This window comes from Periophthalmus magnuspinnatus, chromosome 21 (assembly GCF_009829125.3).
Source record: "Periophthalmus magnuspinnatus isolate fPerMag1 chromosome 21, fPerMag1.2.pri, whole genome shotgun sequence".
Classification (NCBI taxonomy): domain Eukaryota; kingdom Metazoa; phylum Chordata; class Actinopteri; order Gobiiformes; family Gobiidae; genus Periophthalmus; species Periophthalmus magnuspinnatus.
In genome coordinates this window covers 2497703-2633546 of record NC_047146.1, presented here as the reverse complement: position 1 = coordinate 2633546, position 135844 = coordinate 2497703, and the positions used below count along the sequence as shown (strand labels likewise).

General features: G+C 45.3%; 3 protein-coding genes across 3 annotated transcripts in view; 1 reads left to right on the top strand and 2 right to left on the bottom strand.

The window, feature by feature from the left end:
- The window catches only part of LOC129457290 (receptor activity-modifying protein 1-like), a 9219-nt gene extending 2825 nt beyond the window's left edge, over nucleotides 1-6394 (bottom strand). Inside the window, exons 1-4 of the mRNA XM_055230617.1 lie at nucleotides 6107-6394; nucleotides 2827-2872; nucleotides 2250-2400; nucleotides 1-1497 (exon numbers count right to left, since the gene is read on the bottom strand). The exon at nucleotides 1-1497 is cut by the window's left edge and continues 2825 nt beyond it. Coding sequence (XP_055086592.1) covers nucleotides 1260-1497; nucleotides 2250-2400; nucleotides 2827-2872; nucleotides 6107-6136 — 465 coding nt within the window. The 5' untranslated portion in view covers nucleotides 6137-6394 and the 3' untranslated portion in view covers nucleotides 1-1259. The remainder of the gene's footprint in view (nucleotides 1498-2249; nucleotides 2401-2826; nucleotides 2873-6106) is intronic.
- An 8411-nt stretch (nucleotides 6395-14805) lies between these two features.
- LOC117389232 (insulin-like growth factor-binding protein 2-B) lies at nucleotides 14806-45770 on the top strand. The gene is made up of 4 exons (XM_033986876.2): nucleotides 14806-15154; nucleotides 25284-25438; nucleotides 30569-30709; nucleotides 45591-45770. The coding sequence occupies exons 1-4, from the start codon at nucleotides 14824-14826 to the stop codon at nucleotides 45741-45743; spliced, it is 780 nt and encodes a 259-aa protein (XP_033842767.1). The 5' UTR covers nucleotides 14806-14823; the 3' UTR covers nucleotides 45744-45770.
- A 20014-nt stretch (nucleotides 45771-65784) lies between these two features.
- LOC117389436 (insulin-like growth factor-binding protein 5) lies at nucleotides 65785-105881 on the bottom strand. Its single transcript, XM_055230612.1, has 4 exons — nucleotides 105320-105881; nucleotides 73051-73259; nucleotides 71624-71743; nucleotides 65785-70717 (listed from the first exon to the last, which is right to left on the bottom strand). Exons 1-4 carry the CDS (start codon nucleotides 105654-105656, stop codon nucleotides 70574-70576), a joined length of 810 nt encoding a protein of 269 aa, XP_055086587.1. The 5' UTR covers nucleotides 105657-105881; the 3' UTR covers nucleotides 65785-70573.
- Nucleotides 105882-135844: the final 29963 nt, after the last annotated feature.

Below are 135844 nucleotides of genomic sequence, written 5' to 3'. Positions count from 1 at the left end.
ACTGACATGAGTGACTGACGCGAGCGACTTACGTGAGAGACTTACGCGAGAAACTTACGCGAGCGACTTAGGCGAGAGACTGACATGAGTGACTGACGCGAGCGACTTACGCGAGGGACTTACGCGAGGGACTTACGCGAGGGACTTACGCGAGGGACTTACGCGAGCGACTTAGGCGAGCGACTGACATCAGTGACTGACGTGAGCGACTTACGCGAGAGACTTACGCGAGGGACTTACGCGAGCGACTTACGCGAGAGACTTAGGCGAGAGACTTACGCGAGCGACTTAGGCGAGCGACTGACATCAGTGACTGACGCGAGCGACTTACGCGAGAGACTTACGCGAGGGACTTACGCGAGCGACTTAGGCGAGAGACTTACGCGAGAGACTTACACGAGAGACTTAGGCGAGAGACTTACGCGAGCGACTTAGGCGAGAGACTTACGCGAGAGACTTACACGAGAGACTTAGGCGAGAGACTTACGCGAGCGACTGATGCGAGCGACTTATGCGAGCGATTTACTCGAGCGACTGACGCGAGCGATTTACTCGAGTGACTTAGGCGAGCGACTTACGCGAGCGACTGACATGAACGACTGATGCGAGCGACTTACGCGAGAGATTTACTCGAGCGACTTAGGCGAGCGACTTCCACGCACATTTACGACACAAACATATGCATCATTTGACAAACTTGAGCTGAAAATCTCCATCATAAGAAACACATCATGAAAAATAAACTGTTGACTGTCGTTTGTGTCAGTTTAGATTTGTATGAATCTGTGTTTGTGTCGACTTTGCTATCGCTAGGTTAGCACTTGCGGAACAACATTTTACACAGACGATAGCTCAACTTGCTAACAGCGGAACATCGTTTTACAACAATCATGAAGGAATCTGAACTTATAACTTCGACATTTTGGGTTTTCTCGGCCACAAAACTTTTTTTTTTTTTTCTCTACGAAGTCCTGGTGTCACATATGAGGACATTTTACTGCTTTGGTTTCATTTTTATTGGGAAAATATCGTTAATCGCGATTGTTTTGGTCACAATAATCGTGAATCTAAATTTTAATATCGTCCCATCCCTAGTGGTGAGGTGCACAGAGTTGTAGAAGTAGTTGTAGTAGTAGTAGTAGTAGTAGTTTTGTCCTTTTCTTAAGCCTAGTTCCTTGTGGTGAGGTGCACAGAGGGTGATAGTAGTAGTAGTAGTAGTAGTAGTAGTAGTAGTAGTAGTAGTAGTAGTAGTAGTAGCGTTACTCCTGTTTCTTCGTGGTCAGGTACACACACAGTATCGGCAGCAGCAGTGTGGAGATGACGAGCGGCGCCACCATGAGGACGAGCGCTGTCATGGGCGGGTCCTGGATCCTCCCGCACTCCGAAAAATACGTCAAATGCACGTCCTTGAAGAAGTCGTCCACGAGCGTCCCCACTCCGCTGCACCAGTGCCCGCGCGCCCACGTGTCCACGCACAGCTTCAGGACACTGTAGGTACTGCACCACACAAACACACCAACGGAGAAAAGAATCGTGAAAAAAAATAATTAAAAAAAGTCTGCTGTGGCTCAGTGGTCAGAGCAGTCACCCACCAACCAGAAAGTTTGAGGTTTAAACTCTCCTCAGACGAAATAAACTTCAGCTGCGGCTACGATTATAGACAACAGCGCCACCATCGAGTGTGGAGAGAATGAAGAATGCACGACTTTGGAAAGCGACTTTTGCGTCCCTGGAGAAGAGCTGTTCACGAGTTTTAAAATTATGAAAAATTAGGATTGTTGCCGTAGCGTTCAACGAGTCTGAATGTCCCCCCCAGCCCCTAACCCCCCGTCCACTACACAGACCTGAACTGTAAGGACTCATTAAATCTGAGTCGCGTCACTCGGGCATCAGGGTGAAAAAAAAAAAACTCTAAACTCTGATAAAACTCGATTTGTGTCATAAATAATGGTCAGATATTATTTATTGACTAAAAATAATCATGCAAGTTTTTGTCGAGCTGGATCTCACGTTAGCAGCGCAAGCTAAAGTAAACGGCTAACGCTAGCGACTTTACATGTTTCATTCAGTAGTGTTGTGTCCAGTCTCTTTTCAAGGTGCATTGTGGGAAAGTTTGAGTGCACTACTTTTCACTAACTGCTCATTTTTACTGCATCTACTGCACCACTTTGCGCTCGTGCTCACTTCCTGTTAGCACCGCGGCGGCTAGCGTGTTAGCGTAGCGTGTTAGCGTAGCGTCTGTGTCTCACCGTTTGACGTCAGGCCACACGCAGCCCTGAGAGAATCTGTGCTGCTCCAGACTCCGGTTAAACTCAGACAGACACATGGACAGTTTGGACTGAAACAGAGGACGGTCACACGGCAGGACCACCAGCTTCTGACCAGAGGAACACAGAGCTCCTGAAACGGAGAAGAGAGAGTGAGAGGAGAGAGAGAGAGAAGAGAGAGACAAAGAGAGAAGAGAGAGACAAAGAGAGGAGAGAGACACCGACAGAGAAAGTGTGAGTTTGGACTGAAACAGAGGACGGTCACACCTCAGGACCACCAGCTTCTGACCAGAGGAACACAGAGCTCCTGAAACGGAGAAGAGAGAGTGAGAGAAGAGAGAGAGAGAAAGAGAGAAGAGAGAGAAGAGAGAGACAAAGAGAGGAGAAAGAGACAGAGAGAGTGTGAGTTTGGACTGAAACAGAGGATGGTCACACATCAGGACCACCAGCTTCTGACCAGAGGAACACAGAGCTCCTGAAACAGAGAAGAGAGAGTGAGAGAGAGAGAGAGACAGAGGAGTGAGAGAGGAGTGAGAGAGGAGAGGATGGAGAGACTCACCTGGGCAGAGGCAGAGGAGCAGCACTGAGGGAAAAACCAGCAGCATCTGTGAAGAAAAAGACTTTTATCTTCCCTCTGTCTCTGTTCATCAGGTTTAGTTTTGTAAAATTTCACTTTTTCACACATAAAACCTCTCCTGTCCTTTTTCTCTCTCTCTGCCTCTCTTTGTCCCTCTTTCTCCTCTTTCCCCGTTTCTCCTCTTCCCTCTTTTTTCCCACAGTAAAAGTATAAACATACTCTCTCTCTCTGTCCCTGTCTCTGTCCCTCTCTCTTTTCCCCAGGGTAAATCTGTTCTATAAATACAGATGTGACTGAACCATGTGTCTCTCTCTCTGTCCGTCTCTCTCTCTCCCTCTCTTTTTATCTCTCTTTTTCTCTCTCTTTTCCCCGGGGTAAATCTCTTCTATAAATACTGATGTGACTGAACCATGTCTCTCTCTCTCTACTCTGTCTCTCTCCTCTCTCTCTCTCCCTCTCTCTCTGTCCCACCCTCTCTCCTCTCCCTCTCTTTTCCCTCTCTCCTCTCTCTCTCTTTTCCCCACTCTTTTTCTCTCTCTTTTCCTCAGTGTAAATCTCTTCTATAAATACTGATGTGACTGAACCATGTCTCTCTCTCTACTCTGTCTCTCTTCAGTCTCTCTCTCCCTCTCTCTCTGTCCCTCCCTCTCTTTTCTCTCTCTTTTCCTCTCTCTTTTCCCCGGGGTAAATCTCTTCTCTAAATACATCTGTGTCTCGGAGAGTTTCAGTTTCAGTCAGAATATTTCACAAAACGACAAATCTCAGGACGTCACTTCACGTTCGTTGTTTATATTTTTTACTTCCTGGTTGGACTCTGCAGATGTGATGATGTCATTTAATTTAATAACTGTTACCGTAGCAACCGTAATGTAACCGGGGGCCAAGCTGTGTCTGGATCAAACACGACGATGAGACAAACAGATGACCGCACGTGCACTTTTGGATGGAGTTTTTCCGTGTTGGGGGATTCTGTTCAGCGATGGGACTTTCGGCTCTTTTCCGGGATCCGAATCTTCTGGATCCGTTCGTTTCAAAGAGCCGTTTAAAGAGCCGTTTAAAGAGCCGTTTAAAGGTCTGGCTCTGTTCAGACTCACTGATATGAACGAGGCCAAAGTGAGAACTCATTTTAACAACACGATAAACCATTCTGCCAAAACTGACCGCTACTTCTGTAACTTTTATCAGACAAATTGCCACTTGCTGATGTCATCAATGTGCCCCGGGGGTGTGATGCTAACTGTAGGCACTGCTCTGTCTGGAACGTGTTAGACTAAATTTAATCTGATCCTTATTTTAACACAAACTGACCAACAAAAAAAGCTGAGTTAGTTGGAATTACCACAGATGAGCTGCTAAACAAGTCCCTCTCAGATAACACAACAAGCTAGTTAGCGTTAGCGTTAGCATTAGCGTTAGCATTGGCCAACAGTTTTTCAGTCGCTCTCGCCTTTTTGTGTAAAATCAAACTCCTAAAGACGACCATGAACGCTCGGACCGATCACAGCCTCCTGAAAATGCGCAGCTCGAATCCATTCCGTTTTTTTTTTTTTACATTGCACTGTGTCGTCATGGCGACTGCTGAACATTCCGCCATAGACATAGATGTAGAATACCTCCAGCGTGACGTCACTACGAAGTATCAATAATTAGAATCACAATTATTCACCATGATGAGTTTATAAGCACTTCTCACAACTCTCAGACACCAGAGCGGAGTTTTGCACCACGGTAATGCTAACAACAACTAGCATGCTAACAGCGCACTTCCTGATTAGCGGATAATACACATTTTGCTCAAATACATGGGAAAAAAATCTAGTACGGGAACTTCAGCATTCCCGCCTCCTGCTCGTGTCCACAGGGACGTTGATGCTGTGCCTAAAATATTCCATCATTAAATCTCCATGGAGACAAGCAGCTGACTCCAAAGGTTACAGGTTACAGGTCAGATCTGCGGAGAGGTGACCCCCCGGGCACAGTAAAAATGATGTTAAGGCGCAAAGAAAACACATCAAATTGAATGGTTGCAACATGAGTTTAAAGCCACACTGAGGGACCTTCCAAGTAACGCCATAGCATCACCATGGAGACGAGCAGATGACACCACAGGTTACAGGTCAGATCTGCGGAGAGGCGACCCCTGCGCGCAATAAAAATTATGTTAAGGTGCAAAGAAAACACCTCAAATTGAGCGGATAAGTTTAAGATTTTAAATTTAAGAAGTTAAGTTTAATGCCACACTGAGGATCCTTCGAAGTAACGCCACAGCATCGCCATGGAGACAAGCAGCTGAGTCCACGCGTTACAGATCAGATCTGCGGAAAGGCAACCCCCGCGCGCAATAAAAATTATGTTAAGATGCAACAAAAACACCTCAAATGGAGCAAACGCAAGATGAGTTTAAAGCCACACTGAGGAAACTTCCAAGTAACGCCACAGCATCGCCATGGAGACAAGCAGCTGAGTCCGCAGGTTACAGGTCAGATCTGTGGAGAGGCGACCTCGCACGCAATAAAAATGACGTTAAGACGCAAAGAAAACACCTCAAATTGAGCAGATAAGTTTAAGATACATTAAGTTTAATGCCACAGTGAGGAACCTTCCAAGTAACGCCACAGCATCGCCATGGAGACAAGCAGCCGAGTCCGCAGGTTAAAGGCTACAGGTCGGATCTGCGGATAGGCGACCCCTGCGCGAAATAAAAATGATGTTAAGATGCAATAAAAACACCTCAAATTAAGCAAACGCGAGATGAGTTTAAAGCCACACTGAGGAAACTTCCAAGACGAGCAGATTGGGGCATCGTTTAGCAGAAAAGTTACACAGCGCAGCTTTAAGGCACCGGGTTATTAATCCCATGCAGCAAATTGAAGCAGTTCCAAACATTCTGTGAGGCTGACATAGCAGAGATTGCACAACTTGAGTTTACACAATATTCACTCCCAGTTTCAGTGTTTGCATCTGAAGCTTTTTATGGAACTGAAAATGTGACAGAAACTCCACGTGAAGCTCCGGAAAAAAAAAACACATCTGCTTCCACGACATTTATTTCAAATTAAACGAACCCATCTCCAGAGAGACCGGGCGTTTAAACCAGATGTTGCGCAGGGAGTGTGTCAAAAAGCCAATCACGTCTCAGCGCTGCACAACTGCTCCAAAAACTCCACGAAAACTCCACAGAAACTCCACCAAAACCTCTCAAATTTCCACGTTTTTGCTGATTTAAAAAACCCCGGGAACGTTAAAAATCCAAGACGCATACCTGGGTTTTCCCGAATCCTCCAAACGGCATCGTAAAAGTGGAAATTTGTCCCGATTCCTGGTGCGGACGCTGCTGCTGAGGACGAGCTGGTGTCCGTTGTGGGTAACTCAATTGTGCAACAGGGACCCAGGGACGCGGCTGCTTCCGTTCCCAGGGAGAGTGGACGATCTGTGGGTGAGACGTGGAGGAGGAGGGGGGTCAGGAGAACCACAGGCCAATGAGACACTCACTCTACATCTCTGCTCTCTCTCTCCTTTTTCTCTCCCTCCTCTGCCTGTTCCTCTCTCTCTCCTCATACGCTCCTTCCACCCCTCTCTCCATCTCTCTCTCTTCGCTCACTCTCCCTCTCCCCACCTGCTCATCCTCCCTTTCTTTCCCGTTGTCTGTTATCTCCCTCTCTCTCTCCTCACTTTTGTTTCTCAGCCTCTCCTCTCTCTCTCTGCCTCCCTCCCTCCTGTCCCTCTCTCTCCTGTATAATATTTTCTCATACAGCTTTTCCTCATCCTCCTTTCCCCTCTCAACTCTCCCCTCTCTTCTCTCTCTCTCCTTCTCTTCCACTCTCCTCTCTCTCCTTCTCCTCCTCTCTCCTCCTCCTCTCTTCTCCTCTCTCTTCTCCTTTCCTCCTCTCTCTCTCCTCCTCTCTCTCCTCCTTTCCTCCTCTCTCTCCTCCTCTCTCCTCCTCTCCCTCCTCCTTTCCTCCTCTCTCTCTTCCTCTCTTCCTCCTCCTCTCTCTCCTCTCTTCCTCTCCTCCTCCTCCTCCTCTCTTCTCCCTCCCCTCTCCCCCCTCTCTCTCTCTCTCTCTCCTCTCTCTCCTCTCCCTCCTCTCTCTCCCCTCTCTCTCTCTCTCTCCCTCTCTCTCTCTCATGTTTCTTTATAAATCACTTTCATGGTTGGTCTTTTCTCTCACAGATGTTTCAGTGTCAGATTTTAAAGTGATTTGTGTCACAGTGAGAAAACAACATGTCCAATATGTCCAATATGTCCTGTATGTCCAATATGTCCAACATGTCCAATATGTCCAACATGTCCAATATGTCCAATATGTCCTGTATGTCCAATATGTCCAACATGTCCAATATGTCCAACATGTCCAATATGTCCCATATGTCCAATAAGTCCAACGTGTCCAACATGTCCAATATGTCCAATATGTCCAACATGTCCAACATGTCCTGTATGTCCAACATGTCCAACATGTCCTGTATGTCCAACATGTTCAACATGTCCAATATGTCCAAAATGTCCAATATGTCTAACATGTCCAATATGTCCAATATGTCTAACATGTCCAATATGTCCAACATGTCCAGTATGTCCAATATGTCCAATAAGTCCAACATGTCCAATATGTCCAATATGTCCAACATGTCCAACATGTCCTGTATGTCCAACATGTCCAACATGTCCTGTATGTCCAACATGTTCAACATGTCCAATATGTCCAAAATGTCCAATATGTCTTAACATGTCCAAAATGTCCAATATGTCTAACATGTCCAATATGTCTAACATGTCCAATATGTCCAACATGTCCAGTATGTCCAATATGTCCAACATGTCCAGTATGTCCAATATGTCCAACATGTCCAATGTGTCCAACATGTCCAATATAAGGAGGGTTTGAATAGCCCCTAGAAGAGATCACTACATTACTCAAAAATGCACTGGTGACATCTGAACCGATTTCATGGAACCGATGTCCAGTCCAGCTAATATTTCAGTATCGGCGCTGATATCCACGTCCCGTATCGATACCTGTGCGTTCGTATGACTCTGTTGACACATAATGATTCTTTAGGTCCAAACATTTGTGGATCATATCAGAGAATGTTCCGTACGGTTCCACAGGCTCCGCCCTCCATCAGAATCGACCACATTAAATCCAGTTAATGTTTCCTAATGGAGCGAGTCGGGTTACTGCGGTTTCCATCGATTTGTGTTCATGGCAACAGACGAATGAAACAGGATATGACATTAGTTTGTTTATATTGTGGAATAACAGTGGTGCAGTCCATACAGCAGTTAGAAGGTTGCCGGTTCAGTCCGAGTCCAAACATAAAGAAGCAGACGAGGAGAGGCTGTCATGATCCCCGTCTGTCCTATCTCGCTTGTTGTCCTTGGAGCTGGGCGGAGATCTTGGGGGACAATTAGGAGACTGCCTTCAAGACGCCATTGGGACACTTTGAGTATCTGGTCATGACTTTTGGACTAACCAATGCCCCAGCAGTTTTCCAGACCCTTATCAATGACGTCCTCTGAGATTTTCTGAACCGGTTTGTCTTTGTGTATCTTGACGATATCCTGATTTTCTCGCAGTCCCTGCAGGAACACCAGTATCATGTACGCCAGGTCCTCCGACGCCTTCTCGAAAATAAGCTCTACGTCAAGTCCTAAACGTGCGAGTTCCACGCAGATGAGGTCAGTTTCCTGGGATTCATCGTGGGGCGTGGACAGGTGAGAGCTGACCCAGAGAAAATTAAAGCCGTGACTGACTGGCCGATACCCAATAACTGAAAACAACTCCAGAGGTTTATTGGTTTTGCCGACCCCGTAATGCCCTTTCTCGTCAGTTTATCCATCACCGAACCAGAACCCATCATTCCACCCACCTGTGTTGTCACAACCGTCCACTGGGAGATCAAAGACTTGGTCCGGGAGGCCCAACGCAGTGACCTTGATCCAGGTAATGACCCACCTGGCACTCTTTTCGTTCCAGATGCTGCCCGCTCCAAGATACTGGAATGGATTCATAGCTCTTGGATCGCCTGTCATCCAGGAGCCAATCGCACTCTCTCGCTGTTGAAACGTTATTTCCGGTGGCCTACAATCGACAGAGACACCAGGGCTTACGTCTCCGCGTGCCAGGGATAAGGCCTCCCATTCACACCGTCCAGCCTGCTGCATCCGCTTCCGCTTCCGAAGCGGCCTTGGTCCCATGTGGCGGTGGACTTCGTCACTGGCCTCCCACCGTCCCAAGGCTACACGGTCATCCTCACCATCGTCGACCGCTTCTCCAAGGCAGCCCACTTCATCGCCCTGTCAAAACGCCCAACCGCCAAGGAAACAGCCGACCAGATTATTAATCACGTGTTCCGGCTGCATGGAATCCCCTCGGATATTGTCTCGGACCGTGGCACTCAGTTTACTTCCCAGGTGTGGCGCACTTTCTGCGAGGGTCTGGGCACATCTCTCAGCCTCACATCCGGTTTCCATCCCCAGTCCAACAGACAAACCGAGCGGGCAAACCAGGACTTGGAGACAGCGTTGCGATGTGTGGTATCCACCAACCCTTCTGCCTGGAGCACATTCTTACCCTGGATCAAATACGCACACAATTCTTTGAAGAGTTCGGCTACCGGTATGGCTCCTTTCCAAGCCTCCCTTGATTATCAGCCCTCCCTCTTTCTGTCGGAGGAAAAAGACCTGGCGGTACCGTCTGTACACCATCACCTTCAACGCTGTCGCAGAGTCTGGGGGAAGACCAGAGCCTCACTGCTCCAACCGGGGGCTCAGACCAAGACAGCTGCAGACCGGCACCGCACTCCCGCTCCCAGATACCAACCCGGTCAATCGGTTTGGCTGTCGTCCAAGACCATCCCGCTCAAGACAGACTCCTGCTTCCTAGGGCCATTCAAGATCATCAAAATCATTAATCCAGTCACCGTAGAATTGCAACTTCCTCCGTCTCTCCACATCCACCCTACGTCCACGTGTCCCAAATCAAGCCGGTCCCTACCAGTGGCCTTCCTGCTCCTTGGACCAGCTCAGCACTCCTGCCTTTGACCCTGCTTCCCTGTACCGGTACCATACTCCTCGTCTCAGATTCAGCTCCTCACGTTTTCCCCCGGACCACGGCTACTCCCCGCTCCCAACACACCGTCTGATCTACCGTCATTTGTCTGCCCTCACCATGTAAATAAACACTGTTGAAACTTCCCTGAGTTCTGCATTTTTGGTCCCTCTTGCTTAGTGTTACGACAGAGGCGTTCCACTGGGACCTCTACTGGGACCTCCACTGGGACCTCTACTGGTACCTCTACTGGGACCTCTACTGGGACCTCCACTGGGACCTCTACTGGTACCTTCACTGGGACCTCTACTAGGATCTCCCCTGGGACCTCCATTGGTAGCTTCACTGGGACCTCTACTGGTACCTCTACTGGGACCTCCACTTGGACCTCCATTGGTATCTCCACTGGCACCTCCACTGGGACCTCTATTAGTATTTCCACTGGGACCTCCACTGGGACCTCACTGGGACCTCAATTGGTATCTCCACTGGGACCGCCACTGGGACCTCCACTGGCACCTCCACTGGGACCTCCACTGGTATCTCCACTGGCACCTCCACTGGACCTCCATTGGTATCTCCACTGGGACCTCCATTATTATTTCCACTGGGACCTCCACTGACACCTCCACTGGGACCTCCACTGGGACCTCCACTGGGACCTCCATTGGTATCTCCACTGGGATCTCCAATGGGACCTCCACTGGGACCTCCACTGGTACCATCACTGGGACCTCCATTAGTATTTCCACTGGGACCTCAAATGGGACCTCCACTGACATTACACTGGGACAATATAAAAAATTAGTCTCACGATTATTGTGACCAAAATAAAGATCCATGAATCAGGACATGACATTAGTTCATTTATGTTGTGGAATAAAGTGGCGCAGTCCATGCAGCGGTTTTGCCCTAAGACCAGAGGGTTGCCAGTTCTGTCCGAGTCCGTAAATGCCTCGGTACGACAATAAGGCTCTCACTATGTTTACGCAAGGACAAACAAACCTTTAGCCGAGTCCGATTTAAACACGATTTCTAAAACAAAACGAGGAAAAACTGAAAAATATGACGGATTTCTGCAGAATCAAAAACCGAAGCACGAAACTCTGCTAATCTGCGCCGAGAGAAATGTGATTTTGTCCAAAACGATGGCGACCAATGACATCATTCGTTTCACACGTGTCATTTAAATAAACAAATCTGATTGGACGGTTCACGTTTGTTCTGTTTCTGGCTCGAGACGCGACGGTTCTTTGACGTGCGGGGAAAGGGAAAGGCATTTGGCTTAAAAAAAACCCAACAAAGTACCACTTTTGATCGAACAATTAGCGTCTGTGGTTTTATTTTATTAAAGGATTACGGAAATATATTTATATCAAAACAAAATTCCTTCAGAAGTGTTTGTGTAATAACAAATACTCCACTGCCAAATCAGATACAGACACAGGAGTGGGCGTGGCCAAAATTAATCTTTGAAAACACACAACCTCATCGCAAAAACACAACTTCAACACAACTTCAACACAACGAGATCACATTTATTTACTGTAGTTTTTGTATTTTTTTAATTTTTGTTTTTTAAATTTAGATCATCAGTGAGTATTTGCTAATAGTTTAATCCAATAAACTCCAAAAACTGTACTCAAGTTACTTCAAAATAATATTACTCAAGTAGAAAGACAAAGTAGCGGTGTCAAGTAAAAGTATTTGGGAAAAGTACTAGTCAAGAAAGAGTAATTTAAAGAGTAACTGTCGGGACGTGACATCTTTATGTGTCAGGGACCGTCAACAAATTCATACATTTTACAAAAGAAAAGATGATTTGTACTAAAAATAAAAGATACGCATCCTGTTTTAAAAAGTAATAGTATTTCTAAATAGAGTAAGTACTTTATGTTAATTAACACAAAACAATTCCCTGTCGTTATTTGATACATTTGAAAACATTTTTGCATTTTGTCACATTTTGATTTCAGTCGGAAATACACCGAAGAATACACCCCTAAACTGCACCGACCAATTGTAAACTTCTAAACGTTTGGAGTTTGGCGGATAATCTGTGACGAGACTTTGAAATCGCAGTTTAACATGTCGTAAAACACAACACATCGTCCGACACGTGATCCAAACAGATATTAACGTGTGTAGTTTCTCATTTTCTAGATTTGATCCGACTGGCGGCAAAAAAACTGAACCAATTTCGTGCACATTTCTCGTCGATCTTACTCTGAAGCTCGTGTAAAATCTTTTTCAGCTTTGTCAATAAAAAAAAAAAACAGTTCGTTCAGATTCTTCTTCCAGGTTTTTTCATCATGTGCAGGTTTTTACGGTGAAACAACAAACGAACGGCACTGATCTGGACACGTTCGATGATCTAAAACGGCGGCGTCAAACACATTTTCACAGTTTCTTACTCATTCAAGTTACAAATACTGCATATGATTTTGCCTCAATGTAAAAAATATGGCTTTGTAACTGTGCATCTCCAGAAAAAATGACATTTTAAAACCATCATACCTTTAATTTACTCTGTCGAGGGCCACATAAAATGATACGGAGGGCCATTTTTAGCCCGTGGGCCTTGAGTTTGACACATCTAAAATGTACTTTTTCAAATTGACAGTCAAATTATTCCGCTCTACAGATGATTTCAGACAGTCTGGAGCTGACGCCGCTGTCTGATTCATAATTTAAAGTCAATTAAAGAACGAAACACAACTTTTACTACAATAAAAAGCGTCAGATATTACTCAAGCAGGAGTGAACGTACACGGCGGGAAAAGTACTAGTAGTTACGATTACTTCAAAGTAAACGGCGCGTTCTGAAGTGAAACCTGACGTCAGATAGAATGAGATCCCACGTAAATACCGTAATGAAAGTGCGATTTGAGACGTACAAACAGGCCGTCCACAGTCTAAACCGCAGACTGTTTATATAAATGGACATAGCTAACATGCTAGCGCCGCGTTCCAAACAGGAAGTGACCATTAACTCTCGCCGTCTCTCCGTCCCCGCGGCTGTCAGACTCGTTATTTTACTCTTAAAATGTTCGTATTAACCCGCTCGACATGATCCTGGGGTTTTTATTTCGCTATTGTGACAAATCGGGCGCCTTCTTTCCCCCGAGGTCGCTCCCGTTAGCGTTAGCAACAGGAAGGGACCTCGCCGTCAAGGTCCGATATTACACAAAATTGACTCTTGTAGCTTTAAGTCGTGTTCTAAAGCTGTTTCCTCTTCAAAAACAGACCAGGAGTTGTGTTTTGTTTCATTATTATTAGTCCGTCTATTTCTCCAAAGCTCAAAACGCGACGTTCCACCTTGTGATGTCATCGAGCGGTAGCGGTTTTCAAGCTAACGGCGACGTTTTACCTTCAGTTCAGTCGAGATAAGGGGCAACTTCGGACGCTGAAATGATCCAAATGATTCTGGAAATGAAGGTGCATGGAGTTTAAAAACACAGCGAAGAACTTCCTGTATCGCCACACGATGACATCACAAGGTGGAACGGAGCATTTTCAGACTGAGAGAAGAACTCAGGCTAAATCTGTAGGTTGTTTGTGCGTTAAACGTGTGAATTAAACAAAAAAAAACCCACAACTCCAGGTCTGTTTGTGACGAGGAAACGACATTAAAGCGGCTCAGAAAACGGCCTGACGCTGGCCCTTTAAATCTGTGTTCAAATCAAAAGAAAAGTCTTCGGAGCTAAAGAGCTGAAGTCGGACGTATTTTTAGCTCGGCGCTTCCATCACTTGGATCCCGACTCTGGAAAAACGCGCTGAGCCAACGTAAACAGCTCTCCATCTTTGGTCTAATGTGTAAAAATGATCCGTCAACTGGTTTTAATCATCGACTCCGAGTCTCCGAGCGACTGTCCAAACACAGCATTCCTCTTTTAGGAGCGCTCGTTAGAAAAATATGAAAATATGCAAGAAAATTCCACAATTAGAGCGATCGGAGTGTGTAGATGCGGCGCAGGCAGGTGGAGGTGATTGTAGAAGGATCACTCTGCTCGTCTCATAATAAACAGATGGGATTGGCCACAAACGGCGCCATCTGCTGGAGAAGTGTCATTTTAACACGTCATGAAAAACAATTTAAGATGAAAACATTAAATAAGAACAACTCAGCGATGAATCACACTCATCAAATGTTTAGTCCTGGTGTAGTCCTGGTTTAGTCCTGGTTTAGTCCTGGTTTAGTCCTGGTTTGGTCCTAGTTTAGACCTGGTTTAGTCCTGGTTCAGTCCTGGTTCAGTCCTAGTTTAGTCCTGGTTCAGTCCTGGTTTAGTCTTGGTTTAGACCTGGTTTAGTCCTAGTTTAGACCTGGTTTAGTCCTGGTTCAGTCCTGGTTCAGTCCTGGTTCAGTCCTGGTTCAGTCCTGGTTTAGTCCTGGTTTAGTCCTGGTTCAGTCCTGGTTCAGTCCTGGTTTAGTCCTGGTTCAGTCCTGGTTCAGTCCTGGTTCAGTCCTGGTTCAGTCCTGGTTCAGTCCTGGTTTAGTCCTGGTTTAGTCCTGGTTCAGTCCTGGTTCAGTCCTGGTTTAGTCCTGGTTTAGTCCTGGTTCAGTCCTGGTTTAGTCCTGGTTCAGTCCTGGTTCAGTCCTGGTTTAGTCCTGGTTTAGTCCTGGTTCAGTCCTGGTTTAGTCCTGGTTTAGTCCTGGTTTAGTCCTGACATGTTTCTGATGGGGGTTGTACTGTTGTAAAAGTTCAAATCCTCCATAAACCTGTGTGTTCTTTTCTCTTTTTTTCTCTTTAAATGTGTTTTCCTGAACATTCTGACCCATTAAACTCCGGCTGAACGTGTCCCTCTCTCCCAAACAAACCCGGGCTGGGATTGGACCCTGGCTGCGTCGTCTTTGTTTACCCACAGATGGACTTTCACTGGGTTCTTATCTCCTCGGGTCATTTCCACCTGCACCTCCACCTGCACCATGCTCCTCCGCCTGTGCTGCCTCCTGCTCTGCCCGGGATCGGCGCTCCTCCTGGGGGACTTGGTGTTCCGATGCCCCCCCTGCACGGCCGAGCTCCTGGCCCTGTGTCCCGACGTGCCGGACTTCTGCGGGGAGATCGTGAGGGAGCCCGGGTGCGGGTGCTGTCCCGTTTGCGCCCGGGTGGAGGGGGAGTTCTGTGGGGTCTACACGCCCAGATGCTCCTCGGGTTTGAGGTGTTACCCCACGCCCGGAGCCCTGTACCCCCTGCAGGACCTGCTCATGGGACTGGGGAGGTGTGGGCAGAGGGTGGAGCTCCCGGAGGTGACCAACGGTGAGTCAGGGTGTTTCATTAAAGCTTCACCGTGTAACTTTTCCGTTCAGTTTATCTTCTTACGGCAGCAGTTGGACTAAACCAGAACCAAACCAGGACTAAAGAGCCTGTAGATGAGGCTCAGTCTGTAGAGCTCCTTTTCAGGTGGAACCTCCGTGACCTCCTGGTCTCCATGGCGATGTTAATGCCTGAAATGTTCCACAGTATGGCATTAAACTTAATTTCTTAGCCGTTGTTTTCAAAGGTCAAAGACGATAAACAAACACAGCAACACAAAACCGAGCGGGTGGTGCAGTCTCCAAACACACGGACTAAACTAAGGCCTCTGGACTGGTTTAGTCCTGGTTTAGTCCTGGTTTAGTCCTGTTTAATCCCGGTTTAGTCCCGGTTTAGTCCCGGTTTAGTCTTGGTTTAGTCCCGGTTTAGCCCCTGTTTAGTCCCGGTTTAGTCCCGGTTCAGTCCCGGTTTAGTCCCAGTTTAATCCCTGTTTAGTCCCGGTTCAGTCCCGGTTCAGTCCCGTTTTAATCCCTGTTTAGTCCCGGTTTAGTCCTGGTTTAGTCCTTGTTTAGTCCCGGTTTAGCCCCTGTTTAGTCCTTGTTTAGTCCTTGTTTAGTCCTGGTTTAGTCCCGGTTTAGTCCTGGTTTAGTCCTGGTTTAGTCCCTGTTTTGTCTCGGTTTAGTCCTGGTTTAGTCCCTGTTTAGTCCTGGTTTAGTCCCGGTTTAGTCCTGGTTTAGTCCCTGTTTTGTCTCGGTTTAGTCCTGGTTTAGTCCCTGTTTAGTCCTGGTTTAGTCCTGGTTTAGTCCCGGTTTAGTCCCGGTTTAGTCCTTGTTTAGTCCTGGTTTAGTCCTGGTTTAGTCCTGGTTTAGTCCCGTCTTAGATCTGTTTTGTTCTTTGTTTCTGGTGAATCAGACTCCTGTGTGTTTTTTTTATGGCTCTTTCTCTGTCATTATTTTGATGACACATTGAACTCCGACTCCCATGATGCTCTGCGCCTGTGTACATCTGGTCTGTGTGTGTGTGTGTGTGTGTGTGTGTGTGTGTGTGCAGGTGGGACACTGGGCAGCTGGAGGTGTGTTTTGCTGGGGGCTTGTTTCACAAACTCTGTGTAACTCATTTAGAGCCTGAACCTCAGGGGGAGTCTGGTCATTAGTCTGGTCCTGAGTCTGGTCATGAGTCTGGTCAGGAGTCTGGTCAAGAGTTTGGTCCTGAGTCTGGTCCTGAGTCTATTCATGAGTCTGGTCAAGAGTCTGGTCATGGGTCTAGTCTTGAGTCTGGTTGTGAGTCTGGTCATGGGTCTGGTCCTGAGTCTGGTCATGGGTCTAGTCTTGAGTCTGGTTGTGAGTCTGGTCGTGAGTCTGGTCATGAGTCTGGTCCTGATTCTGGTCATCTTGTCATGAGTCTGGTCATGGGTCTAGTCTTGAGTCTGGTCCAAAGTCTGGTCCTGAGTCTGGTCTGGTCTGGTCGTGAGTCTGGTCATGGGTCTATTCCTGAGTCTGGTCATGAGTCTGGTTGTGAGTCTGGTCGTGAGTCTGGTCATGGGTCTATTCCTGAGTCTGGTCATGAGTCTGGTCCTGAGTTTATTCATGAGTCTGGTCCTGAGTCTCGTCGTGAGTCTGGTCCTGAGTCTGGTCATGGGTCTAGTCTTGAGTCTGGTTGTGAGTCTGGTCATCTGGTCATGGGTCTGGTCCTGAGTCTGGTCGTGAGTCTGGTCATGGGTCTAGTCTTGAGTCTGGTCCAAAGTCTGGTCCTGAGTCTGGTCTGGTCGTGAGTCTGGTCATGGGTCTATTCCTGAGTCTGGTCATGAGTCTGGTTGTGAGTCTGGTCGTGAGTCTGGTCATGGGTCTATTCCTGAGTCTGGTCATGAGTCTGGTCCTGAGTTTATTCATGAGTCTGGTCCTGAGTCTCGTCGTGAGTCTGGTCCTGAGTCTGGTCATGGGTCTAGTCTTGAGTCTGGTTGTGAGTCTGTTCATCTGGTCATGGGTCTGGTCCTGAGTCTGGTCGTGAGTCTGGTCATGGGTCTAGTCTTGAGTCTGGTCCAAAGTCTGGTCCTGAGTCTGGTCTGGTCGTGAGTCTGGTCATGGGTCTATTCCTGAGTCTGGTCATGAGTCTGGTTGTGAGTCTGGTCATGGGTCTATTCCTGAGTCTGGTCATGAGTCTGGTCCTGAGTTTATTCATGAGTCTGGTCCTGAGTCTCGTCGTGAGTCTGGTCCTGAGTCTGGTCATGGGTCTAGTCTTGAGTCTGGTTGTGAGTCTGGTCATCTGGTCATGGGTCTGGTCCTGAGTCTGGTCATGAGTCTGGTCCTGAGTCTGGTCATGAGTCTGGTCCTGAGTCTATTCATGAGTCTGGTCCTGAGTCTGGTCCTGAGTTTATTCATGAGTCTGGTCCTGAGTCTCGTCGTGAGTCTGGTCATGGGTCTAGTCTTGAGTCTGGTTGTGAGTCTGGTCATCTGGTCATGGGTCTGGTCCTGAGTCTGGTCATGGGTCTAGTCTTGAGTCTGGTTGTGAGTCTGGTCGTGAGTCTGGTCATGAGTCTGGTCCTGATTCTGGTCATCTTGTCATGAGTCTGGTCATGGGTCTAGTCTTGAGTCTGGTCCAAAGTCTGGTCCTGAGTCTGGTCTGGTCGTGAGTCTGGTCATGGGTCTATTCCTGAGTCTGGTTGTGAGTCTGGTCATGGGTCTATTCCTGAGTCTAGTCATGAGTCTGGACATGAGTCTGGTCCTGAGTCTGGACATGAGTCTGGTCATGAGTCTGGTCTTGAGTCTTGTTGTGAGTCTGGTCCTGAGTCTGGACATGAGTCTGGACATGAGTCTAGTCATGAGTCTGGACATGAGTCTGGTCCTGAGTCTGGTCCTGAGTCTGGTCATGATTCTGGTCCTGAGTCTGGACATGAGTCTGGTCATGAGTCTGGTCATGATTCTGGTCCTGAGTCTGGACATGAGTCTGGTCATGAGTCTGGTCTTGAGTCTTGTTGTGAGTCTGGTCCTGAGTCTGGTCCTGGGTCTGGTCATGAGTCTGGTCTTGAGTCTTGTTGTGAGTCTGGTCCTGAGTCTGGTCATGAGTCTGGTCCTGAGTCTTGTTGTGAGTCTGGTCATGAGTCTGGTCCTGAGTCTGGTCATGATTCTGGTCCTGAGTCTGGACATGAGTCTGGTCCTGAGTCTGGTCCTGAGTCTGGTCATGAGTCTGGTCCTGAGTCTGGTCCTGAGTCTGGTCATGAGTCTGGTCCTGAGTCTGGTCGTTAGTTGGTTGCCTGAGGTTGAAGATAAAAACAAACGATGTCCTGATCTCGAGCCCAGAGACTCATCGTTTCATCTTCATCAGAGAAACTGAGTGAACAGGAAACGGAGAAAAAACAGAAAGAGACAAAGACAAACAGACTGTGGAGCGCCCCCTGCAGGATCAGCAGAGTCAGGACACGGAGCGACTCCAACGTCCCGTCTGAGACAAACGGGGACGACGTGGTGTTTGTTTTTCACTTTTCTGATGTCGGTCGTCTTTAACTCTATCGTTGCTATGGTAACAGTGTCATCACCTCCAGGTCACGTCTGCGGCTCGTGTCCAAACAGGAAGTAAAAATATAAACTTCACCAAAATGATCAAGTTCTTAAATCTAAAGTTGTTTTCGTGACTTGAGTGACCTGCAGATTCTTCTCCAAACTCAGACTTTTACCGTCGCTTCATTTTAGACCAAACTCCTGACTCAGCGGCGTTCCTCCTCTGACCCCGCCCCCTGCCCCGCCCCTGCCCCGCCCCCGCCCCTGCCCCGCCCCGCCCCATCCTCTGCTCGCTCTTCTCTCCCTCTCTTCTCTTTCTCCTCTGCTCTCTTGCTCTTATCTCTCACCTTTCTCTCTCTCTCTCTCTCTCTCTTCTCCCTCCCTCCCTTTGTCCTCTTCTCTGTTTTCTCTCTCTCCTTTGCTCACTTCTCTCTTTCTCCTCTTTACCCTCTCTCTTCTCTCCCTCCTTCTGTCCTCTGCTCTTTTCTCTCAGTCTCTCTCTTCTCCCTCTCTTCTCTCCCTCCCTCTCTTCTCTCCCTCTGCCCTCTGCTCTTGTCTCTCTTTCTACTTTCCCCCCTCCCTCTATTCTGTCTTTCCCTCCCTCCCACCCTCTGTCCTCTGCTCTCTTCTCTCTCCCTCCCTCTCTTCTCTCCACCCCTCTCTCTTCTCTCCCTTTGTCCTCTGCACTCTTTTCTCTCCCTCCCTCTCTCCTCCCTCCCTCCTCCTCTCTCCTCCTCCTCTCTTCTCCTTTCTCCTCCTCTTCTTTTCTCCTCCTCTCTCCTCCCCCTCTCCTCCTCCTCTCTCCTCCCTCCCTCCCCCTCTCCTCCTCCTCCTCTATACTCCCCCTCTCCTCCTCCCTCCCTCCCTCTCTCCTCCCTCCCCCTCTCCTCCTCCCTCCCTCCCTCTCTCCCCCTCCCTCTCTCCTCCTCTCTCCTCCTCCTCTCTCCTCCTCCTCTCTTCTCCGGGGCACATCTCCTCTCTCCTCCTCTCTTCTCCCTCTCTCCTCCCTCTCTCCTCCTCCTCTCTTCTCCTCCTCCCTCTCTCTTCTCCTCCTCTCTCCTCCCTCTCTCCTCCTCTCCTCTCTCCTCTCTTCTCCAGGGCACGTCTCCTCTCTTCTCCTCCTCTCTCCTCCTCCTCTCTTCTCCTCTCTCCTCCTCTCTCCTCCCCCTCTCCTCCTCTCTTCTCCTCCTCTCTCCTCTCTTCTCCTCCTCTCTCCTCTCTTCTCCTCTCTCCTCCTCTCTTCTCCGGGGCACGTCTCCTCTCTTCTCCCCCTCTCCTCCTCTCTTCTCCTCCTCTCTTCTCCTCTCTCCTCCCTCCCTCTCTCCTCTCTTCTCCTCCTCTCTTCTCCTCCTCCTCCTCTCCTCTCTTCTCCGGGGCATGTCTCTTCTCCTCCCTCACTCCCTCCCCCTCTCCTCCTCTCTCCTCCCCCTCTCTTCTCCTCCCTCCTCCTCTCTCCTCCTCCTCTCTTCTCCTCCTCCTCCTCTCCTCTCTTCTCCGGGGCACGTCTCTTCTCCTCCCTCACTCCCTCCCCCTCTCCTCCCCCTTTCCTCCTCCCTCCTCCTCTCTCCTCCTCCTCTCTTCTCCTCCCTCCTCCTCCTCTCTTCTCCTCCCTCTCTCCTCTCTTCTCCTCCCTCTCTCCTCTCTCCTCCTCCCCCCCTCTCCTCCTCCTCTCTTCTCCGGGGCACGTCTCCTCTCCTCCTTCACTCTCTCCTCTTCCTCTCTCCTCCCCCTCTCCTCCTCTCTTCTCCCCCTCTCCCCCTCTCCTCCTCCTCTCTTCTCCTCTCTCCTCGTCTCCTCTCTTCTCCAGGGCACGTCTCCTCTCTTCTCCTCCTCTCTCCTCCCCCTCTCCTCCCTCTCTCCTCCCCCTCTCCTCCTCTTCCTCTCCTCCTCTTCCTCTCCTCTCCTCCTCTCTTCTCCTCCTCTCTTCTCCTCCTCTCTCCTCCTCCTCTCTCCTCCTCCCCCTCTCCTCCTCTCTTCTCCTTCCTCCTCCTCTCTTCTCTCTTCTCCTCCCTCCTCCTCTCTCCTCCTCCTCTCTTCTCCTCCTCTCTCCTCCCTCTCTCCTCTCTCTCTCCTCTCTTCTCCTCTCTTCTCCTCCCTCTCTCCTCCTCTCTCCTCCTCCCTCTCTCCTCTCTTCTCCGGGGCACGTCTCCTCTCTCCTCCTCTCTTCTCCTCCTCTCTTCTCCTCCTCTCTCCTCTCTTCTCCTCCTCTCTTCTCCTCCTCTCTCCTCTCTTCTCCTCTCTCCTCCTCTCTTCTCCGGGGCACGTCTCCTCTCTTCTCCTCCTCTCTCCTCCCTCCCTCTCTCCTCTCTTCTCCTCCTCCTCCTCTCCTCTCTTCTCCGGGGCACGTCTCTTCTCCTCCCTCACTCCCTCCCCCTCTCCTCCTCCCTCCTCCTCTCTCCTCCTCCTCTCTTCTCCTCCCTCCTCCTCTCTCCTCCTCCTCTCTCCTCTCTCCTCCCTCCCTCTCTCCTCTCTTCTCCTCCTCTCTTCTCCTCCTCTCTTCTCCTCCTCCTCCTCTCCTCTCTTCTCCGGGGCACGTCTCTTCTCCTCCCTCACTCCCTCCCCCTCTCCTCCTCCCTCCTCCTCTCTTCTCCTCCCTCCTCCTCTCTCCTCCTCCTCCCCCTCTCCTCCTCTCTCCTCCCCCTCTCCCCCTCTCCTCCTCCTCTCTTCTCCGGGGCACGTCTCCTCTCCTCCCTCACTCTCTCCTCTTCCTCTCTCCTCCCCCTCTCCTCCTCTCTTCTCCTCCTCCCTCCCTCTCCTCCTCTCTTCTCCTCCTCCTCCTCTCTCCTCCCTCTCTTCTCCGGGGCACGTCTCCTCTCTCCTCCTCTCTTCTCCTCTCTTCTCCTCTCTTCTCCTCTCTTCTCCTCTCTCCTCCTCTCCTCCTCCTCTCTCCTCCCTCTCTCCTCCTCTCCTCCTCTCCTCCTCCTCCTCTCTTCTCCTCTCTCCTCCTCTCTCCTCTCTCCTCCTCTCTCCTCCCTCTCTCCTCTCTTCTCCGGGGCACGTCTCCTCTCTCCTCCTCTCTCCTCCTCTCTTCTCCTCTCTCCTCCTCTCTCCTCCTCCTCTCTCCTCCTCCTCTCTCCTCCTCTCTTCTCCTCTCTCCTCCTCTCTTCTCCTCTCTCCTCCTCTCTTCTCCGGGGCACGTCTCCCCTCTTCTCCTCCTCTCCTCCCTCCCCCTCTCCTCCCTCTCCTCCTCCTCTCTTCTCCGGGGCACGTCTCCTCTCTCCTCCTCTCTCCTCCTCTCTCCTCCTCTCTCCTCCTCCTCCCCCTCTCCTCCTCTCTTCTCCGGGGCTCGTCTCCTCTCTTCTCCTCTCTCCTCCTCTCTTCTCCTCTCCTCCTCCTCTCTTCTCCTCCTCCTCCCTCTCCTCCTCTCTTCTCCGGGGCACGTCTCCTCCTCTCTCCTCCTCCCTCTCCTCCTCCCTCTCCTCCTCTCTTCTCCTCTCCTCCTCCTCTCTCCTCTCCTCCTCCTCCTCCTCTCTCCTCCTCTCTTCTCCTCCTCCCTCTCTCCTCCTCTCCTCCTCCTCTCTCCTCCTCTCTTCTCCGGGGCTCGTCTCTTTAAACGTGTAATTTACCTGCAGATCCACACGAGGCGTAAACTTTATGTGTGTGTGTTAAATGTGTGGGAGCGCGGCCCCGGTGCATTGTGGGTGATTGTGGTTTAATAACGTGAGCTCAGTGAAACAGGAAGCCCCGAGGACAAAGCGACGCAGCGAAACAACCAGCGTCTTGTAATTATTAAACTGATAAACGAGAGACGAGCGGAAAACTGAGTCAGACCGAAAGGACCTCCCCCCCGGACCTGCTGTTCAGATTAACCCTCTACATCTTATTTTGAGTTTATTTTTCAATTTAATTTAATTTTTTTGTTATTTTGAGTTCTTTTTTTATTATTACTATATTTTTATTATCATAATTTTTTTTTTACTTTTTTTTGTTATTTAAAGTTTTGTTGGTTTTTTTTATACTTTTTTTGTTATTTTGAGTAATTTTTATTTTGAGTTAATTTTTGACTTTTTTTTGTTATTTTGAGTTTTATTTATTTATTTTTTTAAGTTATTTTATTTTATTTTATTTTTGTTATTTTGAGTTTTTGGTTTTTTTACTTTTTTGTTATTTTGAGTATTTTTTTATTTTGAGTTAATTTTTGACTTTTTTTGTTATTTTGAGTTTTCTTTCTTTCTTTCTTTCTTTTTTTAGTTATTTTAAGTTATTATTATTTTTTTGTTATTTTGAGTTTTATTTATTTATTTATTTAAGTTATTTTAAGTTATTTTATTTTTTATTTTTTTCTTATTTTGAGTTTATTTTGATTTTATTTTTTTGTTATTTTGATTTTATTTTTTTTTTCTTGTGTCCTCTCTCTGTAGCTCCTCCTGTCAGACTCATTAGAGGGGTTGGACTCTCCATTTCTCTGGCGTTGCCCGCGGGGGGCAGCGGCGAGCTGGTGTGGGCTCATTGCCCCACAGCTCAGCCGCCTCGTGTTGGGGTTCACTCCGGTGAACGAGAGGGTCGCGTCCCTGCGCCTCCGGGTCGGGGACAGGTCTCAAGCGCATCGTGAGGGTCTGCTGGGAACGTCTGGCGGAGCCCTCTGTCAGAGGGGTCTTCAACTCCCACCTCCGGGAGAGCTTCTCCCTGATCCTGAGGGAGGTTGGAGACATGGACTCCGAGTGGGCCATGTTCTCCACCTCTATTGTCGATGCGGCCGCTCGTAGCTGTGGTCGTAAGGTCTGCGGTGCTTTTTCACGGCAGCAATCCCCGAACCCGGTGGTGGACACCGGAAGTAAGGGATGCCGTCAAGCTGAAGCTGATGAGTACCGGCGGGCCAAGCGTGCTGCGGCTCGTGTTGTCGCAGAGGCAAAAACTCGGGGTTGGGAGGAGTTCGGGGAGGCCCGGTCATGGACCAGCTCTATACTCTCCATCGGGTCCTCGAGGCTCATGGGAGTATGCCCAACCAGTCCACGTGTTTTGTGGATCTGGAGAAGACATTCGACCGTGTCCCTCGTGGTGTCCTTTGGGGGGTGCTCTGGGAGTATGGGGTCCGGGGCTCTTTGCTAAGGGCTGTCCGGTCCCTGTATGACCAGAGCAGGAGCTGTGTTCATTGCCGGCAGTAAGTCAGACCTGTTCCCGGTGCATGTTGGACTCCGCAGGGCTGCCCTTTGTCACCGGTTCTGTTCATTATATTTATGGACAGAATTTCTAGGCGCAGCCAGGGGCCGGAGGGGGCCTGGTTTGGGAACCACAGGATTTCATCTCTGCTGTTTGCAGATGATGTTGTCCTGATGGCTTCTTCGAGCCAGGACCTGCAGCAGGCACTGGGGCGGTTTGCAGTCGAGTGTGAAGCGGCTGGGATGAGAATCAGCTCCTCCAAATCCGAGGCCATGGTTCTCGACCGGAAAAAGGTGGTTTGCTCTCTCCGGGTGGGTGGTGAGTCTCTGCCCCAAGTGGAGGAGTTCAAGTATCTCGGGGTCTTGTTCACGAGTGAGGGAAGGATGGAGCGTGAGATTGACAGGCGGATCGGTGCAGCGTCTGCAGTGATGCGGTCGCTGTATCGGTCCGTTGTGGTAAAGAAGGAGCTGAGCCGGAAGGCGAAGCTCTCGATTTACCGGTCAATCTACGTTCCTACACTCACCTATGGTCATGAGCTCTGGGTAATGACCGAAAGGACAAGATCACGGATACAAGCGGCTGAAATGGGCTTTCCTCCACAGGGTGGCCTGAGCTCGGTCACACGGGAGGAGCTCGGAGTAGAGCCGCTGCTCCTACACGTTGAGAGGAACCAGCTGAGGTGGCTCGGGCATCTGCTCAGGATGCCTCCTGGACGCCTCCCTAGGGAGGTGTTCTGGGCATGTCCCACCGGGAGGAGGCCCCGGGGAAGACCCAGGACACGCTGGAGGGACTATGTCTCTCGGCTGGCCTGGGAACGCCTTGGGGTCCCACCGGAGGAGCTGGAGGACGTGTCTGGGGTGAGGGAAGTCTGGGAGTCCCTGCTTAGACTGCTGCCCCCGCGACCCGGCCCCGGATAAGCGGAAGAAAATGGATGGATGGATGGGGGGGTGTTATTTTGAGTTTATTTTTATTTAATTTTTTTGTTATTTTGAGTTTATTTTTTCTTTTTGTGTCCTCTCTCTGTAGCTCCTTCTGTCAGACTCGTCATTTTGGTCTTAAATGTTTGAAGTTTTTTTTAGTTTTAATTTGTTTAAATCCATCACTGATCATTTTAAGTCTTACATCTTAAACAGACACGTCTTTTTCACATTAGTTTTTATTTTGTTTTATTTTTTCTTGTGCGTCTTGTGTGACTTGTGCGTCTTGTGTGACTTGTGTGACTTGTGCGTCTTGTGCGTCTTGTGTGACTTGTGCGTCTCGTGTTACTTGTGTGACTTGTGCATCTTGTGCGTCTTGTGTGACTTGTGCGTCTTGTGTGACTTGTGTGACTTGTGCATCTTGTGCGTCTTGTGTGACTTGTGCGTCTTGTGTGACTTGTGCGTCTTGTGTGACTTGTGTGACTTGTGCATCTTGTGCGTCTTGTGTGACTTGTGCGTCTTGTGTGACTTGTGTGACTTGTGCATCTTGTGCGTCTTGTGTGACTTGTGCGTCGTGTGACTTGTGCGTCTTGTGTGACTTGTGCGTCTTGTGTGTTCCAGAGGTGCTGGGCACAGAGACCCCTCCCCTCCTCCGTAGACCTCCTCTGGACCCCCGGGCCTGGCAGGAGGCCGCTCTGAAGCAGCACCTGAAGGAGATCAGGACCAGGATGAAGACCTGCCCCCTGGACGAGACCCGGGCTCCCAGGGTCCCACTGGTGAGACTCAAACACCAATGAGCTTTGTCATGGAGTCGGGGATTTAAGGTGAACTCATGACAACTGGGCGATTTATTTGATTTAATACAGTAAATAAACCAGAGAGTTCAAGGGTCTAGTCCATCTGAAAAATAATCAGATTTAATATTAGTGTGTTCATCTTTTGTCCAGAGCTTTAGTCGATTAATCTTTAGTCTTAATCCACCAAAATGTGTATAAATCGATAAATCATTTTATTTAGATTATAAGGATTTATATGAGACGACAGGAGAAAGGAGAAGTTTGGTGTTTTTTGGTGTTTAAATTTAAAAAATCAGATTAAGCTCATGATTTATATATTTTACATTGTTTTCTAGTACTTTTTTCTGCATAAATAGTAGTTTTTTGCATGAGCTCCCCCTGCAGGTGAGAGTGCAGATACACACAGATATGCTTTTGCCACGCCCCCTTTTTAGTCGACCAATCGATCGGCAGCACGTCTTTTGTCGACTGCAGCTGTAGATATTTCATGGCAAAATCCAATGTCATCAACAGGAAAATACAGTTTTTTAAATCCCAGAAATGTGATTTTGTTTGTAAATGATACACGACCAATGAGCTGCTTTGATTCAAATGAGTCACTGAAAATAAAAATAAAAAAGAAAGAAAAAAGTTTGGTTCTGGCTGGAGATGTGGCAGAGGATGTGGGGACCGGACTGATATGGCTCTGAATAAAAAACACGGAGATGATGTTGACGTCCTCGCTTAAAAACGCACACTACGGTCGCACACGGAGCCACGGTCGCACACGGAGCCGCGGTCGCACACGGAGCCGTGCGGTGCAGAAGTTCACGTCCTGGTCTGAACTGCGGCGTGTGACGTCCCTGAGGTGTGATAATCCTCACAATCCATTTGCTCCATACGATAAGTGACCCTTAAGTGAGGAATGTGGTCCCATGTTAAAGCTGCAGCAGATTTACAAACATGAAAGCACAAAGTGTGTGTGTGTGAGTGTGTGTGAGTGTGTGTGTGGGTGAGTGTGTGAATCTAACTGCGACAGGAAGGGCATCTGACCTAAACATCTAATAAATAAACCTGATAAAAGCGTCCTGATGCTGTGATGAGCCTGGACAAAAAGACCTCACCATTGCGTCTCCATGGAGATGTCATTTGTCGCGCAGTACAACTTTAAACACTTATTTCTACACGGAGATGCCAACATACAAGATTACAGGTCAGATCTGTGCAGAGGCGCCACCGCTCGCAACAAGAATGCGTGTTTTTTTTCAAGGTATTTTGGATCAATTTTGCTTAGTTTTTGTAAAAATCATCTTTTTTTTTTTTTTTTTTTGCTGCTGCTGCTAAAAAAGTACTACATGACAACACATAAGACTGCCCTGATTACAGCCAAGTGCATCTGATCACAAACACCTGGAGTTTGACGCGTGGATACCAGACCCCGCCTCCTCCTCCAAACCCCGCCCACTTTAGCAGCTCTATTTGAAAAAAAGTAGCGGTGGGTGGAGTTTTTCCGTCCCGTTTTAAAATCACAGACAAACAGTAAAAAAAACGTTTCCTCGTCTTCGTATCTTCTCGAGGACCGCTCACAGTCGCGTTCATAATCGTGTTTGACGGACGATCTTAAGTATGCGACCTCCGCTGACCTCTGACGGCCACCCACCCGGTCGCTCCCTCTCCTCAGCAGCTGCGTTCTCCCAAATTCAACCGGATGACGCGAAACCAGCGCTAAACCGGGACACAAACACGAAAACATATCTGCACAAACGGACCACCAAAGCCCTGCTCATTAACGCCGGACTTACAAACGCATTCTTTACACAAAATCCCACAAACACGACCTCACCGCGTCCCCAGATCTGACGTACACAAATGTTGTTCTTACTGATAACAATTACAGCTCTCATTTATGTTTAATCACAAAAACACTGCTGCGGTTTTGTGTTTTTGTCCCAACACAAAGCAGAACGAGCCTCACACGAGTCGCTCATTTGTGTTTTCGGTTCCAAAGCTGAAACGCAGCTGGTTTAAATATAAAAGCATCGTCTACGTAAAGCGTTTTTTTTAATGCCTCGTGGTCCAGGAAGTGCGTGATTTGCATGCGATTTGTTGTTAGCATAACCGTAAAACAACTTTAGATCACCGCAAACGGTTTGAAGGAGAATCTATGACACCTGTGGATCGTTATGTTATAAATTGCGTCCTGTCGTGCGTCCTGATTGGCTGTTGGACTGTAGACCATCGTGTCGTGCGTCCTGATTGGCTGTTGGACTGTAGACCATTGTGTCGTGCGTCCTGATTGGCTGTTGGACTGTAGACCATCGTGTCGTGCGTCCTGATTGGCTGTTGGACTGTAGACCATTGTGTCGTGCGTCCTGATTGGCTGTTGGACTGTAGACCATTGTCCATCAGTCTCCTCCGTGCCGTGTCTCCTGTCCAGTACAGAATGTGTTCAGACAAATTTACATAAACGTTGGATCTCAGTGTGACTCTGAAGTGCTGTACGTTTGCGATTTGTTTTCTCCCCGACAAAACCCACAATGTCGATGAAACGTTCTGCACCGACAAAGACGCCTACGAAGGTTTGAACTTTGAGAGAGTTTAAACGAGAGAGAAATGTGAGAAAATGTTAATGCCTGTGTGAGAAAAGTGTATAAAGTGTGTGGTGAGGGGTTTGACAGACAAAAACAGAGAGAATAATGTAAAAAATAAAGCTGATACTTCGCGGATTTCGCCTGTTGCGGGTTATTTTTAGAACGTGACCCCCGCGATAAACGAGGGACCAGTGTATTAATTTAAACGACTTAATAAAAGAAGCAAAGTTCGTGGACTTCTGCATTAGAAAACTGCAGCGTCCGGTGGGAAATGGACAAAGAAACGTAGCTGCACATCACACTAGCGAGTAGCAGATGCTTTTTTGTTTGTTTTCATTTGTACCAAATCCGCCGAATCCTGCGTTTATCTTCGACAAAGAAAATAAAAGCTGAAGGACGATGTAAATACAGAGCAGTGGATCTGAAAACGGGGATTGATCTGCAAAATAAGCGATTAAAGATGCACGGGTCGCTCCAAAAACAACTTGGAGACGGCGAACGCGAAGGAGAAACTACAATACGGTTCAAAATTTTGCAGAATTTTGGAAAATAGGTTTAATTTATCCCCAACTACTTGTGTTTTTCATGTTTTTAAGACGGTAAAAACCAGGTAGTATCTCGAAAACTAGTAAAAAAAAAAGAGCTAGGAGGTAAATCCATCTAAACGATATCCCAAACTGGTTATAATTAACATTCCCAAGTCGTTACACACACACGCACACACACGCACACACTGTACTAGACTCAAAGGGGCCTCCTCAGTGCGTTGCTCATTAACAGCGAGGCGAGGGTGTGATTCCCAGAACTGTCTTGTCTTTGTTGTTGCACAGTGGACACATCGGGTCACGGGGGCAGCTCTGCGGAGCGGCCCACACTTTATCCTATGGCTCCGCGGGCTTTTATACGAGTCTGAAGAGTTCAAACCGGGACGTGAACCTGCGCGCGGCACATGCTTCTAACGCGAGGTCATGCTAAGTGCAAGCGCTAATGCTAACGACGCCTTAAAGCGCCTAATTATCCACTTAAGATGTTGTTTTTTTTCTGCGTTTATCGTCAGATGGGGGTTCTCTGCTTTGGTTTTACCTCAGCTCTTCTTGTCCGCAAACGGCGCTTAAAGCCTCAATATGTAACATTTTGGCTAATAATGCTAATACAGTTTGGCTTAAAGCTTATCTCTGGTCAAGTGTCACGTTTTTATACAGCACTTTTCAACTTTGAAGTGACTGAAAGCGCTTTACATCAAGGATTCACGAGGACATTTTTTGTGTAACATAGAACCTTTAAAGTCAACACAACAAATTTTCATGTTTTTATTTAATTATTACTTGTTTTTTTGGGATAAAACCTGCAGTAAATATTTATCGAGTAATAATATGTAGCTTTGTAGCGGTTGAAAGTCACCTCTGCGATCCTTTTTGTTGTTTTTCTTCATTTTTTTGTTTCATTTCAGTTAAGTTTATTGCTCCTAAAACTTAGTAAAACATGTGCTGTCACTGTGAGTGGGCTCGCGCCTCCACAAACCTGACTCGTACTCGGCCAGGAGCAGGGCCTCATGTTCAAAAGTCACGTTTTTATGCAGCGCTTTTACACCTTCAAGGCTCAAAACGCTTGACACCGAGGGAAAAAACTCACACATTCAAACACCAGTGCACACAGACACTGGGGCGAGGAGGGTTAAGTGTCTTGCCCAAGGACACAACAACAACAACGTTCATCTGTGGGAGCTGGAATCGCACCGCCAACCTGTGAGTCCATTGAATCAGTGGACGAACGCCCTGCTAACTGAGCTGCTGTCGTCACGATTTCCATGGAGAATGTTCCGAAATGTGGCTTTCTGTTTCCATAAAATCGTGCCGGTGACTTTCCGCTCCCAAAAAGTTACATGTTATTACTTTATAAATATTTACCACAGGTTCTATCCCAACAAACCAAGTAATAATTTGAAAAAAAAAAAAAGCATGAAAATCTATAATAAAAATAAATAAATAAATAATAATAATAATAATAATAATAATTCACTTTAAATGTCCTGTATTACGCAACATTGACTCGTGTAGCTTTTAAATCATGTTCTAAAGCTGTTTTCTCCTCAAAAAAACACACCTGGAGTTGTGTTTTTGTTTCATTCACACACGTTTGAGTCACATCTCCAAAGCTCAAAACGCTCCGTTCCACCTTGTGATGTCATCAAGTGGTAGTCTTCAAGTTAACTCCTCCTCCTTTTACCTTCAGTTCAGTCGAGATAAGCGGCAACTCCAGGTCTGAAATGATCCAAATGATTCTAGAAATGAAGGCGCGTGGAGTTTAAAAACACAGCGGAGCACTTCCTGTATCGCCACTCGATGACATCACAAGGTGGAACAGAGTGTTTTACAGTTTGAGAGAAGAACTCAGCCTAAATGTGCAGGGTTTCTGTTTTAAACGTGTGTGAATCAAACAAACAAAAAAAACAAAACACAACTCTAGGTCTGTTTGCGACGAGGAAACATTAAAACGTAGATCACGAGCGCTAACTAACTTTATATTTATCTTTTTTTAGAGCGCGTGTCAGATGGAGCTGGACAAAGTGATGGAGGAAGTGTCGAAAATCACCACGGAGGACCACAAGGGACCTCTGGAGAACCTGTCCGAGCTCAAGTTCCCGAACTGCGACCGCTTCGGCCTCTACAACATCAAACAGGTGAGAAATGAGCGTGTAAGCGGCTAATGGCTAACGCTAGCTAGCTTGAGCCTGTAATGTTATTTGAGAGCGACAGCACAGACGAACTCACCTGTTTTACTTCCAGCTAAGTCGTTTTTTTTTTTGTTTTGGGTCAGATTGCATTACGGTAAACCTCATTTTTAAAGACTAACCACCTCAGACAGAGCAGTGCCTCCGGTTAGCGCCACACAAACCGCGCGAAAAGTTGAAAATTGACGATAACCGCTGCAAAATATCAATATAATTTAATACGTATGGACTTCATATGTGGCCTCTGTCCCTCTGTCCTCACATGATCTGAACTCACGATCAAACTTTTTCCCGTTTTTTTGGACCAAAATCGGACACATTTACCAAAAAAAGCTGAAGCCCGAATCTGGCGGCGCGCTCGGAGGCTTTACAACCGCACAGCTCTGCTTCCTGTCAAACTGTACGACGCATTCGAATCTGGTCCGTTTTCAAACATTCATAACTTTCTATTCCCATTAGAAGAATAAATAAATACAACACTTACATATTTTCTAATTTATTCTCAGACTTTTGGTTTGTAAGTCCCCGGTGTCCGAACCAGATGCTTCACAAATTGCTCCTTGGAATATTTACAGATACAAAACACATGCTCCAAGTCAGAATTTGTTATAAAACGGGAAGAAGTGACCTATTTCGACCTGGAATAATTCAAATTTGTATTGTTTTTTACGGTTGGTTGGATTTGTTGGTGCGTTTCCATTTTCCATTTGTCCTGAGGCTGGAGCGAGACACTTCAGCGACCTTAAACTGGAAATAAAATACTTTTGTTTCTCGACTAAACTGTGTATTTGGTGTTTTCACGGTGTTATCTGCTGCTCCTACTTATTTTTTTGGCACAATTTTATGTTCAAGTACCACGTGGCATCACATATGACTGCTCTGATCACAAACAGTTGGCTGCAGGGGCGGAGTTTGAAGAGTGGGTAGATGATAGACCAATCACGCTGTTTCTTGTACCTCCAGGCCCCGCCCCTCCTCCCTTCTCCTCACTCCCCCCCTTTAGTCCACCAGAGCCCACCCCTTTTGTCCTCCAGTCCACCCCTCACTCGCTTTAGTCCTCCAGACCCCGCCCCTCCCTCCTCCTCTCTTTCACTCCCCCCTGTAGTCCTCCAGACCCCGCCTCTTTTGTCCTCCAGACCCCGCCCCTTTTGTCCTCCAGACTCCGCCCCTCCTCATCCCTCCTTCACTCTCCCCTTTAGTCCTCCAGACCCCGCCCCTTTTGCCCTCCAGACCCCGCCCCTCACTCTCCTTAGTCCTCCAGACTCCGCCCCTCCTCATCCCTCCTTCTCTCTCCCCTTCAGTCCTCCAGACCCCGCCCCTTTTGTCCTCCAGACTCCACCCCTCACTCGCTTTAGTCCTACAGACTCCGCCCCTTCTCCTCCTTCACTCTCCCCTTTAGTCCTACAGACCCAACCCCTTTTGTCCACCAGACTCCGCCCATTTTAAAATCAGTTCTATTTGAACTGTAGATGTCGTGTTTCGGTGTTTTAGTTCCACTTTAATCTCTCTACGACTGTATTTTTGTACGTTTTATTGTGGTGGTCAGAGAGGCCACAGGCACAGATTAGTGACCACATCTTCACCTGTCTGTCCCAGGGCAGCTGTGGCACACGTACCTCTATGCTCAGTGCGTGCCTCTTTAAAATGTCCGCACGTGTTAAGCCGAGGTGTTCCGCTCTGCTCGCTCTATAAAAATTCCAGTAGCACTTGTACATTTTGCGTTTTATTTCCAGACGGACTGTTTTAATAGACTTCGTTTTTGGGTCTTTATGAACATCTGTGGTATTTTTATAAAGCTGAGTTATCGACGTGGCAACGATACACAACTTTACAGAGTTTAATACGACACAGATTGGACCAGAAAGTGAACACGAGCAGAGGTGGACAGAGATGTGTTGGGGGTTTTTTTTGTATTTTTTTCATGCCGGACACTGACAACGATTGTTTAAAATCAACAGAAAACCGATGTTCGATAAACTCTGTCGATATTTTCAGGCCGATTTTTGTTATTTTCCTCAAATTAAACGCATCCACAGCCCAGTTGTGCCGTAAAGTGGATACGAGAGCGGTGTAGTTCAGGGTTCTGACGCCACCTAGGACAACTTGAGCAGGACACGACGAAAATGCTAGTTAAATGCTAGTTAGCCAGGCTAGCTCAGACGTGACGCTACGGAAAACGGCATTTTAATCCATGAAATACGAAGCGATTAGGAGCTGGACGGTGCTCCGAGGGTTTAAATGAGTAACTTGATGCCAATTGTGTGTAGAAAAGTTAGAAAAGTGTTTGATTAATTCGTGGATTAACGGTAAGAGAAGAGACGGAGCGCAACAGGAAGCAACGCAAACCAGGAAGTGACGTCAGCAGCGCGCGCAGCCTTCCAGAGGACAAATGAGTTATTTCCTTCTCATTTTCCCGCTGAAGTCGTGTTTGTGGTGATTCACGTTTGACTAATCTTTAATCTCTTACGTCCGTGACGCCATTTTGTCGATCTGCCCCCGTTTTCACCAGTTTTATTGTCCTCGTTTTATTTTTTTTAATCGGTGATACGCGTAGGATTCAGCTGCGTCGCGTCGTCATTTTGGTGCAAGTAAAAAAAAAAAAAAAAGTGCTGCTTTCTAGCGTGACCTGTAGGGGGTGTCGACACCTCCACGGCGCTTTGTTGCGATGACGTTTACGGCGACGTCAGCTCCCGTTGGACACCGCAGTTTTCTAACGCGTCAGTCAGCGGATTTGTTTATTTTATTAAGTCGTTTTAGATGAATATTGTGATTTAAAACGTGCAAATTACGACGTAAACGTACAGCTTTAAGGCGTCTAGCTTTATGCGCAAGAGAATGGCGTCTTATTTATTTTGTTGTGGCGTCTCGTTCACCGTGGAAAGATTATAAACTGATAAAACGGAACATTCTGGACAAAGCCGTTACATCAAAAAGTTTTAATGTTTTAACAACTCAACGTGAACATAATCCTAAAAGGGGCGGGGTCTGGAGGTATAAGGAACAGTGCGATTGGTCCAACGTGTCCAAACTCCCCCCATGTGATCTGAAACACCCGGTTGTTATCAGGGCAGTCATTTGTGATGTTTTGTAGTACTTGAAATTGGGTTTTGGTTGTTTTTTTTGGAACAGAAAGCTGCAAATATACCTGGTTTGCGCTAAAAATGACAAGAAAAACAGCAGATAATGTTATAAAAATACAACATCAACTGTGTATTAGTCGTGAAAAAAGGAATTTAGGGTCGTTCTACGCGCTTCTGTTGTCAAATTGTGCTCGTTATAACTGTTTTCTTATTGTAGCAGACCACTTTGCTTAATGGCTCGCCTTAGTTTTCTTTTTTTCCCCATGATAATTCCCACTAGCAGTCGACAAAACGAAGAAAAACATAAGGTCGTTCATCGTAACCCCTGACGCGCATCTGGAGCGGCGCGAGCGAGTTTCAGCCAGGACGCGGAGGTTAAACGTTTCCTGTTCCTGGCTCCTCTTCCGTCGGCTCCGTCTCAGTGTCAAAACTCATTCTGGGATTAGCCTCCGCGCTAACAGAGGAGTGCGCTAGCTCGTCACGGCGATTACAAACTGCATTAGACGGTACGGGATGTGATTCGGTTCATCATCCCACAGGAGTCGTTTAAAGCGACTGATGTTTGCTGTTCCTCGTTGGATACAGACGAGAAAAGAACCGCGCACGTCGAGAAAGGAAAAAGTACGCTGGAACGTTTATGATTTTGAATGCGCTTTTGGGAAAAACCTGTTGAGGGCGCTACAGTGATGGGTCTCAATTCGACGGTTGCGTTTGAAAGACACTTACGTCACTTTTGCCGTCCCATTTCACGTGGCCGACAAATGTGCCCTGTGTTTCCATGGAGATCATCCGTAAACGAAGCGTGCGTCCGAGCAGGCTTCGCGCACCGCTGTATCCCATCATGCACCGCTCGTCACTTCTTCTACGCAAGAAACAAGGTATATTTTCTTAAAGTTATGTAATACTCGCTACAGTTGAGTAAAAAAAATCACCTTTAACATTTTATTTGCCTGTTGATTTTCAAAGGGAAAGACTAATTCCTCACTTCATTCAATCAAAACAGAAATAAACGGCAGCGACGACAACTCCTCGACTCTTCAATTAAATAATAAAATTGAGGTTGACGGAGGCTACACAGAGGAGCGCCCTTCTCCGGCCGGGTCCTTCGAATGGTACTTCAAAGTGTGCAACCTTTGAAGTGTGCAACCTTCGAAGTGTGCAACCTTCAAAGTGTGCAACCTTCGAAGTGTGCAACCTTCGAAGTGTGCAACCTTCAAATTGTAACCTTCAAAGTGTGCGACCTTCAAAGTGTGCGACCTTCAAAGTGTGCAGCCTTCAAAGTGTGCAACCTTCAAAGTGTGCAACCTTCAAATTGTAACCTTCAAAGTGTGCGACCTTCAAAGTGTGCAACCTTCAAAGTGTGCAACCTTCAAATTGTAACCTTCAAAGTGTGCGACCTTCAAAGTGTGCGACCTTCAAAGTGTGCGACCTTCAAAGTGTGCGACCTTCAAAGTGTGCAACCTTCAAAGTGTGCAACCTTCAAATTGTAACCTTCAAAGTGTGCGACCTTCAAAGTGTGCAACCTTCAAAGTGTGCAACCTTCAAATTGTAAGACCTTCAAAGTGTGCAACCTTCAAAGTGTGCAGCCTTCAAAGTGTGCAACCTTCAAATTGTAACCTTCAAAGTGTGCAACCTTCGAAGTGTGCAACCTACAAAGTGTGCAGCCTTCAAATTGAGACAGAACCAAACCAGAAGTGACAGTAGCTTAGATAATTGAGCGTTTGTCCACTGATCCACAGGTTGGCGGTTCGAGTCCCGCTCTCAGCAAGAAAACTTAACCGACCTCATCAAAGTGTCTGTGTGCACTGGTGTGTGAATGTGTGTGTGGTTCTTTGATGTAAAGAGCTTTGAGTGACTTGAAAGTGGAAAAGCACCACAGTGTTCCCTCGTTAAGGAAGGAAGGAAGGAAAGAAAGAAAGAAGGAAGGAAAGAAGGAAGGAAAGAAAGAAACTAAAATGGTACGATGAAGGAAAGCATTAGGAAAGGAGCGAACTAGGAAGAAAAGAAGAAAAAGAAACAAAGAGAAAAGCCTGGGATGGAGGATGAAAGACAGAAAGAAGAAAAGAAAGAATAGTGGATAAAGAAAGAAAGGAAGGAATAAAACTGGAATGGTAGGATGAAGGAAAGAATCATGAAAAGAGGGATGTGGAAAGGAAAGAACAGAAAGGAAGGAAAAGAAAAAGAATGTCCTCCCATTTCTCTCTCGTTTAAACTCTCTCAAAGTTCAAACCTTCGTAGGCGTCTTTGTCGGTGCAGAACGTTTCATCGACATTGTGGATTTTGTCGGGGAGAAAACAAATCGCAAACGTACAGCACTTCAGAGTCACACTGAGATCCAACGTTTATGTAAATTTGTGTCCCTGATTGGCTAATCCACCTGTCAATCACGGCTGTCTTTACCGCGCTCACGTCTTCAGAAAGTATTGCAGAAGTGTGGATTTTGGACCCCAGGCACGTCGTCCTCTTTTCAACGCAGAATAATGTTGTGATTTTGTCTCGTCCTCACGTCGGACTCCTTTCCTCGTCAGTCGCCGTGTCTCTGGCGCCGCTCTCTCGTCCGACAGGTGTTTTCCACGGCGTCTCCTTCGTGATCTTTACACCTGCAGCGACGTTACGGTGATCTGCAGCTCTCCTCTGTCACAAATTTGGACGTTTTTAAACCGGGGGGAGCCGTTTTAGCTTCGGTCTGTCTGCTCCTTACGCTCACGGAGACTTATGAGGCCACGGAATCGTAAAAAATCATAAAACGTGAGAGCGCAGGAGACAGGAGACAGGAGGAAACATGTCAGCTAGAGTTACTACCCCGGGGAGAGAAAGTACTGCGTCTGCGGACAGAAGCTTCGACGGGTTTAACTCAAGCGGCTGTAAAATATGAAAACGAATGTGACGAACTGAACGTGGTCCTGGCTGTGGCTTTGGTCGGTCCCTGCGGATTCAAAAGTCCGATTCGTTTTAAAGGGACTTATTCGAAAATGAAAGGCCCTGCACCTGTTTTCTTCACGTGTCAGGACGTACACGTAGGATTTTTCAGTCTTAAACAATTTTTTTTAAAACACGCAACATAAAGGACAAGACCAGACACGGAGGAGAATCGCAGCGGGACACGGCAGAGAAGAGACCGTACGCCGCAAGCTGAAAGGTACGAGTTCGCCGGGCGTCAGCTGCTTCCCGTCGAGAGTAAAACGATTTAAGACTCTAAAGCGTTTCAAAGATCAGAGGATACGACGCGACGGATCAGCTCAGAGTCGATACCACGCACACGAGGACGGCGGCGGGTTTAAGATCGGCCGCGACACTCAGACCAAAGTCGAGTCACTCCAGGGAGAAACAAACTTGGTCCTAATTCGGCACTTTATCCTGTAGCTTAAGTCAAACAAATGTGTTACTCCGTACGACGCCGCGCGGTTTGGCAAAATGAGTAAGAGTAGGGTTAGCAACAGGTTTGATTGACAGTGTCATCTTCAACAGCCTCGCTCCTGATTGGCTCTTTGGTTGCTCTTCTCTCCCTCCTCTCCCTCCCTCCCTCCTTCTCTGCCTCCCTCCTTCTTTATCTCCCTCTCTTCTCTCCATCCCTAAACACTTTACGTTTCGCTGTTGTCATCTCCCCTTCTTTCTCTTCCCTCTCGCTCCTGCTTGCCCCCGCTCTCCTCCTCCCACTCTATCACTCCTCCCTCTCTTCTCTCTCTCCCTCCTTCCCTCCTCCTCTCCCTCCCTCTCTCCCTCCCTCCTCCTCCTCTCCCTCTCTCCCTCCTTCTCTTCATCCCTAAACACTTCACATTTAGCTGTTGTCATCTATATCTCCCCTTCTTTCTCCTCCCGCTCTCTCCTGCTTGCTCCCCACTCTCCTCCTCCTCCTCTCCCCTTCTCCCACCCCCTCCCTCCTTCTCTTCTCACTCTCCCTTTCTTCTCTTCATCCCTAAACACTTCACATTTAGCTGTTGTCATCTCCCCTTCTTTCTCCTCCCTCTTTCTCCTGCTCCCCCCTTGCTCCCTGCTCTCCTCCTCTCTCTCCCTCTCCCTCCCCCTCTCCCCCTCCCTCCCTGTTTAATAAGAACAATCTACGTGTTCATTTTATTTGTTAGTTCTTTTTTTAAATTGATTTTTTTATTTATTTATTTTTTTAAACATTATTATGACCTTGAAATATTAAATAACATTATATTTTATTATTTTTTGTCGCTCAAAACAAGCGTCACACTCACATTTATGGAGAAATCTGCGTTGGGAGTCGTGTCGATGTTCGGATCCACAAACGTCTTTGAGCAGCTTTTCTCCACCATGAACTACGTCAAAGGTCGTGACCCCTGTGTTAGTCGATTCATAATGTTGTTTAGATGTTAAGGATTTAAACGAGACAAGAGCCGAAAACAGAAGTCGTGAGTGAGTTTTTTTTTTTAGTATTTACATTTAAAACGTCAGATTAAACTCTTGATTCACAAAGAAACGTCCAAATCTGTCGACTGGACGTAAAGTTGTATCTGCGAAGACGTTTTGAATTTTCTTTTACTCTGGATCATGTTCGTGCGTCACAATTTTAACCCGTCTTTATATAAATGCTCTGTTTTCTACGACTTTTTCCTGCATAAACAGTAGTTGTTGCATGAGCTCCCTCTGCAGGTGAAGTCGTGTAAGTGCAGTTTGAGTGAGATACACAGATACGATATAGTTTTGAGTTTGCCCCGCCCCTTTTTAGTCGACCAATCGATCGGCAGCACACGGCTTTAGTCCGACAAGGATTTCTTTAGGGGACTGAAGCGCTTGTTAGCATGCTAGTTGTTGTTAGCTTTAGCATCACAGCAGAACAGTAAAAATCGAGTGTCTGATTGACTTTGCTGCATCATACGGACGCCATTTTGAGGACCTAACTCACATTGACACATAACGAAACATGTGGCTCATGGTATTTATGAACATCTGTTATTTTTATTATGCAGCAGTTTTTTCTTTCTCTCTCTTCCCTTCTCTGCCTTTCTCTCTCTCTTTTCACTTTCTCATTCTCTCTCCCCTCTTTCCTCTCTCAACCCTCTCCTCCTTTCTCACTCTCCCTTCTTCTCTTTCCCTCCTCTCCCTCTCCTACTCACTCTTCCACTCTCTCGTCTCCTTCATCTCTCTCTCCCTTCTTACTCTGCTTCCCCTCTCTCTGTCTTCTTCTCCATCTCTTAATTCCCTCTTTTCTCCTCCTCTTTCCCGTCCTCTCTCTCCTCCCTTTCTAACTCTCCCTTCTCTCCATCTCCATCTCTGCTCCTGTCTCTCTCTCCTACTTTCCCGTCTCTCACTCTTCCTCTGTCCTTCCTTCCTTCTCTCTCTCCTTCTCTTCTTCCCCGTCTCGTTCTCCTCTCAACCTTTTTCACTCTCCCTTCTCTCCATCTCCCCCCCTCTCTCCTGCTCTCCCTCTACACCCCTCTCTCTTCCTCCCTATCTCTCTCCTTACCCCTCCCTTTCCCCTCTCAACTCTCTCCTCCTCCCATTCTCTCTCTCTCTTCTCTCCCTCTACACCCCTCTCTTCTCCCTTTACCTGCCTCCCTCTATCACTCTCCCTTTTCTCCATCTCCCCCTTTTTCTCCCCCCTTTCTCCTGCTCTGCCCCTTCCACGTCTTTACTCTCTACCTCCCCTCTCTCTATCTCCTTCTCCGTCTCTTCTCTCTCTCCTTTTCTCTCTCTTCAATTCTTACTCTCCCTTCTTTCCCCTTGCCCCTCTCTCCTCTTTTCTCTCTCCTTCTCTTCTTCCCCTTCTCTTTCTCCTCTCATCTCTCCCACTCACCTATCTTTTCTTCTTCCTCTCTTCTTTCTCTCCTTTACTTCTTTCTCTCCCTCCCTCTCTCCTTCTTGCTTACTCTCCCTTCTCTCCATCTCCCTCTCTTTCTCCTGCTCTCCCCTGGCCCCTCTCTCCTCCTCCCTTTCTCTCTCTTCTTCTCCCCTCCCTTTCCCCTCTGAACATAACATTCTCTCTCTTTTCTCCGCTGCCTCCCTCTCGTCCTCCCTCTGTCACTCTCCTTTCTCTCCATCACCCCTTCTTTTTCCTCCCTCTCTCTCTTACTCACTCCTTTATCCCTGCTCTCCTCCTCCCATTCTCTCCCTCTACAACTCTCTCTCTTCTCCCTCTCCCCTCCCTCTCTTCCTCCCTTTATCACGCTCCTTTCTCTCCATCTCCCGTTCTTTCTCCTCTCTCTCTCTTCTGCTCTCCCCTTGCCCCTCTTTCCTCCTCCCTTTCTCTCTCTCCTTCCCCCTCCCTTTCCCTTCTCAACTCTCTCCTCCTCCCTTTATCACTCTCCCGTCTCTCCATCTCCCCCTCCCATTCTATCTCGCTCAACTCTTTTTCTACCCTTCTCTCCTCCCTCTCCCACCCTCCATTTATCACTCTCCCTTTTCTCCATCTCCCCTACTTTCTCCTCCCTCTCTCTCCTGCTCGCTCCTCGCGTTCCTCCTCCCTTTCTCCCGCCCTCTCCCTCTCCCTTCTTCTCTTCTCTCCATCCCTAAACACTTCACATTTCGTTGTTGTCATCTCCCCTTCTTTGTCCTCCCTCTTTCTCCTGCTCACCCCTTGCCCCCTGCTCTCCTCCTCCCTTTCCCTCTCTCCCCCTCTCCCTCCCTCCCTCCCTCCCTCCATCCCTCCCTTCTCTCCATCCCTAACCACTTCACGTTTTCGCTGTTATCGTCTTCCCTTCTTTTTCCTCCCTCTTTCTCCTGCTTGCTCCTCACATTCCTCCTCCCTTTCTCCCTCCCTCCTCCTCTCCCTCCCTCTCTCCCTCCCTCCTCCTCTCCCTCTCTCTCTCCCTCCCTCCTCCTCTCTTTCCCTCTCTCCCTCCTTCTCTTCTTTCTCTCCCTCTCTTCTCTCCATCCCTAACCACTTCACGTTTCGTTGTTGTCATCTCCCCTTCTTTCTCCTCCCTCTCTTTCCTGCTTGCTCCTCACATTCCTCCTTCCTTTCTCCCTCCCTCCCTCTCTCCTTCCCTCCTCCTCTCCCTCTCTCCCTCCCTCCTCCTCTCCCTCCCTCTCTCCCTTCTTCTCTTCTCTCCATCCCTAAACACTTCACATTTCGCTGTTAACTTCCTTTCTTTCTCCTCCCTCTCTCTCCTGCTTGCTCCTCACGTTCCTCCTCCCTTTCTCCCGCCCTCTCCCTCTCCCTTCTTCTCTTCTCTCCATCCCTAAACACTTCACATTTCGTTGTTGTCATCTCCCCTTCTTTGTCCTCCCTCTTTCTCCTGCTCACCCCTTGCCCCCTGCTCTCCTCCTCCCTTTCCCTCTCTCCCCCTCTCCCTCCCTCCCTCCCTCCCTCCATCCCTCCCTTCTCTCCATCCCTAACCACTTCACGTTTTCGCTGTTATCGTCTTCCCTTCTTTTTCCTCCCTCTTTCTCCTGCTTGCTCCTCACATTCCTCCTCCCTTTCTCCCTCCCTCCTCCTCTCCCTCCCTCTCTCCCTCCCTCCTCCTCTCCCTCTCTCTCTCCCTCCCTCCTCCTCTCTTTCCCTCTCTCCCTCCTTCTCTTCTTTCTCTCCCTCTCTTCTCTCCATCCCTAACCACTTCACGTTTCGTTGTTGTCATCTCCCCTTCTTTCTCCTCCCTCTCTTTCCTGCTTGCTCCTCACATTCCTCCTTCCTTTCTCCCTCCCTCCCTCTCTCCTTCCCTCCTCCTCTCCCTCTCTCCCTCCCTCCTCCTCTCCCTCCCTCTCTCCCTTCTTCTCTTCTCTCCATCCCTAAACACTTCACATTTCGCTGTTAACTTCCTTTCTTTCTCCTCCCTCTCTCTCCTGCTTGCTCCTCACGTTCCTCCTCCCTTTCTCCCGCCCTCTCCCTTCTTCTCTTCTCTCCATCCCTAAACACTTCACATTTCGTTGTCATCTCCCGTTCTTTGTCCTCCCTCTTTCTCCAGCTCACCCCTTGCCCCCTACTCTCCTCCTCCCTTTCCCTCTCCCCCTCTCCCTCCCTCCCTCCCTTCTCTCCATCCCTAACCACTTCACGTTTTCGCCGTTGTCGTCGTGAGCGAGGCAACACGTCCCGCTCGACGCTTCAAAACAAAAATAGCACGTTTTGGCCAACATTGTGGGAATGCTTTTGTCCGAGCGTCCCGAGGAACAAACACACTTCCGAATCGCCGGCCCGGAATTTAAATTTTCCTTTCTTTTCCCTGTTATTCCCTCCTTTTGCAAATCAGACATGGAGAATCGGATTTGAATCATTTGAATTTGCGCCGTCGTTTCTTGGCCAAGCGCGTCTCGTTGTGGGTGTTTTCTCAGGGCCAAAACCAAACGCTCCTCCGCACTCGTCTCTGGACCCATCCCTCCTTCCGCGCCCGCCATAATTACTGTAACTGTCACTTTTTTTGTTCTTTCTCATGGCATGTGTTTTTGAGTCCCCCCCTCCCCCCCGCGCGTCCCCTTCGATTAGCGGGAGTAGCGCTCTGCGGGGGGCGGGGGCCGGGGTTGCCAGATTTTCAGAGAGCGACAAGCAGCAGCATCAGCGAAGGATTCAGTCACATTTACTTTAGTCTGTCAAACTCCTCACCACACACTTTATACACTTTTCTCACACAGGCGTTAACATTTTCTCACATTTCTCTCTCGTTTAAACTCTCTCAAAGTTCAAACCTTTGTCGCCTTTCGCTTTTGTTTTGTTTTTTTATTTTTTATTTTTCTATTATTTTTTGTTTATTTTTTTAGTTATTTTGTGTTTTTTTTATTTTTTTTTATTTTTTTTAGTTATTTTAATTATAATTTTTGTAGTTATTTTTAGTTTTTTTATATATTTTCTTTATTTTCTTTTTTTTTTTTTTTGAGTTCATTCATAAACAAAATCCGCGAAGTAACAGCTTTATTTTTTACATTATTCTCTATGTTTTTGTCTGTAAAACCCCTCACCACACACTTTATACACTTTTCTCACACAGGCGTTAACATTTTCTCACATTTCTCTCTCGTTTAAACTCTCTCAAAGTTCAAACCTTCGTAGGCGTCTTTGTCGGTGCAGAACGTTTCATCGACATTGTGGGTTTTGTCGGTGGAGAAAACAAATCGCAAACGTACAGCACTTCAGAGTCACACTGAGATCCAACGTTTATGTAAATTTGTCCGAACACATTCTGTACTGGACAGGAGACACGGCACGGAGGAGACTGATGGACAATGGTCTACAGTCCAACAGCCAATCAGGACGCACGACACAATGGTCTACAGTCCAACAGCCAATCAGGACGCACGACACAATGGTCTACAGTCCAACAGCCAATCAGGACGCACGACACAATGGTCTACAGTCCAACAGCCAATCAGGACGCACGACACAATGGTCTACAGTCCAACAGCCAATCAGGACGCACGACACAATGGTCTACAGTCCAACAGCCAATCAGGACGCACGACACAATGGTCTACAGTCCAACAGCCAATCAGGACGCACGACACAATGGTCTACAGTCCCTAAGACCAAAATGATGAGTCTGACAGCAGCAGTTAGAGAGAGAGGACACAAAAAAAGAAAAATAAAATAAAAAATACTGAAAAATAAATTTTAAATAAAAAAGAAAAAGAAAAAATTAATTCAAAATCACTAAGAACAAAAAAACAAACTCATAATACCAAAAAAAGTTTAAAATAAACTAAAAAAAGAACACAAAATAAAAAAAAAACCTCAAAATAACAAAAAAAGTTAAAAATAAACTAAAAGAAAAATCAAAAATGAACTCAAAATAACAAAAAAAACAAACTCAAAATAACAAAAAAAAAAAAAATCAAAATAACAAAAAAAATTAAAAAAAACTCAAAATAACAAAAAAAAAAAAAAAAAAGGACAATGATGGACAATGGTGTACAATCCCTTAGCCAATCAGGACGCAGAACACAATGTGCGAAACAGCGAGGCCTCGAAAAGACGAACCGCGACACGAGAGACGACTGTACTTCATATTTTGTCCTTCACTTCAAATCATAAATCAAACGTTACGTCCCGATAGTTTCTCTTTTAGTTACTCTCACTTGCGCAGTACTTTTCCCAAACACTTTTTTACTCTTACTTCAGTCACTACTTCTTCGTACTTCTACTTGAGCCGCTTTGTTGTGACGACGTTTACGGCGACGTCAGCTCCTATTGGACGCCACGGTTTTCTAATGAACACATGAAAAAAAGTCTGTTTAACTGTGTATCTCCTGATAAACTGACATTTTAAGACAGTCAGAACTTTTAATTTACTTTGTTGGGGGCCACAAAAAAATGACATGGCGGACCAGATTTTGCCCACGGGCCTTGAGTTTGCCACATGTGTTTTAGATGAATATTGTGATTTAAAATGTGTCAATTATAACAGAATGATCCACAGAGATGAGAACCATAGAGACACAAGCACAAAAGTTTTGATGATTCTTATTTTTACTTAATTTTGTGAGAAAAAAAACCCAGAAATAAACTTAAAAAAAAATCATAGTTTTACACCGATCGAGAAGCAGTTTGCGAAAAAAAAGCTGAAAAATAATAGGAAGTGGATTAATAATGATTTAAAAAAATTAGTCGTAAAAGTTATTTATTAATTCAGCTCCAAAAATCCTCCTTGTTGTTCCCAAAAAATCAGCATTCCAAGAGTTAAATCTCAAAATCTCCACATTCACGAGACGATTTTCCATAAAAACACAATCCGAAGTCGCTCTAAAGAAGCAGACTTGGCAACTCCGGGTGGGGGAGAGGACGGGCGTGCTGCTGTTTGGGCTTCTGACGTGATGCCGCCGGAGATTTGGGGGTATGACCCGGTTCTGCGCCGTGATTGGTCGATCCGGGGGCCCACCCATAGCATGGCCCTCGTTTTGGACCAATCGGGAGCGTCCTCGGGAGCACGCACGGAGAGCAGACAAAAGCAGAGCGCGTTTGTGATGTGCTCAATGTTTTTGTCCCAGCGTGGAGGACGTGTTTTTAATGTGTCCTCCCTGTCCCGGGGGTGGAGGACGTTTTGATAATGTTTGTCTCTTCACAGTGTAACTTGTCTCTCTCTTCACGGTGTAACACGTCTCTCTCTTCACGGTGTAACACGTCTCTCTCTTCACAGTGTAACACGTCTCTCTCTTCACAGTGTAACACGTCTCTCTTCACAGTGTAACACGTCTCTCTTCACAGTGTAACATGTCTCTCTCTTCACAGTGTAACACGTCTCTCTCTTCACAGTGTAACACGTGTCTCTCTTCACAGTGTAACATGTCTCTCTCTTCACAGTGTAACGCGTCTCTCTCTTCACAGTGTAACATGTCTCTCTCTTCACAGTGTAACACGTGTCTCTCTTCACAGTGTAACATGTCTCTCTCTTCACAGTGTAACACGTGTCTCTCTCTTCACAGTGTAACACGTCTCTCTCTTCACAGTGTAACACGTCTCTCTCTTCACGGTGTAACACGTGTCTCTCTTCACAGTGTAACATGTCTCTCTCTCTTCACAGTGTAACACGTCTCTCTCTTCACAGTGTAACACGTGTCTCTCTTCACAGTGTAACACGTCTCTCTCTTCACAGTGTAACACGTCTCTCTCTTCACGGTGTAACACGTGTCTCTCTTCACAGTGTAACATGTCTCTCTCTCTTCACAGTGTAACACGTGTCTCTCTTCACAGTGTAACACGTGTCTCTCTTCACAGTGTAACACGTCTCTCTCTCTTCACGGTGTAACACGTCTCTCTCTCCACAGTGTAACGCGTCTCTCTCTTCACAGTGTAACATGTCTCTCTCTCTTCACGGTGTAACACGTCTCTCTCTCCACAGTGTAACGCGTCTCTCTCTTCACAGTGTAACATGTCTCTTCGGGGGCAGAGGGGAGAGTGCTGGTGTGTGAATCCTCTGACCGGAGAACAGATCCCGACTTCCCCTCGAGTCCGAGGAGACCCCAACTGTGAGCAGTACTTCATCACCGGGGTGACGGAGATGGCGACTGAGTACTGAAGAATATTACTACTACTACTACTACTACTTCTATGTGAAGAGACAGAGCTGACTACACTGAATACTATGACTTCTACTACTACTACTACTACTACTACTACTACTACTACTACTACCAGTACTTCTGTTTTGTGGACCAGTTCACCCGGACGCCTGAGGGTCGTCCCACAGTGAGAGCTGTGAGAACTTTCTATAAATCACTTCTACACAGATGTTTGGGACAAAATGTATTTCACACCATGTGACTGGAGAGTTTGAACTTTCAACGGAGGATCCACTTCTCTGTGCTCGAGGTCCTGAGTGCTCGCTAGGCTAACATACAGCGGGGTCCGGGTGCTCGCTAGGCTAACATACAGCGGGGTCCGGGTGCTCGCTAGGCTAACATACAGCGGGGTCCGGGTGCTCGCTAGGCTAACATACAGCGGGGTCCGGGTGCTCGCTAGGCTAACATACAGCGGGGTCCGGGTGCTCGCTAGGCTAACATACAGCGAGGTCCCGGGTGCTCGCTAGGCTAACATACAGCGGGGTCCCGAGTGCTCGCTAGGCTAACATACAGCGGGGTCCCGAGTGCTCGCTAGGCTAACATACAGCGAGGTCCGGGTGTGCGCCAAGCTAACATACAGCGGGGTCCCGGGTGCTCGCTAGGCTAACATACAGCGAGGTCCGGGTGTGCGCCAAGCTAACATACAGCGGGGTCCGAGTGCTCGCTAGGCTAACATACAGCGGGGTCCGGGTGCTCGCTAGGCTAACATACAGCGGGGTCCGGGTGCTCACTAGGCTAACATACAGCGGGGTCCGGGTGCTCGCTAGGCTAACATACAGCGGGGTCCGGGTGCTCGCTAGGCTAACATACAGCGGGGTCCGGGTGCTCGCTGACATATTGCTTTATTCTGATGTATAACACGGTGCTGTACTTGTTTGGACCTTTGACTTTGGTTGTAAATTTGATTTTTATTTCTATTATTCAAGTTTAAAATGTTTATATTAATAATAAAATGTTCCAACACTTTGCAGTTTACTCAGAGTTCTGTGGGCTGTTGAAGCTAACGCCCCTCCCGCTCCGGGCTAAACCAGCGCTGCCGGTGTTTAGCAACGCTGTCAATCAAACCTGCTGCTAACGCTAATGCTAATCCATTTACATAAACAGTCTATGTTACAGCTAAAGGAACAGTTCAAGCCCTTTTCATGGAGCTGTCTGGCTAGTTCTTGTTCTCTCAGAAACTGCAACCGCTCCATTTATTGTGTATTGGGAATTAGCTGAAAATGCTAATGCTAAAACAAATCGATACTTAAATACCAGTGAGCGGACACAGACAGGAAGCTGCTGTTTTTACATTTGTGTTTGTATTTTCATGTAGTTGTTCTGTGTTTTGTTTGAGATTTAGATTGAGGTTAGCATTAGCATTAGCATTAGCTTTGACACACAAATACCTACTTTTAAATAAACGCTCAAAGTTTTGTCCGGGTTAAGTGTTTACCTCTCCGTAAACGTCTTAACCTGCTGTTTGTGATCATCCGTCCGTAACTTACCGTCTGATATTTTAGCGAGACACTTTATCTCCATGGAAACTAGCAGGAGATGGAGTCAGGTTTGTGGAGATGCCAGCCACTAACAGTAAGGACAGATGTTTTGTTTTGTTTTTCTTTTCTTTTTTTGTTACATACGACGGCTTTTAGTGACAGTTATTTGATTCTGCCTCATATTCAGACAGAAATGAGACAAATCTAACGAGGAAATGAAATAAAGCTAAAAGTGAAGGTACAACACGCTAACATGCTAAAACGCTAACATAGTGACACGAGTACAGCCTGCACATATCTCCAGAGTCTACGTTAGCATGTGTGTTAGCGTGTGTGTTAGCCTGTGCATTAGCGTGTGTGTTAGCCTGTGCATTAGCGTGTGTGTTAGCCTGTGCATCAGCGTGTGTGTTAGCCTGTGCATTAGCGTGTGTGTTAGCCTGTGCATTAGCGTGTGTGTTAGCCTGTGCATTAGCCTGTGTGTTAGCCTGTGCATTAGCGTGCGTGTTAGCCTGTGCATCAGCGTGTGTGTTAGCCTGTGCATTAGCGTGCGTGTTAGCCTGTGCATTAGCGTGTGTGTTAGCCTGTGCATCAGCGTGTGTGTTAGCCTGTGCATTAGCGTGTGTGTTAGCCTGTGCATTAGCGTGTGTGTTAGCCTGTGCATTAGCCTGTGTGTTAGCCTGTGCATTAGCGTGCGTGTTAGCCTGTGCATCAGCGTGTGTGTTAGCCTGTGCATTAGCGTGCGTGTTAGCCTGTGCATTAGCGTGTGTGTTAGCCTGTGCATTAGCCTGTGTGTTAGCCTGTGCATTAGAATGTGTGTTAGCCTGTGCATTAGCGTGCGTGTTAGCCTGTGCATTAGCGTGTGTGTTAGCCTGTGCATTAGCGTGTGTGTTAGCCTGTGCATTAGCGTGCGTGTTAGCCTGTGCATTAGCGTGCGTGTTAGCCTGTGCATTAGCGTGTGTGTTAGCCTGTGCATTAGCCTGTGTGTTAGCCTGTGTGTTAGCCTGTGCATTAGCGTGTTAGCGTCGAGGGCCATGTCTAATGGAGTGTTGACAGCAGAGGGATTAGGAGGCGCCTGACAGTGATAAATGTGACACTGAGGAGCCGCCTAAGTTTAGACCTGAACACACAAACACACACACACGCAAACACACACACATACTTCAACATACGCACATACAAACACACACACAGACGCACACATACTTAAACCTTTAACACAGATCATTGCAAAGTTACATTTAGGAGCTTTTTTTTTTTAAGTTATAGAGTGACTCGTGCATGTTTGATCCGTGCGCTGCGTTCAAGACGACATCGCTCTGAAAATGGTCGTTTTCCCCCACCCCCCACACCCGCCCACCGCTCTGTGCTCTGGGGTTTGATTCTTTTCTTTTTAAACGTGACACGTTCAGCAGCGTGTGGAGCTGTGGTATTTATTTATTTATTTTTAGTTCTTTTAGTTTTCTCATTGGAAGTTAGTATTAAATAAATAAATAAATAAATGAATAAATAAATAAATACATGAATAAATAAATAAATGAATGAATAAATGAATAAATAAATAAATGAATAAATAAATAAATGAATAAATAAACAAATAAATAAATAAACGAATAAATGAATGAATAAATAAATAAATGAATGAATAAATAAATAAATGAATAAATAAATAAATGAATAAATAAATGAATAAATAAACAAATAAATGAATAAATGAATGAATAAATAAATAAATGAATGAATAAATAAATAAATGAATAAATAAATGAATAAATGAATAAATGAACAAATAAATAAATGAATAAATAAATAAATAAATGAATGAATAAATACATAAATAAATAAATGAATAAAAACATAAAAAAAAAAAATAAATGAATGAATGGATAAATAAATGAATGAATGGATAAATAAATAAATACATAAATGAATAAATAAATAAATGAATAAATAAATAAATAAATGAATAAATAAACAAATAAATGAATAAATGAATGAATAAATAAATAAATGAATGAATAAATAAATAAATGAATAAATAAATAAATAAATAAACAAATAAATAAATGAATAAATAAATAAATAAATGAATGAATAAAAAAAATGAATGAATGGATAAATAAATGAATAAATAAATAAATAAATGAATAAATAAATAAATGAATAAATAAATAAATACATGAATAAATAAATAAATAAATAAACAAATAAATAAACAAATAAATAAATGAATAAATAAACTCTGTGTCCTACAGAGTCACAGCCCGTGTCCAAGTGGAGCCGGACGGACAGACTCGTCTCAGCCTCACACTCTCTGCTGTGTCGGTGATACGTATCTCCTCTGGTCGTCTGCCACATTTGGTGTAAAAAGGCTGTAGCATCTTAGCTAGCTTCAGGTCTCCATGGAAACAGGATAAACAAACAACTTATTTCCCACAATCCCACAGTCCAGTACTTGTGTCCTTTGAATCGTACACGCTGCTCTTCTTAGATGAATAAAATCTTCTGGTGTGATGTTAAAAACGCAGAGCTCAGTGTGTCAGACGAGCAGCCACAAGAGCAGCCGCAAGAGCAGCCACAAGAGCAGCCACAAGAGCAGCCACAAGAGCAGCCACAAGAGCAGCCACAAGAGCAGCCACAAGAGCAGCCAAATGTCCAAAATAAAAGAGTGACCCTCGTGTGATGAATGTGAAGGACAAACATGCAGTGGACACACGCACACGTAAGTCTAAACCCTCTGACCCACATTGAACACATTTAACACGTCTGTGCTGCGTGTGGAGCTAAAGAGCAGATCTGTGTCAGAGAGAGCTCCGTTACAGAGGAGAGAGAGAGAGAAGAGAGGGGAGGAGAGAGGGGAGGAGAGAGGGGAGAGAAGAGAGAGAGGAGAGTGTGGAGCTAAAGAGCAGATCTGTGTCAGAGAGAGCTCTGTTACAGAGGAGAGAGAGAGAGAAGAGAGGGGAGGAGAGAGGGGAGAGAGGAGAGTGTGGAGCTAAAGAGCAGATCTGTGTCAGAGAGAGCTCCGTTACAGAGGGGAGGAGAGAGAGAAGAGAGGGGAGGAGAGAGGGGAGAGAGGAGAGAGGGGAGAGAGAAGAGAGGGGAGAGAAGAGAGGGGGGAGGAGAGAGGGGAGGAGAGAGAAGAGAGGGGAGAGGAGAGAGAGAAGAGAGGGGAGAGGAGAGTGTGGAGCTAAAGAGCAGATCTGTGTCAGAAAGAGCTCTGTTACAGAGGAGAGAGAGAGGGGAGAGAAGAGGGAGAGAGGGGAAGAGAGGAGAGAGGTAGGAGAGACGGTGAGGAAAGAGAGGGAGGGAGGAGAGAGGGAGAGAAGGGGGAGAGGGAGGAAAGAGGAGAGAGAGCAGAGAGAAGAGGGGCTGAGCAGACAGAGGTAAGGAGGGTGAGAGGGAGCAAAGAGGAGGGAGAAGAGGAGAGGGTGAGGAAAGAGTTTGAGGGAGGAGAGATGAGAGCGAGAGAACGAAAGAAAAAGGGAGAAAGAGGGAGGAGAGAGAAGAGCGGGGTGCAAGGAAAGAGAGGAGAGAAAAATCCAAGTCTAATAATTTAATTGTGAGATCATTTGTTTGAGTTTTCTGTGTTTTAATCATTTTTATCTCAGTTTTTCACATAAATAAAAAAAAAAAAAAACAGTCATCAGTCCATTTCCTTCACCTCTTCCAGTGTGGGACTTGGGTTCAATTCCCGGGGTCAAATTTTGTGTGGAGTTTGCATGTTCTGCCTGTGTCTGGGTGGGTTTCCTCTGGACACTCCGATTTGCCCCATTAACCCAAAACCTGCGGGTCAAAAAATGGGTCAAATCCTCCAGCTGAGGTACTCCTGACCAAGACTAGACCAAGATCTGGAGATGGTCCCACTGCTCCTGACAGGATTAACCCAGAGACGCTGAAGGACGGGTCAAATGCAGGTTTAACCCAGAGACACTGAAGGACGGGTCAAATGCAGGTTTAACCCAGAGACACTGAGGGACGGGTCAAATGCAGGTTTGTCTCTAAAACACATCTGACATAATATTTAAGGTTTTACAAAAATGTGTTTTCTAGTTTTGTAATTTTGATAAAGGTTAAACTCCCAACAAGAATCTGTCAAGTACGAGCAGAAGTCCCGTATTTTCTGGACTATAAGTCGCACTTTTTTTTCATACTTTGGCCGAGGGTGTGACTTATATGTGAAATACATGTTTTGGTTTTGTTTTTTGTTTTTTTTCTTCATTGTTACGCATTTTGTGGCTGGTGCGACTTACACTCCGATACGTCTTATACGACGATACAATTTATACTCCGGTACGACTTATACTCCAGAGCGACTTATACTCCGGTACGACTTATACTCCAGTACGACTTATACTCCGGTACGACTTATACTCCGGTACGACTTATACTCCGGTACGACTTATACTCCGGTACGACTTATACTCCGGTACGACTTATACTCCGGTACGACTTATACTCCAGAACGACTTATACTCCAGTACGACTTATACTCCAGTACGACTTATACTCCAGTACGACTTATACTCCAGAACGACTTATACTCCAGTACGACTTATACTCCAGAACGACTTATACTCCAGTACGACTTATACTCCAGAACGACTTATACTCCGGTACGACTTATACTCCGGTACGACTTATACTCCGGTACGACTTATACTCCAGTACGACTTATACTCCAGTACGACTTATACTGCAGTACGACTTATACTCCAGTACGACTTATACTCCAGAACGACTTATACTCCAGAGCGACTTATACTCCAGAACATACTGTACATATTTGCAGAGGAGCCTCCGTTCACGATAAGAATCCACGTTTTTCAATCCATCGATCCAGATCAACGCCTGCGGATCAATTCAGGTAGAACGAGCTCATCTCCATGGCAACGAACAGGAAGCCCAGAAAAGTCACGCGGCGCAGCTTTAACAGGGTTAGGCTGAACTCTCTGCAGTAAAAACAAACACACAGACGGACAATCCGGCCGACGTATGACCAGGTAGTGAAGTTCAGAGACTAACCGGACTGTTTGGTTTGTGCTGCTCCTCCTCCTTTTCAGACCGTACCATTATCTCGCTCGGTCCTGTGTTTTGTTTTTCGCGCAGTGGGTCGTCCTACTTTCTCCGGGCCCCTCCCTCCGCCTGTGCAGTTCCGCGCGGTCCGAGCCCTAAACCCGGACGGAAGCGGCCTCCTGTTGAACGTTCACGCTGTAATAGCTGTTTTGTCTTCGCTTTAAATCACACGGTTCGTCTAATTTTAGCAGGAAACGGAGCAGAGTGAGGGATTACGCCGAGTATGAGGCGACTGGAGGTATTCAGCGAAGAATGTGCAGTATTTAAACAGAGACATGGGAAAGACGGAAACATGAGCCGTCACGTGAGGCACTTTATAAAGCTGCAATGTGTCGCTTTTTTTATGGAACGAGAGGAAACGCACCATAGAGTCTAGAGCAAAAGAGCAAATCTGTGGGAAGTTGCGTCACTATTTTTTACTTTTTTATTCACCCAGTTACATTTATGTCAGTAAACTTTTAATACAGTTTTAATTTTGACCACTTTTTGTACTTCATACATAAGAAATACTGTAAAGTGTAACAGTACTTTTACTCAGTGTTGGGTACGAACGGAATACATGCAATGCCAGGAAAACATTTTCTGAAGACTGTCTTTTCCGGAATATAAGTCGCCCTGGAGGATAAGTCGCATCGTCGCACCAGCCAAAAAAACAAAAACACAAAATAATGAAGAAAAAAACATATATAAGTCGCTCTGGACTATAATTCGCACCAAAAAATTGATAAAAATTAAGAAAAAAAACAAAACATGTATAAGTCGCTCTGGAGTAAGAGTCGAACCAAAAAAAAAAAAAGAAAAAAAAAGAAAAAACACATATATAAGTCGCTCAGAGTACAAGTCACACCAAAAAATAAAAATAAAAAAATTAAAAAATGAAGAAAAAAACATAAATAAGTTGCACTGGAGTATAAGTCGAACCAAAAAAATTAAAAATAAATAAATAACAGCATAATAATGAAGAAGAAAACATATATAAGTCGCTCTGGAGTATAAGTCGCATTTTTTTGGGAAATTTATTTTACAAAATCCGAGACCAAGAACAGACATTTTATCTTTAAAGTGAAGTTCTAATAATAATAATAAAATGTGGACCAACAGGCTGAATATCAGTACATCACGCTAACGCTAATGCTAACGCTAATGCTAACGCTAACGTAACACATTTATATTTATTCAGCTGAAGCACAGACACTGAATTCTTCGTCTTCAGGTCTAATTTGCCGTCGCACGACTGTCACTGTGACAATAACAAAGATGTGAAATGATATATTTGAATAATTTCACATATAAGTCTCACCCCCGGACAAACTATGACAAAAAGTTACACTTACACTCTGGAAAATACAGTACTTATACTCTCATTTCACTACAGTTACTTTTTAAATATATTGCAGGACTTGATCACAAAATGTAGAACGAGAAATGTTTTTAATTATATGTCTGTGCTCTATAATTTATAACTTTTACTTGAGTCATAATAGACCAGGACTAGACCAGGACTAGACCAGGACTGAACCAGGACTAGACCAGGACTAGACCAGGACTAAACCAGGACTAGACCAGGACTAGACCAGGACTGAACCAGGACTAGACCAGGACTAGACCAGGACTAGACCAGGACTAGACCAGGACTAGACCAGGACTAAACCAGGACTAGACCAGGACTAGACCAGGACTAAACCAGGACTGAACCAGGACTAGACCAGAACTAGACCAGGACTAGACCAGGACTAAACCAGGACTGAACCAGGACTAGACCAGAACTAGACCAGGACTAGACCAGGACTAGACCAGGACTAGACCAGGACTGAACCAGGACTAGACCAGGACTGAACCAGGACTAGACCAGGACTGAACCAGGACTAGACCAGAACTAGACCAGGACTAGACCAGGACTAGACCAGGACTAAACCAGGACTAAACCAGGACTAGACCAGGACTAGACCAGGACTAAACCAGGACTAAACCAGGACTAGACCAGGGCTAGACCAGGACTAGACCAGGACTAAACCAGGACTAGACCAGGACTAAACCAGGACTAGACCAGGACTAAACTAAGACTAAATCAGGACTAAACCAGGACTAAACCAGGACTAAACCAGGACTAGACCAGGACTAAACCAGGACTAGACCAGGACTAAACTAAGACTAAATCAGGACTAAATCAGGACTAAACCAGGACTAAACCAGGACTAAACCAGGACTAGACCAGGACTAGACCAGGACTAGACCAGGACTAAATTTGAAGTACCAGCTCATAATCGTGTATAATGTTTAAAAACAGTCCTGCTCTAAAGTCAAACAGGTCAACATTTAAAGGTCTATTATGGAACTTTTCACCAGGTTCTTGTCTCCCTGGAGATGTTATTGTTTCACCTGCAGTGTTCCAGTAAGTCTTCACATCATATCGTATCTATTTCAGTGCAGACAAACTTTGGACACCAGCAGGTCAGGTTACAGGTCAGATCTGTGGAGAGATGACCCCACTCTCTGTTCCAATGCTTTTCAATGGAATACAAACTCCTGTAACTGAATAAGTCATGTTCTAATGCTGTTCTCTCCTCAAAAACACACCTGGAGTTGTGTTTTGTTTCATTCACACACTTTATTATCAGTCTGTCACATCTCCAAATCTCAAAACGCTCTGTTCCACCTTGTGATGTCATGAAGTGGTAGTTTTCGAGCTCCTTTTACCTTTAGTTCAGTAGTAGATAAGTGGCTGTTCCAGAGCTGAAATGATCCAAATGATTCTAGAAATGAAGGTGCGTGGAGTTTAAAAACACAGTGGAGCACTTCCTGTATCACCACATGATGACATCACAAGGTGGAACAGAGTGTTTTCAGTTTGAGAGAACTTAGTCTAAATTTGCAGGTCTGTTTGTGACGAGGAAACAACATTTGAACAGATCAAAAAACTAAAAAATAGCAGGGTTTTCTGGTTTGTTCTGCTCCTGGTTTGGTCCTGATCCTGACTTGGTCCTGGTCATGGTTTGGTCCTGGACCTGGTTTGATACATTTCCACTGGAGTATTCTCCATAGCAGTGTTAATGCGTGCGCTCCCTCACTGATCCTCTGGTTCTCCTGGTCCTGGTCCTGGCTTGGTCCTGGCTTGGTCCTGGTTTTGTACATTTCAACTGGAGTCTTCTGGGAGTCTTCTCTGTAGCAGTGGACATGTTGATGTGTGCGCTCTCTCACTCATCCTCTGCTGCTCCTGGTCCTGCTCCTGCTCCTGGTTTGGTTCTGATTTGATCCTGTTTTGGTCCTGGTTTTGTACATTTCCACAGGAGTCTTCTCTGTGACAGTAGACATGTTGATGAGTGCACTCCCTCACTGATTCTCTGCTGCTCTGGTCCTGGTTTAGTTCTGCTCCTGGCTTGGTCCTGGTCCTGGCTTGGTCCTGGCTTGGTCCTGGTTTGGTCCTGGCTTGGTCCTGGCTTGGTCCTGGTTTGGTCCTGGCTTGGTCCTGGTTCTGCTTTGGTCCTGCTTGTGGTTTGGTCCCGGTTTTGTACATTTCCACGAGATTCTTCTGGGAGCCTCTGACATAATCCTCTGATCCTCTGCTGCTCCTGGTCCTGCTCCTGGTCCTGACTTTGTCTTGATCCTGGTCCTGCTCCTGGTTCGGTCCTGATTTGGTCCTGGTTTGATCTTGGTTTGATCCTGGTTTTGTACATGGTTTTGTACATTTCCACTGGAGTCTTCTTTGTAACAGTAGACATGTTGCTGCGTGCGCTCTCTTGCTGATCCTCTGCCTGGTTTGGTCCTGGTTTGGTCATGATTTGGTCCTGGTTTGGTCCTGGTTTGATCTGGGTTTGAGCCTTGTTTTGTACATTTCCACTGGAGTCTTCCGGGAGCGTCTGTAACAGTAGACATGTTGCTGCGTGCGCTCTCTTGCTGATCCTCTGCTGCTCCTGGTTTGGTCTGGTTTGCCACCTGGTTTGGTCCTGGTTTGGTCCTGGTTTGGTCCTGATTTGGTCCTGATTTGATCCTGGTTTGATCCTGGTTTGATCCTTGTTTTGTACATTTCCACTGGAGTCTTCCGGGAGCGTCTGTAACAGTAGACATGTTGCTGCGTGTGCTCTCTTACTGATCCTCTGCTGCTCCTGGTTTGGTCCTGGTTTGGTCCTGATTTGGTCCTGATTTGGTCCCGGTTTGATCCTGGTTTGATCCTGGTTTGATCCTTGTTTTGTACATTTCCACTGGAGTCTTCTTTGTAACAGTAGACATGTCGCTGCGTGCGCTCTCTTGCTGATCCTCTGGCCTGGAGTTCTGTTCTTTTACGTAGAAACTTCAGTCTGTGAGCTGTGTGTGAGTCAGCACCAGCACCAACGCACCGGGTCAAACGCTCAGACGAGGCAGAGCAGACAAAAACTGTACTCAAGTAACGGTATCGCTACTTCAAAGTAATGTTACTCAAGTAGAAGTGCAAAGCAGCACTCCAAGAAAACTGCAAGAAACAAGTTCATATTGTTACATAAAACTCACGTCACTTTAGACTCAGTCACGGAGAGAAGAGAAAACACTACTTTTACTCGAGTAAGAGTACTGTTACTTCAATACAAATACTACTCAAATAGAGGTAAAAGTATAATTTCGTAAAAAAAAAAAAAGTAAATGTAAATGAGTACGACCCACCTGGACGTGCATATGACAGATCAGACAACACCGTTTATACAGTTAACACATTTATATTTTTATTTTTTGCTCATATCTTGCCTCGTTTGACAGTTTTCCTAAAGTTTATAACGGTATTTCCCGGTTGAGTTTGTGCGGAGATACGTAGAGGGACGTCCGATAGTCGTTAGTTAGTTTTAGCTTTAGTTAATTACAGATTTCAAAAGTTTCATTCTGAATATTTTGTCAAGAGTAGCAGGTAGAAATCGTCTGTATTTTGGCCAACAGGGGGCGCATTCACTGCATCTGCTGAAGCGTCGAAAAAAGGTCGTTAGTTCTGAAAGCGATGAACAAAAGTAACACATTCGGAAGTACGTTCAATTTTCCTGGATTATCGACGGCGCTGGTGTTGAGAAAGTAGGTCAGAGCGTTCGGGGAGTTGTTCGGCGTGTGATTCTCGGCGTGTGATTCTCGGCGTGTGATTCTCGGCGTGTGATTCTCGGCGTGCAGACACGGCCAAACCTCAGCGCCGCTTTAAACACCACTGTGCTGCTTGTTGGATGCCACACGTAATCCACACTGTGTTTGTTTGGGTTTAGTGCCGTGATTTTCACATGGTTCACATCCGATCGGCCTCCCTCCACTACGGCTCCGTGTTTGGCTCCGTGTTTGGCTCCGTGTTTGGCTCCGTGTTTGGCTCCGTGTTTGGCTCCGTGTTTGGCTCCGTGTTTGGCTCCGTGTTTGGCTCTCTGGGGCTGTGGAGGATCAGGTTTTATGAGTAGAAGCTGCGTTCTCCTCTGATTAAACATGTGAAAAAGATATTAAAGAGGAGGTATTAACTAAACCAGGACTAAACCAGGACTAAACCAGGATTAAACCAGGATTAAACCAGGATTAAACCGGGACTAAACCAGGGCTAAACCAGGACTAAACCAGGACTAAACCAGGACTAAACCAGGATTAAACCAGGATTAAACCAGGATTAAACCGGGACTAAACCAGGGCTAAACCAGGACTAAACCAGGACTAAACCAGGACTAAACCAGGACTAAACCAGGATTAAACCAGGGCTAAACCAGGATTAAACCAGGATTAAACTGGGACTAAACCGGGACTAAACCAGGATTAAACTGGGACTAAACCGGGACTAAACCAGGATTAAACCGGGACTAAACCAGGACTAAACCGGGACTAAACCAGGGCTAAACCAGGATTAAACCAGGACTAAACCAGGACTAAACCGGGACTAAACCAGGATTAAACTGGGACTAAACCGGGACTAAACCAGGATTAAACCGGGACTAAACCAGGACTAAACCGGGACTAAACCAGGATTAAACCAGGGCTAAACCAGGATTAAACTGGGACTAAACCGGGACTAAACCAGGATTAAACCGGGACTAAACCAGGACTAAACCGGGACTAAACCAGGACTAAACCGGGACTAAACCAGGACTAAACCGGGACTAAACCAGGACTAAACCAGGACTAAACCAGGTCTAAACCGGGACTAAACCAGAATTAAACCAGGGCTAAACCGGGACTAAACTGGGACTAAACCAGGACTAAACCGGGACTAAACTGGGACTAAACCAGGACTAAACCGGGACTAAACCAGGACTAAACCAGGACTAAACCGGGACTAAACCAGGTCTAAACCAGGGTTAAACCAGGACTAAACCGGGACTAAACCAGGACTAAACCGGGACTAAACCGGGGCTAAACCGGGACTAAACCGGGACTAAACCAGGTCTAAACCGGGACTAAACCGGGGCTAAACCGGGACTAAACTGGGACTAAACCAGGACAAAATTTACTTTTAAGTTTTGTTCAGTTCAAACCTGGAACATTCTTCCTGAAGTTGTGACTCAGGCCTCGACTTTGACGATGTTTAAATCCCGACTCAGACGGTTCTTTTTGTCCGTACATGTTTTATTCTGCACTTTTCTCTTTTAATGTCACTTTTATGATGATTATTTCTCTTTTGATTTGTCGTATATTGTGATTTTAAAGTCTCTGTCAAACCGTCTGAGCGTCTCTGTGCTCGGATCGTGCCGTACAAATAACCTTCCCTTCCTTTTTGCGACAGTTGGATTTGGAGTGTTGTACTTTTCCTCTCATTATGTGATAAACTGCACGTCAGGCTTTGAACCCCTAACTGCAGTTGTCAGCTCCTTTGAAGCCAAATCCTAATTGTCATGTTCAGAGTCTCGCAAATCAAATCTCCTTCCCATGTTTCACCTCCTCCTCCCGCGCGCAGAGGAAGAGGGCTGGTCCGCTCTGTGATGCCACATCTGGACCCGCTCTAGTCCCGCTTTAGTCCTGGTTTAGTCCCGCTTTAGTCCCACCTGCCCCGGGCCAAGATCTGGTGGCCCCCCGAAAAAAGACAAGTGGCACCGGGCGCTTCCTGGAATCTACACGGAGACTTTGAAGAGACGCTTTGATGGAACCGGGATGGAGAACATTCACAAAAACAGTCCGAGGTTTGAGCTAAGTGCTGCTAATGTTAGCCACTATCTGCGCCTCTGGGCCGAGTCAGATCTGAGCGGCGGCGTCCCTGTTTTTGACTCTTGCGACTTTGATCCATGTTCTAATGCCGTTTTCTCCTCAAAAAACAGACCTGGAGTTGTGTTTTGTTTGATTCGCACACGTTTGAGTCACTTTTTATGATTAGTCTGTAACATCTCCAAAGCTCAAAACGCTCTGTTCCACCTTGTGATGTCATCAAGTGGTAGTTTTCAAGTGACCAGCTCCTTTTAACTTTAGTTCAGTAGAAGATAAGTGGCAATTCCAGAGCGGAAATGAGTCAACTGAAGGTGTCCGTCCGTCCATGTTCTTCCTCTTATCCGGGGCATCAGTCTAAACAGGGACTCCCAGACTTCCCTCACCCCAGACACGTCCTCCAGCTCCTCCAGTGGGACCCCAAAGCGTTCCCAGTCCAGCCGAGAGACACGGTCCCTCCAGTGCGTCCTGACTCTTCCTCCTCCTGGTGGGACGTGCCCCGGAACGCCTCCCCCCAGAGAGAGTCGTCCGGGAGGCTCCTCAGCTGCTCCTCTCGACGTGGAGGAGCAGCGGCTCTACCCCGAGCTCCTCCCGTGCGACCGAGCTCCTCACCCTGTCTCTGAGGGAGCGTCCAGACATCCTGCGGAGGAAGCGGCTTGTGTCTGCGAGTGAAGGTGTGTGGAGTTTAAAGACACAGCGGAGCACTTCCTGTTTCCTGTATCGCCACATGATGACATCACGAGGTGGAACGGAGTGTTTTCAGTTTGAGAGAAGAGCTCAGCTTAAATCTTCAGGGTTTGTGGGTTAAACGTGTGAGAATGAAACAGAAAAACACAACTCCAGGTCTGTTTTTGTGGAGGAAACTGTAGTAAAACACGACTTAAAGCTCCAAGAGTCAGTTTTGTGTAAATCCAGGAGCTTTAATAATAATGTTTGATCTTTGAGTACTTTTCCTGTGGTGTAGTACTGTCCGTGTTAGTAACGACCAGCTGAGGCCTGCGTACTCTCAGGTGAGCTGTTCCGGTGGGTTTAGTGCAGAGCAGTATTTTAAACCAGATGCCCCGCCCTGAGGCTCCATGTGGGGTGTCTCTGTGCCCAGACGAGCACTAAGAGGTTTATCTGCTCCACAGATTATCAACTCTGAATCACCTCAGGGAACGGGGGACTGCCACAAATACTACTACTACTACTACTGCTACTACTACTACTGCTACTACTACTACTGCTACTACTACTACTACTACTGCTACTACTACTACTACTACTGCTACTACTACTACTACTACTACTACTGCTACTACTACTACTACTACTGCTACTACTACTACTACTACTACTACTACTGCTACTACTACTACTGCTACTGCTACTACTACTACTACTACTGCTACTACTACTACTACTACTACTACTGCTACTACTGCTGCTACTACTAGGCAAGGCAAGTTTATTTGTATAGCACAATTCGTACACAAGGTAATTCAAAGTGTTTTACAGAATAAGAAAGACGTTAAAATCACACAAATCAAAACATAAATAATCCCCCAATCTGCAGCTCTCTCACCCACTCGTTTGCCCCTTTAAACTCTCTCTCTCTCTCTTTAAACACTGTCTTGCTCAATTTAAGAACTTTCCCATTACTTTACAAAAAAAACCCAAAAAAAACCCCAAAAACTTTCCTGTCACTTTACTCTGTCTAATCAAAGTCCGTCAGTCCATGTTTCTTTTGTCATCATAAAATTACCATTAAAGGAGAAGAGGCAGAATAAAAACCTTTCAGTCGTCTGCACAGATGAACAGAACCGTTTTGAGCCTGGATTTAAATATTGTCAAAGTCGAGGCCTGTCTCACATCTTCAGACTGTTCCGAATTTTAGCTGCAGAAAACTGAAACTCTGATTCCTCATGTTTAGTCCTGACTCTGGACCAGCAGGAGGCCGGTCCCTGAAGTCCTCAGAGTGTGAGATGGTTCATGTGGCACTAACATGTCGGAGATGAACTTTGGACCTCGGCCATGGAGAGACTTACACACAAGCAGAGCTGCTTTAAAGTCTATTCTCTGAGCCACAGGAGCCAGAGACCTGAGCCACAGGACACATGTGTGAAGTACTTCCTGGTTCTAGTCCTGACCCGAGCAGCAGCGTTCTGGATGTTCTGGATGTTCTGGATGTTCTGGATGTTCTGGATGTTCTGGATGTTCTGGATGTTCTGGATGTGTTAAGACTCGTTTGGAGAGTCCAGTGAACAGGACGTTACAGTCGTCTAACCTACTGGAGACAAACGCAGGATAAGTCTCTTTGACAGTTTACCTTTGATTTTTGACATGTTTTTAGATGTAAAAAGCTGCAGATGTTATTGATTTGATGTGATTGTAAAAGTTCAAGTCTGAGTCCATTATTACCTCTAGATTTCTCTCCTGATTTAGAGAGAGAGAGACTGGAGGTGACACTGACACTTTCTCTATGTTTCTGTGACTTGAGTCTTGTCTGAGTTTATCTGGAGAAAGTTGTTTTTCCTCCACACACTGATCTGTTGATGCAGTGAATCCACTGGTCCATATTCACCTGCTGCAGTGAGACATAGATCTGACTCGTCTGCAGAGCTGTGTGTGACACATTATTGTTGTGTATTAACTGTCCTAACAGCAGCATGTAGAGACTGAACAACAACAGTCCCAGGACTGACCCCTGGGGCACCCCACAGGTCAGGGCCATTTTATCTGAGACACATTTTCCAATTTCAACAAAGTACTCCCTGTTTTCTAGATACAACTTGAACCAGTTTAGTGCAGTACCACAGATGCCCTCCCAGTCCTCTAGTCTCTGTAAGAGGATCTCATGATCCACAGAGTCAAAGGAAACACTCAGATCTAACAGGATCAACACTGAGACTGTGCATCAGTGTCAGGAGGACGTCATTTGTCCTTGATCAGAGCATCTCAGTCTGTGGGTCTAAAACCTGAAAACATCAAAGGAGTTGTTCATTTGGAGAAAGTTAATAATCTGTGGGTAAACAACTTTTTTGAGGACTTTGCCTAAAAACGGCAGATTTGAGATCGGTCGATAATTGTTCAATATTGTGGCATCAAGACTGTTCTTCTTTAGGAGAGACTTGATAACCACAGTTTTCAAAGAGCTTGGGAATGTTCCAGATTGAAATGACATTAACTATGTGAGTGAGAGGTGACAGCAAACTGTTGAGCACAGACTTTAGAAATTTAGTGGGTAACACATGGAGGCAGCATGTAGATGAACTCAGACTGGTGACAATCTCTACTACTACTACTACTACTACTACTACTACTACTACTACTACTACTACTACTACTACTACTGCTACTACAAGTTTAAAGTGTATTCAGACAGGTACATGTGATTAAACACGTGTGTGAGAGCAGATACTCACCACTCAACCGTTTATTCAGACGTTCTTGGAAACAAACCTAAAACAATCTTGACAGTTAGCTTGATTCCGACGAGGTTTATGCTAACAGCCGCCGTCAGACTCATTTTGGTCTTAAATGTTTGTATTAACCCTCTACATGATCCTGGGGTTTTTATTTCACTTTTGTGTCTGTAAATCAAGATATGAACATTAAAAACAGACAACTCAGGCGCCGTCTTTCCCCAACGTTGCTCCAGCTAGCGTTAGCAACAGGTTTGATTGACAGCGTTGCTAAGCGCCCGCTCTCTGCTTACCTTCAACAGTTTCGCTCGTGATTGGCTCTTCGGTCGCTATGATACGCGCAGAAGTCGGACGTGCAAATACGCAACTGTGCTCCAAATTAGCCGCTACAACTGCTTTAGCCTCGATGAGCTTCATTTGACTGAAGCCGAACGCCGCGGGTGACGTCACACTCACTTAGTCTCGTTACTATGGCAACTCAGCATCAACTCTGATTAGTCATTTTTATGTAACAGAAGTGAGGATTTGATAAACCTGAAATGCCCAAATAAACCAGGTTTTTGCTTAATCTTGAATATAATAAATAATAATAATAATAATAATAAAACAATATAATAATAATAATAATAATAATAATAATAATAATAATAATAATAATAATAATAATCATAAAATGCCCCATGACGATATAAATATGTTATGTGTTATGATGAAGTATAAGTATCTAAGTATGTAAAGTATAAGTATATAAGATTGTAAGTATAAGTATATAAGTCTGTAAGTATAAGTATATAAGTTTGTAAGTATAAGTATATAAGTATGTAAGTATAAGTATATAAGTATGTAAGTATAAGTATATAAGTATGTAAGTATAAGTATATAAGTATGTAAGTATAAGTATGTAAGTATAAGTATATAAGTTTGTAAGTATAAGTATATAAGTTTGTAAGTATAAGTATATAAGTATGTAAGTATAAGTATATAAGTATGTAAGTATAAGTATGTAAGTATAAGTATATAAGTATGTAAGTATAAGTATATAAGTATGTAAGTATAAGTATATAAGTATGTAAGTATAAGTATGTAAGTATAAGTATATAAGTTTGTAAGTATAAGTATATAAGTTTGTAAGTATAAGTATATAAGTATGTAAGTATAAGTATATAAGTTTGTAAGTATAAGTATATAAGTATGTAAGTATAAGTATATAAGTTTGTAAGTATAAGTATATAAGTATGTAAGTATAAGTATATAAGTATGTAAGTATAAGTATATAAGTATGTAAGTATAAGTATATAAGTCTGTAAGTATAAGTATATAAGTATGTAAGTATAAGTATATAAGTCTGTAAGTATAAGTATATAAGTATGTAAGTATAAGTATATAAGTATGTAAGTATAAGTATATAAGTCTGTAAGTATAAGTATATAAGTATGTAAGTATAAGTATATAAGTCTGTAAGTATAAGTATATAAGTATGTAAGTATAAGTATATAAGTCTGTAAGTATAAGTATATAAGTCTGTAAGTATAAGTATATAAGTATGTAAGTATAAGTATATAAGTATGTAAGTATAAGTATATAAGTCTGTAAGTACAAGTATATAAGTATGTAAGTATAAGTATATAAGTCTGTAAGTATAAGTATATAAGTTTGTAAGTATAAGTATATAAGTATAAGTATATAAGTTTGTAAGTATAAGTATATAAGTTTGTAAGTATAAGTATATAAGTATGTAAGTATAAGTATATAAGTATGTAAGTATAAGTATGTAAGTATAAGTATATAAGTTTGTAAGTATAAGTATATAAGTTTGTAAGTATAAGTATATAAGTATGTAAGTATAAGTATATAAGTATGTAAGTATAAGTATGTAAGTATAAGTATATAAGTATGTAAGTATAAGTATATAAGTCTGTAAGTATAAGTATATAAGTATGTAAGTATAAGTATATAAGTTTGTAAGTATAAGTATATAAGTATGTAAGTATAAGTATATAAGTTTGTAAGTATAAGTATATAAGTATGTAAGTATAAGTATATAAGTATGTAAGTATAAGTATATAAGTTTGTAAGTATAAGTATATAAGTATGTAAGTATAAGTATATAAGTATGTAAGTATAAGTATATAAGTTTGTAAGTATAAGTATATAAGTCTGTAAGTATAAGTATATAAGTATGTAAGTATAAGTATATAAGTTTGTAAGTATAAGTATATAAGTATGTAAGTATAAGTATATAAGTTTGTAAGTATAAGTATATAAGTATGTAAGTATAAGTATATAAGTATGTAAGTATAAGTATATAAGTATGTAAGTATAAGTATATAAGTCTGTAAGTATAAGTATATAAGTATGTAAGTATAAGTATATAAGTCTGTAAGTATAAGTATATAAGTATGTAAGTATAAGTATATAAGTATGTAAGTATAAGTATATAAGTATGTAAGTATAAGTATATAAGTCTGTAAGTACAAGTATATAAGTATGTAAGTATAAGTATATAAGTCTGTAAGTATAAGTATATAAGTTTGTAAGTATAAGTATATAAGTATAAGTATATAAGTATGTAAGTATAAGTATATAAGTTTGTAAGTATAAGTATATAAGTATGTAAGTATAAGTATATAAGTCTGTAAGTATAAGTATATAAGTTTGTAAGTATAAGTATATAAGTATAAGTATATAAGTATGTAAGTATAAGTATATAAGTATGTAAGTATAAGTATATAAGTTTGTAAGTATAAGTATATAAGTATGTAAGTATAAGTATATAAGTATGTAAGTATAAGTATATAAGTATGTAAGTATAAGTATATAAGTATGTAAGTATAAGTATATAAGTATGTAAGTATAAGTACATAAGTTTGTAAGTATAAAGGCCTCACTGAGCCATACTCAAATTAAAAGGAATAAACAGTCAGAAAACGTCGTAAATGAATACATAACTTTATTTAAATAAATGCTTTGTCATAACAAAAAAGACAAAGGTTAAAAGAGTACATAAATTACAAGTTGAATAAATATTACACAGTGATATTCACTTTAATAATTTGAGATATTTTGTCTTTATCTTATTGTCGTATGTTGTTCCAAATACTGTCCATTTGAGTTCCCACAGTCCTCCTGCCACACATGGGTCCAATCAGAGACCAGCACATTATCTCGACCAATCAGAGCGTCCGATCAATCAGAACGACCAATCAGAGTGTCCGATCAATCAGGACGACCAATCAGAGAGTCTGAACAATCAGGACGACCAATCAGAGCGTCCGATCAATCAGGATGACCAATCAGTGTCCGATCAATCAGGACAACCAATCAGAGCGTCCGACCAATCAGAGCATCCGATCAATCAGGACGACCAATCAGAGCGTCCGACCAATCAGAGCATCCGATCAATCAGGACGACCAATCAGAGCGTCCGATCAATCAGAGTGTCCGATCAATCAGGACGACCTATCAAAACGTCTGACCAATGCAAATGTTCAACCAATCAGAGCGTCCGATCAATCAAAACATTCGACCAATGAGAGTGTCCGATCAATCAAAACGTCCAACCAATCAGAGGGTCCGACCAATCAGAGCGTGAATGTTCAACCAATCAAAGCGTTTGATGTTATGTATTCAACAAACGTTACTGTCCTACGCTACGTGAAATGTGAAGTTTAAACCGGATGAGCGACAGGGAATCCAAGGAACTAATGTAAAAGACCAGTTACTGACGCTAACGCAACGAAGCTACGTGATCTACAATGTTAGTACGCACAAAACTACTGCAACTACACCAAGACAACGCGTGTGTATCTACGTTTGTTGGCGGTAAAAAGAGTGGACTGTCTGTTAGCGCTCGAAGCTAAAAGTAAGCTTAGCATTTTACCGTTGGAAGCTAATACAAGGATTATTTTGTTTTGTTTTTTTTACTTCAAGACAAAATTATAGCCATTAAAATTGAATAAACGTTTGAAATATATTTTATTTTCCAAGATGCTAATCGCTAATGGCCAAAATGGTGGTAAAAAGCTTCAGTAAAAATGCTAAATGTAAACGCTAAACTTCCAATAAATGTCAGCGTGAATAAGAATAAGATCATCTGAAAATGCTAACACGGATTTTGACTTTGTACAAGACTTTTTACGAATTCAGAACAAACCCACAGCAAATATTTGATCGCTTTTGCGTTAGCCACAAAGCTAACACCCGCTAACTCAATCCGCTCCGTTTTACCGCCAATCCGTGTTCCTCAGACTCCCACAGCTCTGTAACTGTTCCTATCTAAAGTCAGCGAAAAGACGTGGCTAGGCCCTGACGTAGCCCATGATGCTAGCTCACTCTGCCTCCTCTGCCCCCTTCTCTCTCCCTCTTCTGCTCCTCCTCTGCGCCTCCTCTGTGCATCTGAGAACATCCCAAATCCGTCCTAAAGTCACTACTGAACTGGAGGTCCCTGGCGTGGGCTAAACTCAAGCCCCTGTCAACAAATATTAAAAAAAGAACGCACAAGACAACACAACGTTTAGCTTTTGTGGCTAATTCCCACTAGCTTCTACATAACCTGGGCTTGGCATTAGCTTGTTTACGCACTAGCAACTGTTTTTTTTATGAAAGCTGCTAGCTATTTTTGAGTTCTTTAAAAGCTGTTATACCTTTAGCAACTTGATTAGCAAAGAATGTCAATATAAATTTGTCATATAAAACAAAATTTGGCATATTTTAGTTCACTAGCAACTGTTTTTTTGTTGTTTTTTTTAAAGTTGCTAGCTATTTTTGAGTTTTTAAAAAGTTGTTATACCTTTAGCAATTTGATTAGCTAAGAATGTTAAGATAAATTTGTCGTATAATACAAAATTTGGCAGATTTTAGTTCGTTCTTAAGCTTAAATTCTGTTTTCAGTCCAATTGTCAAACACATCGAGCAAGATTTTAAAAAAAAATAGCATTGGCAACGAACGTAAACATTGAAAGAATTTGAAATCTGAACTGCACAACTAATTTAAGAACCCTATTTATTTCAGAACACGTTTGTTGTCGTTTAAAGTAGCTAGCGGTTAGCATCTTCTACACAGAATAAGACCCCATGGAGACACAGGGACATTGCGCTTCCGTTCGAGGAGATTATTCGCTAATTAGCCACCGTTAGCGACTGTTTGTTTTTATTTTTTGGCGTAACTTGCGCTAATGCCAAGCCCAGTTCGTAACCACATTTTTAGAACACTGTTGTGCGTCGGTATCAAGAGTAACTGAGATAAGTGCAAGCTGCTTTTTCGAAAGTGGAGTTTGGTGTTGAAAAAGACGGGCTACAGAAATCCACAACCGGTCGCCATCTTGGATCCAGTCGATATCCAATGGGCAATCGGCAGCCATTTTGGATCCAACTGAAATCCGATGGCTTCCCCTTTCTCTGGCATCAAATACATTGGCAATCACAAAAAAAAACAAAAAAAACAAACATCATAGCTTATCCAAGAACGAAGAAGTGTCTCTACAAGTGGTTTATCGTCCATTTTTTTTTCTGTAAATTTTTCGCCCCCAGAATCGACACAAAAACGTTATTGATTTAAAAAGAAGAGCACCCAAGAAATAGCCCCATTGTATCCAAGTCACTTTCACGTCACGAGTGTGGAGTTCGTATTTGGATGTGAGAAGGCTACGGTGGCCAGGAAGGACAAAATAAATTCACAAAAAAAAAAACAAAAAAAAAAAAAATGAAACAACTGTACATATTTACATTTTGTTTTCTACAGGGTAAAACATACACATATTTAACATTGTGAAAACAGAAAAGTGACAATGGCTAGTTGCAATAGAAGTCAACAGAAAAAAACAAACAAAAACAAAACAAAAACATGATTCAAGATTGGCCAAACATTTAAATGAACAGCCGATTTAATTTGATGTTTTGTTGTATTTGTGGCATCGGTAAAGTGTTTTTTTTTGTAAATTCTGTATCTTGTTCAGCAGCCGGTTTCTCGTGAAATTTGAGTTCACAAATCCACAGAAATCCATCTTGTCCCTTAAAAAAAAAAAAAAAAAAAAAAAAAAAAAAAAGATCCAAAAGTATGAATTTGTGATTTTATGGTCGTAGTTTTGGTTGTGGTTCTGAACTGAGCAGATTCAAATGATGCGCACATTTTTATTTATTTTTTTGGACTTTTTTTTCAACCTACGAGACGGAAAACAGGGTAAAAAGCGAAAGAAATAAAAACTATAAAATAAAACATGAGTTGAGCTTAAGGTTCTGTTTCGTGCTAATGCTAATTTTTTTCTTTTTTTGCAATAGCATGTCCCTGCAAGGCTTCCGTAGTTGCCTGTAGATACGATGAAATCCCATGTCACCTAACCGCTTTATATTTACATTTTCAATCTCGCAAAAATGATTATGCAGGTTTTGTAGACTCGTTTTGCCCTTCCAGGCCACCGTAGAAGGCACACAGAGATATTGTATTGACAGACCCTGTTCAGACCTTATTTAACAGTTTGTGGACGGTTTTGCTTTCTGAACTTAGCTTTTGGTTAGCGCTAAACCAAAAGCTAGCTAGCCATTCCCCGAATACAAAAACGAAAATAATAAAAATTAAAAAAATGTCATACAGCTGTAGTTTTGAAGGGAAACAACAACTTGATCTATGAAATTAGCTCAAACAAAACCAATTAAAAACAAAATGTAACTCAAATTGTCAAGTCAAAACAAGAAAAGAGATTAAAAAAAATCGAGTTTTTCTTAAGTTTGGACAAATAGAGCCACTGTAGAACCGCGTATCTCCCTGCGCGGTAATTCATTGAGAGGCACAATTGGCAAATCAGGCTAGCTACATTGTCAAAAGAGCCCCTAGCATGCATTTTTGTTTTACGTTAAATTATTATCAATCCACAGACAAAGATCGGGTTTAGAAAGACCAAGCGCAAAAATAAAAACAAAACCAAAAAAAAAAAACAACAACTGACATTCATTGAAAATAGGCTCATTCCACACATAACACAAACTCATAGAAAAGAGTTTTTATAAGTGCTCTGGCTAAACCGCGTACATTTTTTAATATTTCTCTTTTTAGAGTTATTTATTTTTTCATTTTTTTGAAAAACCCAAATCGTAAGTGAGCGTTTTTAGACTAGCCTGGCTCATCACGCGCATTCAGAGACAAGAGGAAATCGTGTTGTTTTTCTTTGCAATTTCAATGTCGTTAACGAACAAAAGTGGTTTGACAAAAAATGGTTTAAATTTACAAAAAAAAAATCTGCTTTTCTGATTGGTTTTACGCCAATTCAGGTGCGTCGAAGGATCCAGTTTGAAAACGTTCACGTCTGATTTCGCCGATGGTTGACCAGGCTAGTCCACGTAATTCCAAAAAAACTACATCTTTCTCAACTGATCTGTCCAGTATTTGACTTTTTTGTTGCTGTTTCAGATTCACAAAATCCAAAATCTTGAAAAAAAAAGGCCCCAGCGTTCAAAAACATATCCAACGTGTGCAGGAAACAAGTCTAGTCTGAAGCTCATTCAGTCGCGACGAGTGCTCGGTCGACCGCAAACAAATAAAGAAATAAAAAAGACGAAAAAAATCACAACTTTTTCAGCCTGATGCCATCGTTTTGAGACTTCCGGGTTCCTGTAGGGAGGTCTTGAGGAGGACTGGGGGGGGGGGCTTGGAGGTGTGAGTTTGTGGGCGGAGCTGTGGGTCGGGTGGGGTCTTGGGTCCATAGTTTATTTTTTGTCCCGTTGGTGTCACTCGTTGTTGTTCGTGTTGCTGCTGCTCTCCAGGTCTTTGCACTGGATGTCTCCTCCGCTGTAGTCCGTCCCCGGGAGCTGGACGCCGTATTTGTCCACGCACCAGCAGATGCCTCGCTTACGGCCGCGGGACGGTTTGCACTGAGGGAGGAAACGGGACGGTTAGCACGTAGCATTAGCACGTTACAAAATCTAAAACCGTGTGTCTTTAAGTACATTTTTCATTTTATTTAAAGGTTTTATGGGACGGTTTGCACTGAGGGAGGAAACGGGACGGTTAGCACGTAGCATTAGCACGTTGAAGTACAAAAAGCTAAAACCGTGTGTCTTTAAGTACATTTTTTCATTTTATTTAAACGTTTTATGGGACGGTTTGCACTGAGGGAGGAAACGGGACGGTTAGCACGTAGCATTAGCACGTTACAAAAGCTAAAACCGTGTGTCTTTAAGTACATTTTTTCATTTTATTTAAAGGTTTTATTCGTCATATTATTGGCACAAATGCGATTAAAACATAGGCCCTAAATGTCTTACACGCGTTTTGCTTCATTCACACATGTTTAACACACAAACCCTGCAGATTTACACTGAATAAACGCTCTGTTCCACCTTGTGATGTCATCGTGTGGCGATACAAAAAAAGTGCTCCAGTGTGTTTTTAAACTCCACACACATTCAAGAGAATAATTTGGATGATTTCAGACCAGGAATTACTAATCTCTACTAAATAAAAATGTAAAAGGAGGAGTTAACTTGAAAACTACCACTTCATGACATCACGAGGTGGAACGGAGTGTTTTCGAGCTTTGGAGATGTTACTCAAGTGCGACTCAAACGTGTGTAAATGAAACGAAACACAACTCCAGGTCTGTTTTTGAGGAGGAAACAGCGTTAGGACGTGACTTAAAGCTCAATACGGGACCTCTGATACGATCGTCACACTACGTCATGTGACTGAAGTGTCTTGCCAAAGGACACAAGGACAGAACATCGGTCAGAGCCGGAATAGAACCTTTTTTTTTTTAGTTGGACTCTGGAGACTCTCACCTGTTTGCGTTTGAAGAAGCCTCTGCGGTCACAGTTGGGCAGGTACAGGGACAGAGCCATGACCCGGGACGTGTCCTTCATGCCCTGGATGATCCCGTCCAGCTTCCTCCTGCACGGGCCCTGGGGACAGAGGGACGAGCGGGACACGGGGGGTTAGGCGGGACAGCGCGGAGACGACTGTACACTCTGACGTTTTAGATCTGGAGAATGTTTCAGGGTCGTGTCTTTCTTTGAGCTTCTGAAACGGTTTGTCCCTCTAGAACACATGTGTCAAACTCAAGGCCCGGGTGCCAAATGCGGCCCGCCATGTCATTTTATGTGGCCCGTGAGAAGATAAATTAAGACTTGACTGTCATTTTAAAATAAGTCTGTGCTTTAATGTGTGAATTGAGATTTTCCCAACAAGTGACTTTGAGAAATATTTGCAAATAATCATCCCAAATTGTTCAGGAAGAGGAAAATTGTCGGCGTGGAAGGAAGTTTCAAGAAAAGTGCTAAAGGTGAATACAAGTTTGTGCTTTAAGGAGAAAATCTGTGTGTTTTTTGTGTTTTGAGGCGCGGTCGGTCCAATCTACAGTACAATACAATACAGTTACACAGACACGTAATATTTGCAACTTGAATAAGTAATAAACACAGAAACATTATTTAACAAGTTTAAAAGTATTTACATTTATTTTAAGTTACATTTGTTTACATTTAGTGACATTTATCCTGCCACAGTCACATCTGGCCCTTGACGGCGGCCATTTTGCTGATGTGGAAAATGAGTTTGACGCCTCTGCTCTAGACGCAGTAGTGGCTGAAAAATCGAGACTCTCAATTATATAAATCACGTACGTCAACCTCAGGCCTGGGGGCAAAATCTGGCCCGTGGTGTAACTATATTTGGTCGTGCACCACTAATACTACAAATCCCAGAATGCTTTGCTCGTACGCTGGTGTGTAGTCGAGACCGGCGAGCTACTGGTCACCTCGGCCAAATGAGTCACTACACGGAGAGACATCATTTATTTTATTTATTTACACAAGAAACGAACACGACGGATGTGTCTTTTATTTCAAATTTAATCTCATGTGTTTGTAATGTGAAGTTTGATTTGTTTCCGTATGAAAAGGTTAAACGTTGGACGCCGTATTTGTCCACGCACCAGCAGATGCCTCGCTTACGGCCGCGGGACGGTTTGCACTGAGCGAGGAAACGGGACGGTTAGCACGTAGCATTAGCATGTTGAAGTACAAAAAGCTCAAACTGTGTGTCTTTAAGTACATTTTTTCATTTTATTTAAAGGTTTTATGGGACGGGACACATCAGGTGCGGTCAGTTTTTTAATAAATGTTGAGTTTGTCCTGTGAATTTGCCTTTTTTTTTAATTTTGGCCCAGTTTGAGTTCGACTTCTGTAAATAAAAGTGGGATTTCACTCACAAACTCTGGCTCGTGCTTGTCGATGGGCAGAGGGGAGTAGTCCAGCGGCGTTCCCATGGACCGCTGCTTCCCGAGCTTCCGTTTCTGTTCTTTGCGCAGAGCTTGGGCTTTTTTATTGTTGACGATGTTCAGCAGAGAGACTTTGGCCGGGGCCAGCTCCTCGGTGACCTCCGGGGTCAGGGGGTCCTCGTGCTCCCGGGACTCGCGCTCTGCAGAAGAAGAAGAAGAAGAAGAAGAACACGGGGACGGTCAGAGAACGGACAGTAACAGGCCCTCACCACACACTTTATACACTTTTCTCACACAGGCGTTAACATTTTCTCACATTTCTCTCTCGTTTAAACTCTCTCAAAGTTCAAACCTTCGTAGGCGTCTTTGTCGGTGCAGAACGTTTCATCGACATTGTGGGTTTTGTCGGGGAGAAAACAAATCGCAAACGTACAGCACTTCAGAGTCACACTGAGATCCAACGTTTATGTAAATTTGTCTGAACACATTCTGTACTGGACAGGAGACACGGCACGGAGGAGACTGATGGACAATGGTCTACAGTCCAACAGCCAATCAGGACGCACGACACAATGGTCTACAGTCCAACAGCCAATCAGGACGCACGACACAATGGTCTACAGTCCAACAGCCAATCAGGACGCACGACACAATGGTCTACAGTCCAACAGCCAATCAGGACGCACGACACAATGGTCTACAGTCCAACAGCCAATCAGGACGCACGACTAGAGAGAGAGAACACAAAAAACAAAAATAAATTCAAAAGAAAAAAAAAGAAAAAATTAACTCAAAATAACTAAGAACAAAAAAACAAACACAAAAACTCATAATACCAAAAAAAGTTAAAAATAAACTAAAAAAAGAACACAAAATGAAAAAAAAAAACTCAAAACAACAAAAAAATAAAAAATAAAATAAACTAAAAAAAACAAACAAAAAAATAAATAAAAAATAAACTCAAAATAACAAAAAAAAAACAACCCAACAACCTCAAAATAACAAAAAAAATAAATAAATAAATAAAATGGACAATGATGGACAATGGTGTACAATCCCTTAGCCAATCAGGACGCAGAACACAAAACTCATACAGTGGAAAAAAAAACGAATATGAAATTGCACTAAAAACATTAAAGCCACGAAACGTGAACCACGATACAGTGAGGGAGAACTGTATATTAAAGATGCACTATGTAACTTTTTTCTGGAGGAGGGTGCTCCGCCTGCTGTCCTTCATACACATGTTATATACGGGGTGTGTGTCAGTGTGTTTTTAAACTCCACACACCTTCACGAGAATCATGTGAATTTGCCGATCTCGACTGAACTAACGGCAAAAGGAGCTGTTGACTTGAAATACTTCATGACATCACGAGGTGGAACAGAGCGTTTTCAGTTTTGGGGGATGCGGACGGCCCAAAAATGCAGGAATACTGAAACAAAACACAACTCCAGGTCTGTTTTTGAGGAGGAAATGCAGAACCTTTAAGCAGAACAAAAGACTCCTGCACAATTAAACCATTGAAATCACAATTTGAATGGACAGAATTAGAAAAAAACAAAACCGGAAATTTTTTAAGCACCGTATTTTCCACAAATAACAAAATTTCCTGTTTTCCGCTGCATAAAAACGTCTGACCCTGTAGTTTAAATCTGCACAAACGAACCAAAATGTGATTCTCGCGTTAGTTTGTGATTTCAGACTTTTTCCTCGATCCTTCTGGACGCGTTTAAAATCTGAACTTTGAATGAAATTTTCACAGATCGTGTCAGAAAAAATCATAGTTTGATATTTTTCCTAAATCCTACCACTGGTCCGTACGCCGCAGTTTGAGAAACACGGAAATACAACGTTATAAGAGCCAAATATTCTAAAGGAAATAAAACCAAAACGAGACAGAAGGGGGCGATGTTGGCAAAGGAATGGACCAACAACAGCAGCTAAACGCGCTAACACTTGAACACAATCTGCACGAGACACAAACGCGCTAACACTTGAACACAATCCGCACTAGACACAAACGCGCTAACACTTGCACACAATCCGCACTAGACACAAACGCGCTAACACTTGAACACAATCTGCACGAGACACAAACGCGCTAACACTTGCACACAATCCGCACTAGACACAAACGCGCTAACACTTGCACACAATCCGCACTAGACACAAACGCGCTAACACTTTAACACAATCCGCACTAGACACAAACGCGCTAACACTTTAACACAATCCGCACTAGACACAAACGCGCTAACACTCGAACACAATCCGCACTAGACACAAACGCGCTAACACTTGAACACAATCCGCACTAAACACAAACGCGCTAACACTTGAACACAATCCGCACTAGACACAAACGCGCTAACACTCGAACACAATCCGCACTAGACACAAACGCGCTAACACTTGCACACAATCCGCACTAGACACAAACGCGCTAACACTCGCACACAATCCGCACTAGACACAAATGCGCTAACACTCGCACACAATCCGCACTAGACACAAACTCGCTAACACTTTAACACAATCTGCACCAGACACAAACGCGCTAACACTTAAACACAATCCGCACCAGACACAAATGCGCTAACACTTTAACACAATCTGCACTAGACACAAACGCGCTAACACTTGCACACAATCTGCACCAGACACAAACGCGCTAACACTTTAACACAATCCGCACTAGACACAAACGCGCTAACACTTGCACACAATCTGCACTAGACACAAACGCGCTAACATTCGAACACAATCTGCACCAGACACAAACGCGCTAACACTTTAACACAATCTGCACGAGACACAAACGCGCTAACACTTGCACACAATCCGCACTAGACACAAACGCGCTAACACTTGAACACAATCCGCACTAGACACAAACGCGCTAACACTTGAACACAATCCGCACGAGACACAAACGCGCTAACACTTGAACACAATCCGCACTAGACACAAACGCGCTAACACTTGAACACAATCCGCACTAAACACAAACGCGCTAACACTTGAACACAATCTGCATGAGACACAAACGCGCTAACACTTAAACACAATCCGCACTAGACAGAAACGCGCTAACACTTGAACACAATCCGCACCAGACACAAACGCGCTAACACTTTAACACAATCCGCACTAAACATAAACGCGCTAACACTTGAACACAATCCGCACGAGACACAAACGCCCTAACACTTGCACACAATCCGCACTAGACACAAACGCGCTAACGCTTTAACACAATCTGCACCAGACACAAACGTGCTAACACTTGAACACAATCCGCACTAGACACAAACGCGCTAACACTTGAACACAATCCGCACTAGACACAAACGCGCTAACACTTAAACACAATCCGCACGAGACACAAACGCGCTAACACTTGCACACAATCCGCACTAGACACAAACGCGCTAACACTTGCACACACAGAATAACTGCTGTATTTGGAAAACTAAGTAAAATTAATCAAAAACTAAAATAATAATTAGCATCATTTTGTGGGAAATCAGATTACTCACATCACAAATCAAAACTAAGCTGCTGTGGTTCACTCCAAATCTGATTATGATGAGATTTTTGGAGTTACAGGATTATTAAAATTATCCTCTGAGATAATAGTCCCTCAGATTACACTTGGGATTATGTGGTTTGAACGTCACTGAAATCAGATTATAACCGCAGCCACATCAGATTTCAGTAATCCGATCACTCCAGAAATCAGATAATGATCAGATTTTTGGTGAGCCTGTAAAGCCGGTGTATGATGATTGTGTGGGCAGAGTCGCTAAAATGTGAACTCGAGTAAGAGTAAAGTCACTTAAATAACAAAGTAATATTGTCCAAGAAATGACTCCAGTACGAGTAAAAAAGTATTTGGGAAAGTACTATTCAAGTCAGAGTAACTTAAAGAGTAACTGTTGGGACGTGACACCTGATTCATAATTAGAAGTTAATTTAATAAAGACAGAACTGAACACGTGTCTGGTTTATTAACGTAAAATATTAACACTTTCTTTTTTTCATGCTTATTTTATTTAATATTTTTGCTCATTTTATTTTTATGCTTATTTTATTTTTATGCTTAAATCATTTTAGTTTAGGATTTTTTTTTTAATTAATTTTAGGAGATTTTTTTATTTTATTTTAGGGGTTTGTTATTTTATTTTAGGATTTTTTTAAATAATTATTTTAGGATTTTTAAAAAATAATTATTTTAGGATTTTTTAATAATTATTTTAACATCAGAACCAGAGTGTAAAGTTATAATAATGACAATAAAATAAAGAATAACAGACAGAACTGAACACGTGTCTGGTTTGTTCACGTAAGATAAAGTGTAGAGCGCCCTCGTGTGGTCGTCACTGTGACAATAATGAACGTGTGAAATAATAAACTTTAGTAATTTCACATATAAGTCGCGTCTGAGTATAAGTCGCACCCCCGGACAAACTGAAAAAATATAATATAATTCGGAAAATATGGTTCTCTGAAAAGTCCGATTTGTTTAAATGTAACGGAGCAGCACATTAGCACATGACTTTGTTTATGGCTCAGAGTTTTGTCCTTAGGGTGAACCATTTTTTTCCTTAAACTGCTCCATAAGAGGATGGACCAACACCGGGACAGTTCCTCTGGACCCCAGTCCGCCGTCCATCTTAAAGACACTAACCTCTCCTTTGAAGAGAGTGAAGTTCAGATCTGAGCCAGAGAAAAGAAATGGTTTGAGAGAGGAGTTAAGGAAAGAGAATCCTTCCTTAAACAAAAATGGAGCCTGAGACATAATCTGTCCCCCGTCTACACCTCCATCCTCAGACCCAGAACAAAGAGAACAATCAAACAATCAAACGTCTTCACTCCTACAAGATCTGTCCAGTTGACAGATTTAATGTCGTTGTTTGCTAAGCATTAGCCGTAGTGTTTGCATTAGCCGTAGTGTTAGCATTAGCCGTAGTGTTTGCATTAGCTCTAGTGTTTGCATTAGCCATAGTGTTTGCATTAGCCATAGTGTTTGCATTAGCTCTAGTGTTTGCATTAGCCATAGTGTTTGCATTAGCCATAGTGTTTGCATTAGCCGTAGTGTTTGCATTAGCCATAGTGTTTGCATTAGCCATAGTGTTTGCATTAGCCATAGTGTTTGCATTAGCCGTAGTGTTTGCATTAGCTGTAGTGTTAGCTTTAGCTGTAGTGTTTGCATTAGCTGTATTATTAGCATTAGCTGTAGTGTTAGCATTAGCTGTAGTGTTTGCAGCCGTAGTGTTAGCATTAGCTGTAGTGTTTGCATTAGCCGTAGTGTTAGCATTAGCTGTACTATTAGCATTAGCTGTACTATTAGCATTAGCTGTACTGTTAGCATTAGCTGTACTGTTAGCATTAGCCGCAGTGTAGCGAGCCCCTCCTCCTCCTTCGAGCCTGAGCTGCTTTCACTTCAGGCTCATAAAAATGCAGAGGCAGGTGCAGCAACAAATGTGAACTTCTGTTTGTTTATACAGGGACGACAAGGAGAGAGGGAAGGAGAGAGGGAGGAGAGAGGGAGGGAAGGAGAGAGGAGGGGAACAGGGAGAGGTGAGCGAGAAAAGAGAGTGAGGAGGGAGAAAGGAGAGAGTAAGGGGAAAAAGACAGCAGGGAGGAGGAGAGAATGAGAGACAAGTGTGAGCGGGGGATGGATGAAGAGAGAGAGAGAGGAGAGGAAGAAGGAAAGAAAGGAGAGAAAGAGTGTGAGGGGAGGAGAGAGGAGGGGGAGGGGTGGTGACAGCTGTGGTCAAGCTGCTCTGAAAAACTACACTTTTAAAAACCCGCTCACTGTTTTTACACGTGTGAAACGGAGACGCAACAGGTGGAAAAGATTGAATTATGTTGTTTTTTTTAGTTTTATCCACTTGATGACATCAGCAGGTGGAACAGCGTTTACGTTAGGATCACGCAAACACGAATGAATGAAACAAAACTCTACTCACGTGTGTGTTTACGGGCAATAACTTAAACAAAAACAAAAACAAAATCACCAACATCGACCGAAATGCTAACGCTACAAAGACGACAAGCTAACGTTTAGTGTTTCCGGTGAAGTTAGCGAAATTTACGCCATTTAAAATAAAACTCTACGACAGATTCACTGTTTTTAAAGAAATCTCCAAACTCCTGCGAACGTCGAACCTCGTCATTATTAGTTTGGGGATCAGCTCCATAAACTTTAATTTTTTACATCTGAAAAGTTCAACGGACAATAATCGTTTCATAACCGAATCGGATTTCCAAATTTCCCGTTGTAAATAAAAAATAAACTTCCACGGACAAATTAATCACGTTTAAATGGTTCAATCTGAGAAAATGTTGCATAACTGACAATATTAGATTAATTTTGTTTTGTATTTTTCTACAGAAGGTGGCGAACTGACTTTACAGTTCTGACACATGGGGGCGTGGCTTGATTACCACCTGATGACATCACCAGGTGGAATCGGTGGTTTTGGGGCTGATTTTGAGGGAGATGGACAATATCTGCAGGATTAATGTAACGTGTGTCAATAAAAAAATAAAAAAACAAACATAACTGCAGCTAATCACAGGGTTAAAAGCTCAACTGTCTCCATGGTGATGACCTTGCTTTGGAATGTTCTGGAATGTTCCACAGTGTAATAGACAAGGAAAATGGCAGAATACCTCCCCTTTAATCATTCATGAAACTTGTGGAATAATTAGTAATAACCTCGTAAGAATGTGCAGATATGTCTCCAGATGTTTTGTTTCGCACTTTGTTGAGACGCTTAAAGTCCAAAAACAGACGGACGGACGACCGCGGAAAAATGCTGCTAATTTGTGCGTAAAGGACAAGGACAAATGGACAAGCTGCAGGACGCACAGGACAGCACGAAACAAAACAAGACAGAGGGACACAGAGGAGACAGAGGGACACAGAGGAGACAAAGGGACACAGAGGAGACAGAGGGACACAGGGGAGACAGAGGGAGTCAGAGGAGACAGAGGGACACAGAGGAGACAGAGGGAGTCAGAGGAGACAGAGGGACACAGAGGAGACAGAGGGACACAGGGGAGACAGAGGGAGTCAGAGGAGACAGAGGGACACAGAGGAGACAGAGGGAGTCAGAGGAGACAGAGGGACACAGAGGAGACAGAGGGACACAGAGGAGACAGAGGGACTCAGAGGAGACAGGGGGAGTCAGAGGAGACAGCAGGACTCAGGGGAGACAGCGGGACACAGAGGAGACAGAGGGACACAGGGGAGACAGAGGGAGTCAGAGGAGACAGAGGGACACAGAGGAGACAGAGGGAGTCAGAGGAGACAGAGGGACACAGAGGAGACAGAGGGACACAGAGGAGACAGAGGGACACAGAGGAGACAGAGGGACTCAGAGGAGACAGGGGGAGTCAGAGGAGACAGCAGGACTCAGGGGAGACAGCGGGACACAGAGGAGACAGAGGGACACAGGGGAGACAGAGGGAGTCAGAGGAGACAGAGGGACACAGAGGAGACAGAGGGAGTCAGAGGAGACAGAGGGACACAGAGGAGACAGAGGGACACAGAGGAGACAGAGGGACACAGAGGAGACAGAGGGACACAGAGGAGACAGCAGGACTCAAACGGGACAACAGTACTCAGACGAGACAGCAGTACTTAAACGAGACAGCAGTACTTAAACGAGACAGCAGTACTTAAACGAGACAGCAGTACTTAAACGAGACAGCAGTACTTAAACGAGACAGCAGTATTTTCGCCAACTTAAAAACATGAAAAACAGATCTAACTCCTCACTTACCTCACGTACTCAGATCATCCTAACTACTCACCAGGATGAATTTATAAGCATTTTCACAACTTTGACAGACCAGGGTGGACCTTTACCGTCACCGTAAAGCTAACAACAGCTAGCATGCTAACACGCAATTCCTGATTACCAGACAATAAACTCTACTGTGGACTTTTTTTTTTACCTCAAGATCTGTTTTTACAATAAGTCTGTACTGGGAAAAACACATTTTGCTCAAACATGCATGTTCTTCCCGTGTCGCCGGGTCATACCGTCGAGCTAACGTAGTTCTGATGAAGACTAGCTAACGAGATAATCAAGGCTAACGGTAATATCTGAGTCAGACGCGCGCTCTTTATCAGACTCTAGTGCGTCATTCACAGACCGATTCAGACGCAGCTCGCTAAATTTTGGGTCATGTGACTCCGGCGTCTCGCGTAAGGTTAGCGGCTAATGCTAGCAGCTTTACGTTGTAACGGTTTATTTTTGTTTTATTTCGTAATCAGGATCCACAGCGAGATAAACCGGTCGTGTTTTGTCCGGATAAAGTCTTTCCGCTGTTGTATTTTTGAACTCTCCCGGTGCATTGTGGTCCGTACCGACTGACCTAGCGACCGGCGCCGGACGCTACTTCTCCAGGTGCATCGTGGGAAATCTCGAGAGCCGCTAAAAAAACGTTGCGTCCCCTAAATACTGCCCCCTGTAGGGAATTACGCAAACAACCAGACCCAGACAATGAAACGAACAACACGGACTGCAGCACTTTATGACATCATCAAGTGGAACAGAGCTTTTCAAATGGAGGACAGTGGCTCAGTGGTTAGAACCGCTCGCCCGCTAACCAAAAGATCTGTGGTTGTGTCCTGAAGCAAGACACTTCACCCATGTTGTCCAATCTACAATAACGAACAATGTTACCACGAGTTACAAAAGGTTTATGTACGTTTTTATTCCGTTATTATCGCCGTATCCTCGTCAGAAAAACGTACTTGGGATTTCGGTAAAACGTCAAACTACAAATCGCTTTTAACTTTAAACTACCACTTGATGACATCACAAGGTGGTGACGGAGCATTTTGAGCTTTGGAGATGTTTTTTGAGGAAGTAACATCTCGTAAAAGAGTAATTTCCACGTCACGTAGGACCTTTAAAAATCCCCCGGACCCTCTTCCCGTCTGCCCGTCTCCGCTCGTCCCCGGGATCGTGAGGTTGCGCGAGGCCACAGTTCGCGCTCCCGTTTGGCGCGGCGTTCCGGGTTATTATAGCGCCGAGTGCCCGCTCAGCGATGCCAGGGGATGACCGGCGTATTTTTATCTGACAGGGAAACCACACGGAGGAATGTGGACCGGTCCGGGGCCAAAACCTCCACGCTGCACCGCGCCGAGGGGACATACTTCAACTGGTTTGAACTTCTCAGAGAAACACGATGCTATTACGGAACATTAGCGTCGGAACGGGAAAACGCGCACGGGAACACGCTTCGCTCCGACGTAACTCAGACGGCCCGTGTCACGCCGTTTTCTGATCTGTTCTGATGTTTCCTCGCCACAAACGGACCTGGAGTTGTGTTTTTTTTGTTTCATTCGCGCAAACAAACTGCAGATTTAGGCTCATTTTTTTTCTCTCCAACTGAAAGAAAACGCTTCCACCTTGTGATGTCATCAAGTGGCGATACAGGAAGTGCCGCACTGTTTTTAAACTCCACCACGCCTTCATTTCTAAAATCATCCGGATCATTTCAACCCTGAAATTGTCAATCCCAACTGAACTAAAGAAGCTAAAAGTTAGCAGTTAGCTTAAAAACTACCACTTGATGACATCACAAGGTGGAACAGGGCGTTTTGAGCTTTTCGGAGATGAATGTGAATGAAACAAAACACAACTCCACGTCTGTTTTTGAGGACGTAACAGCATTTTAACGTGACTTAAAGCTCACAAGAGTCTATTTTGGGTAATATCGGAGCTGTAAATGTTCCGACAGGCCAAGTTACAAGTCAGGTCTGTGGAGAGGCAAGCCCAATAATGGTAAGAATTCATGCTTTTCAAGGTTTTAAGTAATCATCAAGAATCATTTGGATGATTTCAGACCTGGAATTGCCACTTATCTCTGCTGAACAAAACGTAAAAAAGTTAGCAGTTAGCTTAAAAACTACCACTTGATGACATCACAAGGTGGAACAGAGCGTTTTGATCTTTGGAGATGTTACAGACTAATAATAAATGAAACAAAACACAACTCCAGGTCTGTTTTTAATAAGGAAACAGCGTTATAACACGACTTAAAGCTTCAAGAGTTGATTTAACGTCTTTAATTAAACGTTAAACGCAAAATTAATCAAAATGCTATGACGAGACTAGCATTTAAGCTAACATTTCAGATTTTGCGGGAGTTTAGATGAACCCGATTCTAAGTGTGTCAGCAGTTTTCACATTTTAGAGCAAAGAAGAACAGTCGGACGTAGATCTATACCCAGGGCCGGCTCCAGCTTTCAGGGGGGCCCCGGGGCTGAATGTGTCTGTGGCGCCCCCTCCTGGCTCAGCTGTTTGCGATTCACATTTGACACGTTCTGACTCCGCTCTCGTCACTTTGACCAGTTTTATTTGTGTTTTTACGACCGACATCGGACTGAAAACATCCGGAACGTCACAACGACCACAGTCACAAGAGCAGAACGCACAGATAAGAGGAGGGGGCGCGATTTTTAAAAATTCTTGACGTTTTTTTCCTCATTTCTGTTGGATTTTAACGCGTTTCTTACGTTTACATTACGTCGGGCCCTTGCTCCGGCGTAAACACAGAGCTGCCCTCACCTCTGCCCGACGCAAAAACAAACGTAGCAGCAGCAGAGATTTTACTACGTACATTATTTTCAGTTTAAATGTATGAGCTCTTGGGGGCCCCCTGCTGGTCTCGGGGCCCTCAGCAGCTGCTCATTCTGCTTATACTCTGAACCGGCCCTGCCCATAGACCTGGATCTGTCAGGACAAAAACTTTAGAACTTTCAGGATCCTGGTTCAGCTCTTGTCGTTGGGTCAAATGCGCAGAGACTAAACACCCACACAAAAGCCCCAAAAAAGCATAAACATAATCAACCAGCTATCGTTGTTAGCCTGATTCAAACGTTAGCCTAAGTTACCGTTTGTTTACCTGTTCTAGTCCCGCTGCAAAACACCTGAAACTCTCTGCGTTCTGTCTCGATTAAAGCTGAATTACGTAACTTCCATCACCAGGGCCCGTTTCATTCCGTCTCCCTGAATGTTCCGCAGTGCGACATTTAGCGCGTCGACGTCCGCGGAGACACAGAGGCCACGTTACCGGTCGTTTTTTTTTTTTTTTTTACACTATAAACACCTGCAATTAGAGAAATGCAAGATAGACAGGAACACCATCCACTAGAAAAGTTACATAATGAAGCTTTAAATAGACGAGCACATTCCCTGACCTTCTTTTGGCTATCACTTGCGAGGTGCGCTAAAGAAAGTTCCACAGTGTTGCGTTAAACTTGTCCAACCTCAAGGCAAAGGACGCGCACAGGCTACGTAGCTAACCGCTAACACGTATTTAGCGACATTTTATTGTTTTTAAAATGACGTACTCGCCCCAAAACAGCGTCTTAACACGTTTTAAAATGTGTCTGAACTTACTTTGCTCTGCGTGCTAAGTCGCTCCCCCTTCAGAGCGCCATTACAACACAGTCTGTATCGTTTTAGCTAAAGAAACGACTGAACATCGCGCCAGGTTTGTGAAGTCGTAGTGCAGTTGTCCCCTGACCACCGAGCTACCGCCGCACGAAAACAGTAAATGATTCATCAGCGAGCGCATCTTCTCCGACGTAACTTTCGCCCGTCCCTCGTGACGCGATAATAAACTCGTCCGTAAAAATATAAAGAAAATCCTGATCCATTTGATACAACGACGAGTTTATTCTGTCTCCACGACGACGAATCACGTAAAACACACATCAACATCAGACACAACGCACAAAAGAGCCACAAGCGAGCGAAAATGAGCCAAAACAAAGAGGAAAAGGCAAACTGAAGAGCCAGAAGAGGAGCCAGAAGAGGAACTAGAAGAAGAGCCAGAAGAAGAGTCAGAAGAGGAGCCAGAAGAGGAGCCAGAAGAGGAGTCAGAAGAGGAGCCAGAAGAGGAAACAGAAGAGGAGTCAGAAGAGGAGCCAGAAGAGGAGCTAGAAGAAGAGCAAGAAGAGGAGCTAGAAGAGGAACCAGAAGAGGAGCCAGAAGAGGAACCAGAAGAGGAGCCAGAAGAGGGACCAGAAGAGGAGCCAGAAGAGGAGCCAGAAGAGGAGCCAGAAGAGGGACCAGAAGAGGAACTAGAAGAGGAACCAGAAGAGGAGCCAAAAGAGGAGCCAGAAGAGGAGCCAGAAGAGGAGCCTACGACCTCCAAGACAAACAAAGCTAAATGTACCAGACGACACCAGGAGTCCTGCTTAAATCTGTGTTTGTCACAGGTGAGTCTCTCGCGCCGAGTCGGCTCTGTGGAATATGTGGGAAAAAACTAGAGAAACGAAGTGATGAAACCTTCAAAAACGACTTCAGCACATGGAGACCGAGCTCCTCAGAGAAACACAAATGAGCCTTTAGAGGTTTTTTTGCGATTAAACCGAGCAAATCGAGCCCGTCTGAGCCACAAGATCTTAAATGTTTGAGGAAACATCTCTGCAGACGTCGAAAATGAAAATGAAACCAGAAGATCCTGAAGCGCTGAAAATCTTACTACCATTTCCACGATCCCGTCTGTGTGAAGCGGACTTTTCTGCAGCGACAAAATGGGCGGAGCTGACGGGACGTAAGAAACGCACTGCGGGGGTTATATTTTTTTACGCACTTTTTGATTTATTTTTGTCATTTTTGATTTGCCACACGTGAAAATAAAACCGACATTGTTCTGGAGGAGGGTTTGTGTAGAGCTCAAACATCTAAAACCTCGTCAGACATGTTCTTGACGCGGGATCGATGTTATAACGCCGTCGAAAAGCTAAAAAAAACCCGTGGATTTAGCGTAAAGCCGCGTGTTTAAGGCCCATAGTTCACATTCTAAACGCCGCTCCGTCTCCAGACTCTGCCCACAGCTCCCACTTTCTCTGTCGCTACCAGCTTTTTTTTTTTTTTTTTTTCATGGCATTATTTTCAGTTTGTTCATTTAAAATCCACATCAAACGCTGCTCCATAAAAGTGCTGCGTCCACGCCACTAAAATGTCCCTGAATAAAGCTTTATGTGGCGTTGGATCGGCTCTGTGAAAACCTTAAAGTCGAGTATTTATAGTCGACGTCTGAGAGTCTGACACGATTCAAAGGCAATGTCCCCCTCCTCCTCTATCTCTCCATCCCTCTATCTGTCCTCTCCCTCCATCTGTCCTCTCCCTCCATCCCTCTATCTGTCCTCCCCATTCCTCTATCTATCCTCTCCCTCCATTCCTCTATCTATCCTCTCTCTCTCTTCATCCCTCTGTGTCTTCTCTCTCTCTTTTCCCCTCTCTTATAATCCCTCTATCAGTTTCTTTCTATACATCCTCTACCTTTCTATCCTCCTTTCTTCTCTCTGACACTCTCTTCTCACCCCTCTCTCTCTATCCCATACTTCCATACCTCTTCATTCACACTTCTGCTCTCACTATCCTCTCTCTCTCTCTCTCCTCTTATCTCTCTTTTCTCTCTGTCACATCCCCTCTTCTTTCCTCCTCTCCATCCCTCTCTCCATCTTCTTTTGCTATTTCTTCAATCTCTTGTTTTCCCACCTCACTTCTGGTCTCTTCTCTCTCTCTCTCTTTCACTCTCTCTTGTCTTACCTCTCTTTTCTCTCTTTCACATCCCTTTTTCCTTTCCTCTTCTCCACCCCTCCCCCATGTTCTCTCACTATCTCTTCACTCTCTCTTTCTTCCACCTCACTTCTGGTTTCTCGTCTGGCCTCTCTTCACTCTCTCTCTCTCTCTCTCTCCTCTTACCTCTCTTTTCTCTCTATTACACCCTCTCTTCCTTTCCTCCTCTCCACTCCTTCCACTGTCTTCTTCCTCTATCTCTTCTGTCTCTCTCTCTCCCACCTGACTTCTGATCTCTCTTCTCTCTCTCTTTCTTTCTTTCTCTCTCTCTCCTCGTAGCTCTATTTTCTGTTACGTCCCCTCTTCCTTTCCCCCCTCCACCTCTCCCCCCGTGTTTTTTCTCTATCTCTTCAATCTCTCTTTCTCCCACCTCTGGTCTCTTCTCTCTCTCTCTCTCTCTTTCACTTTCTCTTTTCTCTCTGTCACATCCACTTTTCTTTTCCTCCTCTCCACCCCTCCCCCCATGTTCTCTCACTATCTCTTCTCTCTCCTTCACTCTCTTTCTTCCACCTCACTTTTGGTTTCTCATCTGGCCTCTCTTCTCTCTCTCTCTCTTTCTCTCTCTCTCTCCTCTTACCTCTCTTTTCTCTCTTTCACATCCCCTCTTCCTTTCCTCCTCTCCACTCCTCCCACTGTCTTCTCCCTCTATCTCTTCAGTCTCTCTTCCTCCCACCTCACTTCTGCTCTCTCTTCTCTCTCTTTCTCTCTCTCTTTCAGACGATGCTAACTGGGGGCACTGCTCCGTCTGAGCCTTTCTTATTTCAATTTAATCTGAGTTTGTTTTGTTAATCTGACCAGAAAAAACACATCACGTGACCTTTGAACTGTTACACAACTCAACCTCCAACAACATTACGCTAACAAGCTAGCTAGCGTTAGCCAACAGTTTAGCCGTTAGCCGTTAGCCGCTCTCACGTTTTTGTATAAACTCAAACCAGGACTGATCACAGACTCCTAAAAATGTGCTGTTTTGTGTTTTTTGTTGACTTTTTTTTTTTGTCAGTTTTTGCGAATTGCGTTACTGTAGCAACTGCTGAACATTCCGCCATAGACACGCATGTAGAACCCCCCCCGTGTCATGTCACCGGGGAAATCTAGCTCTACAATCTGAAAACTATCACTTTGGCTAATTTACATTCTTTACATCCGCAGCAGCAGAAACAAGCGCCTCCTCAGCTCCTCCTCTTCAACCTCCACCAGTGCTCGTCTCCATGGAAACGCTTTGCCGGGAATGTTCCGCAGCACCGCACTGGACTTATTTGCGGAGAGGCGACACCGCTCACGATAAAAACACATATTTTTCGAAGTATTTCTGAGTTCTGCGTTACTGAGGACATCTCCATGGAGACGAGCAGGTGGCACAGGCGTCCGTAGAAAAGTGTCAGAGTGCGGCTTTAGTCCGGCGTGAGTCCGCGGGGACAAACACAATGGCGTCTGTTCTTCTTGCAAACTCATCAGAGACAAACGCCTCAGTCACTTTTTCCAGTCCCTCGTAAAAACCGAGTTAAAGCCTCAAGTCTTAAAGTCCTGAAAGTCAGACAGAAATCCAGACCAGGACCAAGACCAGACCAGGACCAGACCAGGACCAGACCAGGACCAGACCAGGACCAGACCAGGACCAGAACAGGACCAGACCAGGACCAGACCAGGACCAGACCAGGACCAAGGACCAGACCAGGACCAGACCAGGACCAGACCAGGACCAGACCAGGACCAGACCAGGACCAGAACAGGACCAGACCAGGACCAGACCAGGACCAGACCAGGACCAAGGACCAGACCAGGACTAGACCAGGACCAAGGACCAGGACCAGACCAGGACCAGACCAGGACCAGGACCAGACCAGGACCAAGGACCAGGACCAGGACCAGGACCAGACCAGGACCAAGACCAGGACCAGGACCAGGACCAGAACCAGGACCAAGACCAAGGACCAAGAACCAGAACCAGACCAGGACCAGACCAGGACCAAGACCAGGACCAGGACCAGAACCAGGACCAAGACCAAGGACCAAGAACCAGAACCAGACCAGGACCAGGCCAGGACCAAGACCAGGACCAGACCAGGATCAGACCAGGACCAGACCAGGACCAGACCAGGACCAAGGACCAGACCAGGATCAGACCAGGACCAGACCAGGACCAGACCAGGACTAGACCAGGACCAAGGACCAGGGACTAAAGAGTCAAAGACCAGAGTCGAGTCCGGGGGCAGAGAGAGAGAAGAGAGGACAGAGAGAGAGAAGAGAGGACAGAGAGAGAGAGGAGAGAGAGAAGAGAGGACAGAGAGAGAGGAGGAGAGAGAGAAGAGAGGACAGAGAGAGAGAGGAGAGAGAGAAGAGAGGACAGAGAGAGAGAGGAGAGAGAGAAGAGAGGACAGACAGAGGAGGTTCACCTGAGACGCCTCGTTTAAAAATTAACGTCTGAAAACAATTACACTTCATTAATATGTCAGATCTGTGGAGACTTCAGACGATCCTGAAGGTCTGAAGTGTCATCGCCACGGAGACGACGCCAACGAGCGATTTAAACGATCGATTTAAACGTCAGAGCTCAGCGTTTCCAAACTCCATCGTTTAACGCTTCATTCCACCTGCTGATGTCATGAAGTGGACACGATCCTCCAGGATTCGTCCAAACTGGACAACGTGGGAGAAGTGTCTTGCTAAAGGACACATCCACAGCGGGACAGAGTTTTCCCGCCGGTCTCACATTCCAAGTCCTGACCAGACGTAATTTCAGAGATCGGACGACAAGTGTCTCCAAACCTCAACAAACGATCTGCTGCACCTGATGATGTCATCAAGTGGTGCCCTGTGTGTTTGAAAGTCCAGCTGTGATTTAAACTAAACCAGGACTAGACCAGGACTAAACCAGGACTAAACAAGGACCAAACCAGGACCAAACCAGGACCAAACCAGGACTAAACCAGGACCAAACCAGGACCAAACCAGGACCAAACCAGGACCAAACCAGGACTAAACCAGGACCAAACCAGGACCAAACCAGGACCAAACCAGGACCAAACCAGGACCAAACAAGGACTAAACCAGGTCAAATGTGAACAAACCCTTTGTACCCGTGTAGGGGTGAGGGCCTTGGGTGTGGTCTGGTTGTGTTTGCGGGTGGAGCTCAGGTGGAGCTCAGGTGGAGCTCAGGTGGTGCACACTTGACCTCAGAGGAGGAGGAGCCGAGTGGATCAGACTTAAACTGTGACAGGAGCATGAATATTTGAAACACGGCTCTGGTCTGACCTCGCCGAAGTCACCGGAGCACGGAGGAGGCGGAGTGAGGACGTAAAGTCGACTGGATAAGTTTATCAAACTTTAAACGTCCCACATTCCTCTATTTTCTGATTCATAATGTCGTTTCCTCGACACAAACAGACCTGGAGTTGTGTTTTGTTTCATTCACACACGTTTAACACACAAACCCTGCATCTCTCAAACTGAAAACACTCCGTTCCACCTTGTGATGTCATCGTGTGGCGATACAGGAAGTGCTCCGCTGTGTTTTTAAACTCCACACACCTTCATTTCTAGAATCATTTGGATCATTTCACCCCTGGAATCGCCAATCTCTACTGAACTAAAGGTAAAATGTAGCTGTTAAAAGCTTGAAAAGTACCACTTGATGACATCACAAGGTGGAACAGAGCGTTTTGAGCTTTGGAGGTGTAGACAGACTAATAATAATGAAACAAAACCCAACTCCAGGTCTGTTTTTGAGGAGGAAACATCGTTATGTGTCGTTTAAAACACATTGAAAAACACGCATCCTCACTGTGAATGCGCTCGCCTCTCCGCAGATCTGACGCGCATCTTAGCCTTAAAATGTCAAATCTGCTTGTCTCTCTGCAGATGTTATTGCGTTTCCGTGTACAACCCCAAACGAAACAAAAAAAAAAAACACCACGGAAGCCACAGGTAATGTAAACAGACTCAGTTACACGTCAGATCTATGGAGAGTCCGCACACAGGATCACAGGTTTTTAAGGATTTTAAAACGGTTTGGTAAATGTCACATGTCAAACGATACCAGGCAAAGCAAAAACATCTCCACGGTGACAAACATATGACATACCCTCCACAGGAAAAGTTACACAGTGTCACTTTAACTTAAAATAGAAACTTAAACAGATTTTTTTCCTCGTGTTTTTGAGTAAAATATGTCCTGCCCCAGTACAGATCTGCACAAAAGTCACTGACACTTTTAGATCTTCACTCGCTCCTATGATTCTTACGTTAAACTCACCAAATTTTAGCCGTAGATAAACTGAACCTTCGAGATTTTTGGCGATATAAACGATTATAATTGTCACTTACACTTGAACTTATCACGACTTAAACTACGGGAAGTAAAAATGACCTAAATAAAAAAAAAAAAAAAAAAAAATGTGTTTTTTAAGCATCCACCATTTTTTTTAACTTTTATTTCATTTTTTAAAGATTATTTCATTTTTTTATTATTATCATTCGTTTCTTTTCTATATTTTTTGTGATAAATATATATATATATTTTTTCCATTTTTTTCATTTTTGTTTTGTGATATATACTTTTTTAACTTTTATTTCATTGTTTTGTCTATTTCAGTTTTTTATTATTTTTATTATTTGTCTGTTTTCTGTAATTTTTGAATTTTATTTTTTTTTAAAGTTTATTTAATTTATTTATTTTATTTTTATTTCATTTATTAAACATTCCGAGTTATGAGGGTTTTTTATTTTTTTATTTTTTTATTTATTTTTTTTACTATTTATGCAGCTTTTCAGGTCAAAATAAGTCCACTGCGTACTGTGTAACTTTACAGCGACACAAACCTCCTCTCGTCTCTGAAAGTAGTGAAAAGCGCTTATAAATTCATCACGGTGAGTAATTAGGATGTTCTAAATGCATAAAGTCATTGAGGAGTAACTTTGGACCACTGCAAACTGTTTTTCACCTTTTTAAAACGCTAAAAACCAGGTACAGCGCCTTTACGATGATCCGCGACGGTGATTTATCGATAATTCCCAGGTCCAAAGTTCTCCATTTTCTGAGCTCTTTTTCTCTCGCTCCGTCCCAAACCCGCGCGCCGCCTCGTTCCCATAGCGGCTTTGTGCTCGGACATATTCTTCGCAATCAAAAAGTTTCCTGTGTTTCTGCTCGCGTCGTATAAATAGGCCCCAGAACAATTAAAGGATCAAAACTCTAAACAGAGAGTGGTGCATTCGAGGGATCCGCGGGTTTAAGGCTTCCTCTGCGTGACCAGGACAAACACGCCACAAGCCAGCGCCGATTTGGGTTAAAGGGGAGAGTTTGAGAGCGGAGCGGCGCTACACGGCAAAAAAAACAAACCTCAACGCTGGATGAACTCAACACTAAACCCACTTTAAAAAAAAAAAAAGAATGAATACTTTTTTTTCGTTTGTTTACATTTTTCTTTTTTGTTCTTTTGTTCTTTTTTCTTTTTTAATTTTATTTTTTTATATTTTAATTTTATTTTTAATTATTTATTTTTTTAAATGAATGAATACTTTTTTTGGTTGTTTACATTTTTCTTTTTTGTTCTTTTTGTTCTTTTTTAATTTTATTTTTTTATATTTTAATTTTATTTTTTAATTTTTTTTTTACATTTTTTTTTTATTAATGAATACTTTTTTTGGTTGTTTACATTTTTCTTTTTTGTTCTTTTTTCTTTTTTTCTTTATTTTTTTATTTTTAAATATTTTTTTAAATTGTTTTTTAAATTTAAAGTTTTATTTTATTTATTTATTTTTGCTCCTAAACTGTGTATATTGTGTTTTCAGACCATTATCTACTGTTTTATCGCTTGGTAACTGGGTAAAAAAAACAAACAGTGTGTGCTGCCTCTAGTGGCCACTGCAGTTTCCAGTAGTTGGTGACATCACGCAGAACTGCCCCGGTTACAGATCACAGGTGTCTCCGATCGCACCTGTCCTCCAGACTCCGCCCACTTTAGCAGCCCTGTTTCAGATTAAGTCAGTTATGGGTAGAGTTTACGCGTTTAATCCCACTTTAAAGCTGGAGTGTGTAACTTTTTCCGGTGAGATGTTATAGTTTTGCCTGTGTTTACCAGTCTCCGTTAAGACAAACTGGTCAGATCTGTGGAGAGGCGACCCCGCTCACCGTGAAAGTAAATAAATAAAGGTAATCCGAGCGGTAAAAAACAGCTGTAATAAGACGCAACGCAGCTGTTTAATGTCGTACTGTGGAACTTTTAAAGCAAAGTAATAAAATCAGCATGCGGAAATGTTACACAGTGTCTTTAAAATCTGGTTTAGCTCCTGACAGACGCGGAGACTCGTTTTCAGACTCTATAAATTCTACCTTAATCTGAGCTGAATTATTGATGATTTGAGGATTGTCTTTCGGAGCAAACGCCGTGTCCGACTGTCAGAGCGAGACGAGAGGGCATCTGACACAAACATGAGACTATAGTACGACGGGAGGGCATCTGACACAAACATACAGGACTATAGTACGACGGGAGGGCATCTGACACAAACATACAGGACTATAGTACGACGGGAGGGCATCTGACACAAACATACAGGACTATAGTACGACGGGAGGGCATCTGACGCAAACATGAGACTATAGTACGACGGGAGGGCATCTGACACAAACATACAGGACTATAGTACGACGGGAGGGCATCTGACGCAAACATGAGACTATAGTACGACGGGAGGGCATCTGACACAAACATGAGACTATAGTACGACGGGAGGGCATCTGACACAAACATATGAGACTATAGTACGACGGGAGGGCATCTGACACAAACATATGAGACTATAGTACGACGGGAGGGCATCTGACACAAACATATGAGACTATAGTACGACGGGAGGGCATCTGACACAAACATGAGACTATGGTACGACGGGAGGGCATCTGACACAAACATGAGACTATAGTACGACGGGAGGGCATCTGACACAAACATGAGACTATAGTACGACGGGAGGGCATCTGACACAAACATGAGACTATAGTACGACGGGAGGGCATCTGACACAAACATGAGACTATAGTACGACGGGAGGGCATCTGACACAAACATGAGACTATAGTACGACGGGAGGGCATCTGACACAAACATGAGACTATGGTACGACGGGAGGGCATCTGACACAAACATATGAGACTATAGTACGACGGGAGGGCATCTGACACAAACATATGAGACTATAGTACGACGGGAGGGCATCTGACACAAACATGAGACTATAGTACGACGGGAGGGCATCTGACACAAACATGAGACTATAGTACGACGGGAGGGCATCTGACGCAAACATGAGACTATAGTACGACGGGAGGGCATCTGACACAAACATGAGACTATAGTACGACGGGAGGGCATCTGACGCAAACATATGAGACTATAGTACGACGGGAGGGCATCTGACACAAACATGAGACTATAGTACGACGGGAGGGCATCTGACACAAACATATGAGACTATAGTACGACGGGAGGGCATCTGACACAAACATATGAGACTATAGTACGACGGGAGGGCATCTGACACAAACATGAGACTATAGTACGACGGGAGGGCATCTGACACAAACATGAGACTATAGTACGACGGGAGGGCATCTGACACAAACATGAGACTATAGTACGACGGGAGGGCATCTGACGCAATCATATGAGACTATAGTACGACGGGAGGGCATCTGACGCAAACATGAGACTATAGTACGACGGGAGGGCATCTGACACAAACATATGAGACTATAGTACGACGGGAGGGCATCTGACACAAACATGAGACTATAGTACGACGGGAGGGCATCTGACGCAAACATGAGACTATAGTACGACGGGAGGGCATCTGACACAAACATGAGACTATAGTACGACGGGAGGGCATCTGACACAAACATGAGACTATAGTACGACGGGAGGGCATCTGACGCAAACATATGAGACTATAGTACGACGGGAGGGCATCTGACGCTCTACTGCACATGTGTAATTTGTGGTCTGGTGCCACATGTATGTTTGGGTTTGGGACGCGCGCTGCCCCCTTGTGGTCACCCGCTCCGCTCCTGAATTGCCGGGTGTGTCCGAGTCGGGAGTCTCCGGCGGTCGGAGTTCCTATTTTGGCGCGCGCCCCTTAAACGCAGCGCTCTACGAAAACATCCCAGCGAGCGGCGAGCGGCGAGCGGCGAGGGGAGAGCGCCAGCCCGGGGTTAACACTTTGGATCTGGATTACAGCGCAGAAAACGCCGCTCTGGTTTGTTATTTCTACGTTTGTGGATTAAAGACCCACTGTGGAACTTTTCTGCTACTTGTGAGATCTCCGTGGAGACGATGCAGGGTCGTCTCTCCACAGATCTGGTCCGTAACTTTAAAAAAAAACACTGCTTTGGTTTGATATTTCTACATTTGTGGATTAAAGTTGAACTATGTAACTTTTCTAATAAGAAGTTATGCCAATGGCGTCTCCATGGAGATGCCACAGGGTCGCCTCTCCACAGATCTGGTCCGTAACTTGGCCTGGTAGTGTCATTTTGGATCTAGACTGTGAAGTTGAAAACACCTCTTTGGTTTGTTATTCTTACATTTGTGGATTAAAGACACACTGTGGAACTTTTGTGGTAAGAAACTATGCCAGTGGCGTCTCCATGGAGATGGTGGCGGTTGCTTGGTTTGGAAAGTTCCACAGTGCGGCATTAAACAGCTGCAGAACATGCATTTATTCAAAGGTGTCTTTTTTTGATCAAAATATACCTTTGAAAACATTCTTTTTCAGCTGCTTGCGTCTCCATGGAGATGTTGCTTTGTGTAGAAATGTTCCACAGTACGGTATTACATCTGTATATTTCTTAGATTTACTCGCTTCTCCACAGATCTGACCTATAAACTGGATCAGATGGGTTAGGTTTGGTTTGTTATTTCTACATTTGTCTCACTATCTTACGTTTTCAGCTGTTTGCGTCTCCATGGAGATGTTGATGATCACTTTGTGTAGAAATGTTCCGCAGTACAGTATTATGTTTGTATATATCTTGCATTTACTCCCCTCCCCACAGACCTGACCTGTAACGTGACCTTGTAACCTCACTTTGCATCACAACGTTTGGTTTGTTATTACATTTGTTGATTAAAGGCACAATACGTCGCTTTTTCTTGGTAGGGGATTTCTCCATGGAGACATTGATGAAATGTCCCACAGTGTAGCATTAAACTTAATTATAACTTCATTATATTTTATATCTTATATCATATAACATTCAGTCACAGACGTCTTTTTTGTGAAGGTTTAGATTTGAAAACACGCCCCTCCACAGATCTGACCTGGAACTACAGGAAGGGGTCATTTTGGACTAAACCAGGACTAAACCAGAACTAAACCAGGACTAAACCAGGGCTAAACCAGGACTAAACCAGGACTAAACCAGGACTAAACCAGGACAAAACTAGGACCAAACTAGGACCAAACCAGGACCAAACTAGGACCAAACCAGGACCAAACCAGGACCAAACCAGGACCAAACCAGGACCAAACTAGGACCAAACCAGGACCAAACTAGGACCAAACCAGGACCAAACCAGGACCAAACCAGTACCAAACCAGGACCAAACCAGGACCAAACCAGGACCAAACTAGGACCAAACCAGGACCAAACCAGGACCAAACCAGGACCAAACCAGGACCAAACTAGGACCAAACCAGGACCAAACCAGGACCAAACTAGGACCAAACCAGGACTAAACCAGGAGCAAACCAGGACCAAACCAGGACCAAACCAGGACCAAACCAGGACCAAACCAGGACCAAACCAGGACCAAACTAGGACCAAACCAGGACCAAACCAGGACCAAACTAGGACCAAACCAGGACCAAACCAGGACCAAACCAGGACCAAACTAGGACCAAACCAGGACTAAACCAGGAGCAAAATAAACCTGAAAACTCCTCTATTTTAAAGTTCCATATCACACTGTTTTTTGTCGTTTCCTCGTCACAAACAGAACTGGAGTTGTGTTTTTTGTTTCATTCTCACATGTTTAACACACAAACCTGCAGATTTAGGCTGAGTTCTTCTCTCTAACTGTAAAACACTCTGTTCCACCTTGTGATGTCATCATGTGGTGATACAGGAAGTGCTCCACTGTGTTTTTAAACTCCACACACCTTCATTTTTAGAATCATTTGGATCATTTCAGTCCTGGGATTGTCAAACTTCTACTGAACTAAAGGTAAAAGGAGGCGGAGTTAACTTGAAAACTACCACTTGATGACATCACGAGGTGGAACGGAGCGTTTTGAGCTTTGGAAATATAAACTCAAACATGTGTGAATGAAACAAAACACAACTCCAGGTCATTTTTTTTTGTTCAAACTCTAAACGCACAGACACATACAGTTGTTTTACGTCCGTGTATCCGAGTTCTCCCTCAGTTTTCCTCAAACCTCGTCTTTCCAGATAAACTAATGCGTTTGTTCCGTGCTCCAGACCTTAATGTGACTTGGCTCGGCCTCGGAACTTTCACGACAGACAGAATTCCCATTAAACTCCTGATGAGCTGCAGAGCGCTCCTGAAACACTGTGCGCCATTGTTCAAACACAGCTCCGAACATGTCCATTTGCGTTTCCTCGGAACGCTCTGAAACTCCCCGCGGAGCCGTACAATGCCGCGGCTCGCTCCACGGTTTGGGAGAATGGAGGAGCGGCGCAGGAAAACCCGGAGTGTTTTTTCATGTTTCGGAGCTCATGTGGTCATCGCAGTCACATGTTTGGGAACAGAGGAGCTGAAAACGGGATTTGTTTCACAGCTGTGGAGCAGAGAGGAGTCAGAAGAGGAAGTACAGAGGGATTAACACGGAACGCTGTGGAAAGGTTCAGTAACTCTCACCATTAAGACAAACTCAGTTACACGGGAATTCTGCTGCTGTACAGACTCGCCTCACGACGGGAAGGTCCCCGGTTCCACTCCCGGGTTTTTCTGTGTGGAGTTTGCATGTTCTACCAACAACCCAAAACATGAACGACGGGTCAAATCCTCCAGCTGAGGTAGTCCCGACCAAGACTAGACCAAGACCTGGAGATGGGTCAAATGCAGCCGTAACACAGAGACACTGAAGGATGGGCCAAATGCATTTTTAACCCAGGAATACTAACGGATGGGTCAAATGTAGCTTTAACACACAGACACTGAAGCATGGGTCAAACGCAGGTTTAACCCAGAGATAGTGACGGATGGGTCAAACGCAGGATTAACACAGAGACACTGAATAATGGGTCAAATGTAGCCTTAACACAGAGACACTGAGGCATGGGTCAAATGCAGGATTAACCCAGAGACACTGAATAATGGGTCAAATGTAGCTTTAACACACAGACACTGAGGCATGGGTCAAATGCAGGTTTAACCCAGAGACACTGAATAATGGGTCAAATGTAGCCTTAACACAGAGACACTGAGGCATGGGTCAAATGCAGGATTAACCCAGAGACACTGAATAATGGGTCAAATGTAGGTTTCACTCTGAGACACTGAAAGATGGATCAAATGGATTTTTAACCCAGAAATACTAAAATATCTTTAACACAGAGACACTGCGGCATGGGTCAAATGCAGGTTTGCCCCAGTGACACTGAAGCATGGGTCAAATGCAAATTAAATCCAGAGACATTGAAGGATGAGTCAAATGCAGGTTTAACCCAGATACACTGAAGGATGGGTCAAACCTAGAGACAGTAAAGGGTGGGTCAAATGCATTTTAACCCAAAAATTCTAAGGGATGGGTCAAATGTAGCTTTAACACAGCCACACTGAAGCATGGGTCAAATTCAGGTTTAACCCAGAGACACTGAAGGACGGGTCAAATGCAGAGGGCATATTTCGCTACAGGAGGCAATAAAGACTAATCTTAACTTGTTTCCATGGAGATTGTATTTTACATCTTTAACTAAATAAAACAACACCACTGCACTGACAGCAGGATGTTCCGCAGTAGAGCATTTTGTTTCTTGTGTGTTTAAAGCTCGTGTGCCGCCTCAGAGGTCGTGGGTTGGACTCCTGGTGCCTCACAGTTTGCATGTGCTGCCTGTGCTGTACATGTGAAGTCCATTACCTTTTAAAGCTCCAGTGTGAGTGAAAAATGTCTTTGTTGATCTGTATCTCTGCTCGCTCTGCGTTGCCGCGGTGATGGATGGTCTAAAGCTCTTTGGTGAAACTCGTCCCACCTGTGAGATCAGCCGCTAAAGTTTAACTGTCAAACGTTTAATGAGAAGAGGACGGAGCGTTTCACACGTGACCCGCTGGAACTGAGCCAGGACTGAAGCGGGACTAGAGCAGGACTGAAACAGGACTAGAGCAGGACTGAAACAGGGACTAAAACAAGGACTAGACCAGGACTGAAGCAGGTCTGAAACAGGACTGAAACAGGAATAAAACAGGGACTGAAACAGGACTGGACCAGGACTGAAACAGGACTGAAGCAGGGACTAAAACAAGGACTAGACCAGGACTGAAACAGGGACTAAAACAAGGACTAGACCAGGACTGAAGCGGGGACTAAAACAAGGACTAGACCAGGACTGAAGCGGGGACTAAAACAAGGACTAGACCAGGACTGAAGCGGGGACTAAAACAAGGACTGAAGCAGGACTAAATCAGGACTGAAGCAAGACTGAAACAGGGACTAAAACAGGGACTAAAACAAGACTAGACCAGGACTAAAAAAAAGGATTAAAACAGGATTTAAACAAGACTATAACAGGACTGAGGCAGGACTGAAGCAGGACTCAAACAGGGACTAAAGAAAAACTAAAGGAGTGACTGAAGCAGAGCAGGACAAGCACTGAACCAAGACTGAAGCAGGACTAAAGCAGGACTAGACCAAGACTAAAACAAGACTGAAGCAGAACTAAAACAAGACTAGACCAGGACTGAAACATGACTGAAGCAGGGACTTAAACAGGAATAAAACAGGACTAAAGCAAAACAAAAGGAGTGACTTAAGCAGAACTGGACAAGCAATGAACCAGAACTGAAGCAAAACTAAAGAAGTAACTGAACCAGGTCCAGACCAGGATTAAACCAGAACTAAACCAGGACTAAACAAGGACTAAACAAGGATCGGAAAAGGACTAAACCAGGGACACATGCAACATAGAGAGACCCCAGCATGCACTAAACCTACAACACTTCAGGACTACACAGTCTAGGTCTGAATTAAACCAGGACTAAACCAGGACTAAATATGGACTAAACCAGGACTAAACCAGGACTAAACCAGGACTAAACCAGGACTAAACTAGAACCTGAACCAAAATTTTACTATGACTCTTTCAGGGCCTGATCAGGTCTACACCGAGACTAACCCTGGACTAAACTGCATTTCTATTAAAAGTGAGTTTGCCTCTTTAACGTTAGCTGTAGCATTAGCTGTAGCATTAGCTGTAGCATTAGCTGTAGCATTAGCACTAGCATTAGCACTAGCATTAGCCACATCGCTCTGAACAGCTGCGTGGTGCGAGTGGCTGCAGCAGATGTGAATCGTCAGCGCGAGTTCGGTGACAGACGACGCTGCGCCGGGACAAAGAAACAACTGTGGCTTTGGGTTTACACAAGTCGAGTTTTCCGCAGATCACAAGTTTATAAACCCCGCCCACTCTCAAGCCCTGGCTCCGCCCACTCTCAAGTACTGACCCCTCCCACTTTGACACACTCACCCCTCCCATTCACAAGAACTATAATCGAAAAAATCTGTGTTTCATGTGATACAAATAATGCAAAAAGTGATTGTGTAGTAGTAATAGTAGTCGTAGTAGTAGTAGTAGTAGTAGTAGTAACGGTAGACGTGGTTGTAGTAGAAGTATTTTCATGATAAACGATAATAAACTAAAGAGTAAAAATAATAAACAAAGAGCCAATCGTGCGTTGCGCTAATTCCGACCGCGAGTATCGTAGCAACCAAAGAGCCAATCCAGAGCGAGGATTTTTGAAGGTAATACCTTTTCCCGCCTGCACAGCTAGTTTAGCAGGGAGCAGGTGCTTAGCCAAACCTGTTGCTAACACTAGCGTGAGCAGCCTTAGGAAAAGAAGACGCCTGATTTAGAGACAAAATAACTAAATAAAACCTCCAGGATCATGTGGAGGGTTAATACGAACATTTAAGACCAAAACAACGAGTCTGAAGCAGCAGAGACAGAGAGAGGAGCGAAGGTTTTTCAATAGAAAGTGAGTTGAAGCCAGAGTCGATGGCGCTCACTTCCTGTTTGTAGCGCGGCGGCTAGCAGGTTAGCTCTGTCCATTTATAGTTGAACTGTCCAGTCTGCTCCTGTCTGTCACTGTGTTTGTGGATACAGCTGTTGCGGAAACCACAGGAAGGACCCCCCCCCCCCCCCCCCCTCCTCCTCCTCCTCCTCCTCATCCTCTCCTCCTTTATCCCTTCACTTTCTTCTCCTGCACCTCTCCTCTCGTCCTCTCCCTTTCTTCTTCACCCCTCCTTTATCCCTCCCCCTCTCCACACACAGAATTGCAGTTGACAGGTGCAGCTCTGACAGGTGATCTGGACTTTGAAACAAAAGCAACGACCATCCAACTCTCACAACAAGTTTACAACAACAAGTTTACAACAACAAGTTTACAACAACTTCATTAAACCGACTCAAAATGGTTGGTTCCATCTAGTGACATCATCAGGAGGTCATTTAGTTCACATCTTTACCAGACTCGTCTTTACCGGATCTGCCAGACAATGTGAGCCAAGAACATTAAAGCTAATGCTAAAGCTAATGCTAACTAATGCCAGGATGTGTGTGTTGTATGTGTTGTGTGTGTTGTGTGTGTTTGATTGCAGTGAACACCAGCACACTCCTCGTGGCCCCGTCCGAGGCTCGTCGAGTGGAGGTTTGGACTCTGTGTAAAACTTGAGCCCAGAGTCTCATTATGACTTTGATCAGTTTAGATTTTATTTTATACTTTTAGTTTACACACAAACACACACACACACACACAAAAATACACACACACACACACCCCTACACACCTGCACACAAACACACACACCTACACACAAACACACACACATACATACAAAAATACACACACACACACACCCCCCCTACACACCTGCACACAAACACACACACATACACACCAACACACGCACACACAAATACACACCTACACACAAACACACACACATACACACCAAAATACACACACACACACACACCCCCTACACACCTGCACACAAACACACACACACCCATACACACCCACGTACACACACAAATACACACACATACACACCCACCCTTACACACACATATACACACACATACACACACCTACACATACACGCACACACACTCACATACATACACACACATACATGCACACACATACATACAAACACACACATACATATAAACACACACATACACACCCCTACATACATACACACATACACCCCCCCCCCACACACACACACACACGTTGCGTTGTCTCTCTTGTGCGTTCTGCTCGTGTTTGCACACTGATAAATCATTCATTGTGTTCCTGGTGCAAACTGAGCCGTCTGAGTCTGCGGCGCTCGCACGCTAAAGCTTTAAGCTAATCCCACTGAGCTACAGCCTCTGGGGCGCAGGCCCCGAGCGAACGGGCTACGATGCCACGGGACAGTGTGATTCAAGACGTGCTGATGTACAGGTACACTGTGTCAGGAATGTTCCACAGTATGACATTAAAGTTAAGTACAGGTGCTTTTATTGTGCAGAAAAACTTTAAAGGTGACACAAAACTGACTCTTGTAGCTTTAAGTCGTGTTCTAATGTCATTTCCTCCTCAAAAACAGACCTGGAGTTGTGTTTTGTTTAGTCTGTTACATCTCCAAAGCTCAAAACGCTCTGTTCCACCTTGTGATGTCATCAAGAGGTAGTTTTTTCAAGTTAACAGCTCATTTTACCTTTAGTTCAGTTGTAGATTAGCAATTCCAGATCTGAAATGATCCAAATCTAGAAATGAAGGTGTGTGGAGTTTAAAAACACACTGAAGCACTTCCTATATCACCACATGATGACATCACAAGGTGGAACAGAGTGTTTACTCAGCCTAAATATACAGTGTTTGTGTTAAACATGTGAGAATGAAACAAAACACAACTCCAGGTCTGTGTGTGACGAGGAAACGTTAGAACATAGATCAGAAAACGGGCAAACGGGCTCGCTTCACCACAGATCTGACCTTTGAATTGCTCTTCTGGCGTCACCTGCTCGTCTCCATGGCGACAGATAAGTTTAAAGCTATAATACGTACATAACGGCAAACAGGTAGACCAGAAAAGTTACTTTGTGGAGTTAATTTTGTGTTGCTAATTGGCTTCTTGCAGCGTTTTGAGGTCGTTAGCGTCACTTTGGCCGAGTTTATTGATCCGACTAAATTATTTTAACGTAAAATTCCTGATCACATGGAATAAAAACGAAACAACGGGCAGTTTGAACGTAAAATGTGCAAGAGTAACAGCCTAAAACAACAGCAGAAAGTTATCAAACACTATAACTTAAATATAAAATGTCAAATCAGTGTTGAAAAAGTTTAGGAAACGTCCAGATTTAAACACCCGAAGTTTGACAGACAGTGCAATTCCAGTCGCAGCCACCAGGGGGAGCGTCTCATGCATTTCAATGGGAAGAAAATGACACCAGAGCTCGGCGTTTGTCCAAAAAGCAACATGTCAAAGTTAAACCCTCGTGCTGCTGCTTTAAAACACTTAAAACTTTCACTTTAACACCAGCAGAGGGCGCAAGGACCCCATCTGCGCAGGGAAGCGGTTCAAATCAGGCTGAAAAACGACATCTGAGTGCGGTTCGAGCGGTGGGAATGAGGCAGACGAAAACGAACGGACTTTACGAACACAGAGGAGCGATTCTGAATGACCACCCGATGACATCACGCAGTGGGAGACGGTCTAAACGAGTCGGATTACCCCTCGAAAAATGTGTAAAATGACCCGAAAAAACAACTCCAGGCACAAGTTTAAAGGAAAACTGGTGTATCGCAGCAACGTAAAGGTCCACTGTGTAACTTTTCCGACGCTCGTCTCCGTGGAGATGATCCCACGTCGCCAGGAATGTTCCACAGTATGACATTAAACCTGTCTTGTGAGTGAGCTCGGCTTTCCGCAGACCAGGCCGGTAACTGTCACTTGGCATTTGCTGCTTGTCTCCATGGAAATAACCAAGTTTAAAGCCAAATACGGAACATCTCTGGGAAAGAAAGCAATAATCTACACGGAGACAGGCACGTGGCAGACTCCTCCCCCCTAGAAAAGTTACGTGCTGCACCTTGACAGTTACCATAGCAACCGGACGTTACTGCGCAAAAAGTCGCCCCGAGTCAAACCCCGTGACCCCGTGAACGAGAACGAGACTCGGCGTGCAGACAAAGAGCCGCGGGTCAGTGCAGGTGCCCGGTCCCGTCCCGCCGCGGAGACACCGGAACCCGACCCGTCCCGCGGCTCCCGGGGGTTCGGGGGGGTTCTCCGTGTGACGCGGTGTTTCTCTGCGTGTCTTTTCTCTTAATCTTCATAAACGCGCGCGCTCTGCCAAAAAACTCACGCGCCGCTGCCAAAAGAAACACGGCGCGGTCCAAAGATGATAATCCGCGCTACTTTTCCGCAGGTCCCACCAAACATGGGAACTAAAGACGAGCATTTGGACAACTTTAACGAGCGGCTCTGCGTCACGTGCGTCTGGAGCGCGCGGGGCACAGCTGCGCCTCTGGGGCCGCTCCAGTTTCACCGCGTCTGTGCCAATGTTTAGACTGAAGCGCACGACACTCACCGCGTGGACAAGAGACACGGACACACAGAGACATGGACGCATAGAGACACGGACACACAGAGACATGGACACACAGAGACATGGACACATAGAGACATGGACGCACAGAGACACGGACACACAGAGACATGGACGCACAGAGACATGGACGCACAGAGACATGGACACACAGAGACATGGACACATAGAGACATGGACGCACAGAGACATGGACACATAGAGACATGGACACACAGAGACATGGACACATGAGCCTGAGGAGACATGGACACAGGATACAGAGAAGACACAGGACACAGACATGGACACAGGAGCCTGAGGAGACACGGACACAGGACCCAGACACGGACACAGGACACAGAGAAGACACAGGACCCAGAGGAGACACTTGACCCAGACATGGACACGGGACCCAGAGATGGACACACAGGACCCAGAGAAGACATGGACACAGAGACGTGGACACAGGACCCACAGGAGACATGGACACACAGGACCAGAGGAGACATGGACACAGGACCCAACATGACCACGCAAACTGCCCCGCGCACACTCCACCTGCCGCAGACCCGTGCGCTCCTCGTCCCGCACAGAGGAGCTCCAGACCCGCGGCGCGATCCGGCTCCACTCAAACAGAATCTAAAGCCAAAGTCTGGACTGAACCACAGTGACAAACTTTTTTCACTCCCGTGAGCTCCACCTGCCCCACATCCACCTGTCCCACATCCACCTGCCCCACATCCACCTGCCTCTGTCTCACAGCGCAGCCCTGGAGCTGTGCGTCGTTACGCACGGTGCCGGTCCTACCTGGCGGCGGCGGGGGCGGTTTGTGGCCCTTCTCGTTGGTGCACACGCCTCGGCCGTGGAGCAGCGCGTGCAGGGGCTTCTCCTCTCCGCTCCGGGGCAGACAGCGGAGCCCTTTAGTGCACGTGCTCGTGTACACACCGCACGGCTGACCCTCCGCGAGCGCGCACGTGAGGCAGCAGCCGCAGCCCGGCTCCTTCACGAGCTGCTGGCAGCCCACGGGCACCGGCGGGCACATGGACAGCGCCTTCTCGTCGCACGGTTCACACGGGACATAGGAGCCGAGGCAGCCGCTGAACTGCAGCACGAGCGTGGCCAAGAGGGGCGCGCTCACTAACATGGTCCCGGGCAGAGTCGAGGAGAACGGGGGTCTATGGCACAATGCCGCTCAAAGATAATCCGATTGTTCAGACTAAAGCCAAAGTCTTTATCCGGGAGCTGGGCTCAGATGACACGCGTGTAGCGGCTTCAGCGCGGCGTCAGCGCGGGTCCAGTCCGCTGCAGAGAGTCTGTCCTCGGTCTGTCTCTGCGTCTGTCTCCGCGGCTCTGAGCGCACTGATCCAGCGCAGCGCTGCGAGCCTTTTTAAAAACAGCCCAAACCCTGAAAGAGCCGAGCAGCGGGAGGGAGGAGGAGAGGGAGGAGGACAGGAGGGAGGAGGAGGAGGAGGGGAGGAGGAGGGGAGGAGGAGGGGAGGAGGAGGGGAGGGCACTTGTTCCACGGCTTGGCAACGAGCCAGACATTTTTTTCCTTTGGGCAAGACGCGAGGAGCTCTCTCTCTCTCTCTCTCTCTCTCTCTCTCTCTGTCTGTTTTTATTTCTCTCCCTCTCTGTATCGCTCTATCTCTGGTTCTCTCTCTCTCTCTGTGTCTTTCTGTCGCTCTTTTTCTCTGTCTGTCTCTCTCTCTCTGTCTCTTTGTCTTTCTCTCTATCTCGCTCTCTGTCTCTGTCTTTCTATCTGCCTCTGTCGCTCTCTCTCTGTCTCTCTCTCTGTCGCTCTTTCTCTCTGTCTCTGTCGCTCTCTCTCTGTCTCTTTCTCTCTGTCTTGCTCTCCCTGTCTGTCTCTGTCGCTCTGTCTCACTCTCTCTCTCTCTCTGTGTCTCTCTCTCTGTTTCTCTCTATTTCTCTGTCTCAGTCTCTCTCTCTCTCTGTCCCTCTCTCTCTCTGTCTTTCTCTCACTGACTCTCTCTCTCTATGTCTCTCTCTTGACTCTCTTTTGTCTCTCTGTCTTTCTCCTGACTCTCTCTCTGTCTCTCTTTCACTTGTCTCTCTCTCTCTCTGTCTCTTGTCTCTCTCTCTTGTCTCTCTCCCTGTCTCTTGTCTCTCTCTCTTGTCTCTCTCCCTGTCTCTTTTCTCTCTCTCTCTCACTTGTCTCTCTCTTTGTCTCTGTCTCTCTCTCTGTCTCTTTTCTCTCTGTTGTCTCTCTCTGTGTCTCTGTCTCACTTGTCTCTCTCTGTCTCTTGTCTCTCTTTGTCTCTCTCTCCCTGTTCTGTTGTGTCCTGTAGGGGGCGTGTCCTGTAGGAGGAGTATCCTGTAGGGGGAGTGTCCTGTAGGGGGAGTGTCCTGTGGGAGGAGTGTCCTGTGGGAGGAGTGTCCTGTAGGGGGAGTGTCCTGTAGGGGGAGTGTCCTGTAGGGGGAGTGTCCTATAGGGGGAGTGTCCTGTAGGGGGAGTGTCCTGTAGGGGGAGTGTCCTGTAGGGGGAGTGTCCTATAGGAGGAGTATCCTGTAGGGGGAGTGTCCTGTAGGGGGAGTGTCCTGTAGGGGGAGTGTCCTGTGGGAGGAGTGTCCTGTGGGAGGAGTGTCCTGTAGGGGGAGTGTCCTATAGGAGGAGTATCCTGTAGGGGGAGTGTCCTGTAGGGGGAGTGTCCTGTAGGGGGAGTGTCCTGTGGGAGGAGTGTCCTGTAGGGGGAGTGTCCTGTAGGGGGAGTGTCCTGTAGGGGGAGTGTCCTATAGGGGGAGTGTCCTGTAGGGGGAGTGTCCTGTAGGGGGAGTGTCCTGTAGGGGGAGTGTCCTGTAGGGGGAGTGTCCTGTAGGGGGAGTGTCCTATAGGAGGAGTATCCTGTAGGGGGAGTGTCCTGTAGGGGGAGTGTCCTGTAGGGGGAGTGTCCTGTGGGAGGAGTGTCCTGTGGGAGGAGTGTCCTGTAGGGGGAGTGTCCTGTAGGGGGAGTGTCCTATAGGGGGAGTGTCCTGTAGGGGGAGTGTCCTGTAGGGGGAGTGTCCTGTAGGGGGCGTGTCCTGTAGGGGGCGTGTCCTGTAGGGGGAGTGTCCTATAGGGGGAGTGTCCTGTAGGGGGAGTGTCCTGTAGGGGGAGTGTCCTGTAGGGGGAGTGTCCTGTAGGGGGAGTGTCCTGTAGGGGGAGTGTCCTATAGGGGGAGTGTCCTGTAGGGGGAGTGTCCTGTAGGGGGAGTGTCCTATAGGAGGAGTATCCTGTAGGGGGAGTGTCCTGTAGGGGGAGTGTCCTGTAGGGGGAGTGTCCTGTGGGAGGAGTGTCCTGTGGGAGGAGTGTCCTGTAGGGGGAGTGTCCTGTAGGGGGAGTGTCCTGTAGGGGGAGTGTCCTATAGGGGGAGTGTCCTGTAGGGGGCGTGTCCCGTGGGAGGAGTGTCCCGGGGGAGGAGTGTCCCGTGGGAGGAGTGTCCTGTGGGAGGAGTGTCCTGTAGGGGGAGTGTCCTGTAGGGGGAGTGTCCTGTAGGGGGCGTGTCCCGTGGGAGGAGTGTCCCGGGGGAGGAGTGTCCCGTGGGAGGAGTGTCCTGTGGGAGGAGTGTCCTGTAGGGGGCGTGTCCTGTGGGAGGAGTGTTCTGCAGGGGCTGGAGTTTAGGACCAATCAGATCAGAGAGAGTCATGTGACGCTCATGCTGCTTTGTGATTGGACAATCATCTTAAAACAAAACATTAGTGATGTTCATAAAAGAGCCGGCTCTTTTGAACGATTCCTTAGTGTGAACGGTTGGAACCGGATCTCATTTGTCAAAACTTTTTCTTTCAAATTTTATTCATTTTTATCCTGAATAAAACTGAACCAACACCAGAGTCAGAGCAGAAGCAGAGCGAGCCACACGAGCCAGAGATTTATCCACAAAAAACACATTTGGCATCATAAAAACACGAGTATAAAAATAATAACATTTAGTTTTGTGTTTTTATGATTGTAGTTTAATTTAGACGATGCTTCATTTCAAAGGGACTGAATCATGTTAAACTCGTCTGAGCCTCGGTCGTTGATCAGTTTGGATAAAATGAGTCACATAAATAAATAAATAATGAAAGAGCCGGTCCGTCAAACGGCTCTTTAACGTGAACTCATCCAAAAGATTCGGATAAAATAAAAGAGCCGAAAGTCCCGTCACTACAAAACATCAAATTAAAACAGATCAGATGTGAACATGTTTCCGTCGCACAGAGGTCACGTTTATGAACTTTAAAATCTAAACGGTACAAACAGCTCCTTAAACAGCTCCGTCCGGCTCCTCCCAAACACCGCCCTGCAGATGGAGCGGGAGTCACGGAGCGTCCAAGGAGCCAAATCCAGGGATTTGGAAATCCGGATGATTTTGATCTGGATTCAAAGTTCTGAAATACTGCCCCCTGGAGAACAGTCCTTCTTGGAGAGTAGCTCAGGTTTAGCTCAGGTTTATTTCCTTCTTTCATTTCCTGGTTTAATCCCAGATTTGATGTCGTGTGAACAAAGCCAAGGAAAACGGTTTTCACTGGTTTGGAGCGACTCTGCCAGAAACAAGAAGAAGGACAGGTGGAGTACTGAGCCACGGTCAGAGCCGCCTGGACGCTCTGGACTCGGGACTTTTACTCTGAAAGTCCCACTGTATTTGAAAAGACGACAGTTTCCCCTGACGCTCGGAGCTTCAGCTGCTTCTGTTTGTTTTTATAATGCGGTTCATTATTTGGTTCACTGTAAAACATTCTCCAGCGTCGTGTTTGTCCTGGGCCATGTCTCCAGTTTGAGGATCACTGCTCCACTGAGACCTTCACCCTCCAGGTCTTCTCCAGGTCTTCTCCAGGTTTTCTCCAGGTCTTCTCCAAATCCTCTCCAGGTTTCCTCCAGGTTTTCTCCAGGTCTTCTCTAGGTCTTCTCCAGGTCTTCTCCAGATCTTCTCCAGGTTTCCTCCAGGTTTTCTCCAGGTCTTCTCCAGTTCTTCTCCAGTTTTTCTCCAGGTCTTCTCCAGGTCTTCTCCCGATCTTCTCCAGGTCTTCTCCAGGTCTTCTCCAGATTTTCTCCAGGTCTTCTCCAGGTTTTCTCCAGGTCTTCTCCAGGTCTTCTCCAGATATTCTCCAGGTTTTCTCCAGGTCTTCTCCAGGTCTTCTTCAGGTCTTCTCCAGGTTTTCTCCAGGTTTTCTCCAGGTCTTTTCCCGGTCTTCTCCAGATATTCTCCAGGTCTTCTCCAGGTCTTCTCTAGGTCTTCTCCAGGTTTTCTCTAGGTCTTCTCCAGATATTCTCCAGGTTTTCTCCAGGTCTTCTCCAGATCTCCTCCAGGTTTTCTCCAGGTCTTTTCCCGGTCTTCTCCAGATATTCTCCAGGTCTTCTCTAGGTCTTCTCCAGGTCTTCTCCAGATATTCTCCAGGTTTTCTCCAGGTCTTCTCCAGGTCTTCTCCAGATCTTCTCCAGGTCTTCTCCAGATCTTCTCCAGGTTTTTTCCAGATCTTCTCCAGGTCTTCTCCAGGTCTTCTCCAGTTTCTCGTGTTCCTTTTCTTAGAGACTTTCAGATGTTTTTTCACTTCGCCTCTGTCTCTGGCGTTGGAATTGTCTCGTGTTCATTCGGGACATGTTCGTATCTTTCAGGTGAGTCACCGTCTCGTTTGGTGTGAAACCGATCCAACAACATGAGTCTGTTTACATAAATGGTTGCTAACGTTGCTAACCTGCTAACCGCCGCCGCGTAACAAACAGGAAGTGATCGTGGACGCGCTTCCAGCTTCATCGACTCTGGCTTCAATTCACTTTCTATTAAAAAACTGTGTCCCCTTTCTCTGTAACTGTTAAGGGGCGTTACCTTCACCATCCTCACTCCTGATTGGCTCTCTGGTTGCTATGATACGCGACGAGCTTCATTTGACTGAAGCCGAACGCCGCGGTGACGTCACACTCACTCAGTCCGTTACTCCTTTACGTCGTTTCCCTCGGATTTAAAGCTGTAGCGTGGAGCTTTTCTGAGGGAGGGTGAGTCGCCTGCTTGTCGCCGCGGTGATTTTTAAAGCTTTACCTGTAATATTCCACCATATTTCATTGAATTTACCGTTTTTACATTCAACATCGCTACGGAAAAATACCTTGAAAAACATGTATTCTCACTGGGAATGGGCCTTTTTCAGTATCGATACCTGCTCCAAATGAGTATCTAGTTTCAGTATCGATTATCTGAGTTTTGATAACTTAAAGAAAAGTTACGTAGTGAAGCTTTAAGTCATCAAATCCAAGTTCCTGACCCACAGATCAAGAGTTTGAACAGGTTGAGATAAGAGCCATTCAAACAGGAGAGGCCTGGATCTTTACGTGATGTTGACAAAGAAAACGAAAAGGGTGGTGTAGTGGGTCGAGCGCCTGACTGTACGGACCGGAGTGCGGCCGGTTCTGTCCCCGTTTTGAGCACAAATGCCGACGCTGTGGCTCTGGGGAGGACAGAACGGGCATCTGATCTACGTTACAACGCCGTTTCCTCATCACAAACAGACAAACAGACCTGGACCTCGCATATTTCGGCTCAGTTTTTCCTCATAAACACAACGCAACACTCTGTTCCAACTCGTGATGTCATCGTGTGGCGATACAGGAAGTGCTCCACCCTGTTTTTAAACTCCACACACCTTCACTTCTAGAATCATTTGGATCATTTCAGCTTCTGGAATTGAGTTAAAGGAGAAAAAGTAGTGGAAAGTCTCCAGTTTCAGCCTTATTGACCCTATTCAACCTTTAATGGCCCTACTATTGAAATGAAATAGAACAATAGTAGGGCCATTAAATGTTGAATAGTTGTTAAGGCTGAAACTGGAGATAATAGCTGTTAGTTCCACAACTCCACGTCTGTTTTTGAGGAGGTAACGACATGGCAACATGATTTAAAGCTACAAAGAGTCAATTTTGCGTAATATAGGAGCTTTAAAGAATTACCAAATAGCCCTTTTTTTTCTTTTTTTATCAATAAATATAATTAAAAACATCAAAATTCAAGCTGTTTTTGACTTGCCTTTTTGTCTTTCACTTGCTCCAGCTGTAAATTAAACAAAAAAATAAATAAAAATCAAAACATCAAAGTTGAAGTTATTTTAAAGCTACACTGCGCACATTTCTCGTCTCCATGGAGATAGTATTGCGTTGCCACAGATCTGACCTGGAACATTGCCACCTTCTTCTTTTTTTATAAATTTAGATGCATTTAATCTCTTACTGTGGAATGTTCTAAGCAAAACAACAACATCTCCATGGAAACAGGCAGGTGGCGTCCTCACCCTGGGAAATGTTACGCAGTGCACCTTTAAAGTCTGACGGGTTTTTTTCAGGTCTAAGTGTGATTCATTTTTCCGTTTACACACATTTTGTTTTTTGTTTTTTTCTAGAGTTTTCCGACAATCTTAAACTTTTCTGACAGTGTTTGCTGATGTGTGTTGTTGATGGTAACTGCTCAACATTCTACCATAGATATACATGCAGAACACCCCAATTGTGACGTCACTGCAGAGGATTAATAGTGAGAAAGTTTGGCTCAAGAAACACATTTTTCTGACACTTTAAACAAAATGAAGGTGTTTTCTTCGTCTGTGTTTTACTGAAATGACAGATTGGACTATTACTATCACCATAGCAACAGCTCATCATCAGCCCCGCCTCCTCCTCGCTCCAGCCCTTCGCTTCCCTCTCCTCCTCCTCTCTCTCTTTGCTCCTCTCTTTCCTCCTCCTCTCTCCACCTCTCTGTTCTCTTTCCTCTCTCTCTGCTCCTCCTCTCAACAGCTGTCTGTTCTCTCTGCTCCTCTCTCCTCCTCCCTCTCTCTCTGCTCCTCTCTCTCTGCTCCTCCTCCTCTCTCCAACTCTCTGCTCCCTTCTCCTCCTCCTTCTCTCTTTCCTCCTCTCTCCTATTGCTCCTCCTCTCCTCTCTCTTTGCTCCTCTCTCCTCTCCGCTCCTCTCTCTTTCCTCCCCCTCTCTCTTTCCCCCTCTCTCCTCTTCTCTCTCTCCTCCTCTCTCTCTTTCCTCCTCTCTCCTCTCTCTCTCCTCCTCCTCTCTCTCTCTTTCCTCCTCTCTCCTCCTCTCTTTCCTCTCTCCTCTCTGCCCCTCTCTCTCCTCTCTCTCTCCTCCTCACTCTCGCCTGCCTCTCCTCTTCTCCTCTCTCTTTGCTCCTCTCTCCTCTCTCTCTCCTCCCCCTCTCTCTCTCCTCTCCCCCCCTCTCCCTCTCTCTCTCCTCTCCCCCCTCTCTCTCTCCTCTCCTCTCCTCTCTCTCTCCTCTCCCCCCTCTCTCCTCTCCCCCCTCTCTCTCTCCTCTCCTCTCTCCTCTCTCTCTCTTCTCCTCTCTCTCTCCTCCTCCTCTCTCCTCTCTCTCTCCCCCTCTCTCCTCCCTCTCTCTCCTCTCCTCTCTCTCCTCTCCTCTCCTCTCTCGCTCCTCCCCCCCCCCCCCCCCCCCCTCCTCTCTCTCTCCTCACCCCTTCACATGACTAACTCTCTCTGCACATTCTCCTCGGGAGTTTCTCGTGTCGTTCATAAATCAGACGTGCCGTACTCGTCCTTCTAACTCTTCAGAGCACTTATCATAAACGATAAAACTCCACGTCCATCTGATCCGGTCTTTTCTCCGACTTTTCTCTCGTCCGAGGACAAACCCACGTATCCGCGGCGTTCGCTATCTGTTCACGATCATACGAGATTACATAAGTCTCCTCCTACACACATGTACCAGAGCACTCAGTGTACAGCACCGAGCAGCTTTATACATCCACTTTATATAAGCTCCAAATTCAACTCAGGACGTACGCTCTGTTCCACCTCGTGATGTCATCAAGTGGTAGTTTTCAAGTTAACTCCTCCTCCTTTTACCTTTAGTTCAGTAGAAGATCTGACAACTCCAGACGCTGAAATGATCCAAATGATTCCAGAAATGAAGGCGTGTGGAGTTTAAAAACACAGTGGAGCACTTCCTGTATCGCCACATGATGACATCACGAGGTGGAACAGAGCGTTTTACAGTTTAAGAGAAGAAATCAGAATAAATCCGCAGGTTTGTTTGTGGTAAACATGTGTGAATTAAACAAGAAAAACACAACTCCAGGTCTGTTTGTGATGAGGAAACGACTTTAGCCCTTTAAGATCAACTAAGAAAATTTCCAACGCAACAATTAAACGACATAAAATAAAAAAAAACAAAACAGATTATAATTGGATACGGCATGTCCAGAAGTAAAAGGCAGATTAAACTGTCCCATCACTTGCAAAACTCCAGACAACTCATGTAACGCTTTCTCCTGCTGCAAATAAAAACCTTTATAATCAAAAGAAACAAAAGGGAACAATAGTAGGGCCATTAAAGGTCGAATAGGACGGGACTTTGCAGTAACTCTGATAATCCCACATTTTCAGGAGCCTGTGATCAGTACGAGCGTTCATGGTTAGTTTAGGAGTTTGATTTTCAACAAAAACACGAGAGTGACTAATGCTAATGCTAGTGCTAATGCTAATGCTAATGCTAGAGAGGGACTTGTTAAACAGCACAAATCAGATCACCTGCTGTAGTTCCAGCTGAGTCAGTTCTTTCTGGTCAAATTGCGTTAAAACAAAAGTAAATTAAAGTCTCAAGTCTTCAAACAGAGCAGTGCCTCCAGTTAGCGCACCCCTAGGGAATGTACCAGTAAGTAGTATTCACATAAAGTACATGTAAAATAACACAAATATATCACGTTTTCCCCTTAAAACCTTCTATAAACGCCGTTATTAAAAGTCCTTAAACTCGTTTGATCCGCGCGCGCGATTAAACCCGGATTAGCTAAGTCGGGTTTAACGGAGCAGCTCGTTAGCGACGCACGAGCACGCGGCCACGTCTCCCTGTGGCTAACACCGCTCTAATCATATTAAACTGCATTATCTCCGAGGCATATTGTCTTTAATCATTTTAATATAGATCCCGCTCAAACTAAATCCCATTGGCTCAGAGACGTGGGGGCCGGCCCATCTGTCCCCCCGGGCCCCTCCCGAGAACAGCGGTAAGACGCTAACGGTATGCTAACGGGGCGTTTAAAGTCACCCGACGGGTTTGGGGTTCGCTGGGATTGTACCTGTGCTTAATATTTATCGAGTTTCAGTGACAGTTTGTGGAAAGAAACGTTTGAAAAGGAAAGTACAAAAATACAGGAAGTAGCGCTGAGTTTTAAAACCGAATCCGTCTACGTCGTTAAAACTCAAAATGCGGGAATAATTTACACGGAAAGCATTTTTGTGACAGTTGAAACGTGAATTTAACAAAATAAACGTGTTGTAATTTATTTTTATTTGTTTAATCATAACAATTCTGCAAATTAGACGGAGTTTGGACTGTTGTTTACATTTTGGTTGCTAGGTAACAGTCATGTGACCAACCAGGAAGTAGAATTATAAACTAAACTCAAACAAAGAGAAGAAAAAACAGCTAGAACATGGGAAAAAAAAAACTCCGAAAAATCCAGTTTGAAGAATAGACTTTTGCTTTTTTCTTCTTTTTCAATTTTTCTTTAAAAGTTTAAATCTTTAATCGACTATTTTCAAGACGCCATTTTGTCTATCTGCCCCGTTTTCACCTCCACTTTGACGTACGCACTTCCATTTTTCCACTTCCTCCTCTCTCCAGCCTCTGTTCCCTCTCTTCCCCCTCTCTCTCTCTGTCTTTGCTCCTCTCTCTCCTCTTCCTTTCTCCAGCTCTGTTTCCTCTCCTCCTCTTCTCTCTCTGCTCTTCTCTCCTCCTGCTCCTCCTCGCTCTCTCTGCTCCCCTCTCTCCTCCTCCTCTCTCTCTTTCTCTGTTCCCCTCTTTCCTCTACTCTGCTCCTCTCTCCTCCTCTCTTTCCTCCTCCCTCTCTCTGCTCCTCTCTCTCTGTGCTCCTCTTTCCTCCTCCTCTCTCCAGCTCTCTGTTTCCTGTCCTCCTTTTCTCTTGTTCTCTCTGCTCCCTTCTCTCCTCCTCCTTCTCTCTCTCTCTCTGTTGCCCTCTCTCCTCCTCTCTTCACTCCTCCCTCTCTCTGTTCCCCTCTCTCCTCCTCTCCTCCTCCTCTCTCTCTCTCCTCCCTCTCTCCTCCTCTCCTCCTCTCTCTCGTCGTGAGTGTTTTTTGCTCGTGCTCATCACAAACAAAGTGAGTTCACCTGTTTTTCTGTGACCTCCTCAGCTCCAAACACCAACCCCTCTCTCCTAAAGCCCCGCCCCCCTCACAGACGCCTCACAGACGCCTCGCCGACGCCTCACGGTCATCGCCACGTGCGGGTCAGACCAAACTCACCTTTTCAAACGCATTTTTCCTCTTTAAATCCCATGTATGAAACGTTTTAGCGATGAAGAACATTCAAACTCGAGTCCTCTTCACTCCACACTCTTTGGTGAACGGCTGTTGTCGCCACAGTTGCCCCGGGACAGACTGACTGACCCGAGGCTGCCGATCTGCGGTTGTTCTGTTGTACTTGTTGAGTTTTCCGAGTCCGACCTCGTTTACTCCACCTCTGTTTGAGCAGAGCATCAGGACAGGACGGGATTTGTTTCCATGTTTTGCTGCAGAGGCTCGTCCGTGTTTAGAGTCACATCTTTGTCTTTTGCTTTAGTTCAGTAAAGTCCTGTGTCGCATAACGTAGTTTCAATATTGTCATCCATCTGTTTTCTTTCTCTTATCCGGGGCCGGGTCGCGGGGGCATCAGTCTAACCAGGGACTCCCAGACTTCCCTCACCCCAGACACGTCCTCCAGCTCCTCCGGCGGGACCCCAAGGCGTTCCCAGTCCAGCTGAGAGAACGCCTGGGGTCCCTCCAGCGTGTCCCCCCCCCCCCGTAGGTCGTCCTCCTCCCGGTGGGACATGCCCCGGAACACCTCAGCTGCTCCTCTCGACGTGGAGGTGCAGCGGCTCTACTCCGAGCTCCTCTCTGTGTCTCTAAGGGATTATATATTATCATTCCACCATCAGTTGTGTTTCTTATAGTGACAGTATCTTGTTTGTTTGTTTTTTTCGAGGGGTGGGTGGTCCGTTGACACCCCACTGGTCTTCCACTGATATTCCGCTGGGATTCCGCAGGTATTCCCGGCGGTCTTCCATCCCAGGATTAACCAGGCCCGGTCCCGCTTACCTTCAGAGACCAGACGAGCTCAGGCTTTGACCAGGAGCTCTGGCCACAGTTTACATTTGGACAAAGTCGATATTTACTCTGTGAATCCGGAGGCATGTCTGTGTCTGACTTGATTCTAGAACAGGGGTGGGCAAACTACGGCCCGGGGGTCACATACGGCCCGTTGGGTTTATTAATCCGGCCCGCCGAACGTGACCAAATCATGGCGCCCTTCAGCTACATCAGCCTTGTATTTCTCTGTTATTCTGTTATCAGCCCTTCTGCAAAAATGATAAAATGATCTTATCAAAGAAAAGAAAAGTGGACTGTGAGCGCTGAGACAAAATAAAAAATATTTAAAAAAATAATAAATATGTCTGATCAAAGTACCAAGGTAACTTTTTTGCTGACATTCAAATTGGCAAAAGCTAGCAAACCTTTCTCTGACGGCGAGTTTTTAAAATAATGTATTTGGAAAACAATTTGTACAATGAGCCTCGCACGTTCATGTTTTGTCACGTTACCGGCCAGATCTCCAACGTCAGACTTTATTTACAAATATATATCCTGGCCCCGCCCCTCTGTCAAATTTTAGAACCCAGTGTGTCCCGTGTCTTAAAAACTTTGTTCTCGACGTTCGCTCCTCCCCTCGGCTGATCTGACTCATGATCCGGGTGTGGAGTCGCGCTGCTTCAACTGTCCTGCAGGGGGATCCAGTGGTTTTGCCTCCTCTTTCCATGACCCCAGGATCTTCTTTATCTTTCACTGTTTCTATTTTGAGTTTCACTTTGGTTTTTAAAGTACTTCTTCATGGCCAATGTGTTGAAACGACTTGATTTTGAGGATTCTGCTTAAACATTTGCTCATTTTTTTGTCATTTTCCATGTTTCTGCGCTTTAAAAACGTGGCAGAGTTGGGTAATACTCAGTCACATTTACTTGAAATTGTACTTTTCAGAGTCGTATCGTTATCGTAGTAAAAGTCGTGTTTCCTCTTCTCTCTGTGAGTGAGTCTAAAGTGACTGGACTTTTATGTAACGATATGAAATGATTTGAACTTTTGCGTTTCTTGCGGCTCCTTCAGATTTGATTCAGTTTGGCTCATTTTTGCGTCTCTTCGGAAACACCGCATTTATGTTTTGTCCTTCAAATCGCACTCATTTCGACGTATAAAATCACTCTTACTTTCCCCAAACACGTTTTACTCTCACTTGAGTAACTTCTTGGACCATTACTTGGTCATTTGAAGTAACGTTACTCTTGCTCAAGTACGTTTTTGGCTACTTTACCATGTCTGAAAAGTGTTAAAGGATCAGATCTTACTAAAAGCTCGTCAAAAAAGCCTCGTTTTATCGCCCCCTGCGTGTTATATATACGCCTGAGTGTACGTTCTGTGTGTGTTTGCATTGACAGGAGCAGTATATGAAACCTGATCCGGGCTTTGGGCTTATCTGAGCCTGATGGAAACTCCACACATCAGATAAGCTCCTGCAAAACCTACACAACTGTGGCTCTTTATATAGCCCATAATAATGTCCGCTCCACTCACTGTTCCAAAACAAAACCAAAAACCCCAACGACGGGGCGAGACTGCTGACAATCTGCAGATGTTGTGCCGCGGTGGGATAAATACAGCGGGAGGACGGACCTTGTCACTGATAGAAATGATCAGGGATGGATTTGCGGATTTGACTTTTGGAGATTTGTGATTAAAAATACCAGCGAGTGGGACAGAATCCTGGGTCTGCTCCATGAGAGAGAGGGAAACCGCACGGTGCTGCCTCACGTCAATTTGGACAAAGGAAAACCAGATCTAAACCTGGACTAAACCAGGACTTAACCAAAAGGACCAGTTAAGATTTTTGTCAGGACTTAAAGGAACAGAGTCTCCAAGGAATAGTCACGTTTATGAAAATCGGAAAACATTAGATTTTACTTATCACTATTTTCAGGAGTATAAGTCGCTCTGAAGTAAAAGTCGCTCTGAAGTAAAAGTTGCTCTGGAGTATAAGTCGTACTGGAGTATAAGTCGCTCTGGAGTAAAAGTCGCTCTGAAGTAAAAGTCGCTCTGAAGTAAAAGTTGCTCTGGAGTATAAGTCGTACTGGAGTATAAGTCGCTCTGGAGTATAAGTCACACCAGCCAAAAAATGCATAATCATGGAGAAAAAAACATATAATTCACATATAAGTCCCATCCTCGGACAAATTATGAAAAAAGTGCGACTTACAGTCCAGAAAATACAATATAAAGCACATTTAAAATACAACTTAAGCTGCCCAAAAGTTCTTCACACAAATTCAACAAAACACAGATGTACATAAAATACGACACAAAGGCAAAGAACAAGAAAACACAAAGATGTCCAAAGCTAAACTGAGCTAATCTGAGCTAAACTGAGCTAAAACAAAATGCCAATGAGAAACAACCTATTAAAAAATCATATATAATAAAAACATAATTAAAATAAAAAGTACCAGACTATTTTTATACATAGAATCCTTCAGTTTGTGTTGTTTTTATGTTTATTATACCTCAAAATTAGCATTAGCGTTAGCATTGAGACACAAACACGTCTCTCTCTAAACACAAAACTGTCTCTGGTGAAGTATTTATTTTATTTGCGTCGTGTTTAACATCAGTGACGTCCACCTGCAGCCCATCCCTGTCCACTGTCTGACCCTCACCCTCTGACCTCTGACCCCTGACCTCTAACCCACCTGCAGCTCCCCGTCCACTGTCTGATCTTTAAATATTTATCCAGTTTAGCTTAAAAACCTCATCGAGATAAAACTGGACAGGAAGTAGCGACGCTAACAGTCGTCTCCGCGAAGTTATTGCTTTACCTGAACGTTCCACAATACAGCATTATACGAACAATCATGCGGCGCCATCAACCCAAGTTACAGGTCTGATCTGCGGAGACGTGACGCTCTAACACCACCTGTCACTGAATAAATATTTGTTTTCAGGTTTTTGTCAAAGTCTCCGCGAAAACACCTGATTTTTTAGCATCTTAAAAATGTGAAAAAAACAGGCGTAGTTAATTTTAAACGTTTTCGCAGTCGTCCGGCGTCACTCCTCACTCGCCTTACGCGTTCAGAGCATCGTAATCATTCCCAGAGATGAGTTTATAAGCGCTTTCCAGTGACGGTAAAGCTACAACTAGCATGCTAACGCGCTGGTATTGACTCTCAGACAAGAAAACGCTTCATAATTACACGCAGACAGGACACGGCGGACTTATTTTGACCTCCAGAGCTGCTTATAAAACGTATCTGGACCGGGGCAGGACGCATTTTGCTGGAAAACATGGAAAAAAACCCGTGTACACCCTTTAACCTCTTTATTGTACAGCGCTCATTGAAATCCGTAGCACATTCTATAGAGTTGTGTACAGTGTATTGTTGAATTACGTGATTGAAGGAACTCGGATTGTCATTAAGGGCCGGGCAGGATGTGGCATTGTTCACGGCGAAAAACAGGAAAGGCTGAGCTCAGGTATGCAACTTTATACAAATATGTGATGTGACTGCGAGTGCGAGCGCCTTTGAAGAGGTCAGGAAGAAAAAAAGCGAATGTCACAGTCATATTTCCTCATAAAAACACCCCTGGAGATGTGTTTCATTCATGTGCTTTTCAGGACTCCAGATGATTTGGTCTCTAGTTTTTAAATGCGCTGCGGATCCTTGGAGTTTAAACTGAGCTGCAGGACGGGTCAGAGTCGTACGTGTGTAAAACAACACCGTGGAACTTTCCGGAGTTAAAAGCGCATCTCCGAATCTACGTGAAGACAGATGAACGCGACGTGGAAACGGGCAGAAGGAGGTTTAAGGTTCGAGGTTGAAGATAAACTTTTTTGGCAGTCAGTCAGTTCATTCATTCAAAAACATCTTCATCTGGAAAAGTGCAGACTCTCCTCCAGACCAAATAAAAGTCAGGTTTGTGGAGAGGCAAACCTGAAAAAAAAGGAAAATATATATATATTTTGGGGCTGAAAAGGTCACGCAGTGGGGTTTAGGTGGTTTATGGTTAATATCTCTGTGATTACTGGGCCTGTCCACATGAAACATAAACTCTGGCACAAAGTTGGACATATTTTCTGTTTCCTTCAGGGCGGGGACAAGTACTGGCTTTCTTGGAGTCCCTGGGTGGGGAACTGGACAGTGCACTGACCGGGGTTCTACTGGGGGACTTCAACGAGGCAACGGCAGTGACACATGGAGCTGAGTGATCCGGAAGAATATCCTCCCTGTCCATGTTCTCACACAAGGTCCATCAGAGCATGAGGCACCAGGACCACCAGACCAGAGCTCAATGATTGACCGACGTGTCACTTGACCTCCAGCTCCAGTCCCGGCAGACCCAGGCGTATCATGAGGGTCTGTTGGGATCGTCTCTAAGGGATGTGGTCAAGCTGAAGAGAAGTTGAAATGAGTTTCCTCCGCAGGGTGGCAGGATGCTCCCTTAAAGACGGAGTTCAGCCGCACGGGAGGAGCTGGAGTAGAACCACTGCTCCTCCATGTCGAGAGGAGCCGGCTGAGCTGTTCCGAATGTCTCCCGGATGCCTCCCCTGGGAAAGGTGTTCTTATCTCATTGGGAGGAGGCCCCGGAGAAGACCCAGGACACACTGAAGGGACGATGTCTCTGGGCTGGCCTGGGAACACCTCTTAATCCTCCTGGAAGAGCTGGAGGGAGTGTGGGCCTCTCTGCACAGACTCCTGCCCCAGCGACCCGGCCCTGGATACAGCGTAAAGTGAACGGACGGTGTTATCTCTGCAGAGCGTTCATTAGACGAGCTCATTCCGGACATATCTGCTCTGCGCTGTACCAGGACGACACAGACACGAGGAGAACGTAAATATAAAAACATCTGCGTCATCACATCATGGGAAAAGGAATAATCATGATATGGACTGGGAACGGGACCCAGGCAGAGGTGAGGAAGAGCGAGTACAAACAGTTTACCGTATACTACTCAAGTAAAAGTACTGCTATACGAGTGAATGTACTTCCTCTGGTTGGGATTTCGTACAAGTAAATGTGTTCTTTTCCTTATCTTTGTCGAGTCGTCCTGTTTTAATCCGAGTCTGCGCTGTGTTTAAGTTCCTGTGTTCCTGTGCCAAACCCTCTCATGCGTCACATATGTACAACGTGGATACTATAGAATATACGGACAGAAAATACTCCGCGGACACATGCGAGTGCACCTGCTCTGCAAACACATCGACGACTCTGACTCTCTGCGACCAAATATTTAAAAAAACATGTCCTAAAATCAAAAGTGACCCCCCGAGCTTTAACCTGCAGAGAGAGAGGAAGTATCCCACAATGCACAGCAACAACGAGGTTCAATTCTGGGGTTATTTCTGCGTGGAGTTTGCGTGTTCTCTCTGCGTTTGGGTGGGTTTCTTTTGGGTCGAATGAAAGACACTGGTGGTATAAGCGCTCCATATTGTAATAACTGTATTTTAATGGTGTTTAAATGTGACTTATTGCCGCTAAAAAAAACCAAAAAACTGATGACAGATAAAAACGGTGATTTCTAAATGTTTACGATAACACGACGAGCAAAAAGTATCAATTTTACCATTTTTTTGTTGCTCAACTTGTCTCTCCCACTCATGAAAACATTACCTACATCCCGTCGTGGGCTCGTTTTAATCCAGTTTCCGTCCAGTTCCGCGCTGATCGTCGGGTTTCGGAAAGACCTCATTGATCGCGTGGCTCTGGTTGCCAAGGAAACGCGTTAGCTTCTGTGGCTATGAACGGAGCTAAACGTGAATTTTCTGACAGTTTTGTGTTTTATTTTAAGAGATAAGGCTGTAGGTGACGCGTTTGTTCTTAAAGTTATTTCTGCTAACATGTTAACTACTCCAATTTTTCCAAACCCACGACCAAAAAAACCCTTAACCAAACTTTAAACCGACCCAAACCCTAAACCGTAACTCATTTCCTAACTAAAAAAAAAAAGAAAAAGAAACCCGCCCGACCCGACACACGAGCATTAACCCTTTAGCCCTGGTTTATCCTTATTCTTGGCCGAGACTCCCGGACTTCCCTCACCCCAGACACGTCCTCCAGCTCCTCCAGTGGGACCCCCAAGGCGTTCCCAGTCCAGCCGAGAGACACGGTCCCTCCAGCGTGTCCTGCGTCTTCCTCCCGCCCTGGTTTAACTGCGGTTTAATCCTTGTTTTTACTTTTGGTCCGTCCTGTCTCAGACCTAGGCCTGGATCCCTTTCCGACCCGTTTCAGTTCCGGTCGAGTCCCGTTTTAGTCCCGTCTAATAAACCTGCTCCATCTGCTCCGGCCTCGTTCGCTCGTGACATTATTAAACTCTATCGCGGCGCTTCTATTTCTGACCCTCACCACACGGAGCAGCGGACTGTCACCGAATCCAACTCACAATTAGTGGTCGCTTGGCTTGGCGCTAACGCTAATTATGCTAACAACCGCTAACATGAGATCAATATACCAAATGGAGGTTTTATGGCGGCGCTGCGAGGAGTAAGCGAGACGACTGAGGATTAAAGACGCGTACGAGGAGCGACAAAGTAAGAAAATGTAATATAGTATAAATATTAAAGGGGCTGTACCTGATTTTTACCGTAAAAAAACGCAGACGTAGTTCATTTTAAACAATTTGTAGTCATCCAAAGTTATTCTTCACTGACCTTACGCATTCAGAGCATCGTAATTACTCACAACGATGAGTTTATAAGCACTTTTCACAACTCTCAGAGACCAGAGCTGAGTTTGAGCGTCACGGAAATGCTAACAACAACCATGCTAACCGTACACTTCCTGTTTATCGGACAGTAAAACACTTTATTTTAGACGCAGACAGTTCACAGCGGTCACACTTTGGTATTAAGAGCTGCGTACACGATATATCTGTACTGGGGAAGAACAATTTTAACTTTATTACTTTAAAAAAAAAAGGGTACCGTCCCTTTAAGTACGTGATATGTTTGTGTAGTGTCATAATAAGCAAACGTAAACATGTGCTGTGCGAGCTAAAGTTGCTAATCTAAACGTATTTCTGTGTAATCCCTCAGTTGTCTTCGCAAAAAATTAAATTTTATATCTAAGCGAGCAAAACGAACAATAGTAGGGCCATTAAAGGTTGAATAGGGTCATTAAGGCTGAAACTGGAGAAACGTCTTCACTCCTACAACTTTTCGTCCAGGGACAGATTTAAACTTCGTCTTTTGCATCTCTTAAAGTAGTTTCGGTGGTTCAGTGCGCGGTGGCTAACACATGCTAGCCCCGCGTCGCTGACCCGCGCATTATATCACATTGCGCTCATTTGAAAGGTTCGCGACCCCTGACCCTGCTCCTTGACCTTTTACCCCGAGCGCCGTGGACACTTGTTCTGTTTCATACGTCCACAAAGCTCCCATTCAGAGCAGGACACATCTGCTGCCCCTGGAACGCTCCGGGACATCCATCACCGAGGAACGCCAGGGATTATCTGCTCCGAGGTTTTTCCCACTTTGGAAAGATATTCCTTGTACATTTTGTTTATTTTTTTTTTGTAAAATTAGTCAGTGGTTCTTAAACTTTTCACAACAAATACAACGTAAGATTTGGGTTTTCAAGTACAACGAAATCTAAACCAAGATGATGTAAAAGAGCCGATATAAATGAGCTAAAACAAGTTTAAAATGAGACCGAGGCTGCGTCCGAATGTCTCCCCCAGCCCCTAACACCCCTCAGTCACTACGCAGCGCCGCACTCTTTTACAGACTCTATAGAGACTCATTCGCGAACCGATTCAGACTCACGGCTCACTACTTTTGGATCGCGTGACTCTGGCGTCTGGGGAGAGAAAGTCCTCAGGTTAAACTCCGATAAAACTCGATTTGTGTCATAAATAATGATCTGACTCGACCGTTTCAAGTCTTTAAAAACGAAAAAATAATCGTACGAGTTTGTGTCAAGCTGGATCTCACGTAAACAGACTAAAATATTCTTTTTTTTGGATGAAATGAGGAAATTCTCGCTCTGCTAACAGCTCGAGCTAGCGTAAACGGCTAACGCTAGCAACTTTACGCAGCAGCGGTTTATTTCAGAGCGTTTTATTCACAAACCGGCGCTTCAATCTGCTTCTTTCAGTCGTGTTGTGTCCAGTTGTTGTTTTTCCGACCCCCCCAGTGCATTGTGGTCCATATTGACCCGTCTGGTGAGCACTGATGCATTGTGGGAAATTTTGAGCGCACTGTTTTCTCGCCTCGTCGGACTTTCGGACGCGGCTAAAAACAGCGTGACTCCTGAGGTAGAAGATCAGACTCAGATCTCTCTATCTCTCTCTCCATCTACTCCCTCTCTTTTCATAACTTTCTCTCCGCTCCCGTCTTCCTAACACTTTTCAGACTCCTTTCTCCCTCTTCTCTTACTCCTCTCTCCCTCTTCTCTTTCCCTCCTCTCTCCTCCCCTCTTTTACACTCATCTCGCACCCCCCCTCTCTCTCTCTTTTTCACTCCTCCCCTCTTTCACACCTCTCTCTCCCCCTCTCTCTCCTTTCTTAACACTTTCCTGACACCTCTCTCTTGCACGCCTCTCCTCCTCTCTCTCCCTGTCTCTCGTTCTCTTTATAACATTCTCTCCTTCCTCTCCCTCGCTCCCGTCTCGTCTTCCTAACACTTTTCACTCTCCTTTCTCTCTCTTTCGCATGCCCTCTCTTTGCACTCTCTCTCTTCCCTCCTCTCTTCATTAGTCTTCTTTTACTCCCCTCTTTCCCTGCTCTCTCTCTTCTCTTTTCTCCTTCCTTCTTTTAGACTCACCTCCTTCTCTCTTTCTGTTTCACTCCTTCCTTCTTTTAGAGATTATAGTCTTCCTTTTTCCCTTCGTCTCTCTCTCTCTCTCTTCTCTGGTTTTCCTGACACTTTACTGACACCTCTCTTTTACACCCCCCTCCCTCTCTTTCTGACTCCTCTCTCTCCACCTACTTTCTCTCTCTTTACAACCTTCTCTCCTTTCTTTCTCTCTCCCTCTCTCTACATCTTTCCCTTGGACTCTCCTTCCTTCTATCCTTCCTTCTTTCTTCTCTCTCCTCCCCACTTCTTAACACTTTTCAGACTCCTCTCTCCGGCTCTCTCTTCCTCTCTCTCTTTTTCTCTCCTTCTCTCTCTCCTCTCATCTCCCTAACACTGTTCAGACTCCCCTCTCCCTCTTTCTCCCTCCCTCTGTCCTCTCTCTGTCGTCTCCCCTCTTCCTCACACTTTTCGGACTCTCTCTCTCTCCCTCTCTCCTCCCCCTCTCTTTTCCCCTCTTCCCCCTCTCTCTCTCTCTCTCTCTCTCTCCCTCCCCCTCTGTCCCCCCTCACACTTTTCTGACACCTCTTCCTTCCCCTTTCCTGTCTCTCTCCATCGCCCTCTCTCCTCCGCTCTTCCTTCACTTTTCTCTCTTCAACCCTCCTCCTCTCTTCCTCCCCTCTTCTCTCTTCACCCCCTTCTCCCCCTCTCCTCCCCTCTTCCTTCACTCTTCTCTCTTCACCCTGTCTCTCTCTCCCCTCCCCCCTCTCCGTCTTCCTCCCTTCTTCTCTCCTCCCCTCTTCCTTCACTCTTCTCTCCCTCCCTCCCCCTCTCTCCTCCCCTCTTCCTCCCCTGTTCTCTCTACACCCGTTCTCTCTCCCCCTCCCTTCTCCCCTCTTCCCTCCCCTCTTCCTTTACTTTTCTTCTCTTCACCCCTCCCCCTCTTCCCCTCCCCCTCTTCTCTCTTCCCTCCCCTCCCTCTCTCCCCCTCCCCTTCTCTCCCTCCCCTCTACCTTTACTCTTCTCTCTGCACCCCGTCTCTCTCTCTCCCCCTCCCCCTCTCTCGTCTCTTCCCCTTCTATCCCTCCTCCCCCTCTTCCTCCCCTCTTCCTTCACTCTTCTCTCTTCACTCGTCTCTCTCTCTATCCCTCCTCCCCTCTTCTCTCTCTTCACCCCCTCTTTCTCCCCTCTTCTCTTTTCACCCCTCTCTCCTCTCCCTCTTCCCCTCCCCCTCTTCTCTCTTCACTCCCCTCCCCCTCCCCTTCCCTCCCTCTCCGCTTCCTTTACTCTTCTCTCTGCACCCCGTCTCTCTCTCTCTCCCTCCCTCTCTCTTGTCCCCTCTCCTCCCTCTCCCCTCCCCTTCTATCCCTCCTCCCCCTCTTCCTCCCCTCTTCCTCCCCTCTTCTCTCTTCACTCGTCTCTCTCTCCCTCCTCCCCTCTTCTCTCTCTTCACCCCCTCCCCCTCTTCTCTCTTCACTCCCCTCCCTCTCTCCCCCTCCCCTTCTCTCCTTCCCCGCTTCCTTTACTCTTCTCTCTGCACCCGGTCTCTCTCTCTCCCTCCCCCTCTCTCGTCCCCTCTCTCGTCCCCTCCCCTTCTATCCCTCCTCCCCCTCTTCCTCCCCTCTTCCTTCACTCTTCACTCTTCACTCGTCTCTCTCTCCCTCCTCCCCTCTTCTCTCTCTTCACCCCCTCCCCCTCTTCTCTCTTTCCCAAACTCCTGACAGGTCTGCACTCGTCTTTCTCGTCCTCCAGAGAAAGTGCTGACGCCTTAAAGCTCGTCACTTGCTCAGACGGCGTGTCCATTCCACAGACGCGGCTCAGCTCTGCACAGTTGAACCTGAGCCAGTCTCACATTTGACTCCGTCTGGAGCGTCAGTCATGTGACCTGCGTTAGTCATGTGACCAACCTTGTAAATCCATGGAAAAGGAAAGTTAAAGCCATACTTCGGAACATTGTCAGACAGAGGAGGGACAAAGGGGGGGACAAAGGGGGGGACAAAGGGGGGGACAAAGGGGGGGACAAAGGGGGGGACAAAGGGGGGGACAAAGGGGTCTGCTGTCCCGGGCCCATGGACAGTACAGTCAAATGAAGCTAATCGAGGCTAACGGTCACAGCGAGACGAGTTTTTTACCAGGAATTTTGACCGTGGGAGTCATAGCAACCAAAGAGCCAATCAGGAGCGAGTCTGTCGAAGGTAACGCCCCCCCTCCCGTCTGATTGGTCTGTTTTTAATGTTCATATCTTGATTTACAGACACAACAGTGAAATAACGAACATTTAAGACCAAAATGAGTCTGAAGCAGCAGAGACAGAGAGAGGACACAAAAAAAAAACCCAACAACCTCTAAATAAAATAAATAAATAAATAAATAAAAAAATTAAATATATAAATAAATAAATAAAATAATTAACTAAAAAAAAACTGTTTTTCTCCCTCCTCTCCCCCTTCATTTTCTCTCTCTACCCCAACCCTTCACTCTATCTATCTCTACCTCCCCTCACTCCTCTTTCCATCGCTCTCTCTATCTCTCCTCCTTCTCTCTCTGTCTCTGCCTCCCACCCCTTCTCTCTCACTTGTCTTTCTCCCTCATCTCTCTCCCCCTCTCTCCATTTCTCCATGTATCTCTCCCCTTTCCTTCCTTTCTCTCACCTATCTATCTCTCCCTGTCTCCTCTTTCTATGTCTCTATCTCTTCTCCTCTCTCCCTCGTCTCTCCCTCCTTCTCCTCTTCAGCTCGATGACATCACTCTACGTCAGTCTCCACCTTCGTCCCGTCGTTGTCCGTCCATTCCTCTCACTCCATCTCTCTCGCGCAGGTAGTGTCATGTCCCGTCGTCTCGTGGACACTCCGTCCCGTCGTCTCGTTGGACGTTCTGTCCCGTCGTCTCGTGGGGGACGGGGGGACAGGTCTTCCCTCTTGTCTCTGTTCTGGACTTGATGAATCATGTTTCTTGGGTGGACGTGTCTCTGCTCCAGAACCTTGGACCGTCTCCATCTCTGCGTTCTTCGTGGATGAGATTCGCTGTAAAACTTTTATGAGCCTGAGGAGCAATGTCCCGGTTTAAAACATCATGTGTCCAGATCGTGGACGGGCGGACGCAGAGAACCCGCTCGCCGCCGCCGCCCGAAGGGGAAGTGAACCCGGCGCTCCGGCCTCAGAAGTGAAGAAAATCAGACACTAATCCACAACAAAACTACAAGTGAAACACAAACATCCACGTTCTTCCTCTCTCTATCTCTTCTCTCCCTCATCTCTCTCCCCCTCCCTTCTTTCCATTTCTCTCTATTTCCCCCTTTCTTTCTCTCATCTATCTCTCTCTCTCCCTCCATCCATCCATGTTCTCTCCTCTTTCTATCTCTATCTCTTCTCTCCCTCATCTCTCTCCCCCTCTCTCCTCTCTCTATCTCTTCTCCTCTCTCACTCGTCTCTCTCCCTCTTTCCATTTCTCTCTTTCCCCCTTTCCCTTTCTTTCTTCCTCTTATCCGGGGCCAGGTCACTCGTTTAAAGCGTCAAACCAGAACCTCGCTCCTGATTGGCTCTTTGGTCCGTTGTCCAAATACGGGTCTTGGTTGCAGATTAGCCGCTTTAACTGCTAGCCGCGATTAGCTTCATTTGTGTGGACAGTCCCTCAGTCCACCGCAGTCGCTCGTTTCGTTCTTCAGGGGTTGAAACACTTTTATTGTCACGATCCGCACTATTCCGCTCCATGTTTTATCTCCTGCCCTGTTCCTTCCCTTCCCCACCTGCCGGAGCTGGGCGGAGCTCCTGGCTCCTCCCGCGCACACCTACAGCCCATCAGCGCAATCAACACCACCTGCCGGGGATAAGAGGAGCCAGGACCAGACTCGGTGCCAGATCGTCTGCGTGTCCACGTGAATGTTCTAGCTTGTCTTTGCCTTTTTGCATTTTTGCTCTTTGTATCCTGCTCATTGGATTTTTATGCCGCCCTTCACCGCACTCTCTGGACCATCCCGGCTCCTGCGCTCCCAGCTCCTTCGCTCTCGGCTCCTGCGCTCCCGGCTCCTTCGCTCCCGGCTCCTGCGCTCCCGACTCCTGCGCTCCCGGCTCTGCTCCAGTCCTGCTTCCCAGTCCTGGTACAGTCTCTTCTCGTCTTGTTTCCCACACCCTACGTCTCTGGACCCCGCTCCGCACCCTGCTCCCTGTGTTGGCTCTGGTCGCCCAGTCTCCCCACGCTCCCGGACCCCGGCTCTCGCTCTGCTCCCTGCCCCGGCGCCGCCCGCACTGTCGGCCCCTCTGCTTCGCCCCTGGATCCTGGCCCGCACCCCGCCTCCTGTTCTCCTGGGCTGTGCATCGTTCGGTCCTGTCCGCCTTTACGACTTTTATAAACTTGTCTTTTCCTGATTGAAAACGGTGACGGGTCCAGACGGCGGGAGGTTCAGCCCGAAGCGGAGGTCAGGTTATGTTTTATGTTCTTTTCTCCAGCAGACAATATGAAAAACATCCGTGGATTCGGACGTTTACGGGCTTCACCGAGAGACAGAAACCTCGGAGAAGACACGAGACGTTCCCACGGTCTGTAAAAACAAAATGTCCCAGAAAAATGCGCTGGATCTCGAGCTGATTTCTGAAGGTTTTACGTCTGATCCTTCCTGACATAAAACCGTTGCGTTTCACGTCACGGGGGCCGATGTAACTGTAGGGGAGATTCACTGTTTTGGAAAGACAAATCCAAACTTATGGTTCACAAATGTCGGGTCTTCTCGTCGTTTCTTTGGGAGTGGCTCTTGTGGCTAACGTCCAAACGCAGAGAAAAAGCACGATGTTCTATAGATGGATCATTTTTAAGACAGATGTGCGGGCGTGAGTTTTGTCGTTTTATGGCAAGTTTTAGAGAACATTTATTAATTTATCGTCAGGTTGGAATCGAGTGTTTTCTGTCACGATACCGATGTCGATACTTTGCACTTTGAATTATCTCGTGTACAAATTGTGCTGTACAAATAAACTTATCTTCACTTTGGATTTAAGTATCTGCCAAACCACAATATCAACCAATATTAGAGCAGAGAATGAATTTTTTTTTAAATAAATAAATATATAAGTTAATAAATAAAAAAATAAGTGAATAAATAAATAAGTTAATAAATACAAAAATAAATGGATAAATACATGAATGATAAATCCATCCATCCATCCATTTTCTTCCGCTTATCCGGGGCCGGGTCGCGGGGGCAGCAGTCTAAGCAGGGACTCCCAGACTTCCCTCACCCCGGACACGTCCTCCAGCTCCTCCGGTGGGACCCCAAAGCGTTCCCAGGCCAGAGAGACATAGTCCCTCCAGCGTGTCCTGGGTCTTCCCCGGGGCCTCCTCCCGGTGGGACATGCCCAGAACACCTCCCTAGGGAGGCGTCCAGGAGGCATCCTGAGCAGATGCCCGAGCCTCAGCGGCTCTACTCCGAGCTCCTCCCGTGTGACCGAGCTCCTCACCCTATCCCTAAGGGTGCGCCCGGCCACTCTGCGGAGGAAGCCCATTTCAGCCGCTTGTATCCGCGATCTTGTCCTTTCGGTCATTACCCAAAGCTCATGACCATAGGTCATGATAAATACATTGATAAATAAATAAATGATAAATAAATGGATAAATAAAAAGTGATAATGACATAAATAAATACATAAATGAATGATGAATAAATAAATAAATGAAAATAAATAAATAAATGAATAACTAAATTAATACACACATGGACCACTATGAACCTACTGCACACTGAGGATAACACACATATAACACACATGTAACACACATGTAACACACATATATAACACACACATAACACACATATAACACACATGTAACACACATGTAACACACATATATAACACACACATAACACACATATAACACACATGTAACACACATGTAACACACATATATAACACACATATATAACACACATGTAACACACATGTAACACACATGTAACACAAGAAAGTACAAACATTTAATATAAAACTGTCCAGTATCGGGTCTATTCGAGGACTAAACCAGGACTAAACCAGGACTAAACCAGGACTAAACCAGGACTAAACCAGGACTAAACCAGGACTTAACCAGGACTAAAAAAGGACTAAACCAGAATGACAAGTTTGTGGCGTTAATTCCAGACAAACATCACTCAGGTTCCACATACGGATCATGAGTTTGTAGATTTCTTTCATAAACAGTGAACCTCCCATCGCGTTCCTGAAACTATGACATCATTAAATACTAGAACGTGAACTCATCCTGGGCCATTGTTCTCTCCGTGTGTGTGTGTGTGTGTGTGTTGTGTGTGTGTGTGTGTGTTGTGTGTGTGTGGTGTGTGTTGTGTGTGTTTAAACGCGGGTTTGGGTTTGGGCTTGTGCGCTGATAAAATGTGAGATGCAGGTTCAGTGTCAAAGAGAACACAGTTTGGATCTTTATCTCCATCAGATACAAACCTCATCCACCGCTCCTCTGTCACAACGGACTACGGAACTCCTCCCTCTCTCCTCCCTCGCTCCTCTCCTCCCTCATCAACCACGCTCCACTGCTGCGGCCCTATCTCGCAATCTGAGGATTCCACCTCCATGGAGGAAACAACGATGTCAAACAGAAACGCACCGACGCCCGATATTTCTTCAAAGCGCACGTTTTTTTTTTTCCAGACGGAGGACGAGGGCAGATTGATACTTTGCATTGACATCGTGCTGGGGGGGGGTTCCGTGTATGTCTATGGCAGAATGTTCAGCAGTCACACAATGCATACATTAGCAAACACAGCCAAAAAAAAGTGTTAAAATCGTCTGAAAACTCAAGAAAAAAACAACAAAAAGGATTTAAACGGCGCATTTTCAGGAGCCTGCGATCAATCCGAGCGTTTTTTGGTCGTGTTTAGGAGTTTGATTTTCGACAAAAAGGTGAGTGACTAACTGAAAAACTGTCGGGTTAATCGATCGTAAACGGCAAAGTTAAATGTACAAACTGGATAAAAAGTTGTCGGAGTAAAGACGTTTTCGCTGCTCATCCAACGTTTTGTCCAGTTTGTAGATTTAACGTTGGCTTTTACAAAGTCAGTCAATCAGTAAATCAGTTCTTTACGGTCAGATTATGTTAAAATAAAGCTCAGATTAAAGTCTAACAAAGCCTCAGACAGAGCATGCCTACAGTTAGCTTCACACCTGCAGGAAAAATTGAGGAAACCAGCTGCAAAGTATCAATATAACTCCATGAGAAATGAACAGATTTTGAAGAAATATCCCAACTTCCATCCATCCATCGTCCACGGAGGCAACAGTCTGAGTAGGGAATCCCAGAATTCCCTTTCCATGTGCATGTTTCCTCCTTTTCTGCGTGGATATCGGGCTGGGATTTAATACGTTCTTTTCTTCCCAGTCCTTTTCGAGCTTATATAAGAACAAATTTGTGCGCGTCAAGTGAACCCGAATGTGCTCGAAATGAATAAATGAAACAAAAAATGAAATGAATCCCGAGGACGTACCTGGAACGCATCTCCAGAACGGATGCCCGAGCCACCTCAGCTAACAGCTCCAAGCTCCTCCCGCGTGCCTGAGCTCATCGCCTGATCTTTAAGGGAGCGTCCAGTCCAACCCCGTGGAGGAAAAACTCATTCTGACAACTTGCATCCGCCATCTTGTCCATTCGTTCACCATCCAAACCTGATGACGAGCGGCGTGCGTGAACCAGGACTAAACCTTTTGTCATGATCCGCACCGTCCGCTCCACGTTTTACCTCCTGTCCTGCTCCTTCCCTCCCTCACCTGCCGGAGCTGGGCTGATCTCCTGGCTCCTCCTGCGCGCACCTGCAGCTCATCAGCGCAATCACCTCCACCTGCTGCGGAGCACAAGAGGAGCTGGGGCCAGACACTCGGCACGAGATCGTCGTCGTCCCTTCATTCCTGTGTTCCTGTCGTGCCTGCTTTGCTTCACCCTGTTCCGTACTGGATTATCTGCATTTGGTGCCGGATCCTATGTGTGCCTTCAGCCCTGCTTCGACCCTGCTCCGACCCTGCTCCGACCCTGCTCCGACCCGGCTTCTCAGCCCTGGTACTGTCTTGGTTTTTCCCTGCTCTCCACGTTCCTGGATCCTGGCCTGACCTGGCTTCCCGCTCACCATCAGATCAACCCTCACTTTTGTATTTTGTCTCCATCTGTACAATAAACACTGTAAATATTCCCCGAGTCCGCACTCTTTGGTCCGCTACACCCGCCGTTACGACACCTTTGGACCATAGGTGACGGTAGAGAGCTTTTCCTTTCATCTCAGCTCATTCTTCACCACGACAGTCCAATACATCAAAACTCCTGCTCCACAAACGCTAAACTGTCTCATTATTAGTTTGGGAGTGGCTCTGCAAACTCGTCGTATTAATCTCACGGCTTAAAGTCCTTTGAGCTGACGACGCTCACGTCTTTGGGGATAAATAATGACTCCACTTTCTGAAGCTACTGTGAAAAAAATCATTTAGTTAGTTAGCTACTTTATCGTACTCGCCGGGATGTGTGTTTCCACAGCTGTGCAAAATTACGGCCATTTCGCAGACCTCGCATCAATCACACATGACGACACGGAGAAGACCTGACACGGGCCGAAAATACATCGTCTGACAAGAACTGGGGGACAGTTTGTTGATGGTTTGAAGCGTTCTGCATGCATGTCTATGGTAGAACGTTCAGAAGTTACCTGGGACACGTGATTACGGAAAAGTTTTAATCATGAATCATTCGAAAAAAAACAACTTTATGTGAGTAAAAAACAGCTCTAACGTGGTTTAAAGATCTGAAAAGTCCATTTTGTAAAACAGCTTTGCCTTAAACGTTGATATTTTTGCGTGAGAACCGATACTTTTCAGTACCTCAGTCAGTCAACATCGATATATATATTACGTTTTAGTCTTGATCGAGACATTCGCACTTTGAACCATGACCAAGAAACATCTGTGGGCTGGTTACAGGAGTCGTTTCCGCACGGTTTTCATCCAACTCTTCGCTTAACTGGGGAAAAAAGAGAATCTCCAGTAGCTGCTTCCATATGAGAACCATGTGAACCATGTGAGGGCATTTTTATACGGCGCTTTTCCACCTTCAAAGTACTTTACATCGAGGAACTACTCACCTCTTCACTCACAAACTCAGACACCAGACGTGACACTTTTAAATCTTCCATCGCTCCTTTAATTCTGAAGTTATACTCACCAAATTTTAGCAGTAGATAAACTGAATCTTCTGAGATTTTTGGCATTATAATTGTTCACTTACACTTGAACTTATCACTACGTAAACAAAAGGAAGTGAAAATGACTTAAATAAAAAAATAAAAAATATGTGTGTGTGTGTGTGTGTGTTTAAGCATCCACAATTAGTTTTTTATGTTTATTTCATTTTTTTTAAGTTTATTTCATTTTTTTATTATTATCTTTTGTCTCTTTACTGTATTTTTTGTGATGTATATTTTTTTACTTTTATTTCACTTTTTATTTGTTTTTTTTTGTATTTTTTTGTGATATATACTTTTTTAACTTTTATTTCATTGTTTTATGTCTATTTGAGGGTTTTTTTTTAATTGTTTTTATTATTTGTAAACGTTGGTTAGAGTTGGTTCAAAGGTCGATACATTACTTTTATTTACTCTAACCAACTAGCCACAAAAACAATTAAAAAAAGTAAAAAAAAAAAAAAAAAAAAAATTGTATATATTTTATTTTTATTTCATTTTTATTTATTTTTTCATTTTATTTCATTTTTAAAAGTTTATTTCATTTTTTCCTTATTATCATTTGTCATTTTTCTGTATTTTTTGATATATACATTTTTTTTAACTTTTATTTCTTTTTTATTTTTTGTAATTTTTTGTGATATATACTTTTTTTTTTACTTTTATTTCATTGTTTTATGTCTATTTCAGTTTTTTTTTTTTTTTAAATATCCTGTATACTAATTATTAAATAAATATACTGTATAACACTGTTTTCTGTATTTTTTGTTATTTTTAGTGCATTTTTAGTCCATCGTAAAACTGTTACATCGACTGTTACATCGACTTGACTTGATCCATCGTAAATGTTGGTTTGAACCGACTCTGACCAACGTTTACGATGGACTAAACGTTGGTTAGAGTTGGTTCAAAGGTCGATACATTACTTTTATTTACTCTAACCAACTAACCAAAAAACAATTTAAAAAGTTTTTAAAAGTATATATTTTATTTTTATTTCATTTATTTATTTATTTTTCATTTTATTTCATTTTTTTATTATTATCATTTGTCTTTTTTCTGTATTTTTTGTGATATATACTTTTTTTACTTTTATTTCATTGTTTTATGTCTATTTCAGTTTTTTTTATTATTTTTAAATATCCTGTATACTAATTATTAAATAAATATACTGTATAACACTGTTTTCTGTCATTTTTGTTATTTTTAGTGCATTTTTAGTCCATCGTAAAACTGTTACATCGACTGTTACATCGACTTGACTTGATCCATCGTAAATGTTGGTTTGAACCGACTCTGACCA

Excerpts from the sequence above, each read along its gene's own strand:
- LOC117389436 (XM_055230612.1), bottom strand. The coding sequence starts at position 105,656 with ATGTTAGTGAGCGCGCCCCTCTTGGCCACGCTCGTGCTGCAGTTCAGC. Across the intron at positions 71,744-73,050 it reads ACAAGCACGAGCCAGAGTTT|GGCCCGTGCAGGAGGAAGCT; the intron begins GTGAGTGAAATC and ends CTCTGTCCCCAG. Across the intron at positions 70,718-71,623 it reads GCTTCTTCAAACGCAAACAG|TGCAAACCGTCCCGCGGCCG; the intron begins GTGAGAGTCTCC and ends TTCCTCCCTCAG.
- LOC117389232 (XM_033986876.2), top strand. The coding sequence starts at position 14,824 with ATGCTCCTCCGCCTGTGCTGCCTCCTGCTCTGCCCGGGATCGGCGCTC. Across the intron at positions 15,155-25,283 it reads GCTCCCGGAGGTGACCAACG|AGGTGCTGGGCACAGAGACC; the intron begins GTGAGTCAGGGT and ends TGTGTGTTCCAG. Across the intron at positions 25,439-30,568 it reads GGGCTCCCAGGGTCCCACTG|AGCGCGTGTCAGATGGAGCT; the intron begins GTGAGACTCAAA and ends ATCTTTTTTTAG.